At 41.3% G+C, this 138,289-nt stretch overlaps 12 protein-coding genes and 1 long non-coding RNA gene across 32 annotated transcripts; 8 read left to right on the top strand and 5 right to left on the bottom strand.

The window, feature by feature from the left end:
• Positions 1 to 1,070: 1,070 nt before the first annotated feature.
• prss56 (serine protease 56) lies at positions 1,071 to 5,621 on the top strand. The gene is made up of 12 exons (XM_027284995.1): positions 1,071 to 1,359; positions 1,509 to 1,698; positions 1,808 to 1,916; positions 2,046 to 2,202; positions 2,301 to 2,443; positions 2,611 to 2,770; positions 2,887 to 3,075; positions 3,192 to 3,383; positions 3,559 to 3,761; positions 4,164 to 4,749; positions 4,866 to 4,972; positions 5,092 to 5,621. Exons 1-12 carry the CDS (start codon positions 1,071 to 1,073, stop codon positions 5,263 to 5,265), a joined length of 2,499 nt encoding a protein of 832 aa, XP_027140796.1. The 3' UTR covers positions 5,266 to 5,621.
• A 1,356-nt stretch (positions 5,622 to 6,977) lies between these two features.
• Positions 6,978 to 12,386, top strand: chrng (cholinergic receptor, nicotinic, gamma). 2 transcript variants are annotated; one of them, XM_019262135.2, is made up of 12 exons: positions 6,978 to 7,228; positions 8,585 to 8,721; positions 8,798 to 8,842; positions 8,927 to 9,051; positions 9,359 to 9,514; positions 10,082 to 10,197; positions 10,304 to 10,504; positions 10,749 to 10,863; positions 10,966 to 11,080; positions 11,217 to 11,475; positions 11,570 to 11,703; positions 11,792 to 12,386. In XM_019262135.2, exons 1-12 carry the CDS (start codon positions 7,165 to 7,167, stop codon positions 11,999 to 12,001), a joined length of 1,677 nt encoding a protein of 558 aa, XP_019117680.1. In that variant the 5' UTR covers positions 6,978 to 7,164; the 3' UTR covers positions 12,002 to 12,386. The 2 variants fall into 2 exon arrangements, with proteins under 2 accessions (XP_019117680.1, XP_010749208.2); XM_010750906.3 differs by having other exon boundaries at positions 6,979 to 7,228; positions 10,100 to 10,197.
• Positions 12,387 to 12,650: 264 nt separating this feature from the next.
• On the top strand, positions 12,651 to 17,533 carry LOC104935095 (phospholipid scramblase family member 5). 2 transcript variants are annotated; one of them, XM_019262063.2, is made up of 8 exons: positions 12,651 to 12,806; positions 13,939 to 14,313; positions 14,394 to 14,471; positions 14,569 to 14,761; positions 15,752 to 15,863; positions 16,314 to 16,413; positions 16,823 to 16,881; positions 17,162 to 17,533. In XM_019262063.2, exons 2-8 carry the CDS (start codon positions 13,968 to 13,970, stop codon positions 17,186 to 17,188), a joined length of 915 nt encoding a protein of 304 aa, XP_019117608.1. In that variant the 5' UTR covers positions 12,651 to 12,806; positions 13,939 to 13,967; the 3' UTR covers positions 17,189 to 17,533. The 2 variants fall into 2 exon arrangements, with proteins under 2 accessions (XP_019117608.1, XP_010749193.2); XM_010750891.3 differs by having other exon boundaries at positions 13,959 to 14,313.
• On the bottom strand, positions 17,345 to 21,693 carry eif4e2 (eukaryotic translation initiation factor 4E family member 2). Of its 5 annotated transcripts, none has more exons than XM_010750893.3 (8): positions 21,558 to 21,693; positions 20,696 to 20,807; positions 20,472 to 20,606; positions 20,236 to 20,340; positions 20,009 to 20,161; positions 19,775 to 19,911; positions 18,573 to 18,648; positions 17,345 to 18,474 (listed from the first exon to the last, which is right to left on the bottom strand). In XM_010750893.3, the coding sequence occupies exons 1-7, from the start codon at positions 21,575 to 21,577 to the stop codon at positions 18,600 to 18,602; spliced, it is 711 nt and encodes a 236-aa protein (XP_010749195.1). In that variant the 5' UTR covers positions 21,578 to 21,693; the 3' UTR covers positions 17,345 to 18,474; positions 18,573 to 18,599. The 5 variants fall into 5 exon arrangements, with proteins under 5 accessions (XP_010749195.1, XP_019117609.2, XP_027141286.1 ...); XM_019262064.2 differs by having other exon boundaries at positions 18,573 to 18,687; XM_027285485.1 differs by lacking the exon at positions 21,558 to 21,693 and adding an exon at positions 21,437 to 21,547.
• A 94-nt stretch (positions 21,694 to 21,787) lies between these two features.
• Positions 21,788 to 28,214, bottom strand: capn10 (calpain 10). The gene is made up of 13 exons (XM_010750895.3): positions 27,924 to 28,214; positions 27,063 to 27,309; positions 26,541 to 26,672; positions 26,260 to 26,456; positions 25,650 to 25,879; positions 25,425 to 25,566; positions 25,133 to 25,299; positions 24,781 to 25,037; positions 24,490 to 24,692; positions 23,898 to 24,153; positions 23,588 to 23,781; positions 23,443 to 23,488; positions 21,788 to 22,935 (listed from the first exon to the last, which is right to left on the bottom strand). Exons 2-13 carry the CDS (start codon positions 27,210 to 27,212, stop codon positions 22,906 to 22,908), a joined length of 2,004 nt encoding a protein of 667 aa, XP_010749197.2. The 5' UTR covers positions 27,213 to 27,309; positions 27,924 to 28,214; the 3' UTR covers positions 21,788 to 22,905.
• Positions 28,215 to 30,056: 1,842 nt separating this feature from the next.
• On the bottom strand, positions 30,057 to 39,362 carry ccl20a.4 (chemokine (C-C motif) ligand 20a, duplicate 4). Of its 3 annotated transcripts, none has more exons than XM_027285734.1 (4): positions 39,218 to 39,351; positions 30,481 to 30,592; positions 30,307 to 30,387; positions 30,057 to 30,187 (listed from the first exon to the last, which is right to left on the bottom strand). In XM_027285734.1, the coding sequence occupies exons 1-4, from the start codon at positions 39,279 to 39,281 to the stop codon at positions 30,181 to 30,183; spliced, it is 264 nt and encodes an 87-aa protein (XP_027141535.1). In that variant the 5' UTR covers positions 39,282 to 39,351; the 3' UTR covers positions 30,057 to 30,180. The 3 variants fall into 3 exon arrangements, with proteins under 3 accessions (XP_027141535.1, XP_019117715.2, XP_019117716.2); XM_019262170.2 differs by lacking the exon at positions 39,218 to 39,351 and adding an exon at positions 30,695 to 30,812; XM_019262171.2 differs by lacking the exons at positions 30,057 to 30,187; positions 30,307 to 30,387; positions 30,481 to 30,592 and adding exons at positions 38,562 to 38,708; positions 38,817 to 38,897; positions 39,004 to 39,115 and having other exon boundaries at positions 39,218 to 39,362.
• Positions 39,363 to 41,614: 2,252 nt separating this feature from the next.
• On the top strand, positions 41,615 to 42,599 carry ccl20a.3 (chemokine (C-C motif) ligand 20a, duplicate 3). The gene is made up of 4 exons (XM_010750896.3): positions 41,615 to 41,775; positions 41,930 to 42,038; positions 42,145 to 42,219; positions 42,326 to 42,599. The coding sequence occupies exons 1-4, from the start codon at positions 41,700 to 41,702 to the stop codon at positions 42,372 to 42,374; spliced, it is 309 nt and encodes a 102-aa protein (XP_010749198.2). The 5' UTR covers positions 41,615 to 41,699; the 3' UTR covers positions 42,375 to 42,599.
• Positions 42,600 to 44,802: 2,203 nt separating this feature from the next.
• Positions 44,803 to 55,867, bottom strand: LOC113747000 (uncharacterized). Its single transcript, XR_003463278.1, has 4 exons — positions 55,652 to 55,867; positions 48,851 to 48,911; positions 46,520 to 46,580; positions 44,803 to 45,132 (listed from the first exon to the last, which is right to left on the bottom strand). It is a non-coding gene; the product is annotated as an uncharacterized LOC113747000 (long non-coding RNA).
• An 8,574-nt stretch (positions 55,868 to 64,441) lies between these two features.
• Positions 64,442 to 67,533, top strand: ticam1 (TIR domain containing adaptor molecule 1). 2 transcript variants are annotated; one of them, XM_019262071.2, is made up of 2 exons: positions 64,442 to 64,513; positions 64,864 to 67,533. In XM_019262071.2, the coding sequence occupies exon 2, from the start codon at positions 64,986 to 64,988 to the stop codon at positions 66,789 to 66,791; it is 1,806 nt and encodes a 601-aa protein (XP_019117616.1). In that variant the 5' UTR covers positions 64,442 to 64,513; positions 64,864 to 64,985; the 3' UTR covers positions 66,792 to 67,533. The 2 variants fall into 2 exon arrangements, with proteins under 2 accessions (XP_019117616.1, XP_010736595.2); XM_010738293.3 differs by having other exon boundaries at positions 64,454 to 64,731.
• Positions 67,534 to 69,560: 2,027 nt separating this feature from the next.
• camsap2b (calmodulin regulated spectrin-associated protein family, member 2b) lies at positions 69,561 to 102,006 on the top strand. Of its 4 annotated transcripts, XM_019262238.2 has the most exons (23): positions 69,561 to 70,283; positions 76,193 to 76,452; positions 83,174 to 83,353; positions 84,385 to 84,471; positions 88,457 to 88,489; positions 89,652 to 89,793; positions 90,931 to 91,070; positions 92,710 to 92,800; positions 92,930 to 93,034; positions 93,551 to 93,620; positions 93,721 to 93,990; positions 94,154 to 94,877; positions 94,969 to 95,115; positions 95,205 to 95,436; positions 95,607 to 95,790; positions 95,874 to 96,594; positions 97,593 to 97,729; positions 97,861 to 98,075; positions 98,156 to 98,255; positions 98,855 to 98,920; positions 99,557 to 99,672; positions 99,773 to 99,891; positions 99,975 to 102,006. In XM_019262238.2, exons 1-23 carry the CDS (start codon positions 70,145 to 70,147, stop codon positions 100,272 to 100,274), a joined length of 4,578 nt encoding a protein of 1,525 aa, XP_019117783.1. In that variant the 5' UTR covers positions 69,561 to 70,144; the 3' UTR covers positions 100,275 to 102,006. The 4 variants fall into 4 exon arrangements, with proteins under 4 accessions (XP_019117783.1, XP_019117785.1, XP_019117784.1 ...); XM_019262240.2 differs by lacking the exon at positions 98,855 to 98,920; XM_019262239.2 differs by lacking the exon at positions 88,457 to 88,489.
• A 1,568-nt stretch (positions 102,007 to 103,574) lies between these two features.
• On the top strand, positions 103,575 to 116,036 carry wdr47a (WD repeat domain 47a). Of its 3 annotated transcripts, none has more exons than XM_019262056.2 (17): positions 103,575 to 103,845; positions 105,328 to 105,497; positions 105,917 to 106,000; positions 106,087 to 106,171; positions 107,637 to 107,768; positions 107,879 to 108,055; positions 108,157 to 108,668; positions 108,793 to 108,910; positions 110,638 to 110,819; positions 111,646 to 111,891; positions 111,975 to 112,035; positions 112,688 to 112,845; positions 113,007 to 113,176; positions 113,333 to 113,503; positions 113,597 to 113,728; positions 113,871 to 114,089; positions 115,242 to 116,036. In XM_019262056.2, exons 2-17 carry the CDS (start codon positions 105,340 to 105,342, stop codon positions 115,382 to 115,384), a joined length of 2,748 nt encoding a protein of 915 aa, XP_019117601.1. In that variant the 5' UTR covers positions 103,575 to 103,845; positions 105,328 to 105,339; the 3' UTR covers positions 115,385 to 116,036. The 3 variants fall into 3 exon arrangements, with proteins under 3 accessions (XP_019117601.1, XP_019117603.1, XP_019117602.1); XM_019262058.2 differs by having other exon boundaries at positions 113,010 to 113,176; XM_019262057.2 differs by having other exon boundaries at positions 103,575 to 103,829.
• Positions 116,037 to 117,201: 1,165 nt separating this feature from the next.
• On the bottom strand, positions 117,202 to 127,243 carry gpsm2 (G protein signaling modulator 2). Of its 2 annotated transcripts, XM_010738295.3 has the most exons (16): positions 127,004 to 127,243; positions 126,082 to 126,120; positions 123,694 to 124,065; positions 121,171 to 121,392; positions 120,952 to 121,087; positions 120,707 to 120,846; positions 120,480 to 120,603; positions 120,254 to 120,369; positions 119,720 to 119,875; positions 119,518 to 119,626; positions 119,277 to 119,406; positions 119,112 to 119,188; positions 118,828 to 119,016; positions 118,581 to 118,740; positions 118,304 to 118,497; positions 117,202 to 118,159 (listed from the first exon to the last, which is right to left on the bottom strand). In XM_010738295.3, the coding sequence occupies exons 3-16, from the start codon at positions 123,771 to 123,773 to the stop codon at positions 117,977 to 117,979; spliced, it is 2,016 nt and encodes a 671-aa protein (XP_010736597.1). In that variant the 5' UTR covers positions 123,774 to 124,065; positions 126,082 to 126,120; positions 127,004 to 127,243; the 3' UTR covers positions 117,202 to 117,976. The 2 variants fall into 2 exon arrangements, with proteins under 2 accessions (XP_010736597.1, XP_010736596.1); XM_010738294.3 differs by lacking the exon at positions 123,694 to 124,065 and having other exon boundaries at positions 117,203 to 118,159; positions 127,004 to 127,242.
• Positions 127,244 to 127,338: 95 nt separating this feature from the next.
• On the top strand, positions 127,339 to 137,663 carry aknad1 (AKNA domain containing 1). Of its 5 annotated transcripts, none has more exons than XM_027285614.1 (22): positions 127,339 to 127,849; positions 128,632 to 128,847; positions 129,385 to 130,580; positions 130,695 to 130,769; positions 130,854 to 130,977; positions 131,374 to 131,522; positions 131,598 to 131,657; positions 131,795 to 131,928; positions 132,022 to 132,214; positions 133,870 to 133,991; positions 134,313 to 134,462; positions 134,759 to 134,921; positions 135,001 to 135,092; positions 135,187 to 135,392; positions 135,490 to 135,595; positions 135,698 to 135,880; positions 136,046 to 136,152; positions 136,286 to 136,408; positions 136,525 to 136,629; positions 136,739 to 136,853; positions 136,993 to 137,155; positions 137,275 to 137,386. In XM_027285614.1, exons 2-22 carry the CDS (start codon positions 128,643 to 128,645, stop codon positions 137,290 to 137,292), a joined length of 3,789 nt encoding a protein of 1,262 aa, XP_027141415.1. In that variant the 5' UTR covers positions 127,339 to 127,849; positions 128,632 to 128,642; the 3' UTR covers positions 137,293 to 137,386. The 5 variants fall into 5 exon arrangements, with proteins under 5 accessions (XP_027141415.1, XP_027141414.1, XP_027141412.1 ...); XM_027285613.1 differs by having other exon boundaries at positions 127,340 to 127,849; positions 129,388 to 130,580; positions 137,293 to 137,663; XM_027285611.1 differs by having other exon boundaries at positions 127,341 to 127,849; positions 137,293 to 137,663.
• The last annotated feature ends 626 nt before the right edge of the window (positions 137,664 to 138,289 follow it).

A 138,289-nucleotide genomic window follows, 5' to 3' on the forward strand; every position in this document is an offset into this window, starting at 1 on the left:
TGCAGAGAAACCTTGAAATTCTGCAGTGGAGCACAGTGGTGAGGGACCTATGCCCCTCTCTAGTTGAAGTGCTGAGTACAGCAGGCCCTTCATACAAACGGCTGGTGATGGTAGTGTGTGTTTGGAGTGTTTAGAACAAGAGACTTGGGGTCCCTAGAGCTGCCAGCCCGTGCCCCTACGGCCTATCCCTGCCCGTCAGCCTCTGCCAGCTCAGCCCTGGCCTTCTAATTAAGTCTTCAATCAGCATTGTTGTTGTTAGTGGCCTATCCTGTGATGTGCTGCGGCACAGAGGGGGGTTGGCGGGTTGGCGGCCTGATTGATATGTGTCTGCAGAAGCCTCACAAGCGCGCTGAGCGTGAGCTAGCTTCCCCAACATGCTGCCAATGAGCTCAAAGAGCAGCATGAGAAAAAGGGGGCTACTCACACACATACCAGAAAGCTGTACCAATTCATGCTAATGCTCACATACACACAGTGTTCCCACAGCAGCGACCTAGAGATCCTTTCTAGTAGTATGTTGATACATTTTTCCTTTCAAAATTCTCAGAATATTGTCATACACAGATATTTTTATATCATCATGTAGTTGTGGTCAAGATATGCCCTTACCAAGACAATTGTAATGGAGACATTACTATAAATTCATCTTTGACATTGTACTGCAGTTCTGAACTGGACGACATATACACTAATACAATATATATGTGTCGTTTTATGTGTCTCCTATTCTCTCTCAGCATATTTCGTCTTCTCCTTCCATAACTTGTCTCACATCTTAGTGCTTTTTTAAGTATTTAAAGTTTTCTGTTCTTTCTTTTCTCTTTCTTCCTGTCGTCTCTTACAGCCCTGTCTGATCGTGGCACTGTGGTTCTAGAGGCAGCCATGACCAGTGCCCTGTCCGCTCTCGAGCGTGCATCATCTGAGAGAAGTAGGGCTGAAGCAGGCTGCCGGGGCTGTGTTCCCTGTTTGTTTCAGGACTGTGGACAGCTGTCGGGCTCCTGCTGTAAGTAAAATATGACTCTTCTTGCCCTTGTCTCCTCTCCTGTATTGCCAATGAATGCTTTCTTAGTATGTCTATAACTTTCATATCTCCTCTTCTGACAGTGTCTCCTGCCAGTGCTGTATCAGAGCCTAGCTGTGATGTAATCAGTAAGGCCCAGAAGCTTCAAGATGAAGCTGAGCGGAGTTGGGCTCTGAGCCAGGCCTGTGCGTACTATCAGCATCGCTGCCCACCTGGTGAACTGGACAAGGAGAGCTGCATCAGGATCATGGGTGAGAGTTGCAGTGCCCGTGTCCTCCAGTGCAGCCTGCTTAGCACAATGCAGAACCTGGAACCGGCAACACAGACGCATGCACAGGGTGAGGGGATAATAAGCATTCATGCATTCATACAGAATATCCTTCTTTCTCTTTCAGTGAGGTCAGCAAAGAGGCTCCAGTACTCAATGTTTTTCTACAAAAAGACGATTTTGCTACTTTTTTGACCATGCGTGTCTCTGTCCCAGCAGCAGTGTGTGGTCAGAGGTCATCCACGGTGCAAAACATTACACAGCCTCGCTCCCGGATTGTGGGCGGCTCTCCTGCTCCTCCAGGCAGCTGGCCCTGGCTGGTCAACCTTCAGCTAGATGGTGGTCTGATGTGTGGAGGAGTTCTGGTGGACAGCTCCTGGGTGGTCACTGCTGCTCATTGTTTTGCTGGGTGAGTGTGTGTCTTTGTATGTGAGAAAAATAAGACCTTTGATTTGTCTAAAGCATTTCAGAATATTATACTCCTCTCACTCCCGGTTTGTCTTTTCTGACCTCAACAGCAGCCGTAGTGAGAGCTACTGGACCGCCGTGGTAGGGGAGTTCGACATCACCAAGACTGACCCTGATGAGCAAGTTCTTAAAGTAAACCGCATCATTCCTCATCCTAAGGTAACAATCCATATATATGTATATATATGTAGTACAATAAGGATGATATAGTACCAGTACCTTGGTCAACAACCAGATCAATCTGTCTTCAAGTCATTCAATCGATCAAACTTTCTCCACATCCTGCAGTTCAACCCAAAGACGTTTAACAACGATATAGCCCTGGTGGAGCTGACATCCCCAGTGGTCCTGTCCAACCGTGTCACCCCAGTGTGTCTCCCCTCTAGCATGGAGCCCCCTACTGGCAGTCCATGTCTGGTGGCAGGCTGGGGCTCCCTCTATGAGGGTAAGTGGGAGATGATTGACATGTATTTGAATTTTTCCTTTTTGACAGAATATGCAATATCATATAACATGGTGCATTTTTCTGTGTGTTCTCTACAGATGGCCCATCTGCTGACGTGGTAATGGAGGCCAAGGTGCCTTTACTGCCTCAGAGTACCTGTAAGAGTGCACTTGGCAAAGAACTGGTCACCAACACTATGTTGTGTGCTGGCTATCTCTCTGGAGGCATAGACTCCTGTCAGGTGGGCAGAACAACTTAATTTTCTTTTGTTTTACTTGGAAATTGTCTTCAGTTACTGAATTTAAATACCTTCAATCCACTGTATGTTTTAGGAACTAAATGTCCTATAAACAGTCCACAGATTAGCTTTTTTTTGTAAATGTTTGGTGGATTTTCTGTCATCTGTAGGGAGATTCTGGAGGCCCCCTGATCTACCAGGACCGAATTTCAGGTCGGTTCCAGCTTCACGGCATTACTTCCTGGGGAGATGGCTGTGGGGAGAAGGGCAAGCCAGGAGTCTACACACGAGTGTCTGCTTTCTCTGACTGGATTCAGGCTGAGATACAAAGTGAGTTTCAAGTAACAATAAAACACCATGGGAACCCAAATATTTAGATGCACAACATATGTCTAAGTGTTAAAATACTATTTACAATGCAACAATGTATGGCGCTTGTCTTTTAGAGACATTTGGAAGCAGGGAGCCCACATGTCCAGAGCTTCTGAAGACAACAGAAATGACAGAGGAGGAACAGAAATCTGAGTTCAGCTCTCTCTGTCGTTTCTATACCTTGACCTGCCCCCCTGATCAGTCTGCCAGTGCTTGCAGCCAAATGGCCGAGAACAAGTGCCTCACCCGCTTCAAAAAATGTCGTGAGTACACTTATTCAAAAGCTCTGCTTGGTGGTTAGAGAACAAAAACTAAATTATGGTGCTTTGAGGTTATTCACTAGAGGTTTCTAATCTGTTTCTCACAATCTGCCATCTAGAGTTGCGTTCCTTCCTGCAGACCCTGTTGGACTTGCTACAGAGGGCAGAGGACTACATCAGGGACAAAGTGGACTTGACCTTCTTCACCCAGACTTTGCCACAGCTGGTAGAGCACATCTACAGCACTGCTTTTACCCACACAAGAGAGAGGAGGGACCTGAGCCTGAGCCACGGTCTCACACAGATTGAAGGTACATGACTGACAGTTGACATTATTCCATCTTCTGTCCAAGCTTAATTACAAGCTCAATGACCATGCAAACACTCATTCACTTCCAGCAGTGTTTTGCAGTACAAAAGGTGCATTGTTATATTAAGACAATGTATTGTTGGTCACTATTGTAACAGGTGTTGTATGACTTGCAGAACAGCTAGGTGGAGCTGTGGTGCCAACAGAGGAGGGTCCTTCTCCAGCACGTCCAGCCTTATTCAGAGAAGTGGGACCCTCAGTGGATGACTGGGAGAAATATCTGAGAAACATGGCGGAGGACCTGGACAAACAACACGCTGACACATCCTTAGACATTTCCTCTGCACCAACAAGACAGGAGAACCACCTTTTCTTACAGGTAGAACATTCGTTGTATTTCTAGATGATGTTGCATCACATTAACCCCAACCCTATCACATCACATTATTTTGACGTATTCCCAGCACAATCTGATGTTTGAATATTCAGAAATACTTTGAAAAGTGCACAGCTATCTTAAGATGATCCCCCACAAAGGAGTTACAGCAGCACATAATAAGTACAGATAAATCTAGAGTAGTAGTGGTGAGGTTTGTTGATTAGGTTTTTATATAAGCACAGAAATGATACTTCTTTCTTCTTTCTAGATTCTTTCTTTTTTGAAAGGCAATTATAAAATATAGGATGTCACTAAAGCAGATGTAGACATGACATTAGGCATAATGTTTTGATGTGAATTTCTTTGAGGCTAAACAACTATACTTTTACATGTCATCTCCAGACAGAGGATTCGTCAGTGCATGAGCTGGAGGGAGAATTTCGATCTGTAATCTCGGCTCTGCACTCCAAATTGGACTCCCGAGCTGCTCCTCCTATTCTGCACTTGGACACGTTCTATCTCCAGGAGGAGTCTCCCAACAGTCCCCATTTTCCTTCTTCTTCTACTGCAGCACTAGACCACAACGAACCCTCCTCCTATTCCTCCCAGAAATCCCAGCAGCCGTGGTCACTTCTAATAGCCCTGATGAATGAATTTCAGAAATTAAGGACACAAGATGAAATCGTGACAGAAGATGTGTCACAAAGTGAAACCTTGTCTGATATAGATGCTTCTCGTGACATTGAATGGACCGCCACTTCTGAGGATTTTACTTTTGTTGAGAATGAAGACAGAGCCGAATTAAAATCTTCAGCGTTACCGCTTCCTGTGCAGTCAACAACTGTCGTCCAGCCGGTCACTGAGAGTGCTCACACTGAGGCGACTGCTGACCCCAGACAAACCGTACATGCTGTAAAGACTTTAAGTCTTCACAGGAAATACAGGAGCCTTCTTCACAAGAGGCAGATACCTGGGACCAGTGGGAAAAGTATGTTCCAGTTCTCACACACTTATAAAAAACACTCTTGTAATTACACTCCATGTAATATTTGGTCATGGGTAAATGTTATTTCTTAAATTAAATGTTTTTGTTTGTTCCTGTAGTTTGTCCTGGAGTTAGAGAGTCCTCACAGCAAGTCAGCCAAGTCAGAGACACTTACAGATGGGTCTTAAACATCCCACGCAAGAACCTACACATGAATTTCCAAGAGGTAAATAATCATTTAAGAAAGAGAAATTAAGTGAATGTGCACTGGTAAAAAGGATTTTTTTACTTGTGTATTAATCATCTTTCTCTGTCTCTCTGCTCGCTTGCTTCACTTTCGTTCAGGTTTTAGTTGATCTGAGTTCCAAGAACGATCGAGGACTTTACCAGGCTCGAGTCAAAGCAACAGTGGGAGGACGTCCTTTGACCTTCTACAGTCTTGTGGGCCTGGAGAATGAGTCATTCTACCGCAGTGTGCCAAGGATCATTGCTTTGGCACTGGAGGCGCTGAAGACTTAACTTTATCATAACAGTAAGAAGAATAAAAGAAAGACTGAGAGATGCACAAAGAGACCTGTTTGAAACGCACCAGAAACCCCCTCGTCATGAGACAGAGAGACGTACATAAAACGCACACTCGCAAAACTTTTTCTTCCGTCTCCTCTGAAAATCATTATTTTGTTTTCTCAATCTGAGAGTCTGACTTTGGCTCTGAATGAAAACACAGCCATGAATGTATCAATCAAACTATCGACCACCCATCATGCCACAGGACTTTTTTTGTATGTGGTTGGAGACGCAGCCTTGTCTAACTTATGAATCTGTACAAAATTATAAGTTATTCATGTTGTCTTTTGCAAAGGTTGAGCCTCTTGTGAAGCACACAGACTATATATATTATTCATGTTCTTACTTTATTCTTACCATATTTATTTGTATAGAGAAAAGCATTTGTATTTTTGTAAAAAAAAAACTAAAAAAACAATAAATCTATATATAATAAAATGGTTATTAATGGTATTGCATATTGTGCTGAATGTTAATCTATGATTATATAATGTTAGATTTAAGTGAGATATTCAAATAAGCTGACAGTCATGTTGCTAATCCTGCAGTATTTTGCTGCTGGTGTACAGCCATTCTGCCGAGACCCAAACATACTCCCGAGACAGGTTTTCAATGCTGACTGGTTCCTCTTGAGACCCCAGATTGACCTCAGACCCTTTAAGGGTACGCTTTCCCATCAACACAGCAGCTGCTGCACTGTGGTGACCAATACCTCCCACCTTCTCCCTGTCTTCACTCCTTATTTCCAGGACGGGGGAATTGTAACTGGACACAGAACTCAACTGACCTTTAAGGCCTCTTATTGTCTGATCTGAGTCAGAGCAATGCAAGTAAAACAACTGTCACTTGAGGAAGTGACACTCTGGATTCGTAGACAAGTGTTGACTTTTGTCCCCCCTCGCTGTGGTTGCCATGTTTCAGCCACTGATAGGCTGAATGATCCCAAATAAACCAAAGCAACTAAGTCCAAGCGCTAAAAGATATACAGGGATATGTGTGTAACAGCTGAGTAAACATACACACACACACACATACCTCTGTTGCAACACATCGACTCCTGCCTATGGCTTGTGTGTTTATGTGTGTGTGAGAAGTGTGCCAAATCATGGCAGGAAGTATTTTTGTGACGCGCACACACACATGGTAAAGAAATGCCATAAATGTGCTACCAACCTCCACAGGGCCCGGTCAGTCATCTCAGAGGGTGTGCTGTAAATGGGTGAGACTTATCACCTGTTTTCTTGTCCACTGTACGGCTCTTTCAACTTTCTGGCTTACAGACACACACAGTGTTGCTGCTGTCTCCAACTTTTTATTCTGTCAGTCTGCAGATAAACATCTAACCATGGCTTCTAATGGGAAAAATAGCTTATTATAGATCACTGCTGTGCTAAATATATATTACTTTGTTCACGTGGATGTCTGAATGACATAGCCAGGTGGACTGAACACACTGCTTTAATGGTGTACGTTGACACCGGGGGGCAGCCATGTACTGTACTGAGTACAATGCCTAAACTATGTGCATGTCATGTTCCCAGTGTGTGTGTGTGTGTGTGTGTGTGTGTGTGTGTGTGTGCGTGCGTGTGTGTGTGTGTGTTGTGACAGCTGGTTATGCAGTACTGGAAATACACTCTTGAATTTAACTCTAACAATCATCAACCCCCCCAACAACACCCAACCCATTCCTCTAAACCTTAACCCTCCCATCAGCCCGAGCCTCGACTTTTTCTGGGAAAACACACACACACACACACACACACACACAAAACGAGTGCCAGCATCAAGTAGTGCCCATGTGTATCAGCTCAGTGATAATATCTTCGTCTGGGAGTACAAACACACATATTAATGGATTCTGGACCTCCGCTCTCTCTGTCGCTCTTCGTAAGGGTGTTTATGATTTCTGCCACAGGTAGGAACGCTGGCTTATCAAACCTGCTACCACATTTGGAAGAAATAATCTTGTTAGTTTCTGTTGCTTTGCACGGTGTGGTGTGAATTTGTCTGATTGTCAGATTTATATTGAATTAAGTGCAACATAAATGTATATATAAATAACCATCCAGCTGTAATAAAGTGAATTATTAATAGTTTGAATAGAACATAGAACTTTTTACTCATCAGTAGCAGGGAAATGTTCAACTATTCTGTGTGTGCTCTGAAGTACAATCCATTGTTTGTATGGGAAATCAAAGACTTGCTGATTTCAGTTTCACACAGGTATTTGCTGTGATATTCAATACAAAGGGTTTAAAATTACTGTAATACTAGACACCAAACAAGCACTAGCAGCACTTGTTTGTGGTTGGTAATTTTGCCAACTGTGCCAAAAAGCCACTTATAGAGGTCTTCAGCTTGCTTTAGTTAGTTTGCTCACTCAAACAGGTTTGTCTTACACTTCATGAAATGTGTTTTTACAAAATTTTAAAATACATAGACAGAATATTTCGTATTTATTTCTGTTCCGGTGTATTCGAACAAAGTCTCTTGTTATTAAAAAATGGAGAGTGTGTTATCAAATACAGGCCGGCTAAGAAGGTGATCAACACTAAGTACACTAAGGATGAGCTGGAGTACCAGGAGGTGGTCGTCTTCTTCATCTGCTGAATGGAAATACATAGAAACAATGTTTCTTCTTTATTTCTGTGGAGTCCAACAAAGTCTACTGGAAGTTAAACTGAGATCGTTATTTGAAAAGGTCATGAACTCATGACCTTTACAAGCTTACAGCTCCAAACAATGGGTCCTACATTTCCCATAATGCAGCAGCATCATTAATCATGCCCACATCTTTTACCTTTACACCTCTGACAGCAAAAATAACCCTGCTGACATCATTATGATATTGATTTTGGTAACCTCTCCCCAGAGCCACAGGAGACATTATACAGCTGTATTTGATCACTGTATACATCTTTATTTTTGCTATACTCACACTGTTTACACTGTTCATACTTGTTATATTGCTACATTTACACTGTAAATCTTTCATATTTGCCATACTTTTCTAGATCTTTTTATACTGTATATATTTTATATTTCTTGTTTATTGCTTGTTTGCACCAGGGAAATGAGGGAAACAGTATTTCAATTTTCTGTATGTTCTGTACAGTGGCAGTGATGATTGACTTGACTTGACTTGACATGATGGGAAATATGGACTTAATATTTAAAACTGATGGAGTGTCCCTCTACTTGAGTTTGGTGTCTCTTGTTTTAGTCTTTCATATTATTGTCTTGGCCTGACCTCTGTGCGGTTTGTCTGCAGCTTCAGCAGTCAACCTTGAGGGGGAACTCTTCAAGGATTTGATGAGGGGCTACAACAAGAACGTCCGACCCATGGAGAAGAGTGGTGACATCACTCAGGTGGACATCAAGATGACACTCACCAACCTCATCTCTCTTGTGAGTCAAGTTCAGTCTGGTGTTTTTGATGAGTTACCACTGTGAGTTAACACTGTTAATTAAACTATTCTCACAGAATGAAAAGGAGGAGGCCCTGACGACGAGCGTCTGGATAGAAATGGTAATTTTACACTTTGCAATGATTTAACATAGTATATTTGCAAGACATGGGCCAAAATCACACACATAGTTTTTCTGTATCTAGCAATGGTGTGACTACAGGCTCAGATGGGACCAACCACTCAGGTCAGCTCTGTATGGGAACATCACCTCTGAGCTGCGAGTCCCGTCCAAAAGCATCTGGCTGCCAGACGTTATATTGGAGAACAAGTGAGTGTCTAACCATTGGGGACACATTGTTTTTAAAAAATAAATGAAGTAAAAGACTCCTAGAAAAAAAGTATTTATTGTAAACATGACATTTAGACAAACATTCATTTAGGTAGATTTAGCCGATAGGGCCTATAATAGCATGAAGATTTGTGCAAGTGAAGTGCATCAATGCTTTTAACAAGCACACCTTTAATATTACAATGTAGTATGCATATGTACAATGTAAAAACAATGCGTCAACAATGTGTGTGAGTTTAAATAGACCGGCAAATGTCTGTTTCCCTCTGCCCTGACCTGTGCACAGTGTGGATGGACAGTTCGAGGTAGCATATTACTGCAATGCACTGGTGTCTCCTAATGGATGTGTGTACTGGCTGCCTCCTGCCATCTACCGCAGTGCGTGTGCCATCACTGTCAACTACTTCCCCTTTGACTGGCAGAACTGCACCATGGTCTTCCGGTGAGTAGAAACGGGATGTGTTTGAAGTTCTAGTATGAAAATGTTTAGGTTCAAAATATCTCTCAAATTTGTTGTCTTGATGACAAAGATCTTAAGTTACCTGCTGTTACAAATTTTGCAGTAATTTAGAATTTAGTGAAAGAAAATAGTGTTATAGATATATTAATACCTACGTATTAGTTACGTATTAGTCCCATAGTAATAATTATACCGGTGATGCATAATGGAGAACAAGGTGCAGGTGTGTTGTCTGATTTGAGCCATTTTAGCTTAAACATTTAGTTCAGCTCCACCAGTTATAACCCAGCAATATACAGAAGACTTTCAAACAAATTACTTTGTTAAATTTAAAAAATTCACAGACTTTTGTTGGTGGCTAATTTAATTTCTAATCGGGTAGGGATGCTTTCGGAAACTTGGACATTTGACCCTCAATTCACTTGTCTGGATTCTTTGTGTTTCAGTAGCATTCACAGCCTCCAACCTGCAACAATTCTCCCTCGCGGCCCCTTTTCACTCTGCTGTCTTGTAAAATTAAATAAATGGCTGTGTTTGTTGCCGTGACAGACCATATTTCTTCTCCAGCTCCCGGACTTACAGTGCTAATGAGATCGAATTGCATCTCAAAGAGGAGGATAACCACACATTGGAGTGGGTGGATATTGACCCGGAGGCTTTTACAGGTAAGCAACATTTAAATAATCAAAATAAAAAAGAATCACTATGACTATCTAAATGTGCTTCTGCATTTTAAAACAGAATGAAAGACTCTAATTTTGGTGTTGTTAGAAAATGGAGAGTGGGTTATCAAACATAGGCCAGCTAAGAAGGTGATCAACCATCAGCACACTAAGGATGAGCTGGAGTACCAAGAGGTGGTCTTCTTCCTTGTCATCCAGAGAAAGCCCCTCTTCTACATCATCAACATCATCGCTCCCTGTGTGCTCTTCTCATCCCTCTGCCTCCTTGTCTACTACTTACCTGCCAAAGGTCTTTGTCTTCATTTTGTGTACCCAAAAGCCTAATCTCAGATAGTCAGACCTCTGTCATATCAAATCTCATCCAAGTCTGGAGGAATCTTGTAACTTAGACATCATCACGATTTTCTCAAGACCTTCATGAGACTGATAACACAGAGGTTTGGCTCCATGAGTCTCACAATAAGTCATTAGTATCTGTTTTCATAAACACAAACCCTCACTACTACTGACTGAATATTGGTTTGAGTTTCCAGCTGGTGGTCAGAAGTGCACCATGTCTATTGCCACCCTTCTGGGCCAAACTGTGTTCCTCTTCCTAATCGCTAAGAAGGTTCCAGAGACTTCGAGGGCAGTGCCTCTAATTGGCAAGTAGGTTCATGTGATCGCCTTAAGATTTCAGTCCAACCTCTGCTGATCTGAAACAGTTTTAAAAAGATGTGTTGAATGATATATTTGAACATTTGACTGCAGGTATTTGATGTTTGCGATGTCAGTGACCACCATGGTAGTGATGAACTGTGTGATAGTCCTCAACGTCTCCCTGAGAACTCCAAACACTCACATAATGACAGACAAAGTCCGAAAGGTGAGACTGTGGCCAAACCAAACTATTTCCTTCTCTCAATCTAACTTCCATTAGGAAGCTACTGAATGAACATACTGTGAAGTCAACACATGACTGTTTGCCACTGGATTAACCCCTGACCCTGTGTCCTTTTCAGATTCTTCTAAACATCCTGCCTCGGCTGCTGAGGATGCAGATGCGACCCTGGACACCGAACAGCACCTTAGGAACCATAAACGGTGAAACTCTGGCTACGCACAAGAACGGTGTGCTTTTGGTCCCCTGCCGACGACGCAGCTCCATGACTCTCATTGTCAAGGCGGAGGAATATGTGATGAAATGTGCCCGGTCTGAACTTATGTTTGCCAGACTCAAAGAAAGAAACGGATTGATGAAATCAGTATTAGAGAAGCTACGTAAGTAATTGAATGAGTTCACATGTACTAAAGTGCACATGAAAGTGTGTTTAGCCTTGTAAACACATGAATATCTGGCCTGTTTTGTACACAGATGATGGGCTGGAGGGGGGTACAGCTGAGCACCTCAGTACCAGTCTGGCAAAGGCCTCTCCAGAGCTGAAGAAGTGTGTGGCCTCCTGCAAACACATAGCTGAGACTGCAAGGCAACAGAACAACTTCCAGAATGTAAGCTCTACATTTTCACATAGTCTCATCTTCTCAAGTTTGAATCAACATCAGTTTTAATAATAATCTCTCCTTTTTCTATCCACAGGAGAATGAAGAGTGGTTCCTGGTTGCCCGGGTGATCGACAGGGTTTGCTTTATTGTCATAGCGCTGGTGTTTTTTATCGGCACAATCGGGATCTTCTTGATGGGCCATTTCAACCAACCTCCCTCCTCACCTTTTATTGGGGATCCCAAGAAGTATCTCCCACCAATAAACAATCTCACTGATCTAACTGAGACAGACTTCTTGGGATGAACCAAGAGAAAATCTCTGGATTTTATACCTTATTATCCCTAAAGTGGAAATCTCATGGCATCCCTTTCGTCAGTGATCTTTCACTAATGACTGGGACACAGAGAGGATGGAGAAGATACATACAGCTGTGTGTAATGTGGGTCTGTGGACGATAACAAACTCAAAAACTCTTGTTTATGGTGATAATGGGTCCACTGTGGTTGCCACGCTTGATCTGTGATGACATGTACTGGTATCAGCTGTGACTGATTGTTTGGGGTTGTTGCCAGCTCAGTGTTTGCTATAAGTTTACTTTTTCACCTGCTGTGACTTTGATAAAACTCAAGGCCATCGTGATTAACTGCATGAGCCAAATGTGCCAAAAGGAAGTTTTTATCAATAAAAGTACTACTGTAATCCTGTGATTGCACACTGTCGGAAATTTCTTAATCCTCCTGTGTTTGGCACCTTTTTCGAGGCAGATAGAGAGCACTGACACCCCCAAAACACAGACCCAGTGCACAGTCCCCCACCCCTGGAAGCAGGATTTCAATTACATGGCTGAGTGGTGCCTTTCTAACCCAACAAAAGGCAGATCCGGCTGGTTGGGATGGAAACGGAGACAGGGGGTGAGACAGAGCCGGGAGACAGGAGTGGGAGTGAGCTCTCACACACAAAGCCAAACATTACTACACACAAACACACAGAGGTGGTAAGGAGGTTTGCCCCCTCCTCATCATGACAACTCATGGATGTTTGCTTGGTATCTTCCTTCTCACAGTTAGATTATGAGAGTCTGTAGGTACCTGGAGGTTGAGCACAGATGGTAAGCAAGAGACTTTTAATGTTCTTTTTTGCTATTTTCTGTCTTTAGTTTAATAGAATACCGGTAAAATGCTAAAGAAGATGTTAACCTTTGGGCACATGTTGTACTCCTTTAGCAATCACTATCTGTCTATCTGTCTATATGCAGGACTCAAAGTAGGGCTTCATCATAGTACCATGATCATCTGTTATGTTGTGGAGGAATATACAGTGTAGCTGCAGAATGGGACCAGACTGTGCAAGTCGACTGAGTGTGATGTGAATAAAAAGGAGGCCCAGTCTGGCTGCTGTGATGAAATCACTTTAATGTTTAAATTGGTGCCAGAGAAGTGTCTGAACTTGCTGACCTGCTGTAAGGAAGTTGTTTTTGTTAAACCTTTCCCAGTGAATTAAGGCGTTAACTCAAAAGATAATAAGTCTTCATTTCATAGAAATGTATTTCATTTGTATTTGTATAGACAGATATTAATATTTTTAAACTCAAAAGCATATGCTGAATTATTTTTAAACCATCTTGTCCTGTGGTTCTCACAAGGGATCAAGAGGATTCCAGATTTCTGTTTTTAAAATTATAATTATGACTTGTCTAATCTTTGCTTATTGTCTATATTTGAATTGGACTTTGCACTGAGAATTTTGTGTCAAAACTACTATTTGCAAGATCAAGGGAAGTGAAAGTCACTGCTCACGACTGTGTCACAAGTAGGCATTATATTGTATTAAGAGTTAAAAAAAAACAGGCTGATCTGGTCTACCAGCTCCCATTACATGCTCCCTTAATTTTATTTCATTCAATTTAATAAACATTACATGTATCCGGCTCCATCTGGCACCGCTTATAGTTGTTGATCAAGTAAGACTGTTTTACTCAGAGACAGAATTTTGTAATTTAATCTGCAAATGTAATGTTTAGAATGACTGCAATGGAAGCTATTGAACTCAATAAGGACAATTTAAGTATTCAATAAGTCAGTCAGTTTATAGAGAGCCAGGTCTCATCATAACAAGTCAGATCAATCTTATTGTCCACACATATACATAATCGAACCCAGAACCTTCTTGTGCACAGTGCATACTCACAGTACAACATATAGTTAGTTGCCTGACTGTTGGTCAATATTATGTAATTGCAGAGTTCCACATATATTTTCAGTTTTACACCATGTCAGCTGTGACCAATCAGCCTCTTCCCTTTGACCGACTGGAGCGAGAGAAGCACATTCAGATGATCTTCAGAGCTTTCCAGAACCGTTGTGGGCCTTCGCGTGAGTGCCACACTCACTCACCTGGACCCAAACCCCATCAAACACCTCCTGACTGGGAATCTAATGAGCAGGTGTCAGCTCTGTCTCCTGGGAGGAAGATGGAGAACATGCTGCCACCGGGAAAAGTGAAGAGGCCATTGGTGGAGGCGCAGCAGTGGGCTGGAGGTGCTGCAGGATCACACTTTATGTCTGTGCTGGAAACAGTCAGTCAGATACATATCACTGCTAGACCAGAGCTTCAGGGTGAGTAGGATGGATTGCTTTTGTGTGTTTGTCTGTGAGAGATTTGTCTTTTTTTAAAGAATAAAGGTGTGTTATTGTAGGTCCACAGTGTGTTCCCAGGAGGATCTACAGCATCACCACAGCAGGCAAGAGGTCACAGTTATCTGTGGCTGTGGAAGGTACTGATCCCTGTTTAGCTAAAAACATGCATCCCTTTTAAAGATAAAGTGAATGATGGTGTTTTTTAACATAATCTCAATCTCTCCATCCTGTCAGAGAGTTCGTGTCTGTGCCTCCAGTGCTGTGGTCCAGCTCGGGCCTGTTACTTGCAGGGCTTTGACCATCGGGGCCATCTGGTCTTTTATTTTGAAAGGCCCCTTAGGGTGGACGCCTGCTGCCTCGGCTGTTGCCTGATGGAGATGAGAGCCTATACACCTCAAAAAAATCTTATTGGCACTGTATACCAGAGGTAGGACAGTCTGAATCCGTTTCTGTTTAAGTATTTTACTTAAATACAATAAGACATTTAAACTTATGCTCTGCTAAAATTCAAATGGAAATATTGTACTTTAAACTCCCTTACATTTATTCACATTGTCATAGCAGGAAACTTGCATGTATATTAATGATAGCTGCATTCCACTTAGGGGGGATTCAGCTATTGTGAGTGCTGGTTCAGTGTCACTGTTGTAAGTTTTAAATGTAATTTTTCCACATTTCTGTCATTTGGATGAATGAAATTTTAACCCCTATTAATCCCAACGATAAGAATCCTGCCCTGCAATCTCTAATACTTCACATTCTCAGACTGAATAACTTGTCATGTGAGCCTTTTTCCGTGTCACTCCCAGCCTCTGGCCACCCTGAGCCACTATAGTTACCCAGGCCTGTCTGTAAATAGCAGTGAGAGCCTTTACTGTTCCACCCAGCCGGGTGTAGTCTAAACCTGGAAGAGTTAATACACAAAACAGCTGTCTGCATGGAGACACACACCAACAGAGCTGCCCTGGACTGGGTGGGAAGGAATGCGGCATCCTTCATAATGGGAATGTTGGCTAATGGCACCCATGTCTCCTGAAATACTTCCTTCTTCATCTGGCCTAAATCTGACTCCAGGGTTAGCTGGGGTGCCTTTGTGTGTCAAATTTAGAGTTCTCCAGAAGCAACACTCGATGAAGTCGTGTCCAATTAAGACTGACCTGGCAGAGGTTTCAGTGACCATGGATCTACTTTGGTATAAATATTCTCTCAGTTGTTCTCAAATAAAGCATGCCCCAAATTTGAACTCATCTGACACCAAGCAAACAATGGTTTTGGTGCTGCAGAATCATGACAGCTGATAATGTGATCAACCAAGCATCAAGGCTGGGCTACACCAGCGTGTGAAGCTCTGGACAGTTTATCTGCGAGGTTAAAAAGTTGTGCAAAGTTGTTGTGTGTTGGTTGACTGTATTTTCAGGTGGAGCATGTTCACCCCTCTCCTGGAGGTGTGCGATGCAGAGGGAGCATCTACCATCAGAATCCAGGGCTCCTGCTGTCCATGCCGCTGCTTCTCCAACCAGCAATTCCAGGTAATCATTTTTAAAGCAACATTATATAGAAATTAGTATTTTTACAATTTAGTGCTCCCAGTTTCATGGTGAAATGTCACCGTCATAAATATGGACAGCTGTACATGTGCATTTGTTAGGATTATATTATTTATGATCAAAAACTAGCAACTACTTTGCAACCAAACATCAAGCAAGTGCAGACACAAGACATAGCAGCCAGCTAATATTATTTACTAGTCTTAACAACAAGAAGCCCAGCTCGGCATCTTTCATTTACCTTTCACGAAGATCTCGCCATTGACTAAAAGTCAGCCCAAAATGTACTCTTGTCTGGCGGCCTCTTGCTTAGTCACTCTAACATTAGTTAACAGCAGCTAAGGTTGGTAGCAGTTTACTTTACAGCAAACTGTAAATCATCAAGAGTTGATGCGGTGTATTCAGTATTTTTGCCTTTTAATCCCACACCAGATCGTCTCCAACATTGGTGAGAAAATGGGCACAATATGGAAGAAATGGCCTGGCTTCAATGATGAACATAACATGGACCATGAATATTTTGGGTTGGAGGGTGAGTTGTATATTAAGAAATCTAATAAAGTGGTTCCAAACTACATGTCATGTCTGCCTTTGTAAGTCAAAACAAAGCCAAAGTTGAATTATATAACAGACTGTCAGAGAATGAATGAATGATTAATAAAGCCTGATTCAAAGCAGAGGTTTTGAATTACCATATCAGAAAAAGCACAGGTGCTATTAATAACATTAATGGTGGCTTCATTCCAGTGATGAATGCAATATAATGCAGAAATTAATAAATGAGTGTTCACAAGCTAAAATTTCTGCTAAAAAAAAATCAAGTTTAGTGTCACTTCACATTTTTCCTTGTGCTCTGTAGATTGGGACTCACTATTGTAATTTATTTTAACAGCTGCCTTTTAAACCCTACTCCCATTTCTAAATCTATGTCACTCTTCCAGTACCGAGGAGTATGGAATCACACACTAAACTGCTGCTCCTGGCAGCCACGTTCTTGTTGGTAAGGATGTGAATTTCTATTCTAAACTTTGCAAGACGATACTGTTTATTGGTGTTAAAATGTAAAAAGCACAGGTGTTAATAATAAAATTGAGGATGGCTGAACTCAGTTCAGCTGCTTCAGTTTCGGGGTCTCTGGTATTGCACATGCTGTCACACTGTCTTACTGGGGCATCTTAATAGAACAGAGACATTGTTAATTTGCTTTTCCTACTGTGACATATCGAAATGCTTTCTGTGGATATGCCCTTTACCTGATTTCATTGTTTTCTCTACTACAGAATCACATGTTCTTTGAAATGAGCTGATTGCTGAAAAGTCGTGAGTCAACGGACATCGTTGAAAGTGGTGGAAAACACCAGCCACAGGCACATTATGGACTGCAACATGGAACTGTATTAACAGTAAAGACTGGTGTGGCTTTAAAACCATTTCAACATGAAATAAAGTGACACTGAACGAGCTTTAGCAGCAGATGCATATTTGACATTTATTGCTATAATCCATCAGGTGTACATCCGACAGTGGTTCTTCACTTTTGACACACACCTGCACCCATCAGCACACCACCAAACACGGGCAGCGTTGCAGTTTTTCACCAAACCACAGTTGCTTTCTTGAAATGGTTTAAAAAAAAAAAAAAAAAAAAAAAATGCTCCCGAGGAATTGATAAAAACAGACCCTGACCCTGGGCCCAATTTCATTTCTTTTACTACAAAATGGAAAAGGAGTGAAGGACACCGTTTCAGGACTCCTGTACACCTTTGTTGAGGACATTAAAGCAAAGCCCATCCCTTGGATTCATTAAAGGCGGATAAAGACAAAAGGAAAAAACTGGTACGGGTTGGGCTCGAGGCCAGGCACAGTGATTTAGGCAGCTTGGCAGTCCATTCTTAAGATGCCGGTTATACAACCTTCTGCCCAGCACAGGATGGTCCTCATCCTTTGGGATTCAACTTCCAGGTCAAAGACAGAGAATCATTGCTGATTCTGTTAAGTGATCTTTGACGTGGACTGTATTTACAAATATATCATACACAATAATAGTAATTATTCTAGTTCGAAATGACCAGAGGAATTGTAGTTAAAATACAGCACTGTAATAAAATAACATCTACCTGCAACCCTGTTTGAGTCCCAATGAAACAAGATTAACACAAACTGATCTTGACAGCAGGAAATGTGATGTTATGTTAAGCAATAAAATCTGATCTAGTATTTAACAGATTGGTTTTGTCGTATTTTGTCAAGTACACTTTGTTAACAGCTAATGACCAGATCAGAAAACACCAGTCACGTGGCCTCCCTCTGGTGGCAAGTTAACAGATGTTACAACTTGCATTAAAAAAGAAAATTTAAAAAAAAGAAAACTGGAGGCTTCGTTCTTCTCTGGTTGATTAAAAATAACGCATATTTCTCTCTTCGGCTTGGTTCAGCGTTCTGTTGACAGGCTTCTTCTCTTCATTTCCAATTAGAGACTAGAAGGAATGGTCTTCGTGCCTCTGTTCCTGTCTTCATACTACACAGTACCAATCCACGTAGAGGTATCCTTTCCTGGACTCGTCTTCCCCCAACACATCAGATATACACACACCTGTAACACCACAGACAGAGACAAGCAACGTTACCATGAGACAGAGCACGTCAGAGAATTTCTCTCACTTGTAAAACTGATGTAGGAACAGTTCTTACTCTTGCAGAGGTTCTCTGTTTGAGGGGCTAACGTCCTCCACTAGCATTCACCAGACCATGGAAGTCTTCCCAGGCTCTGTGCACAAAAAAAGGATGCAGCACTTCACCATTCACACTAAACAAAACAAGCGGTTTAGATATTTATGGGATTTTCAGTGGGGAAGTCACAAATGTATCATTTTGCCACAAAAGCACATGAAATATGATGGAGGTGCACACATGGCTGAATTTTACTTGCATCTCGTTTGTAATATATAAATCAAACAACACTGAAAAACTTCATGCTGTTTTCTGTATATGTTGTTTTGTGTATATGTTGTAATGATTAGGGATGCACCGAAATGAAAATTGGCCGAAACCGAAGCCGAATAAAAATGAAATGGTTGGCCGAATACCAAAACCGAATATGAAATGAGGTTGTTAAATTTTTCACTATTTTTTTACTATTGCATAAATAGCCTATAATAAATTTGTAGACTTGTTTTTTCAAAGAAAGTAAATGTTTATTTAATATTCTTCAAATATTCCAGTAGAATTTCCAGTTAGTATAATTATTATTTCATTTATACTGTTAGAAAGCCCATGTTGTTTTAATCACTGTTAATTTGTTCTTGAAAGAAATACTATTTAGTTTTATTAATACTATTTAGTTTTATTATATTTCCGGTGAATTTCCATTTTTCCCACGTTTCAATTGCGTCACGCCACTATTCGGCTTTACTATTCGGCCACTTCACCGAAAGCTGAAATGCACTTTTGGGCCATTTTCGGCCGAAAATTTTCGGTGGTGAATTTTCGGTGCATCCCTGGTAATGATGTTAATCATAAATGCCAAACAAAATTAATAGCATACTCCAAAGCAGCACTGCAACTAACGATTAATGTTTTTACATCTGTTATTAGTCCAATCAAAACTCCAAAACCTAAAATGATTCAAATTAGACTCACAGAAGCCGAAACAAGCAAACATTTCAAATTTGTGCTTGTTAAAAAGCAATAAATTATGATCTGTTCTGTTTAAATCATGAGAACCATCAACACTGTTTTATAGAAATTGACTGTTGAAGCAACATTCATGCATTGTAGTTTAGGAATAATCCCACAGTGCCTCCTAGGTGAGAAGATTTTGTGAGCAATGCCTACATTTGTGTGTGAGATAGAGAGGTTGAAGAGAAAATAATAAAACGAAGAGACATACATACTTAATGCTGTCTGTGTGAGTCTTGTACTCCATGATGGTGTTGGGAGGCAGGTTGAGGACTCGGCGCAGGGTGTCTCTGATGCGGGCAGTGGTCGCCTGGTCACTAGCAGTTTTGTTCCAGATGGAGATGATGTCCTCCTGGAGACGAGAAGCAGAGATGGCATGTGTGAGTGTGCTGAAGGAGGCAGCGTGTTTTGAGGTGAAAAACAGGTGTGGGTCTGTTTGTGAGTTTTACCTGGAAGCGTACTGACACCACAGCCCCGCAGATCTCCTCTCCTACCATGAACTGCTCCCCAAGCATGGCCAGGATCAGGTTCTCCCAGCACCGGGATGCCAGACCTTTCCTAAGCCGAATGATCCACTTCCCACCCATCTTATTGGCATCGTCCTAAACACAACACAGGCAAGATTTCAGAATAACTCGATAAAAAAGATCAAATGCATTACAAAACAAGTACCCACCTCCCACATGGGTTTAATCCCCTCCTTGAAGAGGTGGAAGTCACTATGGCCTGTTAGGTCACCTGGCCGGATCATGTGACTATAGAAACGCCAGAACTGCTCCACCTTGCGAAGGAAAAGAAATGTTTTATCATCAAGTATGGAAGAATGAGTCAGCGTGATCTTATATTCTTAGATCAGGTTTGTGTCTGACTGAGGCGATACCCGCCTGCGTGAGGTCATAAAGATCAACATACCGAGGCGAAGCTGCCAATCTGTTTAATGTTCTGTTCGTAGCTCTGAGTACTGGCTGGTCTCCCTGGGGTGCGTCTGGAGTACCAGAAGGTGTAGTTGTATTGAAGAGGATGCTCTCCTGCCCCCGGCACCACCATCTGTAGTAAACAAGACAGTGACTTAGCTCCCTGCAATTAACTTGGAGGCTTCTGTAAACACATGAGTCACTCTTTAATAGGATAATCACCTTTTTCTTGGAGATGCTCTGTTCCTTGTCTTCGTCCTCGTTTTTTTCCTTCTCACTGTCTTTCGGTGAGCCTTGGTCCTGATCGTGGTCTCCACTGTCATCATCTTTCAGACTGAATTTGACAGGAACAGGAAGCAAAACAAATGTTACATTTGAGTTAAGGGCCGGTGACAACTCGCTACAACAAACAAAAAAAACAAAGGTGTTGAGTCAACCTGGTGATTTTGGAGGCTGTTGAACCGTACTGTGTTACAGTGACGGGTATTTCTAATATTTACTGTGTCTTCATTAATATAAATACATTTTAGCTCGGTAACGTTGCAGCTACTAAGCTGTCAGCTGAGTGTGTTTATCTGTGTTCACTGTAAAGCTGTATGCTTGTAATTACGCACACGTACAAACCAGCACTGCACGCACACTGCCATGAACGTAAATAGCCTACAACACACAGTCAGCTATGTGCCCGTACTCCAAGGCCATGGGAGTCCAGTCTGAGCCCGACACTGCGCGCACCTTCCACCGCCTCCCAGCAACTACCACACCGAGGATTCGGGGCCTGTCCGGCTTCCGCCATGCTAAGCTAAAGGTAGCAACACAGCTCATTCCCCTTCATAAAATGCTACATAACGTATGTTTTCTCTCCCATTCGTTAGAAATGCACCCGTGTGTGTGAACCTAGCTTTCATGCGGGGTTATAACCGCAGACAGAGCATGCAGGACCATGCAATAAAGCTGACACACCTCTCTTTTAACACGCAACAGCTTTCATTAACCACACGCTTTGCCCTGTAGATTTGCAGCCACTGCATGAGAGAGTCCACTCCCTGCTGGATATGCCACAGAAACTTTAGGATTTACTCACGCGTCAAATTTGTTGTTCATTATTTTCTAGGTGGGAGTCTTTCGGAGTCCGACCACAGCCTCCTGAATTCCGCAGGAACGGCGGCGCGCACCTCACGTGTACGCGCACGGCATGAGCGTGGTCAGCTCAGGAGTGACACACAGAAGATTTAAAGCTTTCTGCCACATTTATTCCCTGGACACATGCATGATGCAAACATATAAAAGGTGGGGAAAAATATGAGACACGTCATGTTTTAACATTTTATTCATCATATCTCATACAGCTGACTCCCATACATAATAAATAAAGAGTCCAGTACCACTCAAATCAGTTAATTACAGCTTTGTAAAAGAAACTCTGTGACTTCGACACACAGACGTGGGTGCGAGCAGGCAGATACACACACACACACACACACACACACACACACACACACACACACACACAACACACAACGCAAAAAAAAAAAGGACTGGCAGCTTCTTCATATGAATCGGCCACCTCTGATATGCCGCAGGCCGCGTTTCATCCCTTCCATCCCGTCCGCTTGTCATCTTGTTCTCGCGGCAACTTCAAAAGCGCGGCTCTGTTCAGGTCCAAGCAGAGCTGTGGACCGAGTCTGGGGGGTGGGGGGCAAAAACAGGGGCTGTGATGGAGGATGGAGTCAGGAAGTAAGTGGACTTCTTTAGGTCCAGCTTGACTTTAGTGTTAGTCAGGATGGTGAGCAGGTTTAAGGGAAGAGGGGCTGAGGAAAACCCTGTGTCTGGGTTAACAGAAGTTAGGTAAGGAGCAGAGTGTCTGTGGGTGAGGCATAGGAGGAAAGCTCTGGCATGGTGGGGTATGGCACGGTATGGTGTGGTGTGGTTTGGTTGGCTCTGCTGTCGGAGACCATCCCCTCGTCCCTTGCCCCCTGTGCCTCTGTGAGGACCTTCATGAGAGGGCCCTTTGTTCCAGGCCGGCAGGCGCACCAGTGAGTGAATGAGCAAGAGCAGCGGCGGCCCTCTTCAATGGCGGCTGTTTGTTTACACCAGCCAGTCCCGTCATACTTCATTAGCAGCCCAGCCCACCGACAACCTCTGATGTCCTAATCGCCGATGAGTGTGTGGCTGCCCATCAGCCCTGAGCCTCAGCGGTTCAGGATAAAAGGGGTCTCCAGGATCCCCGACACAAACATTCCCACTAAATCTGCCTGCCTGCCTGCCTTCTCAGCCACTGGTGGTATGCATACATACATACATACACATACATCCACAGACATACATCCTCCATGGTGAGGGTGGATGGGAGAACTGTTTTCCTTTCATCGTGGGCCAAGAGGCACAGGGAGGTGAGGCGACGTCAGTGGAGCAGCAACAGTCCCAGAGAACTAGCTCTGCATCACAGAGATGTGAGAGATCTGCCGCCCAGAAAGACACATGACGGATTATTATTCAGTGCTGCCATCTTCTGACCTCGGTCACACTTAAAAATACAGATTTATGGTAGACATAAGGGATTTTTTAGCACAACATAATAGGATTTTGTGTTGGTTTTACGGTTTAATCCTAAAAAAGGCTTTTTTAGTTTTAACTGTATTAGTATTATTACAAACTATTCATCATGTTTTCCACTATAGCCTAATTTTTGTGATGATATTTTGTGACTGTGACATGTTTTTGATGCTCATGTTTCATTGTGTTGTGCTTTTATTTTGAAGTTTCTGTGTTAAAGGTGCAGCATCCTTCAGAGGCTGGCTATCTACAGTATGTGTCTAGTTCTCATTGGATGACTGATAAAAGTTCAGCCCCATTGTGGAGTACATATAGGTTGTATTTTTACACATTCTGTAAACAGCATGTTGGATGCCCTGTGTTACTGGTGAAATAAAACCAGCTAGTGTTGCTGAGTTTTTCAATGAACTGACCTCCTGAATGGCACTTCCCAGCCTCTCCTGACTTTTCACCACTTTCCTGAAAGAGAAACACATCCATTATTATTTCTGATACCTGAATGATACATGAAGCTACTGCATAATCATGTTGTACTTTAGACAAAGGAACAGAGCCGACCTGTGTATTCTGCGAGCCAGACTGAGGGTGAAGTTTGCAGAGCAGTCAGGCTGATAAGTGGACGGCACTATGGTGTAAGCTCCAGGAGAAAGACAGCAGGCTAGACTGACATCCTGGGTGTAGCAGTGAGGGACACAACTGGCCACGGGATCCTCGTCCCTGGGTAATGTCTGCTCAGATTCTCCATCTCGGAACTGGAAAGACAGAGAAGATCAAATGCTGCAAATGACTTAAAGAAGGGAATGTTCACAAAGGCAAACAACCCACAACTCAAAATGACACTGGTGTTGTCCCTACATGTTTGACTGACCTTATAAATGTGGAAGCCAATAGGTTGCAGGTCAGTTTCAGGGTGGCTCTGGTGCAGGGTTATCCTGACATTAACTCCTGATGTCACCGCTGACTCATCACACACTGTAAAAGGGAAGCGCGGGTTCTGCCAGTGAGACAGGAAGTTTCTGCTTCCTCCGGCCGTCCTTCCCTCCACCCACGAGCCCCGGAAATAACTGGTGTCCCACTCTCCATCTGTTGTTAATGGCAGTGAAGGTGCTGGGATTTTCAGGGCACTGAGGAGGAAACCAACATTGTTATGTCATTAATAATTAAATTAGGAACGTAGTAAATTTTCTGATCACGGCACTTTCACAAGGTGAAACACGGAAGTTGGAAAATCCATTCTAGTGGACAGTGTGTTGGGGAACAGCTGGAAGTGTGACTTCGACAGTCTAAAATGATTAAAAAGTTGAATTTATTAGTTGATCCTTTTAAAACTTTTTTTTTTTAATTGACCAGCAGATGTCGCCATTTATTCATATTCATGGGACATCAGGGAGTTAGGAAAGTTTGTGTGCAGCATTTTTAGATAGCTAAGATAGTACTGTTGACTTTCTCCAGGCACTCACCTGAGAGATGTGAAAGAGGAAGAAAAGACCCTGATGAGAAAGCGGGCCTCAGCTCCTGGCTGGTATGTGCTGGCGATCAGCAGGTAGTACCCAGACTCGAGCTGTCCATGGAGGACTACCTCTCTCTCGTACGCGTGGCAGTGAGTAGAAGCACAAGGGGGTTTGTTCAACATCCGGCTTAGATTAAAACGCTTCTTCTCCACCTGATGACAGAAAAACACCAGCAACATGATGCAAACAAGTTCAAACGAGTACGAATGTTGTTCTCCTTCCATAACTGAGGGCGCAGACCTTCCACATGTGTAGAGCGATAGCCTGGTAATGCTGGTGCTTTGTGTTCTTGCTATCCTCTAGTGGCTTTTGTGCATATTTCTCCGTGCTTCTCCATTTTCTATGCTGTAGCAGGGATACCAGCACCTCTCCTCTCTCACACACTTTGAGCCAAAACTTTGGGTTGCTGCCGTAATTGCTGCTGTTCCGGCTGCCACCCGCTGAGTGGCCTTTTATCCACCGACCAGCCAGCTGATGGTTGTGTGTCAGCAGATTTCCTGTCGGGAAAAGAGGAGAGTTGTCAGTTGTCGACACTGTGGAGGTCGCAGTCACTCTAAGTTTAAAACTTTCATTAGCTTAATAAGGGAATTACCGGTATAGATGCTCTTTAGGTGCCCCTCATCACTGATGGGGTAGCCCACTGTGACATCATCAAATTGGGAAAGGAATTCGGTCTCATCCAACCAGAATTCGCCCTCAGCCACCCTGGCTTGTAAGTCCAAAGCAGAAACAGGGTCGACAGAACTCCAACCAGCACCACTGCGGAGAAATACATGTATTAAGTGAAGGCATCCAAGGGCTAGAGGGTGGATATTTGGATTCAGAACTCTCTAGAGGTTACACACACTTGTATCTATGACATATCAGGAGGCATATATGCCTACCTCCCTATCCAGTCCCCACCCCAGCAGCATCTTCCCCAGGGGTTTCTGATCCTGAGCAGCAGTACTTCACTCTCTGACACCGTCTTCACAGCCAACCATTCCATGACGGTCAGCGCATGGTACTCACCCAGCTCACTGGCACCTGAAACAGTCAGCAAGGTCATCAGGGCATGTGATACAGGATCAAAACAACTTGTATCTGCAAGAAAGCTTCTTTTTTCTGACCTCCGGGGCTGCTGTGAGTGGAGCAGCTGATTGCACACTGGTCTTTCACTGGGTACAGGAGGTTGAGGTCCAGCCTTCTCCTCCTGACCTGGTCACTGTCCTGTTCTGGTCTCTGCTCCTCCTCTGACCCAAAGTCTCCCAAGCTCCAGCGCTCCGCCAGGCCCCCAGTCAAATCCACCAGGGCCTCGGACACCTGCCCTGCCCAAAGTCGCTCATAGGAGCTGTGAAGCCTAAAGAAGGAAAGGAAATGGAATTTCCAAACTTGATCAAATCTGCTGCTGGGAATGTTTTAAAAGGTAAGTGAAACCTTCCAAAAACTCTGACCAGAGCTATCTTCTAAATCAAGTTCAAGGTCAAGGTCAAGCTGAGAGATAAGAGGAGTTTCTGTGCCCCCTCATCCAGCAGGTTCTCATGGATCGTGGCTGCTGCTGTGGTCCTGCATGACGTCCACTACACATATTATTCCTGTCATTGCTACCATATCTCCAATTACAGTTTATAGTTAGTTAATGTTTTGCTGCTGCTGTGCATCTGTCTCTCCCTATCTCTCTCTATTTATCTGTCTAATATTGAATTGAATTAAGAAAGGGAAATTCCACAGGTTACTTACTTAGCATAGGCCTTCTCCAACAGGGCTACCCAAAAGGCAGTGGGAGAGTGGCAGCGTGAGAAGCAGAGAGTGGAATTGATACAGGGCAAGCGGTCATCAATTGTCACCTCTGTCCAGTCTCCCTGCTGCCAAAACCGAAACTGGAAGGAGCCCCTGTACCTGCTGTCAGCCCACTGGGGCTGGTCTGGAGGGAACACCTACAGACAGTCACAGACTAAGTCAGTACAACAGTGTAGGACATCAAATAGATAACGTGCTTGTTCAGAGCAAACATAGGCTACCTTGTTCAGTAGGTGTTTGTTCTTAAGCAAGAAGGCACAGGCACAAAGAAACCAGCAGTCTCCCAATAAGCCTTGCTTTGCATGACCCAGGTTGATGTTGTCAGGGAAGAGAACTGGCGACTGGCAGATCTCCTGGAGGTATGAACCAGATATAAAAGGAGGAGATATGCTGACTTACAGATAACATGCGATAAAGCTGGGAATTTAGTTTTGGGAAGTTTAATAAGCATAGACAAAGAAAACTCAATAAATCTAAATAAACAGCTTGACCCAGACGTTGTTATCATGGAGGCCAGGCCTTCTTACTGTATTGTTTTGTCACACAACATTGTGTCAAGATTAAAGATATCAAACACGTGACGGTGGGAAATTCTTCTTTAGCAGAACTAATCCACCTGTGACAGGCGATGCGACTCACGATCTCTGGTCACGAGCCAGAGATGTAGATAAAAAAACCCGGAACAAAAGCTCGTGGAATTTACTGCAGCCCTTCTCCTTTACCCATGACACCTCGAGTCTAACCTGTGGCCGTAGCCAGATGATGTCACCCTGCAGCCTGGCGATGGGCGTGGAGCTGTCACAGAACAGGGACGTGTCCTCAGAGGGGAAGTCCGGGTCCTCAAACAGAGCCTCGCCTCCACTCGGACTCTCTGTCCTGCACTCTTCTTTCATGGCTTCTGTTTCTTTTCCAACCTGGTTCGTACCTCAACGGGTGAAATCTCAGCCAGCTGTCACCATCCTCACTGCCACCTTCACACCTGTACTGCACCTAAAAACAAAAGTAACAAGACCACACATATAATATATATATATATATTATATATATATATATAATATTATATATTATATATATATACACTCATATATATATATATATATATATATATAGATATATATATATAATACCACTCATATATATATATATATTATATACACACACCACACATATATATATATATATATATATATATATATATATATATATATATATATATATATATATATATATATATATTCTGAATATCTGGGGTGTTGTGTCATGTATTCCGAGAAAACTATCGTTCACCTTCCCTCATGTGGCAAAATATACATTTAATATGTTAATGTTTCATTTGTAGAAGTTATATATATATATAATATATATATATATATTATATATATATATATATATCTATATATATATATATATAGTGTTACATCATTGTAGGGTTATCTTGTGGGGAAAACATGCTTGATAAGCACAAATCCATATTTTAATGGTCAGGTTACCCACTTATTAAAACAACCGTGATAACAGGGGAATACAAAGAAAAGCTGAATGAGTATGTCGTTACAATCAGAGCAGGTGAGTGTGTGTCTCTGTCCCGTGTCTCTGTGTCTCACCTGTCTCCTCTTTGAAGCATCTGTCCTCGCGCAGGTTTCATCTTTTATAACAGCAGCTAACCGTTAGCTTCAGCTAGCTTGCACTGCACAGACGTGTCTCCGCTTCATCATATCACGGTTTGTAGAAACACCAGCACGGTCACGACCCGATCATTATCGACAAAACATGACAGATTTCGCTCTGACTGTCAGTTCCGAATAACACAGACAACATTTCATCCCGCTGAGTGTGAAAACACGCAGTCTCTTCCGCCTGGACATCCAGCAGCTGAGCTCATTCATAAAGTGAATCCTTCCTGAGCTGAACACTACCGCCACCTACCGGCGGAGCTGGGAACTACACGCGTGATTTGTTTGTATATTCTGACCCTTTCTGACTCAAGTAAAAGTACTAAAACTGCGGTATTAGTACTTTTACTTTACTGTGAAAACACTACACTACAAGTAAAAGTCCTGCACTCAAAACCTTACCAAAGTAAAAGTACTAGGGTTAAATATTACCAGCAACGTTTAAAGTATCAAAACTGTTTGCCTGTTTGTTTGTTTGTTGTTGTTTTTGTCTATTGTAGAGGCTGACTGATACTTCTGTCTGTTCGTTGTGGGGTTTTGCCCTTTTATTCTTCTGTAGTGTATATTACACTTTCTGCTGCTGTAACAAGTAAATTTCCCCATTGTGGGATCAATAAAGTATAATCTAATCTAATCTAATCTAATCTAATCTAGTAAAGTACTCAGCAGAAAAATTGTCCCTGTCAGTGTTATATGTACTACACATATGTATTATCTACACTTATACTATCCAGTGTGATCAGATATAACAAGAACAATACTTTTTATGAAGCTTGTAATGTTTCAGTTTTTGTTGACACTGTCAGAGGTGTATTAATGTAACTATTATGTTTACTATTGAGGTTGTACTTTGCAGTAGTATTAAACTGGACTGCGTTATATTGAGAGGTGCTTCTAATATTTTGCCCGCACTGTTTACATACACAAGAGGGCCATATCTTATCTTATCTTATCTTATCTTATCTTATCTTATCTTATCTTATCTTATCTTATCTTATCTTATCTTATCTTATCTTATCTTATGATTATTATTACTGCTGCTAAGGTTAATTTCAGCTACTTTACACTGTTAGGTTAGGTTAGGTTAGGTTAGGTTAGGTTAGGTTAGGTTAGGTTAGGGGGAAAAAATTATATAGATAGTAGAGAACTATCTAATCAAAGCTCTGGCACTAGACAAATTGAAATATTACTTTTGCTTCCTTTATTCCTTCTATATAATAAAATCATCAACAAATATAAGAATAAAACCATCATAGTGATCAGAATGAACCCAAAAGAACATAGACAAAATTGTTATTATAACATATAAAAGCCACTATAAATAACTATAAATAAAGGGTAATGGGAGGGTTTTGATTTTAGTTCGGAAAAAGAAGAAAAAACAGCTATGCATTATATTCTGAAAGATCATCATATTTTTTTTACCACCGCTGTCCTGTAAGAATCATCTATCTCTAAAAACTCAACTGTTTTGTTTTCAGCTTTGTGATGAAGCATTTCCTAACCAGTCCTAGTGAGTTTTAAGTTAGGAAGTAGGAGACTTTCTTCAACTCATAACAATAATAAATCCTTTAGTCTACTATATATAAAAACACAGCAACTGTCAGACAAATGCAGTGGAGTAAAAAGTACAATATTTGTCTCTGATAGTCAAGTAGAAGTATAAAGTTGCATGTTCAAGGACCTTAAAATTGTACTTGAGTAAATGTACTTAGTTACATTTGACTACTGATTGTTAGAAGCATGGTGCACTGATGCACTCTAATACAACAGCCCTCTATAGTAACCTTGTTGTAGTTTGTGGTGCTTTTGTGAATAGTGTTATATTCAGTGATGTTATATTGTTCTCATCCATTAGTCTTAATATCAGTGATTTAAACTAGATATTAGAAATATGGTAGCTAAAGAAAACTCTAAAGAAAAGTTTCATTCATTTCATTAGACTTCACCACTTTTCACTTTCACTTTAGTTCACTTGTCTTCCTTTGCTGTTATATTTTTCACAATTTTTCTCCTTGTCCTATCATAGATAAACACAGAAACAGCAAATTATATAAAATAAAACCAATTTATTGTCATTCAGGTAAAGTCATACAAAAATATTCTGCTTATTAACTTTAAAATATCATATAAAATTCATCTTGTGTCATTGTGGCTTGAAGTTGATTTCCTCAGACGATCTGCTGCTTTATATTCTATTTAGAAAAACAAAAAGGAAAACATTAATTTAAATCACATAAAACTGTTGCATATTGACTCAGTATTGATGTCTGTTTGTTTTTAGCACAGAAAATTAATTTAAAAATGAACTTACTCTGGTACAGACTGCATGGCCCTTTGCACCCACTTTGCATCAGGATTGGCGCAGACAAGTCTGTTGTTCATTAACTTGAAACTGTATTAAGACAAGGGAAGATGTTAAATCATTAGAACAATAACAGAGCTAACATTTCTGATGTTTGTAGGTGCATTAATTTAATTTTCTTACATCACTGCCCTGATGTTGCAATAACCTGTGTCATCCTGGACACTGTAGGATTTTATCACTTTCAGTGGGATTCGTCCGTCATAGTACTCTGTGCAGCAAGGCATCGGGGGACCTTTAAAGAAAAGACATTATGAACATGTCAGCATAAGGAGAGGCCAAATATCATATTTAAGTAGTCACTTTAATCTGAAAACATTGTAAAAGTCATACTTACTGCTTTCACACAGCGCCACCAGCAGCACTAGTGTTATGGAGACACACACAATAAGCTTTGCCATCCTCACAGAGCTCCTCTTTAGCAGTGAATCAGGTGATCTTGATCCTTAAGAGGGATGAACTGATAAAGTTTGTCTCTGGCAGTGAAGCTTAAATACTCAACAAAACAGAAGGGAATGTCCCACCACAGGCTAGAAACTTGCTGGAAATATCGGTGCTGTAATGTAATTGGGTCAAACGGGAAATCCGCATAGAGCGTACCCTTACCAACAACAGTGCTACAAAATCCCCTCTTCTATAGGTTGGTACACATATGCCCTACTTATCTATATAAAAAAAGATCCTCATGTTATGCTGACGATGAATTCTATGAGACACTATTCCTTTATTCAATATAAACATAATTAGGCACAATTAATCAAGACCACCTAAACAAAGACCAGGTGATGACAAAGACTAAGACAGACTGAGAGACAGACAGACACAAAATGTGGGACATGCAGACCGTAGGTACTCCGAAAATTGATCTGAAAGATCCATCAACAAGTCACTGCATAAAAAAACAAAATCTATGAAATCTATAAACCAGAAAGCAAATGAAGGGTCTCCTTTATTTACCACTTTTATTGCTGTATATGTGCAGATAAGTGTACCATGAGAAATGTCACAAGCAAAAATGTATCTAGGATCCCTCAGTATATGATCATTTAATCAGGCAGCTTGCACACATAGCTAGGTGGCAAATAGCAGGCAAACAATTGAAACTGGCACCTTGAAACATGTAGCGTAGAAATATAGTTAACTAAACATATAACATTTGCTAAAACTGTTTAGGTGGGAGGTGATCATAGGTTTATGAAGAGTTCTGGTACAGAGGCAGACTGCTCACAATAGCATTGCTAGCATCATTTACACTTGCCACTTAGGTAGCCAGATTATTTTATCAAAGAAGATGTCTGACATCTCCTCATTGACAGGCACAGTTTCTTCTTGGCCTCCCACATTTGCTTCCTTAGGGAGTGCGTGTGAAGGCAGGCGTGAAGAGGTAACAGCCTCTAACGACAAGAAAATTTAATTGGAAGTGAGTCAAGATGTATTTCCAGCAATTACAGTAATAATGTTAACAAATGAACCAGACAATGCATAGGCGGATAACCCTGCATACTGATAGCCCTGCAGTCTCAGAGTCCGAGACAAGACTGAGTAAAAATGCAGCCAATACTGAGAAAGACCGAAACCTTCAACACAGCTATTAGTTACTTCAGTTACTTCAGTTTTATGTGTTTGCATCGACTCTATTGCATGTCAGAATTAAATATACTTTTGTACAATACATTTATTTAAAGGTAGGCAGCTAGTTACTTTGCCGATTTGAATTTCACACACGAAATGTGATTAGTTTATAAAATAGACGCATTTCTTTAAATTAAACTCCATCCAACTGTGTATAAAGTGGTTACAATTTCCTCCACCTCCACCAACTTTTACATTAAAATACTGACTTCACATTTAATTTTCATTAATAATTATAATAATACAATAATATAAAATATAATTAAATAACACTGATTATTTTGCAGCATAATGAGTACTTTATGAGATCGGTATCTATTTTTCAAGAGAGACCTGAGAATTAAAATTATGTAACATGGCATTAACCCCAAAAACCACACCGTGTCTCATGACTCAACATCCTGCTGATATTTTCACTGCCGGTGCAGGAAAGGCATTTTCTTCTGTACTTATTGACCGCAACCAGCTTTCTTTGAACTACACACGAAATTCTTCATTATGCCACCCACTTTCTTTTGTCACAAATTTAACTCAATTACAACTACATCATTCATTCAGATTTTGGATAACTTTTATAATAATGTTCCACATCTTTAGTACATTATGAGTTTTATTTATTTCTTTTTATTTTATGCTTTATTAGTTTTTGCATCTCTCACCTCCTCCCACACTCCTTTCTACATTTTTAACTCATATCTAGTACTATATCTACTCATTCATACTTTCATTTGCCCATTCGAGCCTTAAAATGTTCCACATCTTTTATACATTGAGTTTGTTCTTTATATTCTTCATATAAATCCCACTCATACAATTAGACCCACTTTTCCAACTCACCATACTATTCCTGAACTAAAAAAAACTAAAGATAAGATAAGATAAGATAAGATAAGATAAGATAAGATAAGCTAAGATAAGATAAGATAAGATAAGATAAGATAAGATAAGATAAGATAAGATAAGATAAGATAAGATATCTTCTATAGTAATCAACCAAATTTCTGGTCATATTAACCCATCAACTTAAAATTTACTATGAATTACTTCCTGTCTGTGAGTAGGTGTCACTTGATGTCTTGTCTTTCAAGAAATATGCTTTCCTAAAATATTCCATTAATTAACGGACAACTTCACATTTTTAAAAGTCTGTTTTTAACCAATACTCCCATGCCTATACATACAGTGCTTAACAAATGTATTAAAGTTTATGCCACACCTGCCCTAAATTAACAGCATTGGTAATTACCAAAATCATTTTTTATGTTTCTGTAATGGTTAATACACCAGTACGTAGAAGCTCTTTAAACAAAATGATGTTTTTAATGCTAAAATATAATTATTATTATCTACGAATTTTCAAATTTACTGTTTTACAAAAAAAACCCTGAAAAAATAGTAAAGCACATTATTTATTTCTTGACTAAGATGTCAAATTAAATTATAGTTTTCTTGCATTCCTGAACAAAAAGTGGTTTTAGTGGTTTTATGTTATGCTATGCTATGATTAATTTCTGTGAATTCAGTTTGAAAGTCCTCATTCCTGTTCAGCATGGTAAAACGTCAAGAGCTCACTGAAAACAAAAGAGTCCGCATAAAAGCACTTGATGATGCTGGATGGTCTCTGACAGGTGGTCTAATAAAATGTTAAGGGCTGTACATTGAAAGACACCAACTTAATTTGACTGAACCTGTTATGAGAATTTTTAAAGAAGAACCCTTGAATAAGGAGGACTGGATTCAAAGTATCAAAGTTTAAGTTGAATTTATTATTCTTGTACAAAAAGGAGCCTTCAACAGTGCAACACACAGAAGGGTTACAGAGAAAAGTCTCCCTGAGGAGCACCATCAAAAGGTTCTTATACATTGTTCAAAAATGGGCTGTCTCGGACACCTTCCCACTGATACAGATAACATCATAACATTCCTTTAATTGGTTTACTGTTCGAAAATGAGGACTATATTTTATATCCACATGGTACTCCCCTAGCCTGTCTCTCCTGTCCTTGTACAACTAATTTATAATTATCTCTCCCTGCCAGCCTCAGTAAATCAGAGGCCAACTAAGGGAGGTATGCGAGACATGGTAAAGACAGGACACACACACTATCTATATGAGTTAAAACGTCTGCACCCCAGTATAATCCTAATTTTTACAACAGAACCGAAGCCTCGCATTAACTTAAAGTGAAAGACATTTTGTCCTGCATCGCTTACATTTGAGTGACACTGGAAAGAGATCACTCAATGTCTGGTCTGAACAGGAATGGAGGATTACAGTGACAAATAACTATATTATGTAGAGTGACAAAAGTATCAAAAATTAAGTCATAAAGAGATTTAATATGAAGGGTGTATGTTCAGTGAAGAGTTATGCACTTCAAACATGCAGTGGCTTTTCACGGAAAGTTCATGACGCGCAATTTGAGAGACATGTTCTGTATCGTGACCTATTTCAGTCCTCCCCGTTTATCCGTTTCCTTTGATACAAGGGTCTTGAGTGTCGTATATGTTCCTTTGACCTAAAAAGAACCTTTGAATAACCTCAAAGCAACCTACTTGTTGCAGCCCACAACAAGTCGCTGCACGAGAGCTTCAGTGAAACTTCATCCTCTCTAAGTTGTTGCTCTCCCATTTGATTTTGAATGGTTAGTTTTGGTTAAATATTTAATAGCAGTATCATAGTAACAACCACACCTTTGGAACTTCCAGTGTTGCACTGGATTTTCAGGACTCTTTGTTACATCAACGTATGGTGATCTGAAGATTTGACAAGTGACACCCATAAAATTTGTTCCAATAATATTGTTCAACTTTTCTATTTAATATCTTCTATTTATACCAAGTGATACACTGAGTTCTTCTATTCTAATGATATTTTGTTCAATTTTTATGAATGTGGTTTTTATTTCTTACTCTGTAACTTCATCTTTAAACACATTTTCACATACTCAGAGTTTTACAGACTGATATAATCTGTTTAATAATAAACACATACTGTACACACACACTTCATCTTATTTACATGTAAATGTCAACACACTTACTTTTTATGTGATAAATCTTTTCATATCACTTCTCCTTTTTTCTTTCGCTGGGGAAAGTGAGGGGAGTTTCCTGTGCCGGTGTAATATTTGTTGTATGCGGAAGTTTCCTGTCTCTCTGAGGAATATAAAAGGCTGCCAGTACAGCATTTCATCATAACCTCCCTAACTCCACCTAAGAACAGGCGGCACGACAGCTCAGCTCAGAGACACTGCTGCCAACACAGAGAACACAGACAGGGTGTCAATCAAAGCTACAGTGATCATGTTCTTCACCATCTATCTGCATCTGCAGGTCTGTACTGTACTGGGTTTCCTCTGTCTGCCTCCATCCCTGTCTAGCTCTATTTTTCTCTCTTTAGCTTCCTTTAAGTCTTTTCTCTTCTTTCACAGTGAGTTACAAATGTTGTCAACGTTGCAAAAAAACTAAACCATCCTTCAATAGAATCAAAGAGGTTCTCATTCCAGACTATCACAAAGTTGTGTCCTATCAATGCCATCATGTTAATATCAATAAAATTATGTTAATCTCCTCCTTCACAAGCAGAGAATCAATTCTTGATTCTTTATTGACATTAACATCCACAACGTGGCTTTGAGCCTTGCAGGATTAAGACCAGCCCGTACAAACAAAACACCATTTTCCTGACATACATCAAACCAATCAATATTCAGGTCATCTAAGAAGAAGTTTCATCTTTCACTAAATTGAGGTTTTACAATTTTTATCCTAATATATCACTTTAGAATTGGGTGTCCTACAACAGCAACCAACTAGAATAAGCTCACAGTGTGCAAGGTGAATATGTAGCCGCATTAGTTCAATGTCAGTACCAATAATATCTTTTCTCAACACGAATTAACTGGTTCCCAAACATAGAATACAACTCTGCAACAATATTTGTCAAAAGGAAGTAGCATCCAGGTCTGACAGAGCTAAAATGTGTGAAGAGCAAGAGAGTTTATGTTCACTGTAAGCTGAGGTATTTTTTCTCTATGATAGGTTTGATAGTAGCCTGTGGCCTGTGAATAAATGGGATCAGGTCTATTTTTCTTGGAAACCCCCAACACAGACGTCCATTTCTCTTCAAAACAAACACATTTTTCCACTGGTGGCTCCTGCATGAACAGTAGTTGACACTTGACAGTGTTTTGTCACACACAGAAGCATATAAGATGTATAATAGCTAGCGGAAAAAATCAAGAATAGCAGTGCATTTTATTGAGAAATTTGGAATTAATGATTTCTCTGCAATTTTCACACTTTCACACTCAGCTGGTTCAGGCCAGTGGGCCGTATATAAGACAATCTTGATTTATAGAGATGTTTGTGTCCTTTAATTTCCTGGTAGAAGACAAGATACTATTATTAGTAGTATTTTTAAAGTGCAAATGTTTCACAATTACAATTATTCTGGGTTCTCCCTTATCTCGCTAGACAATTTTCTGGTGTGCTATATGACTATATTTGTGCCATCCAGTCTCTGGTTGCTTGAGAGCATTTTACACACCTCCTTCTCTGATTCACTGCAGTCCACTCTTTTCTCATCTGTAAATGTTTTTAAATAATTAATAATTAATAAATAAATTATTAATTACTAAATTGTTCCTTTTTCATTTGTAATCGATAGTTTCCATACAAAGGACGGTTAAAATGCACTAACCCAGCTTTGAACTGGGTGATGGACTATGTTAACCGTTTAGGTGAGACTTTTGGCCAAGAAATTGTGAAATGTATGTATATGTTTCACAGGACTAACACTAAAAGTTATATAGCCCAAAAATCCCAAATCACACTTTTCCTCAGGGGACGTACATTGTGCAACACCCTCTGTCTGATTCCAGTGACCAATGATGTTTTATAGGTTAATAATTCAGTGAACTCTCACAAAATATGCTGTGTAATATAATTCTTTGTTTACATATATATTTGCATTGAGTTTTATTGAGAATGCTTTTATTGAATTCAGTTGTCCAGTGAATTGTTTTGTGGCCTCATAATAGACTTCTTTCCCTTTCACCTTTATCTATTGTTCTATCTCCTCTTTCCTTCTTTCTTTCCTTCTTCAGCTGATTCAAACCCCAAATTAGAGACACAAGGTAAAGTACATCTATTATGGATCCTTGTTTAATTAGGCAACATTTAGCTACATGGCTAAGCAGAAACTGTCATGCAATCATTGGCAGTTTTTTATTATCTCACACTGATAATGGAAATCCCTCCTTGGCTGAACAGGTCAACCTGTGACTGGTGATACAAGTTATTTGGTTGCATGCAAAAAAAACTTGAGACATGCTCTCAGCAACAAGATATAAGTGATTAACCCTTGACAGAACAAACGCACATGGAATTTTCTGCGGCACTTCCCATTTGATCTTGGCACTGGTTCTAAGCTGTGGCCGTAACCAGGTTATGGGCGTGGAGCTGTCACAGAACAGTAATGTATCCTCAGGGGGGGAAGTCCTGGTTTCAAACTGGTTCATTCCTGCTTGGTCAGTGTGTGAATCTCAGTCAGCTGTGACCATCCTCACTGCAGCTATGTACCCTTCACACCTGAAGTATACACCTAAAAACAGAAGTGTTTTTTTCTTTCTTGATTTGTGAAAGTGTGTTATGTGCATGATATTTATGACGGAATCAAATCAAATAATTAAATAATGTGAACATCTTCCCTCATAATTGCACAAATATTGATATGATATAATATAATAGTATAACTGATATATATTGTTAGACCGCTGCAGCTGGGCCTATGTAACTAAAAATTGTCTTATAGGGAGTTTGTCATTATTCTCCTCAGTGTTAAGTGCAAATAGTGTTTTTTCCCCAAAATATGACTAACAGTTATATAAAACACAGAAACTCTCTTCTGCTTGGACATCCAGCAGCTCGTTCATGAAGTGAATCCTTCCTGAGCTGTTAAACATTTCCCCCGCCTACTGTCAGTACCATGAATTGCACATTGTGTTTGTTTGTATGGATAAAAAGAATATTATTAGCAGTGAAGCAAAAAGTATTTTGAATTTTTATTCAAGTGAAAGTACAAATACCACATAGTGACAATACTCCACTATAAGTCCTGCATTCAAAACTTTACTTCAATGAAAGTTTAAAGTATCAAAAACATCTTAAATTCCTAATCCTTCACAAATCCAGAAAAAAATAACTTTAAAAGCATCAAATTTCACTGGCCAGGAAGGATATGAAAAATACACTGTCAGACAAATGTAGTGGAGTAAAGAGTACAATATTAGTCCCTGAGTTGTAGTAGAAGCATAAAGTTGCATAAAATTCTCAAGTAAAGCTAACTCAAAACTGCAATGTAGTACATGTACTTGGAATACAAATACTTATTAGACTGTACTACATTTTAAGTGTAGGACCATCTATTTTAGTTCCACACTTTCCTCCCATCTTTCTTTTCATTGTATTTCTTTCTGTTTGTCCCGTCTTCATCCCCTCTTTTATTCCTTCTTCTTTTCATAAAAATATCAGACCCATGTACTTAAATAAATACAAAAACAGCAAAATATTGTTAAAAAAATATTCCATTTATTAAATGTAATTAAAATAGTCATACAAAAATATTCTTATTAACTTTAAAATATCATATAAAATTCATCTTGTGTCTTTGTGGCTTGAAGTTGATTTCCTCAGACGATCTGCTGCTTTATATTCTATTTAGAAAAACAAAAAGGAAAACATTAATCTAAATCACATAAAACTGTTGCATATTGACTCAGTATTGATGTCTGTTTGTTTTTAGCACAGAAAAATCAACTTACTTTGGTACAGACTGCATGGCCCTTTGCACCCACTTTGCATCAGGATTGGCACAGACAGGTCTATTGTTTATTAACTTGAAACTGTATTAAGACAAGGGAAGATGTTAAATCATTAGAACAATAACAGAGCTAACATTTATGACACTTGTAGTGAGTTTTTTTAGATGCATTAATTTTATTTTCTTACATCACTGCCCTGATGTTGCAATAACCTGTGTTTTCCTGGACACTGTAGGATTTTATCACTTTCAGTGGGATTCGTTTGTCATAGTACTCTGTGCAGCAAGGAATCGGGCGACCTTTAAAGAAGAGACATTATGAACATGTCAGCAAAAGAAGAGGCCAAATATAATATTTAAGTAGCCACTTTAATCTGAAAACATTGTAAAAGTCATACTTACTGCTTTCACACAGCACCACCAGCAGCACCAGTGTTATGGAGACACACACAATAAGCTTTGCCATCCTCACAGAGCTCCTCTTTAGCAGTGAATCAGTTGATCTTGATCCTTGGGATGAACTGATAAAGTTTGTCTCTGGCAGAGAAGATTAAATACTAAAGGTAATGCCCATCCCACCAGTGAGGGAAGGGAATGTCCAACCACAGACTAAGCTGGAAATACCACTGTGGTAATGTATTTGGGTCAACAGGGAAGTGTCATATTTTCCAACAGTAGTATAAAATTCCCACATCTATGGGCTGGTCCTTCTTAACTATCTGAAAAAAAGTGCTGATGAATGTTATGAAACATAGACAAAAAGATAGGGAAGATACAAAAATAGACACAATACTTTTCAAATTATACCATTGTTATTTAATAGACTTCAGGTATTTGTACTTGATGATTTTGTGGTACTACTACATTTCAGAGGGAAACGTTAATGTATCAATAATAATAATAATAATAATAATAATAATAATAATACAATAATATAACACTGGCAGGAGTGGTTTTGCAGCAGAGTACTTTATGAGATCAGTATTTATTTTTCAAGAGAGACATGAGAGGAATTACACAACATACAAAAGAGTAATTTGACATTCACCCCAAACCACACTGTACCTCATAACACAACATCCAGCTGACCTCTTTGCTGTGTACAAACAGTATAAAGCACTGTATGAAAAAACATTTCTCCGTACTTATGACCGCACGCAGCTTACAGCACACAGCGAAATGCAAAACATTCAGCTACAGTGATGATCAACAAGTAAAAGTAACAACACGCACATCAGAGTCAGCTCAAGCACATTTTCTATTATGAAATAAACATACTTTAAAAATCTTATTTTTCATAATAACACAAGCAACGCATGTATTAGGACATCATTTTGTAATATATGAGACAAAACCAGAAAGACATGACACAAGTGTATTACAGATCTGAGTCTTCTAAATCAGTCAGGGAATGTTCTGCTCCTTGATCATTTTAATTTGCAGTTTTATATTGAATTTTAAAACAGTTTTGGTTATTTCACATGATAGGATTTTCTCTGCTCTTCTCACTGGTTTGGTGTGGGCTGTGAAAAAGGTCTATGCAATACTTTCTAAACCCCCTACTCCTTTCTATGGGTGGGTTTCATGTCTGATGTCTTGATGACTAACTCAGTCTGCTGAAGCCTTATATTAACTGCAGCTGAACTTACATTCAAGTCGCACTAAAAAGAGATAACTTCACGTCTTGTGTGGCCAATAACTCTTTTATATACATATAGATGCAGATTCCTAGAATTTCCAACAGGTCCATGACAGATTCTTGCTTGTCTGATTGAAACAAATGGCTAAATTTGGCTTTCAGTCGGCTGGGGTGGATATTCTGAGTGTTCAGGACTGTATGGACACATGAGTATTATTTTAAAATGTACATTTAGTGAAGAGTAATGCACTTCAAACATGCGGTTGTTTCGGTCGGAAAGTTCATGATGCACAATTTGAGAGACGTGAACTGTATCGTGACCTATTTCAGTCCTCACCGTTTATCCGTTTCCTTTGATACAAGGGTCTTGAGTGTCGTATATGTTCCTTTGACCTAAAAAGAACCTTTGTACAAAGCAACCTACTTGTTGCAGCCCACGACAAGTCGCTGCACAAGAGCTTCAATGAAACTTCATCCTCTCTAAGTTGTCACTCTCTAACTTGGTTTGAACTGGTTTGTTTTGATTAAATATTTAATACCGGTATTATGTGTATTATGTGCTCGGTGAGAGTCATTAAAAGAAGACACACCTTTGTAGCTTTCCGTGTTGCACTGGCTTTTCAGGACTCTTTGTTACATCAAGGTGTGGTGATTTAACATGTGACACCCATAATATTCTCGATTTAATTGGTTTGTAAGTAATTGTTCAACTCTTTTTATATTTAATATCTTCTATTTATATTCAACAACATACCAAGTCATACACTGAGTTCTTCTATTCTGATGATATTTTGTTTTATCCATATTATATCTTATTGACAGTAAACTTAATTAAATGACACCACTGAATGATCATACTAGTTGTTTTTATTTCTTACTCTGTAACTTGATCTTTACACACACATTTCCACTTGGAGTTTTTCATACTGATATGATCTGTTTAATAATAAACAAATGGACACGCACTTCATCTTATTTACATGTAAATGTCAACACAATTACTTTTTATGTGTTGCATCTTTTATATCACTTCTCCTTTTGATTTTTCACTGGGGAAAGTGAGGGGAGTTTCCAGCAGTGGTGTAATACTTGTAGTATGTTGGCAGATTTCTGAGCTCAAATTTCCTGTCTCTCTAAAGTATATAAAAGGGTGCCAGTACAGCATTTCACCACAAACACCACCTGAGGACAGACGAGAGCTCAGCTCAGCTCAGAGTCACTGCTGCCAACACAAAGAACACAGACATGGTGTCAGTCAAAGCTACAGTGATGGTGGTGATGCTCCTCACCATTTGTCTGCTGGCCACGAATACATCTGCAGGTCTGTACTGTACTGAGTTTCCTCTCCTAAGTCTGCCTCTTTTTGATTTGGCATTTCATGTCAGTATTCTTAAAAATCTGGCTCAGATGTATTTTTCTCTTTTATTTTTTTATTTTTCTTTTCTAACCAGATCATCTTTTGTCTTGTTTCACAGGGAAATTTGGCTGTTGTCGAAGTTACGTAAAAACAAAATTGAACTTCAATAACATCAAGGGGTACTCTGTCCAGACTGACACCGGACTATGTCATATTAATGCCATCATGTGAGTATCAGTAAAATTATGTTCCTATATAGTGTCCTCAATAACACAAGACGTGACATTAGTGTTATCATCAAGTGTATAAATGTTCTCTTTCATTTTAATCTAGTTTCCACACAAAGAGTTATAGCTTCTGCACTAACCCTGCTTTGGACTGGGTCATGAACTATGTCAACCGTATAAGGTGAGATTAGTAACAACTTATCAAACAAACAGTATAATTCTGCAGGTTGTATAATGTATTTTCACAAGTCTTGCTAAAATTATAACTTCGTCCATTCTCATTGCAGGAGTAAGGCACAAATGGTTCACATCAAGACCTCACATACACAGAAATGAAGTTTTTTTTTTTTTTTGGCCTTTTTAAGCTTTTATTGTATAGAGACAGCTGAAGAGTGGGGAAGAGTTCGTACATGGGGGCGGACACTCTACCAACTAGGGTGGCAGTAGCTCAGTCCATAGAGACTTGGCTTAGGAACCAGAGGGTGGCCGGTTCAAGTCCAGTATGAACTGAAAATATGGAAGGTAGCTGCCAGTTCACCTCCTGGGCACTGCCGAGGTGCCCTTGAGCAAGGCACCGAACACCCCCAACTGCTCGCAGGGCTGGCTGCCCATCACTCCACCATCTCTCTCCCTACATTTGCATGTCTATAAGCCTTGTACTTGTCTGTATGTGTGTTTCGGCTTAAATGCATGTAAATAAAAACTGAGTGAAAAAAATAATTTCCCCGTTGACGGGATTAATAAAGTATATCTTCTTCTAAACAACACCCCATTAGTCTTCTTCTTGAAGAGCGACAGCGGACCTCATCTGCAGCAAACATCATCTTCTATCTCAGCTTTGCCTGCTATCCATTAACCAACAATGTCTCACAGATGATTGTATTGTTTTTTTATGTAATATGTAATAAAGTTTTGTTAAAAAAGAAAAAGAAAACATTGTCCAGTGAGTGGTTTTGTGACCTCAGTAAAAGGGAGTTATTATGAGTAACTAGTTGGTGGCAGGTCTGTGTAATGTGTTGCAACTGGAATGTAATTAATACATGTGTACACACAGCATACCACATCTTTATCTTTACTTCCTTGTTTATACTTTGATGAGAAATTCCAGTATTGTGTCCCGTGTAACCCGGGGAAATAGTAGCACAGTAAGTACATGTGCTGTGACATCAGCAGCAGGAGGAAGTGTTTATTTGAGGCACATAGCAGAACAGGTATTTCCATGTTGACACACAGCTGACATCAGCTGAAATGAAGTGTAACACTTTGTTTGCTTGAAGTATTCGAAGTTCACAGGTTAATGATCTTCTACAGGGACTTTTACTGCTGCATAATAGTTTGTCCTTTAACTAAGAAACTCCAGAAACACTTGACTTGTTGAACTATTATGCTTGAAGTTTCCCATTTCCCTCTACTACAATGTCACATTCAAACAAATTTCCACATAGAACAACATGAAATAATAATTATGAAAAATCTTTTGAATTTACAGTTTAAACTTGCATAACAACCATCAGTGAAAATACTTAATAAATAAGCTAAATAAGGAAAACTCGGTTGCACAGTAAAATAGGTACTGTAAACTTATGTTAGCTGACGTCCTAACAAATTGCTATAAATGTTAAGTTGCAAATTTGCCAATGAGACAGGAAGTAGTCACCACAAAGTTTTAAAAGTGTTTATATTTGCAAGTTAACAGCTTGTCAATGAGTTCAGCTTCTTTAATGTATTTAAAAAAACAAACAAAAATTACATTCTTTGTAGCCTTGCTAGAAACTTTTTATTTTTATTATTATTATTATTATTTTAAAAGCAGGATGTAAGAAATTCTTATTTAGAAAATGTCTTACTTAGTATTTGCTCAGTCTATTGCTGATTAAAAGTCTGTTTTCCACCTTCAAACATATTCATATTTATATAATATATTATTATATTAATTATAATTAATCATTTTTGTTTCCAGTATCTAACTTGTATATTTATCTTGACAAACTCTTTGTCAATTTCTTCTTATTTAAGGTAATCAAACTTTATATAGAACTTTAAAAAAATTAATAAAAAACAAACACGCTAAATAAAACTAAATAATAATAAATAATAATAAATAATTACTATGACAATAGTGATTACTGTGATTTGCTCTATGCAAACTATTTCATGTCATTTCCACAATAATTAAAGAATGAACGTGAGCCGTGAAGCTGTGTAAAAACATCTTTGAGCACTAGATGGCAGTATTATCACTTGAAAGAGGAAGTGTTGTGAAATCATGTCTCAGCAACATTCTTCTGAGTTTTGCTGTTTCAGTGCTATTTGTGAGTGAAAATGTGTCATCACACAGCACGACAACGATCAGGTGAACCTTTAGCTGCATCTCCACACTGTTTTTTCTCTTTTAACACTAGAACATTTGCTCTTTATGGGTGGGTTTGGAGGTTTTGCCGATGTACTTTCCTGAAGTTAAACTGCTAAAAAAAAATTAGACTTTTATCTTGTATGTGCTTCATGTTTTAATCACTGGCCATCAGCTGTAGCTGTTGGCAACATCAACAAAACTGAACAAACGAACAAATGAGGCATTCTCTCCTGTCGCATGAATCCATCCCAAATGACTGGAGTCTGGAGCCACGCTCGCAGCCACTATTACATCACCTCCACTGTTCTGCACCACTGTACAGAGTGCTTTTCTATGAATAATACAGAGTGACTGGGGAGAGAGAGACGTGGACATGGGGCTTGGTTACTAAATGACAAGAGGAGTACACACTGTGAGAAAAGAGTGATAGAGAGTATAAGATGGGGGTTGGAAGGATATCCTGGAGTGAAACACTGAATGAGTTATGTGTGTAAGGGAATAATCACATTAGACACTAATGCAGGCATTCTGATTTAACTTTATTGAATTCATCAATTAATCAGCCATAAAAACCTTGCAGCAAACGTCAGCACTTCGTGAGAGCGTAAAACACATTCCTACACATAAATATCAACAGTGTGAGCTGCGTGTTTTACGTGAATTACAGATACAGGACACAGTGTCAGAGAGCCGTTTCAGACAGTTGCAATGAGAAATGGCAGCAGCATGGCCGGTTCCAGACTGTCAAGGAAGGAAGACAAGGTTATAGACCGTTTTCCCATGGGGGGAGGAGGCTGCTTTAGTAAAGAAAGAAAATAACATATTGCACTCTGAGATCAGCAGACAGGTCCTCTGTCATAGCATACGTGCACACTCACACACACACACAGATGCAGGCAGGAAACCAGACAGTCTCTCATGAAACTCAAACACAGATAATGAGACAAGCTCAGAGAGAAAGGTGAAAACAATCTTTCATTCTGCATTTGAAAAAAATCACTCATATCCTGGCACATCTGCAGTGCCACCAGGAAGAATACTGAGATATACGGAAAACTTGATCATTTAGCCGGTGCTATAATCTTTCCACCTTTTTTCCCCCCCAACCCATTTCCCTTGTCGTCCCTCTCTTTGTCACTCGTTCATTCTTGCCAGCACAGACACACAGTTAACACAGAGTTAACTGAGCTCGGTATATAATTAGACAAACAAAAAAGAGAGGGATGAAACATCTAAAGGAGAAGAGACTCCAAATGATTACACATTCACTCCGCTTCCTTCCCCCTTGCTGCACACATAACCACCAATTAGAGGAGAAAAGAGGAGGATGAGGACAAGCAAGCAGCCAGAAGTCTATTTGTGTCTCTATCTCTCTCCCTTCCCCCTGAAGACTCCCAGCGCCAGGGAGGGAGGAAGAGAGGAAAAAATAGAAGTGAAAAACAAGAAGTATATAAATAAAGAAATCAGAGTGTTTCACATCCGGTTGGCTGATTGGCTGAGACACGAGTCAGGCAGATCTGGGCCACAGTTGCACTCATTGTTCAGTGAGCTTTTCTACACAGTCCAACCCAGCGACAGCAATGAATGTTGATTGTGACCTTTGGTCTTTGGGTACAGTGGAAACATAGTGTCACTTTTATGCATGTGTGTGTGTGTGTGTGTGTGTGTGTGTGTGTGTGTGTCTTCATCTCTGAGATTTGCATGCGCCCACTTGCTTCTTTTGTTCATTTTTCGCTCATTCCTGACGTAGTTGGAGCAAGCCGCGGGGCACAGTCAACGGTCGATGGTTTTTATGTGATCCATACCAAACTCACCGACAGCGTTGAATGTTCACCGAGGCAAGCGGGACAGAGGCTGTGAGCGTGAGCCGAGCTGACAGATAAGGTGGGGAGAGGGGAGGAGGGGGAGGAGGACAGGCAGTCAGACAAGCAGGGGACAGAGCTGAGGACGTTGCTCAAACCACGGAGGTTAGGTCACGCCGTACAGGGACGCAATGACACAGGACAGCGGTGGAACGAGTCCACTGTCCACAAGGCAAAGATGGTTCTGGTTAAGTTACACATGATCATGTGGTGCGTTTAAGCTGGAACATAAACTGAGAGGATCAGATTTATTGCATTACCACCACCTCATTAATCAGAGGAGCTCCAAGTCTTTCATCTTCAGTTCAAAATTGGCCGTAACAGCATCTGAAACACAGATGAAGAGGAAGTTGTTAGCAGTGATTTCACACAGTATTTTTTTTAATCTTTAAAGACTCAGCTCACCTAAAATTAAAATAAATAAAATAAAAAAAACACACATTTTCTCCATTTCATTCGGTAGAATCTAACCATGGAGCTAATTTTGCTTTCCTGTGTGCCTATATCTGTCTCCAGGCTACCCCAATATAATTGAGGTGAATGAACCTTGATTGAGACATAGTAGCAAAGGGTCTCAGGCAAAATATTCAGCAGCAGCACATCTTTCCAAAAAGTCTACTGCTACTCTAAATGATCCACAACACATTTTTCTTTACAAAATGTTATCTTTTAATGCAACAAGCTGCACAACTCCAACGTTTGGGGGTGAGGGAACATTTTTTTTCAATGGATTAATAACACTAGAACTAAGTGAGAAAATGTTTTTTGTTATTTGGGTAACCTTTCAATCAGATACAAGAAATAAATAAATCTTTTAAATAAATAAAATAAATGTCGTCTGAACAATATTAGAGATATATAGTCGAGCCTGCCTCAGTTCTTATGGACATCTAGACCAGAGAACAATGCTGCGATGTCCTGCTGTGCAGCCAAGCTTTTGATACCCCAGCCATCAGCCAGCCACAGGCTGAGAGCTCCCATTGTCAGAAGCAGGCCATAGCTGGGGGAACAACTGCCGACAGTGTCAATGCGCCGCTGCTGTACGGACCGGGGGGGCTGACGTCAGGATGGTAAACGCTGATCTATGGTCATTCATCGCCCCGTTTCATCGGCTTAGGGTGCTGATGTCATTGAGCAGGCTAGACCTGCATCCATTACTCTGCTGTGGGAGGCCCGACGTCAGGCTCGCATGATAACACACTGGCTACAATGGATGAGTAATGCATCACATTATTGCGACTATAATTCAGAAGGTCATAAAACAGACAATTTGGTTTTTGTCGCGTGAGTATGCTGGGTATTTGAATTATTGCCTCTGCATTCTTTTGGTGACATGCTTTCCCTTTATGAATATGCAATACATGTACAAATTATGATCATAGAAAAAGAAATGTTAGCCAGTAAGTAGTAAAATAATGTAGTATAATATTTACAGCCACTTAGTAAGTAACATAAAGCAGTATTAACTGCCTGTTTAATGAAAAAAAGAAGCTTTTTAGAGCTTTTTCTGCTTGTTGTTTTATCTGGTGTCTGAACTGAAGCACGTTCAGTCTCTTCTCTCCGGGCGAAGCAGACCAGTTCAGATAAGAGACTAAATTCATAAGCCATACTACATCTCCCCAACTACATCACGCTCTCACACATACACACTTACACCTCACCCCACAATGAGACCTAAAATGAAAAATAGGCGGAGGGTCGAGGGAGAGGAGAAAAGGGGGCTTTGCCATGGCAACCCCTGTGTCAGCCAGCCATTTCTTCTTAATCCCCCCCAGTTCAATGTCGCGCCCTCTGAGGGACCCCCTCTCTACAGCTGAATATTTCTTTTGTGTTGAGAGACTGTGTATGTGTGTGTGTGTGTGTGTGAGAGAGAGAGGGAGAGGGAGGGATCACGGAGGGGGGATGGATTGGGGTTAGAGAGGGGGAGATCATAGCTAACCCAGCTTAAATGGGGGGCCAAGCTGCAGGCTACAGAGTCTCAACATTACACCAGGGGTACACACCAGAGATCAAATCACACACACACATACACACAGAGACACACACATATACTGTACATATACACGTTTAAACACTATATTGATGGAGGGAGGTAATCATTTGAAATAGCAGATAATTACATCATATGGCAAACAGCCGGGCCTTTCCTCCTGAGCCTATCAACAACAAACCCTGCACTTGATTTTTTTTTTTTTTTTTTTTCCTTTTTCGAAACTCGCTCTTGCCCGAGCAGGCCACTCGACATTACTGACAAAAGCGGTTTTGGAGGAGTGGGTGGGGAGAGGCGTCAGCTGCTAGACAAAATTAAAAGGCCTCTATTTGTTCCCGACAATAAACGTCCCCATCTTTGGAGCTCCTCCACAGCTGCAGCCAGATAGGCTTTCAATTCTAACTGTGGACTAATAGAGAGCAATGTCTCCTTCCTCTACTGTAAGCCGATTTAGTGCGCAGGATCAAATTCAGGAGGTTTAAAGTCATCTCTCTGTGATGCTACTCCGCTGAAAAGGGGGACAAAAGAATGTGGCACGTGGTAAATATTCAGTTATAGGGAAACTAAGGATTTTATGAAGATGTTTAAATGCTGAGGTGCAGTATACCTGATGGAAATTTTCTTCACAGAGTTGAAAAAGACAGCATCAGGCGGCACAATGTGAACACCTACAGACAGAAGACAAAAGCAGATATAAACACAAAACAGAGTCAAAAATGTAACAGGGATGGATTTGTGCCTTTTTTTTCCCTAGCACTTTTCTGGGAATCTTACATTCCCAATTGATCTGATTTTCACTAGAAAGTTTGCTAATCAACATATGATTAATGACCAGTGCATCCTCCGGAAATCCCAAAACACGCCCCCCCCACCCCACCCCAAGGCTGAGCGATGGAGGCGGGTGGAGGAAGTGCCAGTGGTGTGTCTCTGGGGTGGTCTGATGTGGCCGTGGGCGAGGCTTTAATGTAGCTGTATGTCCACTCCAGTGTATACTGTATATTGTACTAATGACTAACAGACCTGCAGTCTGCCTGTAGGGGCCTCACACGCCACCCCATGCCTACACATGCATATGCTCCACTTTAATGGCAGCCTTCAGACTTCATTTGAAGTGTGCTGCGGTGTTCACAAAAAAAAAAAAAAAAAAAATTAACCCCGATTTTTCACAAGAGAGAGAGAAAAAAAAAAAGTATGACTTTGTGGACCTAAAGTGCCCTCAGCCTAATATTTGACCCTTGTGGGTTGCTCATATAAAGCGGCCATTTAAATCAAAATACAGATAATTATAGCTTGGCTGCTTTGTGGTGGTTCTTCTTTTCTAGCATACATAGATCTAAGCTTGCCAAACATCTGGCTGGGATATTATATGCGACACAGGATGCAGACACAATTTTTAAAAAAGTATATCGTCAGGCAAAACCTGGCAAAATAATCTTATTCTGGCACTTCTTACAAATATATTTTCTTCACGTGTGAAGAACTTTCTCTTAAAATAACACAATGAAAATCTCCTTCCTAAAAATCCCCACATTACACATTTAAAGTCTCGCCACCTGAGCCAAAACTAACCTAAACCTCACAAAAAGGTAAAAAATGTGCTTCATGCCAATCTAGTCTATTAGAGAGCAAAGGGCACATTGTAACACAAGGTGCAGAGTCTGTTCAACAAGTGCGTAGACATAAACCAAAAACAAAAGCCACAGAGATAGTGCCTTGGGACTGATTGGCAGGGTGGGGTCAGTGGGCGACCCTTGACCTTTTTAACCCAGAGGAATGTTGTCATGCTGGTGCGTGTGTTGTTCCAGCCTCCCTGAGGAGCCCCAGCCGAGCATCAGATGAATGCTGAACGCTGAATGTTCCTAAGGGCTTCTCCCTTACCCCCTGAAAAAAAAAAAAAAACTTCTTTCTTCCCCTAATCCTTTTCTTTTCTGCTCTTCATCCTCAGACTTCAACAAACAAAAGGTATCAACAGGTCCGAGAGTGCATTGTTGTTCTGAAGTGCACGGTCTGAAGTGCACATGCACGCAGAAAGACCACTAACGAGGGTGCCAGGCCGACTCTCCTCGCTGACGTAAATGACCAACAAAGATGCAGTAAAAGGGCGTCTAAGAAAACAACACTCCTTTTTTTTTTTTTTTTTTACCTATCACTCATCAAATAAGCCACTGTTTTTATTGGTACACCGTCCAGATCTAAGAGATCTGAGTATCTTCAGGCAGTCTGAAAGTCTGGCTCTGGAGGAAGTCACCAGCAGTAGAAAGAGACTGACAGATGAGAGAGCCAGACAGACAATTACTGGCCAGGTATGTCCTTTATACCCACCTAGGGCTGGTCAGAGGAAATGGAGGAATTTATGATGTCATAAAAAAGTGCCAGAAGAGAAGTGCCTGAGAACAGGTTGTCTCTGGAGCCGGAGCCATAAAAGACTCCTGTGGCTTCCGCTCCCTCCCCCTGACTACCACCCGAGATGATAACACTAGACTGAGCGCCAGTGGGTTAGAGCAGACGGCGATATGCAGCATAGACACAGAAAATACAAGTGTATGTATAATTCATCTCTTTATAGAATATTGTGTCATTGAATAATAACCATGTGACGGAAAAATCTTTGAGGAAACTAGAAATGGAAAGTAAAGAAAACTACTTTTACTACATGTGAGATAAGATTTACATCTTGTCCTTGACAACATTTCAGTAGATTTTACATGCAAACACATGATAGGCTTATAAAACGTGGTGCGTGTGTATTAAGTATTTAGATCCATGTCCATGTCATGTAACGTATCAAAACTTTAATGTTTTTAATATTTAGGTACATTTTACTGCAAATATTAATTTGTTTTTAACTTTACTGAAGCATTTTAATTTGCATTGTTGCCACAATGACACAAGTAAAGGATCTGAATACCATTATAATCACTAACACTGTCAAAAAGATTTATTTTGGCCCAGTTGATGAAACTGGACTGCTCCAGAATCATTTACATCATTAAAAGCTTTCTTTTATGCTTCTCTCCCTCAATTTCTAACCCTCTCTTTACAGTTTAAACCACACACAAAAAAACCCCTTAATACAGGAAGCACCTTTAACAAGAGAAACACCATCTGTCGGCTCAAACTAAGCAGGTGTAAGGAAGAGAAAAGACGGAAAACGTTCTATGTAGACATAAAGGATACCCGTTTCTCTTTGCATGCACGCACAAACTCACATCTAAATGTATACACACACACACACACACACACAGCACTGCTCTTCCTACCACAAAAAGATAGACACACTCTCACAGTCTCAACACTTGTTAAAAAAAAAAGGAAAGGAGAAGATGGTTATTTGCTCTACAACCTAACTAAGGAGGTTTCCCATTGTAAAAAGGAGTGGCTGCACAGCCCCGTTTCCTTTCATCCCTCTCCTTGAGGCACGCTGCCTTTGTCTCACAGAGGACAGAACAGCCAGCCTCCCGGCCACGCTACACTGGTCAAATACCTGGGAACTACCACTGGCTTGGTGGGAAAAACAACAAGAGGAGGAGGAGGAGGAAGAGAGACAGAAAGGGAGAGGCGGAGGGGGGTGGTGATATAAGGTGTTAATCTGAGGTACGGCGAGACTGACCAGCTAAGACAGAAGAGCCTGTTAAATAAAACCTGTTATTAAATCTCTAAAGGAAAGGGGAGGAAGTTGTACAAAGCTGCAAAGAACTATGAACACCTGGTACCAAACTACACTGAAGAAAAAAAAATGTTATATATGATTTTAGAGACACCTGTTTTTACTTTTCTTTCAGTCTTCAGTCAGTGCTAATCTTTCTTCCTTATTAAAAAGGTAGGAACTGTATGTGTGCAATTAAGAACTCTGAGGTTAAGGAGGGAAGGTTTCCCCCCCTTTCCTCCTCCTTCCAATTCTGCACTTTCATGCCAGCTCAGCAGAATGAAGGCAGTTCCTGTATACGAGGTACTGTATAGGGGTGAAGTGAGTTTAAGTCCTCCCCAAACCCTGACCGCAACCGACTGAATGTAAAGCTTTAGGTTCCAGTCCACACGGCCTGCCTCGACAGCCAGACCTCACTGTCACACCTCATAAAGCAGAGGCTCGAGCAGCGGGGTTGTGTTTAAAAGCCAGAGGGAAAGATAAGGCAAAATAAGGACAAATACGGACGAAAATAAGAATGCACCCATTCAAGAGACTGTAGAGAAAAGAGTGAAAAGCCCTAGACAAAAGCGCTTTAGCTGAAACTCTGATGGCAAGACTCCAATACGCTGAATAAGAAAATATACTTTCGGGACAAATTGCAGGAAACGTAAGAAAGTGAAAATGCCATTGAGGGATTGTTAAGACCATAATCCTCTCTTCTTATTTCTAGTTTTTGCTTAGCTTTCGTGAGAGAAACTAGAACCCACAAGTTTATTTTCAAATAGTCCACAAAGAATGCCTGTCATTTCCTGGCGTTCCCCACTTCCATATGAAAGCCCCCTTTTCCTTTAGGAACAATGGGAAAGATTCCAAAATTTCCATGGGGAGTTTCTTGCGTGGCGATACAATAGAGAGCATGTTGTGACAGAATTGAGATGGGCTGTTTCTCTCAGCTGTGACAAGTTTGGGACTAACGCAGCGGTGTTTTTTTTTTTTTTTTTTTTTGTCTTACAGCTAACATACTTCACGACTAAAGCGGCCACACAACAGCTGTAACATCTCATGAGCGAGCTAGGAGTGAAGTCTGAATCTGTCTTTGAACACTCACTGGAATATCTGCGATTTCTAATGTTGGATGTTGCAAAAAAAAAAAAAAAAAAAAAGTGTGAACTTGTAGATAAAAGGATAAAAGTATTTTCAAATTATTTTAAAGTGCTTTCTAATCTATAAACTTTACCTGTAACACACACACACCCCTAAAGGAGGTCACACAACCCGTAAGAGTTTCTTAATTAACCAAAAGAACTCGTTTGGTCCTGAAGTGGAAAGAGTTCAAGTGTCATGTACTCCTGAAAGGGCCAACAGGCTCTTGAAAGCCACCTGGCTTGACCCGAGCAGACCTGGGCCTTTGGCTAGACAAGAGGTCGGAGGTCATCCACTCATCTAGATAGGCAGTATGTTGCGGTGCCTGAGGCAGGGTGCACTGCCTAACCTTTCCATTTACCCAACACTGCACACACAGAGAAGCACAAACACACACATATGGACGCAGGATCCTGCTGCTGTGAACTCACTCAACCCTGTAACTTGGTGAAAACAATGCAAGTGTACGTGGTGAACAGCTGCTGTATGATTTACTCTGGATCCATGGATGTACAATAAAGTCGTCAGATAATTAAATAACGCATTAAAAAGTTTGCACATTGTATTTTTAAATGATCGAAAACAAAAGATTTTCCCTTCTGTTCATTTGTGTGTCCGTGTTTGATGGCAGCTGGGTGTCTGTTGTGATGGGAGAAGTGAAACTATAAAACTATAGGAAGGTTATTTTTCTAAACATATGATGTGTAACAATGGAGGAAGCACAGTGATCTGTGGTCGAGAGCCTCTCTGCCGTGATAGCAGGTTGCTCCTCGACATAATTGCAGGGTGCAGCTGATGAACCTCATCACGTGTGATAATAAGCTATACGGGAATGATGATCATAGTTCCAGCAGGAGATAAAGATAAGCCAACATCCAATCACCCTTCTGCCCACATAACAGCAGCGGGAAGACAAGCGGCTCTGCTCTGTTCACTTCACCCTGATGATAACTCTCTGAGAGCAGCTCCAAACTGAATTAAAGCCCTACAAGAGAGATGCACTCTGATGCACGCTGGCTGCTCTTTGCAAGCGAGGCTGCAGCTTTTTTCTCTTCATGGAGGGACAAAGTGAATTATATGTAACTCAGCCCTGAGAGGGACGGAAGTGAGGCTTTCACAGCACATCAGCACTGTTCATTCACTATACATCTCCTCTATTAAAAGAACTCTTGACACATTTTGGATCCTGTACAAGAAATGTAGCAGTTAAATGGCTACCGGTGTTGTCTATGTAAATGTTTGTTTTTCATTTTTTTTAAAAACATGCATTTTGTTTGTTCTTTTTTTTCCCCCTTTTCATTAAAGCACACTGTGTACACAATCCATAGCCAGTAAAATGTAGTGCTGCACTAAGCGTCTAGACCTCCTATATCCAAATGGCAGGAGAATTTATGGAGACTGCCTCATTAACCTTAAGGCCTATTAGTGCTTGGCAGACAGAGTACGGCAGCTTCTCCTTAAAGAAAGCCTGTCTCAGCTGCATTTAAACTACCTGCAGGGTCAAAGCAATGAGTGGTACGTTAGGTGCACCCAAAAACCTGAGCATAAAAATGCTCGTGTTTGTTTTTGTCAGTGTGTATCCTCTCAGAGTGCCCACCCTGAAAATGGCAGTCTTGCTGTTTTTGCCATGTGCCGGAGGCCCAAATTCCGGGAGGAAGTCAGATGCGCAAAGACTGTTTCCGAGAATTCAGGATGCGCAAAGCCATGCTTCTAAGTCTACTTGCACTATTCCAAATCCTGTCTTTGAAAAAAATAAAAAATACGTTCAAGCATTACATTGCATCGCACCTCATCACGAAACATAAAATATTTTAATTGCACCCGGTTTATCCCTGCGCGTATTTATTTTCTGGCTACGTTACGCACCATCATCCACAAACACAGACTGATCACATCATGAGTCACGGCTTGGCTGAGTAGACGGGTGTCGGCGGCTCTTGAATGATCGCTCTCTGTCTGTCTGTCTGTCTGTCTCTTTTCTGCTCTTCAGGTGTCGGATTGTTTTGGGGAGGAGGGCTTGAGGTGCTGCTGTAATGTCGATACAATGACAGATGGTCCACACAAAAGCCGGTGCGCATTGTTCAGCTGAAAAATAATAGCCACCATTTATCAGTGTTCTCCGACTTTCGGGGCCCAATGGAAACAGGAGACTGTCTGGTGAGTGAAATGAATCAAAGTTATATTGTTTGGGAGGTTCCCACCAGGATTCCTTTGGGCTGCACCGGCTGTTTAAACGTATCGTTAAAACTTTCCAAGCGACGGAAACAGCGTTTGTCTGTACACTGTGTACCATCGATGTGGAAGAAAAAAAAAAGTTGGATAAAAAAAAGGTTGCAGACCGATAGGAAATCACGTTTTTTCCCCTCGTGTCACACGGATGCCCTTTATGAAATGACCGATGAAAGACACGCGTTTTTCTCTCCTCTCTACCCGCTGGCATGTTTCACATGCGCTGAATTTGGAGACCTGAAGCCGCCTAAAGCCAAACCCCATCACATAATGTCAGAGTTTCACATTCATTCTATATTCTGCACACTTTTCTTCAAATAAAGCATCATTTCCTTTTAACTAAAGCATCTACTGGATTTAACAAAACAGTTTTTCAGGTTTTGCATTTTTACATGATGTCATACTTACATTTTTTTTTCACCTCCTGCGCGTAAAAACAGGAGCAGGATTCACTGTCCTGTCGAGGTGGACTGATGCGGTTTCTTCCAAGTCTTGCCACATTTAGGGGGGGGGGGGGGGTATTTTCACTCTCATCACTTCCCTCCGAGCTCAACTCTCCACCGACTGAGCGCCTGCCTCTCTCTGATCCACAGATTACGTCTGTGTGAGAGGCAGGGAGGGAGGGCATCCGGTTTACAGGGATCACCGGGAGGGCTGGGATTGGCTCAGAGGAGATAGCTTGATAAAATGCGCGTTTGCCATTGGACGAGCCGGCGCAAAACGGGGGAGGGGGCTGTCGTGTATTATTCAGGAGAAGCCGGGAGGGGGAGTGGAGGAGGAGGAGGATACTCGGGGCAAAGCGGCGTATGCAGACAATGCCCTGTGTCTCAGAAATTCAGATTTCATTGGTTGGATTTATCCACCACACTTTATGGCTTCCAATAATCTCTTCATATGGACTAACAGTCAAATTGGAGCACTTATGTTAACCCAAGAGTGTCTGTGGTAGCTATTAGTGTTTATAATGACCTCAGAGCGCTTAATATAGGCTCTGGGATCATTGTAATAACCTCCATATTGCTGATTTCCTATAGGAAAAAATGATGTGACACAAAGAAAAACCCTTAAATTTCCACCACTGCAGCAGAATATTTCTCTTTTTACCGTTTCTTTCTATGTTTCTTCTATTTTGGGATTACAATTTAACAAAAAAAAAAAAAAAAAAAATAGCTGCAATAACCAGATGGAAGAGGAACAACTATAAATAAATCAAACAGACATTATTTTGCAACATCAAAACCTCAAGAAAGTCTGGGTGTGTGCGCATGTGACTTTCTGTATGAGTGTATCTGTCCATGCATGCATGCGTGAGTGTGTGTGTGTGTGTGTTTCTGCTGTATGTAGGCTACGAGAAAGCTGGAACTGCAGAATTTTCCACACAGGAGTAGGGGAGGAAATGGTGCATGGATAATTCTCTCTCTCCAGATCCTCTGGTAGTCGCTTGGAGAGTACTCGGCTGAATCAATACTGCTCAAAGCTTTCTCATGTTCCCCTTCTCTCACATTGGTGCTACTGTTGGAAGGCCACAGAGTCCAGGGCAGTTCATTTTGGGCATTTTAGAGATGATGCTTTGAATTAAAAAAACTCCACCACTCTGTCTGTCGAGGGGTAATTACTCTACTAACCCACAGGCCACATGCATACAAAAAGATTCACATCCAAAATACAGATTGTTGTTAACCTGCATACAAAGCCGGTGTGTGAGCAGACAGAGAAATCCTAATAACCACAGTGGGGGCTCTTCTCTGACCGGTAGCCATGGTGATTGAACACATTTCTCCACACAGCAGAAAGGCGGTCTGTCTCTGCTGCACCATACAGGCCTTTATTAGGCCCAGACCCTTGGACTGGAAGGAAGGAAGCACCAAGTAGGAGGATCACACCCATTTCATTGTGACTCTACAATTTTACGACAGTCAAGAGGCCGTCGACCACAAATGAGCTCTTTTTTTGGAAGACGCTCTTCTCTTCTCTCCGTTAAACCGATAAAATAGCACACTCAATCCTCAACAAAGCGGCACATCATCTGATTATTGTGTGGATTTTGAAGGTTCATTTGCATAACTGGTGGGAATGATGATCTCAGAAGTATAGCACCTAGAGTTATTCAGTATTCAGTCTAATTTCAAACATCCAAATGAGAGCAACAGCCTTGGCTTGATTTCCGTTAAGCTTCTAATCTCTCTTTCCTCTTAATTTAGCTGCAGCTTCAATCACAGCTCTTTCACAAATCTAACCGTGTGGGAGTTTATGTGGTTGACTGCTATCATGTGAAAACCTTATAATTCCATATTCGATGTTTTCGTTTTAATTAAAGGGTCACTTGCTTCTCCATGGGTTTAAAGATTTCTGATAAGGCAGACTTTCTAACAGATATACAAGTTGAAACTTTTGGATGGTTAATGAATCATTTATGAAGTCCTTCAGCTACTTTGTGGTTGCCAAGTTGTGAAAAAAATCCTAATTCTTCAGTGGACCACTTATTAACGTTTAAAACTACAGACATAATAGCTTATAAGAAAGTGGAGAAACCACAAGCACTAACTGTTTACTCACAGAAAAGATCACCAACACCAGCCAAAGGGAATTATCAAGCCAAGTCGGTTTTATTGTCATTTCAACCTTATATACAGTACACAGTAAAATTAGAAGATTCTCCAAGGACCATAGTGCTTCATATAACATTAAACATGACTGCAAGACTATAATAAAGTGCACACAAATTACAACAGATCACAACATGACAATACATACTTTGTTTAATTCGGTACTCTCAGGAGTTTTGTTGCTACAGCCATATTTGATAGCTCTTTATATCTTGTGATACTACAGAGGCGGTCACTAACTGGAAATTGGTAGGCAAAATTATTATTCACTTATTGAAATCTTCTCAATATGAATCTGATAAGCTCCAAAAAATGTTTCATCAATCTGTCTGTCTTTATAAAGAGTTCCATGTGCAGCTGTGCCTGTGTAAGCTAGACTGACGTACGTATTTACTCTCATGTCCATATGTGTGTGTGATCCAGACTCAAGCCAGCCCTGGACTCAACACAAATGGAAAGTGTCCGATGTGTTGATTTCCATGACAACGTATTAAGCTGAGGCTTAATACCATGGCTCTGCCATACTGTGCCTAGTAAGAGTGACATCTCCAACTGCTTCAGTAATGAGCTGTCTAACATGCTGTCATCCTCTACAGATGGACTACATACAGTAGGCCACTCAACACTTTTGAGAATAATCCAGTCAGAAACCATTTGAAGGAATACTTTGACACTTTAGGAAATATTATTCACTTTCTTGTGACAGCTCTGTTAAATATGAAACTACAACTGATAGATAGCTTAGCACAAAGACTGGAAACAGGGGGAAACAGCTAGCCTAGCCCTGTCCCAAGGTAACAAAATCCACCTGACAGCACCTCTAAAGCTCATAAATGAACTTTGCGTGATTTGTTACAACACATTGTTGTTGTAGCCTAGCAATAATCCTCCATAAAACCACAATATATAGTTTTTACAGTAATGCCTGCAGTATTGCATGCAGTTATTAAATGAGATATAAATGATCTTCTGGCTTTAGCTTCACATTTACCAAACAAGCCATGTTAGAGGTAGCGATAATTCCTTTAAAGTTTCAGCAGTTAAAGTTTACACACAAGACACATTTTGCTTCAAGCTAAAGCAACGTCCACATGGCCAACATACAGGGCTATAGCGCTTTGGGTAATTTGGGAAACTAGATATCAAATGTTTCCAAAAGAGAACAGGGGATTTGAACAATAGTGATCACCACCAAGTGTCTTTTTTTAATGCCTCCAAACGTAATAGCTATAAAATCTGGATTATCATTAGACACACACAGGTTTTGTTTACTTGATGGGTCAAAAACTCTTCATATAGCTGTTGTCTGGAAAGTGTTCTCATGCAGCTAATTGCAAACCACAGTGTGAGCGCCTTATCTCACATAATCAACAGTATGGCACAGTCTCCGCCAACACCAGACCATCTCCACCAACCCTGCATACAACTCTGCCATCATGGATGCCTCCTGTCGGGTTTCATTCTTGCTCGATGCCAGGAGCAAATTCTCCATCTCAATTAATCACTGAGTTTCTAATGGAATGCTTCCCTTCAGGATGAGGCCCATCACAGAGGGGGCTGCAGTCAGTGCTGTCGGTGAAGCTGCTCTGATTGCCTGAATACACTCCCAGCTTTGGAGTCACTGCAGATGTCTGCTAATTGTGGTGATTATGGTGAACGGAGGGGGGTAGGAATATGTAATGAATTTCCCATTGCTTTCATGCCTCACATCCTTTGGTTATGTGCATCTGCTATACAAGCAGAGCATCCGCAGGGTTTTGGAGACGGACAAAAGTGACATGGGCTTTTCGATGGGCAGCTATTCTAACACCAAGTGCAGCCAGATTGGGTCCATTTATTCTTTTGGTTCTGTTCATTTCTGGTACAATGCTGGTTTTAATTCGTCTCCTCTTCTGCTCTATACTTTTCTTCTGTCTCCTCTTCCTTACAAATCTACGAATGGGTTGACTTTACAAACCTTTAGCAACCTTTCTCACTGGCTAAAATGAGATCACACTATAGGTTAAGTCAGTTGTATCTATATAGCACATAATTAGAGATTTGAAATGTGAAAGAATTAAAAATTTGATCAACTCTATCTTCAGACCATTAATTAAACTCCCCACAAAAGAAAGAAGAAAAAAGTTTAATGGGGAAAACGGGAGATATCTCAGCATGAGAGACAGACAATTCAGTAGATGTCATAAAGTATGAAAAAGAAGCAGTTGTATAATGACATGGAGACACACAATGGCAGTGATAATAATTCAACATTTTGATATATGCTTATTTACATCCTTGCCAACTGTCAGATGAGAAGATCGATACCACTCTTATGTTGACATAGTAAATATGAAGCTACAACGAGGAGACGGTTAGATTACTTAGGCGTAAGGCTGGAAAAAGGCGGTCACAAATGTAGCAGTACCTATTTATTTACCTTTATTTATTTAAGTGCAAAAACGACTAATCCTGTTCTTTTGGGACGTTATGCCTCAGACTACAGAGCCAGGCTGGCTGTTTGCATCTGTTCACAGCCTTCATGCTAAGATACGCTAACTAAGAAAGCAAATAAACATATTTCAGAAAAATGTAAGTATTCCCTCAAAGAACTGAAGTAAATATTAAACATAAAACGTTGAAGAGGTTTAATTGTATCTGTGATAAAATGCTATAACTTCAGACTCCAAAGCCAGAAATAAACACATCCATTATACAATCCTCAACATGTCAGAAATACTGCGTAATTTTTATATTTCAGAGAAGAAATACTGCTGGTGGTTGTGCTAATTTAAAAGTCATATGTAAATTGCTTGTGCAGCTTAACAACCTATTAAACTGAGAGGATTATACATGCAACCTGAATTTCAGCACACTCTTCTCTTTATGGTTATCATGCTACTCTTGGACATGCTACTCTGGACGTTGAACTGGAACAAATCATATTCATACAGTTAACATATTAATGATGTTAAATAGCAGACATTCTCTCCCCCTCTGCTGCGAATGCAAACATGCCTGATTTATTGTGGATGTGCTTTTGCGAGGCAAGAGTTAGCTAATTCCTTTGGGGCGAGTGCCCTTGCTGTCACACTGATCAAAGACTTTCTCTTGATATGAGCATAAACTGCTCCATGCCCCATCGCCGTTGATGTCTGTGCATGCGTGTGAGTTTATGTGTGTGTGTTTTATGCGTGTGTGTGTTTATGTGTGTGTGTGCGCATATGTGAGGTGAGGTGGGGGTGTTTGTGTGTGTGTGTGTGTCTGTGTGTGCATGTGCATATGCATCCCCCCATCACCAGAGGCTGTATTATGCATTGTTGTTGGCATGGCCTACATGCTCACCCAAGCATGGTTCAGTGTGGTACAGTACACACGTCTTCCCATCTACACTGCACTCTTCTGTCGTGTCCGCAGGCCCGCTTCATTTACCTTTGCTCCTGAATTAATGCTAGTTAACTGTCACATTAACTCAGATCTGTTGGCCTGCTTTGTCAACAACATAAACTAGCCTCAGTATGTGATAACCAGGGTTATTTTTGCTTTGATACACTGCATACACGCATGGATGGAGTTGGACCCAATGTATGTAGGCTACTTAAAGCTGCAATCATCCATATATAACCTCTGAACAAAATGCATTGTTGCAGAAGATTTTAAAGCTATATGCCGCTTTGTGTTTTCTCAGCAAAAACTGTGCAGGAAGATTCAAAACTTCTCTGCTGAGTGCAGTAATGGCCGCAGTGCAGGTGTTTCATTCAGTGTTTCAATGGAGGCCAAACCGTGGATGTTTGATTGAATGAGTGCATGGCCTCGTATCCCTGTATGTTTTCACATGTACATGTGTATGGAGCGTATATTTGCCAGCCAGAAGCGAGTGTGTTAAATTCTCTTAGCATGTGTGACGAATCAAGTGGCTGGGAAAAGAGCGGCGCGTTGCATGGCCTCTCTCGGCCTCTCACAAACTGAATTCTAAAGAGGCTATCGATCTGTCAAGGTCTCAATTCGTATTTTCCTCCGCACCAATCTCGCTATCTTATCTATTTGTCTTTGTGTCTCCATCTCTGTATCTTCAACTGTGTCCGTCTTTGTATCGTCTTCTTTATTTCTTGCTCATTTTGAATAGACGCGATGCAGAATGTGGCAGAGAGATGCAGCAAGCGTGTGAGACAGATAAAAAAAAAAGGAAAAAAAAAAAGGAGAGAGCATCCCCCACTCATACGTCTTTCATCCTAATCCGTAGTCTCTGTCCAAGAAAGGGCCTCCTTTTCACTTGTCTGCCCTAAAGCCTCTTATACGTGACCCCTCTGTCTCTCCCTCAGGGCTCTCTCCCACGGCCAGAAACCTCACTCACTCACAAACACACAGACACACACATCTGGTAAAAAAAAAAAAAAAAAAAAAAAAAAAAAAAAAAAAAAAAAAAAGAAAAGAAAAGAACAAAAAGCATGAGTTGCATGTGTTTGTGTTGAACAACGTAATATTTCAACAACAAAAAAACAAGCAGAGGTCAAATGAATTTGCCTTCCAAACACCATTACTGAAGCTGTACAAAGCCACGAACTGACAGAGCGTCTTACTATATGCTCTGCCTAAAGGGGAAGGCAAATTTACCGCCAGGCTGACTAACACAGCTGCTGGGAGAGCGTGTCTCTCGTTAAAAGAACTGACCTCAATAAAGATGGACGTTTGGCAGTCCGTTATGTAACTGACTGAGGATGATCCTGAGGCTGTGTGGATGCGTGTGTTGTTTGAGTTTTTTTATTTTTATTTTGTACGAACGCTTTCATGTGTGCATCTGCTTGTTTGTGTGTGTATATATATATATATGGTGTGAGAGTATTCATAAGAACATTCATGTGCATATCCTGGCTTCATAGGGCTGAATTGGTACAATGTGTTTAATTGTACCTCAATATCTTTATGGAACTATAACATGCTCAATGTACACGTTAGCAGTAAAACTGGAAATTAAAATCAAGCCAGATAGCGCATAATTTATAGCACACTCCATTATTGAATTGAGAGATACTAATACAAAACCTATTATTACTGTCACTCACATGTGACTGCAAGCTATAATATTTTTTACAGGATGCTAAAATACCAAAATTCCAACAACGCCAACAAATCACTATAATCATTATTCCCTTCACAATCTCTCTTGGATGGTCTCTTTTGTATATTTCTGACACTACAGGCATCTGCAAAAATCTGTGATGTATGTGCTAACACGGCACAGCTGTTAACAAGACTGACTGACTGAACATGGCCGACCATGTTAACTAAAACATGTGGATACATTTCACTAAAATACAGCGCTTCATCTCATCCGACTGCCAGTGTTACATTGTATCCTGAGACCTGCAGCAGCGTGACAATAATTTCACCTTCAGAATAGTTAAGTACATAATGCATGCAGGGAAAAAAATAAATTTATTTGCTGATGAATTAAGTAGTATCATTATTATCTTCAATGTCTTGTTTTAGCTTTCACTCACTTTCACTGTGGCTTCTGCAGCTTGTAGCACAGCCCCCCAGTGAGGAGCAAACACTGTTTTCCCCTCGCAGCAAAAGGAGAAATGAGTCAGGACGGTGTTACTGAATGTCACAGAGCAGTGATAAAATATGTGGTGAACACCCTTTCAGCTCAGTAGGATCTCCGTGGTTTAGGTATGAGTTCTGCAAAAACGAGTACTGTAGTGAAATAAAAAGAAAGGATTTATCCATTTCCCACCAACACACTAAACAAAGTTTTTAAAAAAGGATTCATAACTGGATTCACATTTAATAAAATGCTATCAGCTATATTACATACAGGACATGCTAAATGGACAAATATAAATCCAGAGTTTAAATTTGTCCATTTTGCCAAAAGAAATCATTGATGAAGAAATGTTCTCTGCTTTTACTAAGATCATTTTCATACAGTCCTTTAGTTGGCTGGCGTACTGTTGGTTCTCGATGGGGTTACATTTAAAGCAACAGAGCTGTGGTCTTGGTGGCATGTGCTATATGGCTCGGCTGAACAGGTCATACTTAATTCTCTAAAGACATATATACATACCAACGCTACAATAGACATAGGAACCACACTTCCAATGGAGTTACTGTAAACCTTCAGAAGTGGTCATACAGTGAACATATCAAACTGTGCTCAAGCACTAAGAACAGAGAGGCTCTCTGTCTGCACCGTATGGAGCGATTTGATGTTGGCTTGCACTCTGCCTGCTGTGACCCCACCCCTGGTAAATACAGGGTTGGAGGTTTCCTCCGTGGATAAAAATACACTTGCCTCTCAGCAGAGAGAGGAGAAAAGCCAGAACTCTTCTCTTCTTCTGTGCCTTTTGTGCACCGGGAGCTAAAGACTCCCACATTCATCACAAGTTTGTGTTTGTTTGTTTGTTTGTTTGTTTTCTGGCAGATTTTGTTTTGTGTTTGCGAGAAATGTATTCACATGTTGACAGAGTAACACAAAGAAAAAAAAGAGAGAGCAATTCTGGGCAATGTTTTGCATTATGTTTAACGCCTGATAACTCATTTGGTAATGTGGAGAAGTCATGAATGTGTCTTCCTTGCTTTTGTCTTTTGTCCCTCATGAGCTGCCTTACCACACTATCTGTGATGTCATCATTGTGCTGTGCAAAAGTGTTTGAAGCTGGCAGAGGCCTACAAGCTGACACAGGTACGGTTACTAATGAAAATGATAGGAAAGGTTTGACAACACTCCCTGTGTTGTTGTGTGATCAACCCCACAAAGGGTGCACTAAGAACTTCCTGGTAAAAGAAAAGAGTTTTCTGTTGCTTGCGCTGAAGAGGAAAAGAGACTCTTGAGTGACTTCCTTGTTTGAGCTGGCAGCACACAGACAGTGTTTCAATACTATGGCGCCCATAACTGTGCCGGTGAGTGACTGACTTCAAGTTTTTGATTGTTTTAGTGACAGAAAATCTGTAAAAGTTTCATTTGATCTTTCAAAAACCTGCTGATAACATGTTATATAACTTCTCGTGTTCATTGCTTTTGTCCCTTTACAGAAACAAGAATGTAATTGTGCAACCACGAGTGTTCTTGAAGAAATGAAGAAGAATATGTTGGAGAAGAACATATGATCATCTTCGGTCACCGGCTGGAGGTTAAGTAGCAACTAGAACTAAAAATGAGCCACGAGGGAGAAGAAAATCAGGGGACGGGACTAAGAGACGTCTATGACTTACTAGTTAAAGCACCTCAGGAGCGACTGCTAAGTCTGACATTCCAGCTGGGTGAGTCTCCTGAAGATAATATCATACACGCCTTATGTCTGATCATTCTCCAGAGGGAGACGGAGGCCCTGAACAAACTCCAGGCGCTGAGAGACAACTACCTTGCTAGACATTTGGCTGAAAAGTGGCAGATGAGTGGAGATAAATCAGAGGATTTTGGCATTCATTGTGGTAATTTCCAAGAGTTTACAAAGGAATCTTTGGCTGCGTTGGCTCGTATTTTCAAAGTTTTGTCACAGCAGAGGCTTTGTGATCCACTTCTGAGAGATCTGGCATATAAGAGAGCTCTTTCCAGTGACGGCCAAAAAACAAGCAATTGTATCGATCTGGAGTATGATCAACTCACAGAGGAAGCTAAAGACATCTGCGGGCCTCAGTTTGTAGAGTGGATGTGCTCCCCCACAGATCTCAAATCAGTGTCTCTCCGTGATCTTTATGAAAGCCTGGACGAAGGAAACACAACTTTAAAAGTTACTCTGAACCAGGATCAGCCTCACAGAGCTCACAGCCTGCCCAGCCCACTACAGGTGAGCTCCTCAATGCCCTCATACCCATCTCATCTAGAGATAAGTATACCTCCAACAGCCTTATTTCAAGACGACAAAACAACTCAGGAAAGACCAGATGAATCCAAACTTAACACCCCTGTCCTCCCTGTTAGTGAGTGTGAAGCAAAAAATGCACCTGGTCAATCTCAGACGTCTGAGGAGCCTCAGCTTAAATCCAATGAACCAAAAAAACTTCCAAGGACGGACGAAACATTCCCCGCAGAGAACATTAAGTTGGACAGTCTTACCTCTCCTACCAAAACTCAAAAACCAACCACTGAAACAAATCTAGTACGACCTACTGCAACAAGCATTGTTCTACCCATGATGCCTGCTTCAAATGAAAGTCCAGAAGAAGAGGATGAGGAGGAAGAGGAGAAGGAAGAGGCACAATTTTACGCGTTTGTCATCTTTCATGCGCCAGAGGATGCAGATATGGCCGAGAGCATGAGAATAACACTGGAAAGTGTTATCGGTTGCGAAGGTGCAACTTTCTCTGAGGATTTTGCCATCCCTGGAAGGAGCACCCTGAGGTGTGTGGAGGATGCCATCAACAACACGGCCTTTACCCTATTGCTTCTCACGTGCAACTTCAGCACTCGCATGCAGAATATCGAAACGGATGCTGCTCTTATCAACTCCATAAACAAGACACACAAATACAATACTGTTATCCCTCTGCTGCCGCGGAAGAATCGCATGCCCAGACAGAGCATGCCTACATTGTTGCAGACACTAGTTCCACTCGATGAGAGCAGGAGCTTTGAGAAAAAAATAAAAGCATCATTGTCTCCCGCGAGGATTAGAAAACAGAAGAGAATCTGGAGTGAAGAGCAGACAGTGAAAAAGGAGAGAGAGAGACAGGAGAGACTAAAGCAATTATGCCAGCATCAAAAGCAGCTGATCAAAGAGTGTAAAGCAGCACGTTTGCTGGAGAAAGAGAACTTCAGGCTAATGAAACAACAACAACAACTTCTCTGTCCCAATGTGCCACCAGAACAGGACGGTGGTGACGGCAGGGCTCAGCAACAAAACCAACAGCCACGAAATATTCATATTGAACATGCTCAGTACATTATGATTGGTAATGAGTCTCGTATGACTGTGGGGTTGGGTGGAGGTGAAGACAAAGATGATTTAGATGAGCAATAGGTACAAATATGATGACTTGTGGTTAGAATACGATGATATTTTCTGAGTCTATTTGTAGGAATTGCGAGAGATAATCATTTCTGAACACTACAGTGTCAGTGTTGCTGCAATCACTGCAGATTGTTTAAACTTGTTGGAGAAAGACAACTCAATAAAACTATCATAAGAGCAATTAAGTGCCATGCTAATGATTTTAAAGGACAACATAAGGAGTCAATGAACAGCAGCACAAGGCCTTTCATTTGAATGTTTAGCAGAAGAAGACTGCCATCTACTGACTGATATGTGGTACACACTTCATGATCTTAAGAGCTGTATGGACCAACTTTAGGCACTAGGGAGCAATGCTGTTACACGCTCCTTATTGCTGCTTATTGCTGTTCATTACTCTTCACAGCATCTTTGGAGTGCAGTGTCATCCAATAGCACTGCTGTTCTGTGATCTGAGAGCCAAGAGACATTTACCTTTAGTGTTTTCCTTATTGTTCCTAATTGTTCACATGGGTTTGTGCAAGTTTATCACCTTGTTTAAGTGAAGTTTGGTGTAACAGTAACTGTAAACCTTCAGTTTTAGTGATCTGATCATGTTTTGAGCATCCTTGTCTGACCTCAACTTTTATTTCCCATCTCCCGTGACAACTTTTTTGTAAATCGGTAGTGATATCCAGTGTATCAGCAGACCGATGGGCTGTTAAAGACATGGTACATTACTGGTTACCAATAAATTCATTCATTCATTTTATTTTTTGTTTTTGCTTTCATGCTTAACTGTGACCTACCCACAAATCTCTGTGAGCCAAACTGCAGGCTGCTTTTAATATTTCAGACTAAAAATGAGGACAAGCTGTGATACAAACTACCTGAGGATCAACATCAGGTAAAAACACTTCATTAACACTTTTCTTCTTGCACTTCCTTGTTATCTGTCTGTTTTTCCTCATGCAGTGCTTTTTCTGATGCACTTTGAAGGTACTTTATAATTACATTTTTCTAATTCTTAAGTGCCATCCACGTGGAGAATGATGCTATAAGTGATGTCTGCTTTTTGTTTATTGTGTAGGTTATAAGATACTTCTGTCTGTTTGTTGTATTTTGCCCTTTCTACTCTAATTCTGTAGTGTATATTACACTTCTGCTGCTGCAATAAGCGAATTCCCCTGTTTGTGGGATAAAGTATAATCTAATCTAACAATGTAGTAGTACTGATGTATTGAAATAAAATTTAAAAAGTTAAGAAAAACATAATTTTAATGATCAGATGTTTGAGTTTATGTTAATGTTCTCAGTGGTTCTCAACTAAAGAAATGTGTCATATTGTCACTGTCAGGTGAAAATCCTTCAGGATATGTGTGATATGGATGACCAGGTTATGTCTGTGCACTAATTTCACATTCATGCTTCATTTCTGCCTTAACCTCGCGTCAGAGGAGGCTTAAGTGTCATTCTGGTGTGACATACGTACAGTAAAAAAATCAAACATGTTTTCTGTCATATGCTTGTACCTCACGTCAATCTTTGCTTCATTAATCCCTGATAAGTCACAAAAACAAGATGTCTCTGTATTTTTTTCTGCCATAGGGGTGTCCTCTTTGTTCAGACTTGTTTTTGTTTATCAGCCAGCCGATCACTGACTCTTTTTTCTGTGCGATCTAATTCAGCCTAAACTATTTAATCTTGTGTACCCTCTCCTACAGCCCAGGTTCGGCCCTTCTTTCATCATTTTGTCTCATAGTAATCTCTGATAAGTGTGCAAAACATTGAAACTTCCTATTTGATTGAAAATGGCATAAAGACATTTCATTGTTTTTGGAAAAAAATATATGCAGATTTTAAATTTGATGCCAGCAACATATTTCAAAAAACGTTGGGACAGTGGCAACAAACGACTGGGGAAGTTGTTAAATATTAAAAGAAAACACCTGCACAAACATCTCACAATTAATGAGGCTGTCTTTGTGCTATTTTCAATGATATATGGGGTTTCAATGTTTTGCACATCATCACATTTTGTTTCTATTTACATTTTTACACACCCTGCACACATTTTTACACAACTTTTTTTTTTTGGAAACAGGGTTGTGAAAGTACGTACTCTGTCTGTTTGGTGTAATGTAGTGGTATAAAAGTCTTACAAAATGCAAATACTTGTGTCAGAAGAAACTGTGCTTAAGTCTGAAATCAGCATCTCTTTCCTAATCCGAACGTCCTTCAACAGAATCAGTGTAAAATAATCAGTAATATATTTTATTGATCAGGCACTATCGTCGCTATCTGATCTTCACGTCTCATATCAGAAAATCATTTAAAATGATAAAAATAAAGTTAACAAATAAAACTGGACAAAAGACAAACTAAACTGCCTTTTCTCACTGGTTACTATATCAGTGCTTTGTCAAAATAAGGTGAAACAAAACAAAACAAATTAGAAATGTTTATTATTATCTGTTAAATTTGTCTCAATAGTAATCAAATCTATCATATAGAGTGGGAGGGTCACTCTTAAAGTAAGCAACCATGCTTACACTACACTAAATATTCTTTTCAACCTTTTCAAAACTCTAATAAAAATGTCTAGAATAAGGATACAGTCATTCTGTTTATATAAATATATGTTGTGAAGAATTAAAGTCCTCCTTCCTCCACTTCTCCATGGAAACCACATCTGGGAGTTAGTCAAAAACCCTCCTTGGAGTTAACTCCACCTTGGTTTGTATTACACTGTGGTGACTCCTGTCGCGGCAGTGAATAGACTTGGGGGTGGGTGGACCGCGCATGCGCAGTGCGCTCTATCCTCCAGACCAGTGCGGCAGGAAAGGCGCAGAGAAGACGCCGCGGAGAGATAGAAGAGAGAGGAAAACAGTTAGAAAAGAAAAGGAGGAACAACATGGACACGAAGAGCGCCTTCAGCTGATCATAGTGTCCTCTGGTGTCGGGCTGTGGCTCCTCTCCTCTGCCGCACAGCCGCTCCGTTATGTATAACCTGAGGAGGAGAATAATGTCAGGGAGCGGAGGAAATCTTCAGAAATCCTGCTCCTGAACTGCGCTTTAAGAATATTACTTAAAACTGGAGGATGGTTCGTGTGTGAGAGAGGAGCGCCTTTTTTATTTATATCCAACTCGTCGTGCTCTCCAAAAAAAAAAAAAAGGAAAGAAAAGAAAAAAAATCAAGGCCACGCTGAAAGTTTTTTTTATTTTTTTCTGGAGAAGGGAAATTTTTGCTGCATTGAATTCCATTGGACGGGATGTCATCCGCAGTCAGGAGGAATTCTTCAGGCTGACTGCTCCTCCAGCTGCACTGTGTATGTGAATCCTGACAGACAGACAACACACACACACACACACAGACAGAAAAGATGGGAGATGCGACAGATGACAGAGGGATGAGACGCACCTTCATCGTCCCTGCCATCAAGAGCTTCGATCACTATGACTTTACCAGGGCCAAGATATCATGCAGCCTGACGTGGCTGGTGGCCAAGGCTTTCGGCTCGGGTAGGTGGCGCCTCTTAATCGTCTTCATCTCTGGATTAGATTAGTGGAAAACATTGTTAAGATAATCATCTAACTTGTGTAATAATGTGGACTGATGATGACTTGGACCAGGGTGTTTAGAGGCGGGAGTATTGTGTAAACAACAGCCTGTAATCAGACACTCACTGCCTTATTCTCTTGTTATTATGAATACAAATTTATATTTGTCAGATTATCTTCTTTATCCATAAACTCACATCAATCTCTATCTCTAGAGTTGGTGAGATCTTCTACATCACATGCTCATGTCACAGTGTTATTGAGTTTAACCTGTTGCATGACTAATGTTAATTATTCCCCTCTGCAGAAGTTAGGCCAAACCTATTATGTAACTCTCTGTGTCTCCGGATCTGTATTGTCAGCTTATACTGTTTGATGGCTGATCAACAGATGCAAGGACTTAACTTCTGCTTGCCTTTAGGGCTGCAGCCGATCAATCTTATTTTTGATTGAATAATTTGTCAACAATGTCAGAAGATTCAATGCATTTTGATGCAAGTACAAATACATACAAATATCCATTCACACACCATGAAACAAATGTAGAAATACAAAATATTATAATGTAAGAAGCTAGTTCAAATGCATAATTAAGGGTTGATGAACAGTACAAGAAGTTCAAATGTACTTGTCGTTCTGTAAACACAGTCAACTGCCCTTCTCCTGTCATCTCCTGTGCAGAAATCCAATGACTTCCTTCTATTTGTTTTACTTGCAGGCAAATTAAATGTTTCAAAATATCTCATCAAACGTTCCTAAAGCTTGAAGCATGGCTGCTTTTTAACATTGTTTAGGCCCACAGTTGGAACAGGGAATGTTAAGCATTTTTACTTGGAAGATTATTCCAACAATCAATATTTTGGACGATAAAAATGTCAGAAAATGCTGAATAACGCCCATCGCGCTTTCCTAGAGGCCAAGGTGACATCTCAAAATGTCCAAACAACAATCTAACACTAAAATTAATTTAGTTTTCTACCACACAAGACAAAAAAGAAGCAAATCTGAGCAGAGTTAAGAAAGTTGAGAATCTGCAAAAAGGGTTAGGTATATTTTATCAGAATATAGTGAATAATGCCTAATCACGTGTGCTAAAGGCCATGATGACATCTTAACTTATCTTGCCGCACTCCACAGATATTTCGTTTCACAAGAAAGAAAGAAAAACAAGAATTTTTCACATTTAAGAAGCTGGAAACAGAGAATGATTGGCGTAATTTACTCTAAAAATGACTTAAATTGTTTATCTTTGGCTCAATAAAATGTCAGAATATAACGTCCATCACTCCTTGTCTTTACTCAAGCGGACGTCTTAAAACGTTGTCTGACCAGAAGTCTTAAAGACAAAGACATTCAGTTTACTGTAATTTAGGAGAAAGAAAAAAACAGCAAGTGAGAAGCTGAAAATAGGGAAAGTAGTGGGAGATCAAGTTTCTGTTTATCAACTATTTGACTGATTGTTTCAGCTATTCTCTTCCTTTCCAAGCACAGTAAAATAGCTGCTCACAGTATAAGAGGACTGTTTTGCCTTTCATGACAGTAACAATGATGTTTTCATATGGATATGTATGTCAGTAACTATTCCATGTATCCGAGCTTTGGCCTGTGTCCTGTCATCAGTGTGGTCTGGAAGCAGCTCTGGCCTCCTGCCCTCATAAAGAGTAATTCCAGCTTGCTCTCAGCCTAGAGGTTTACTCCAGCTCCTAATGAATGCTTTTAACGGCTGCTCCTCAATGTACAGTACTCGGACAGACAAACCTAGAAAGAGACAGATCAAAAGGCAGACGTCTGAATCACACCTATTGATCCAACAGTGAGCGCCAAACGGGCCAGCGTGACTCTTTTGTTGTTTTTACTCCCAGAGAACATGAAAATGGTGGAGAGACATACAAGGTAGAGGACAGCAACATGTGAGACCTGCGGCTGTTAGCATGTACTGTTGCCGCCGTGTTTTTTCCCCATCCCTCCAAGTGACACAGTTTTAGCTCCGAGCGCTGCCGAGAACTGTGGCCCAATTCATAACTAGTCCTCAGAGCCCTGTTTGGCCTAGTTTGGACGGATGAGTGATGGTTTAAATCTGGTGATGCTCAGATGTAACAACTTTCTCATTTGCTGAAAGTTTGTAGTAAAACTTTACACAGATGCAGATTGCATGAGCACACGTAAAATGAACAGAGCATGAAAATAAAGCGCTTTAACAAGCAAGGAAATAGAAAAATATTCACAGTGGTTTTCAAAACTGGAGTTACAAAGTGATTTATAGTAAGAAAGAGGAGGTAAGAGGGAGATAAAGAAGATGGGATGTGGGGGACACTAAAAACAAGCAGAATGGAGTGAAAATCAGAAGAAAGGAACACAAATGGGTTTTAAGATGCTGTCTGAAGATGTGGACTTTTTTTCTGTGCATGTGGAGTTGTCTGAGTGCATGTATAATAGATATCAGAGCTTAACAGTCTTGACGTGTCTCCACATTAGCATCATATGAAGTTGGAACGCCCGTCAGCAAAGGACCAAACAGAGGTCGCCCCAGATTTTAACGATAACGCTTAAGTGCTAGCCTTATGTATTCAAGCACTGTTAAAAATCCCCGCCAGACACATATACTCACATACTACACACATAATACTTCCAGTTCTTCCAGAAGAAAAGCTTCATTAACCTGTTAAAAGTACATCTACGCCCTCTCTTGTTTGGTTCGAAACTGCTGGACTTTTTCTGAAATTAGTGTGTGTGCGTGTGTGCGTTGAACCATGATTGGCTTCTAGACTAGTTCCTGTCCGTCTGTGTGTTAAACTCAGATGTAAGGACAGCATGTACATCATTCTGGACAGTGAAGCCCAAACATCACGTGAGGACTTTAAGAATCAATGCATGAGCAGCATTGATTTTTGTACAGTTCTTTCAGGGCTAATGTAGCCGGGGGTTACTGGTCACTGTCTGTGCATTTGTTTACCTCAGCGTAGGTTCAGTCTTTTTGTGGTTTTGTGGTTTGAAATTGAATATTTAATCAATCCTGAAACTTGACAGATTTCAAGTGGCTCAATTTAAGCGGGCAGGTGAAATTTTTGACATCTAAGTTATAATTTGATGGTGAGTTTACACCAGAGGCTTATATCACATTATCCGCTGCAGCACAGACACCACAATGATTTCATTCAGCTCATTTAGAAGATTAGATGGAGGGAATTCTTCAACTCTATCAGTATTGCTCAAAACAAAGATGACCATGGGTCGCCAAGAGAGTATCCTCTCCAGCTATAAGGAATGAATGCTGGGTTTCTTTTAAAGCTATGAGGAAACTGATCAGTAAAGTCAGATGACGTAAGAGACATGTGAACATGAATACTCTTCCTTGAAGTGAAGGGTTTTTAATGGCTCTCTGCGTCTCTGTGTTTCATATGTTATGGTGCTTTAAAATAAGAAGCTAACTCATGCTCCAGTGTAGGACAAGAAATAAACATTAGCCGCCAGCCATCATTTAGTAAAATGCTATTATCCTATAGCTCAGATGTTAGAGCGGGCCTGGCTGTTAATTGTAGGGTTTGTTGTTAGACGCACAGCTTCTAGCTGCCCCCAGCTGTCCATATGTCATTGAGAAAGACACTGAAACCTAAAATTACTCCTATTGTATATACGAAGGAAACACATGCAGGTCGTTTTGGACCAACAAATCTTTTACATTTGCATTGGACATGAGTACATGTATGTGGTTTTGTATGTATGCGTTTTAGCCTCTTTCAGGTCATTGTTTTGGTTTTATGGCTCATAACTTATAGAGTCGCTCTTAGCCGCAGCGAGAACCAACTGTACACTACCTGCCCAGCACCAAATGACAGCTTAAAAGGCAGATATTTCCCTCAGGAGTTAGTAGAGACCAAATACAGCTAAAAAAGAGAGCGAATATTGGACTTATATTCCTGAGGAGGACAGAGATATGAATCTAAGTGAATGATAGGTTTGGAAAATGAGCAACTAGTTCCCCTAAAAGGTGACTAAAAGGTGTGGTATGTCAGTGTCATGTTCACAGCTGGTTTCCCAAAGAAGCCCAAAAAAAAAACATGTCATTGATGGTTAAAAGTATTTTTTTATTATGGAGAGTAAGCCAACAGCCGAGTACAAACATATAAGCCAAAAATAATATTATAATCTCTATAAAAACTTTAGAAATCATCACAAGTTGTCAGCACAGATTACTAATTAGATTATTATTATTGTTTTTTCTTTCAAAGAGAGTTAGCCTGAAGAGCAGAGATAAACTCTGCTGACCGTGATGTTGTGTATGCTGAGCTGTGATCCCAGGGGGCTCCAGGGGAGCAGTCTTCTCATGCCTGGACTTCCTGTGGCAGCTACTTCCTGTCTGTTTCCTCTTTGATGGCCAGCACAAAGGAGAGCGTTTTTACTTGACGAGGCAGATTTTCATGAACTCTAGAAAAACTCTCCGTGTTATCGTAGCCCGCTTATGTGTACGCAAAATGCCAAACTTGTATTTTTGTGAAAGGTTTCTGGGTGAAAGAGTGTACTGTGATGAACCATTTCTAGCATGATACTATAATAATTCACAGAGATGTCGCTTTAGTTGCCAAATTTGTATTCTCCGAGGTTGAATCCTTTAAGTGCAGCTCCTTTAATTAGCTTTATAGGCATTCAGACACAAGTTGGATGGATTTAATAGTTGTGACTAGACACAGGAGGGCTTGTTATGAAGTAGATGTTGATGTGGTTCAACATCTGCCTGTTGCTCTAAATATCTCTTTTTATCACGCAGCGCAGGGTTATGGGGAGGGGGCTGCACTAACCACAGCTGCTGGAAAACTGCAGAGGTTCGATCGTGCGCTTAATGGAGCTTCAAATATTACATTTTTATTATATTGTTTTGTTGAGCTCTTTTGCTTCTACAATGTTGTTGTTTTGGACACAGAACAGAAGGCTGTACCTTTAAGACAGATTCCTTTAGTGTCCTTTGTTTCCTTCAGTGTGATTCAGAGGCAGCCAGAAAGGAAATGACCCCACACACCAGGAATACACACTCATACTGGAGCATGCAGTGTTCTAAAACACACACACACACACACACACACACACACACACACACACACACACACACACACACACACATTCCTATGCAATGGTCTTGTCTGACACACAGAGGATAGAGGTGCATAGAGTATGTATGTCATCCAATGACAGATTGATGACTAGTGTAGTATAACTTTGACTCAATGTGTGGTTAAGAAACAACACAGTCAGAGAGAAAAGTATGTAACTCCTGGAAGCGTAGCTGTGTGTATGTGTGTGTCCAGCTATTTTCTTTAAATCAATTTCACAAGATTGGGTACTGCATGCGTTGTATATTTGTAACATAAACTTCTACCTACACACATAGGCTACAGTATCTTTTACACACACACACACACACACACACACACACACACACACACGCTGCAGCTTTGTGCTCACAAGATGCATTTTGTGGAGATAAGCATCAACAAATATACATGTGACATTGGTGTGTTTCTTAGTGTAATGGAGAAAACTCTGTCTGCAAACTTTTCACCTCTAACTGACGTCATGGCTAATGAAAGTGATGATGTTCAGGAGGTTTCGTGGTGCATGTCATCTTTTTTTGGGTGTGTGCCGCAAGCTTGGAGCTGGTTGTGGGCATGAAGGCGTGGCTCTGAGCTACAATATACTGTAGTGAAGCCATGGCAACAACAACGAAGGTAGTGAACTATAGAAAGAATTGTAACATATCTTCTTTTATTGCCTGGATGTATTTACTGTTTGCATCTCTGTCGATGTTGGTGTCTGAGAAGAGAAGGAACTCTAACCTTGTATCCTCTCTGCTCTTTTTCTCTCTCTCTCTCACTTAGATGCAGTACCAGAGGAACTGGCCGAGCCTTTATACAGGGACCAGTACAACCAGGAGCACCTGAAGCCTCCGGTGGCCTGCCTGCTACAGTCTGCAGAGCTCTACTGCCGGGCGGGGAGCCTGATCCTTCGCAGTGATGCCGTCAAACCTTTACTGGGACACAACGCTGTCATCCAGGCTCTGGCCCAGAAAGGCCTGTATGTCACTGACCAGGACCGACTGGTCACTGAGAGAGATCTGACCAGCACACCTATACACATGGTGAGTGGATCTGACCAATTAAAAACATGTGCATAAATGTATGTGCACGTTCATACTCCACTACATGTGTAGTGGAGATATGTGATGATGTGTGGAAGTGGATCGCTTGATTTAGATCTCTGTTCATTCATACATCTCACAAGTACATAAGCATATCAACCAGAGTTATCACCAAGGATTATTATCCATAAATTGTCTATAAAATGTTCAAAACAAGTTAAAAATGGCACAATTTTTCAGAGCTCTAGATTTATTTTGTCAGTCAACTAACTGATTAATCCGCTAATTGTTTCGGGACTATAGTACCAGTGTATGTTGCTGTGTGCTTGGCTGTGTCCTCCCCTCGTGGAGAATAAGTGGGTTATATGATCGTGTGTTTGTGTGTGCCGCTCCATGTGTCCTACTGTCCTCCAAGATCTGTCCGTTGAGAGCAAAACAACCGCTAATGACGGGTTTCCTATAGCAACCCATTACTCACTGTTCGGTCTCTGTGTCATTAGACAGCATCGGGCAAACATGCCCTGGCTCACACCACCAAGGGATATTCTTGTTGTATGTTGTCAGTGTTGTGTGCAGCAATGGATGGTAGAACATAAAAAGATTGTCATGTACATTTATTTTCATTATTGATTGATATCAATCTGATATATATCTGAATGTATTCATTTTTAAGTTGTGTTAGCCCAATGTAATGTCTTTTTATTGCTCAACAGTCCAAAACCTCAAAGATATTCAGTTTACAATGAGAATCCTCACATCTGAGAGGCTGGAAGCTAATTTGCCGCATTTCGTCTTGAGAAATCACTCAAACAGTTACCATAATCTTCTGTTGATCCACCAATCAGTCCATTGTTACAGCTCTAGAACAAAACACCGTCACCTTTTACTGGATGTAAGCAGAGTGGAAGAGATTCTGAGGCCCAAAAAGCGTTAAATTTATGGTGTTTTAGTGAAGAAAGGAGGGCGAGTCTGTGGCAGCTTGATACAGACACACTGCTAGCACATGCATGGCTGCAGACCGGGCACTTCTGCTGACGCCAAAAGGTGTCTGCATTGCAGTGCACGCTCTCTCTCTCTTCCCCCACCCTCTCCCGCTCTGTCTGTCTTACCGTTTCTTTTCTCAACTCTCTTGTCTCTCTCTCTCTCTCTCTCTCTCTCTCTCTCTCTCTCTCTGTCTGTGTGTTTTTGCTACCTTCCATCTTCTGTCTCCATCTCTCGCCTCCTGTTGTTTTCAGCCTTTTCTAATATCTCCTCTGTCTCATGCAAACTCTTACTGATATGGATTAAATGAGACTGGGACATTCTTATCACCTGAATATTTAATTGAAGCTTAAACATATTTCATCAAGCAGCACCAGTGCCCACGCTCTCTCTCTCTCTCTCTCTCTCTCTCTCTCTCAGGTTGTTTTTTATTTGGCCTCTTTTTGTGCTCTCCATTTTTACGGCTCTAGAGGGTAATTCAAAGTCACTAGTCGAGGACATTTTTATGTTTGCAGTTGATTGTTCTCACTACAAAACACATCGATTGTGCATCAAGAGTGTCATGAAACTTGGAGTGACAGGCGGTGATCAGGTACAACGCTTAATGACCCTGTATCCTGTGACACCTATAAAAGTAAACGTGTAGTCCCTGGCTGTGTCTGTGATTCTGTGTGCATGGCAGGTGATTTAGTGGTAGTGTTAAGCAGACAAATGGAGCCTGTAGCCCCTCGACCCCCGAAGACTATTGACCTTCATTTGTGTGTTGCACATCTGTGCAATTTGTTACTCTGTCTATCCTTATTGTTGCTCTGTGCCCTTCTCAATTTAATAGATTGGTTCTGCAAAGTAGAGGGACCGTCTGTCTGTGTGTGTATTTGTGGACTCAGCAGGATCATTTCAGTCACGCTGAAGTGAAGGCTTTTCATTTTGGGTTATGGTATATCTGCAGAGAAAATGATGACCTCATGGTTTTCCAAATAGTGTGCAACAGAGAAATAACTCATGTCAGGCAGGAGGAGGAGGAGGAGGAGCGTGGCAGTCTGTCAGAGGACGAATAAAGAGAGAGAGGGAAGGAGGGAGGAATGGAGTTTTAGGGACTGCCATTTGGCAGTGATCCAGGAGGAAGTAGGAAAGTAGAGCAAGAGAAGAGAGGAAAGGGTGAGTGTGGAAGTCTGCGAGAGGACGAATGGAAAGGAGGCAGATGGGGAAGAGCTGTGGAAAAGCGGGATGGGGAAAGATAGAGGAGAGAGAACGAGAGAGGAGGGTAAGGTATTGCCTCTTTGGCAGGCGGGACAACGTGTGTGCCAGAGAACAGAATGGAAAGGGCCCACTATTAAATATGGCCATCTGGAAAGAGGGGGGAGGGTGACGGGGTAGGAGAAAAGCAGAGTACATGTGGAGCAGGGAGGGTTGAGGAGAGGAGAGGAGAGAAGGAGGACGTGATGTGCACTACTGCAGCACGGTGGAGGGTGGGGTCTCACTGAGTCAAAGCACGTCTGGTGCACAAATGAGAGCCCCCCCCCCCAACACACACACACATGAACACACTCCTCCAAAGAGCTGTCAGACCTCCAGCATGTGCACAAGACCCATGTGCCCTTTTCTAGCCCTACCTTCCTGTTTCTCTTGGACTTTTTTTTCTGGTTTGCACATGTTCACACGTGCAGCCCTCTGTGTGTTAAAGCACAGAGGGCTGCAAGTGATGGGAGACGGAGAGAGAGAGAGAGAGAGAGAGTAACATAGCGGTAATTGAATTTTCCTGCAGAGGGGCGTGTGCCTTCGTCTAGAATCTAGACTCTAGTAGCTTTCTGCCAAATATTGCTGAAAGATTTGCCGGATAGAGAGAGATAGCAAGCGTGGTCGTTATTTTTACAGGTAGTTTGGCCAATTGCATCTTAGCTGTCAGCACACACAATAAGACACTCAATAGAGCCAGACATGTAGGTGTAAAGTTGCACAATAAAAACACTTGAGCGCTGCTCAGATGTAGGTCATTTCTGAGTGTGTACCTGCGCTGAAAAGACACTTAGGTTACTTTGATTATCTGTTTGCTCAGCTGTATTCTGCTTTCCTATAGATGCCTTTGATCAAGGGCGCTCACACACACACACACACACACACACACACACACACAAACACACAGACTCATGCACCCGTACAGCAGTAGTGGGAATGAATACTGATGCTCCTGTTAGATAGTGTGCATGAGTGTACTGCAGGTCTTTACAGCTCTTTATGGCCAGTGTGTGCCATTTCCACAGCCTTATAAGGCGTGTCTGTCACCATGAGTGGTTTAGACTCGTCTCCCCACCCACACACACACACACCCACACACACACACACACACACACACACCAAAGGTCTTTGTGAAGGGATAATAGACAGCATGTCTTTTAAATCCATGCTGTAGTGTCAACAGTAGAGACGAGAACAGTGCGAAGATGTGTAAGCAGCAGCTCCATATACAGTCTGTCTGTCTGTCTGTCTGTCTGTCTGTCTCTTATGCACACATGCACATGCATACACACATGTAGATTAGATCCGAACACAATGTCCCAAACAGTGCAGTGAATACACAATGACGAGAGGAACAATAACCTGGTTAAAAAACAAATCTAGATGTGACATCAAAGTTTCAGTCCTCCTTTGTCAAGACATTTACAAAGCAACAGGCAGATGTTATTATTAATAATAGTATTACTTCACTTCTTGTCTGGAGTCGTAAAGTGCAAATAAAAAAAAGCAAGGACCTCCCCAGTGTTGATAAAAGAACAACATTTTGGGAAATGCACACTGTAGTGGCAAATAACTTATGGTTGGATTTTTCCTTTAACACTTATTCCAAGTTTCCTTTGTTTTTACCACATGGAGAGTGCTTGTGCAGCATGTCAGACCTCTGAGCCCTTTTTCCAAAAACGATTCCAGAGAGTTTTTTCGTCGTTCACTGTTGCTCAGATTTTATTGCAAAATAAACATAATTTGAAAATAAGATGCAGTTCATTCAGTGTCTTTAAACTTTAACTGCAGCGTTTGCAGATTCCTTTCATCCGCTGACTCGGGTGAGGTCGACTGAGGTCAATGACGGTATCTTTTGGCAGCCCTGTTCTTCCAGGATAGTGGATGAGGTGGTGAGACAGAAAAAAATCAACAAATTATGTGAATAAAAATAAATGCAACTCTTACACACACAGTTAGACTGGACTATTCATGCCACTCGTGTTTTAATTATGGAGCTAGCTTAGCTTAGCACACACCTTTTAAAGCTCACTAATGTAAAAACTTGTTTGTTTAATCTTTGCACAAACAGATACATTGTGGTTTTAAAGGGAGTTCCACACTGTATTATACAATACCACTATTATACTACTAATATAAAAGACTCCACCCTACCGCTCTCCCAAAAATGTAGACTACCCTGCCCTACTGTTAAATTGTGTTTTTTTAATGCAGATTTACAAAAATCTTAATGAAACTAAATAAATTAGTGATTTGTCGTCACCATTAAAACTCATATGGATTCTTCACCAAGTGCTCTGAACACACACACACACACCTACACAAGCTTCTTAGCGACATTAAAGATTTAGGGGTTTTATGTAAATGAGTTCAGAAAAGCTTCAATCGCAGAAAAAAAGCTCAGTGGGTTTTCATTAAAATCATGTTTTCTGGATCTCCAGCTTCAGTTTAAGCTGCTTGGCCTGTCTCTCTCTCTCTCTGTCTGTCTGTCTGTCTCTCTGTCAGACTGTCAGTGCTGCTGTCAGCCAGACTGTCTGTAGGACCTCTGGAGGAGAATTCACGCAATGTGAAATATCCGGCAATATCCTGAAGATGCAGGAATTCAAAACAGCATCTGCAGATTGTTTTCATAGACAGGTCAATATCAGACTCATGTAATGTGGCATCTCTGTGTTCAAGTGCTAATACAAACAATACTGGCTACCAGTTTAACACACAACCGCTGTAGCCTTTAGTACAGTACATACAGTACAACATACTGTATGTCTGCCAGCACACATGTTTGTGTAGGTCAGTGTCAACAAGTAAATGTTCAGCTGAGAGTAAGATTTTTAAGATTGTTGAATAAACGCTCATTCATCAATCCACACAGAAATAAATCAACATTTTTTTAACTGATGAACCAGTTCAACAATTGGTTAAAATACCAAATATGTAAGAATTTCTTTTTTTGAAGTCCGCTTCGCTTAGTCTCTGAGGGTCACTTTTAATGTTTTATGACATTATATAAACAATGAAATTATTAAAAAATAATAGTGGTATTAGATTAGGTGATAAGGTAACTATTAATTACATATTTTCTGGCATCAGTTTCTCAACACTTCTATGAGGACTTTGTTTTTAACAGCCATATTTCCTCTGTACACGCCGTCTGTTTGCGCTGGCAGAACAACATGTGGTGCTGACGTTAGGCACCAGTAGCAGAAGAGGAGCTGTAGCACTGGGTCGGTTGTTGGTTTCTTGGGGAAACACTTGGTCACATTGGCTGTTACATAAGGCTCTGCGGTTACGAATAGAGGCCTGTGCTTGACAGTACGGGCTTCGGTGGGACGAGGTCTCACTGCTTGTTTGTGTCTGTTGGTTTGAGTCTCCTGGATCATGGAGCACCTGACTTCAGATGTTTGTCCAGTTAGGTTGGACTCACACACAGATGCTTAGGTAAGCAACAAGCACTCGTAAGCACACATACACACACTTAGACACAGAGCGTTTAAATGTTTTTGGTGGCGTGACAGGAAAGGGAAGGGGAGGTCTGTTGGTCTGACTGGTTTGGAGTGGGATTAGAAAGGCCAGGAGAATGTCAAGCTTTGTGTAGGTGTTGATGGCTGGTAAAAAAAAAAAAAAAAAAACACTCACATAAAGTGAATTACGTCATGCATGAACTATAAAAGTACTTTTTCATGCACAGTACAGAGTGGTTTCAGATGCCATGATACAGAGGGCTTGGACAGACGGCAAAACTTGCAGCATGGTTTTTCATAGTAACCTAGGTCTGCTACATAGTACGCAATAAGCTAAAAAAGTGTGTGTGACAAAGATCGTGGCTTACACAGCAAACAATTACACAGTGGCCAGGGTGACGTGAAAACGTCTCTCTTAAATCACGGTGTCAATATGCATCAGCAGAAACTCGAATGAAGATCAGTTTTAAATTTGAGAAACCAGTTTGTGTGTTTTTTTTTGTTTTGTTGCATATCGCCTCTGCCTCACACTACATAACACCAACATGTAATGCTCACCTTTTTCCAACAGTGCCCCAAGAATTTGTTTTCAAGGGAAATGACCTCCTCATTGTTACCTGCTCCTTATTTTTCTTTAAGAACCCCTACTTGAAATGTGTAATGCTGCAGCCTCATAAACAGCTCGCTTATCGTTAGCCTCGTTGAGTGGCTTCCTCACACAATTTCAAGGAAATTATCAGGTTTGACACGCTGCATGAAAGTGAGGTGGATACATGGCAGATTGTTGAGAGGACGTGTGACATTTATTTATTTATAGTCAAATCATAATTGCTGAACAATGCTGTTTTAAACGCCTTTTGGGGCTGTATTCAAAGTACTTCATACTTTTCTCTTTCAATAGAACGAAAGTTTGAGATCATATCTGTGATTTTGTTGAATGAAAACATCTGTTTCTACACCAACCAACCAACATGGTTATATAAAGTTAGGCCTTTAATTGTGGGAAAGGAAAGTCCTTACAGTTTTGCTTTATCTCTCTACAGAGTTCCCATCTGGCGCTCATAGATACCCTGATGATGGCGTACACGGTGGAGATGGTGAGCGTGGAGAGGGTGATGTCCTGCATCAACAGGTACTCCTCCGCTGAACCCTCGCACAGTGACGGGCACATCCAGGAGCTGCCTTATGACACAGAGGATGCAATCATCACCTGGATCAACAAGGTACACACAGGAGTACGTTTGTGTGCACACAAAACCACAAGGACATGTGCTTTCTCATTTGAGAGGATAACAACTGTACACATCCTTGAGCCTTTTGCAACGAGGGACACACTGTTCTTTGTTTTACTCCGGATATAGGAGACACGAGAGGCGTTGGAAAGTGAAGTGTGTCAGCACTCAGTTCCTCCACTGCTGTTTCAAAATCTAATATTTTTGAACTAAACTAGATGAAGCATTGGCACAAACCACATGTAATCATGTCAGAGAGATAAGACATGGCTGACCTAACCTAACCTCCTCCGGTCTACTAAAGCAGGATTGGAAGGGTAAAGTTGGACCTAGAGTTGATTGTAACCTTTTAAGAAGTTAGCAGTTAAAGCTAATCTGTGACAGCGTCAAAGATTATTCAGACACTTGAAGTTACTTTTACCATCCTTGCAGGAGATGTTTAAGCCTCAAAAGATAACTATGACCTAATTTTACTTTGCACGGCATGAATTAAGCCATTAAATGTGCAGTCATCACTTACATTCCTCGCTGAAGAAGCTCATGTGTTTGGTCCTCCTTTTTCCAGCCCAGAGGCAGGAAGATACACATGTAAGATCCATTTACAGACATACACATTCAAAGAAACACGTGTCTCCCTGTGTAGCTTTGAGACATCGCACGCCGTGGTTTGGATTGGCCGAGCGACCATGTGCATCCCCAGGCCAAAATGTTACATCACTGCTTGTACTGAACCTTTGATGACAGAGGAGCAGTAATCGTAAAAAAAAGGTGGCTTTTTAAATAAAAAAATACTATTGTCGTATTCTTTGAAGTGCTTTCTACACTGGGCTTGAGTTGGAAGTCAGCAGAGTGCTGGATATTGGGTTACAATTATGTCTAGTGTCAGTGGCTAATAGGCAGAGGTGGTGGTGAAACGTTTTTTCTTTGATGTGTGGGAGCCTCTTGTTCTCATGTTCAAGTTTTTCCCCTCTTCAACACAGACTCACCATTCAGTCTCTCCCTCCCTCCTCTCTCTCTTCTAGGTGAATGAACACCTGAGGGACATCCTCATCGAAGAGCAAAAACTGAGAGAGGCTTCCTTCCAGGAGTCGAATGCAACAACACAAAAAGTAAAAACACACACACTAACGCAAACTCTCAGTCGTCAGGTATGCAAATATAAGAGTGGTTAAAGCAATAATTAAATATTTTGTCAGCGTTTTAGCTTAGCATAATGACTGAAAACAAGGGGAAAAAGTAGCCTGGTTCTTTCCTACCCGCATTATTATCTCCAGTCAAATGTAAAAATCACAGAAGTCACTGCGCCCTAGCTGTTATTGGCCAACAAATAGTTACAGTACATATCGCCCTCTAAAACCACAAATTGTGGTTGATTACCGTTAATTCTTTTAGTACTTATTTACTTCCTGCTGAGATTTAGATGAGAAGATTGATACCGCTGTCATATCTGTGTGTTAAGTACAGCTTAGCACAAAGACTGGGAAACAGTTAGCCTGTCTCTGTCTGAAGTTTTAAAATACACCGACCAGCATCGTTAAAGTTCACCAAGTAAGAGCTTGTATCTCTCTTTGTTCAATCCATACACTATACAACACTGTAATCCACTTGAATCTGTTATTTCCTAACAGTAACGAGTCTTGTCATCGTCGGGAGGTTGCCAGGCAACCAGCAGACACCACACAGAAGAGCTGTTGTTTGTCAGTAACTAGTTACACCGCGTAACTAGATACAGTGTGTTAATTGGTGAAGCGTTAATGAGCGTATTTTTGAATTTACTTACTGGAATAACCAGGGTAGCTGATTTCCCTTTGTTTTTAGTCTTTGGGCTAAAATGTTGAACTATTCTGTTAAAGATCCAGTGTTTTAGATGTATAGGACTAAAATATGGAATATAACATGAATAAATGTGTTTTCATTAGTGTATAATTACCCAAAAGTAAGATCTTAGAGCCTTTTATATTTGTAAACATAGAGTTTCTACACTTTTCCACAATGGACAAGCTAAACACTGGCTCTATATAACACCTTCATATTTCATACTTCACACTGGACCTTTAAGAATAGCACGAAAAAAAGCGAAACATTTTTTTCTCCTGTGTCTTTATCTAATTTGCTTTTTTTGTCAGTTTTGTGCTCTGCTTCTCATACTTGTGTCTTTAACTACTACCCGTAGGCATGTGTGCATCTACACAAGGCACACGTGGACACAAATGATATGTACACACACATACGGCACAGTGTAAATCAGAGGAACAGATGAGCTCAGTCAGTCTCGGACCAGCTGCGAAATGTTGGCAAGAGTCACGACACTGCTGCTTTAGAGGAGACAAAGAAATGTGCCGGGCGGAGGAAGAGAGAAAGAGTGACAGACAGAGAGAGAGAGAAGGAAAGTGAGGAGGGATAATCAGAGAGAGGGCAATGGGAGAAATGACATCAGGGTGGAGGACATGGAGAGAGACACTCAGGAACTTTGTCAGCTGTAGCAAAAGAGAGTCGGTGACAGACAGAGGCAGTGTTGTCATGCTGCAGGCCATGTTGTTATGTAAGGTCCGTGTGACACAAAGAGTCAGTCCACTGAGACAAACACACAGCAGTCCGCTACTGTCCTCTTCCACTTCAGTTAACCATAAAGCTCCAAGCACGGGGGCCTTATCAGGTCATGACCTTTGCCTCGGGTCAGCTCTGTGACGGTGACAGTCAGAGGGTAAAAAAAAGGAAAAATAAATATTAACTCAATTCACCTGAACTCAAACAGGAATCTGTAGGTAAACTTCCTGTGTTTCAATACCTGCTCAAAGAGCTGCACAGTCTAACCTTTGTCTTAAGTCAACAAGATTAAGAGCCATACTAGCTGCTCTGTGAGCTTGCACTTACACACACATGCTGCTAGCAGGCAACGTGGTCGCTATGACAATGCTTACATGGTGATGTTTATCCTGTTCACCATCTTAGTTTCGCATGTCAACATGCTTACATTTCATGTATTAGCACAGAGTACAGCTGAGGCTGATGTGATGTGTTAGTTATGCAGGTATCTAGTTGACCTGATGATGGTGCTAAATAAAAACCTCAGGGATCACCAAAGTCATTCAGAATCACCCTGAGGTCTTCATGAATGTCTGTGCACAGTTTATCTCCAATTCATCTTGGCCAAAGTGATGATACAAAGGCACACCGCAAGCAAAATAATAAAATATGGGAAAGTTACCTTTCTCTTCAAAGAGCTGCGGGATGCTTTGAGAAATCCATTTAGAGGGAGCTTTTATCTGCTGTGGGAGTTTCTTGGCAAATTTTCTCATGTGCTCATTATCTGTTTTTGTGTCAGTATAGTGAGAGTGATCACGGCCTCACTCCGATTGCTCTGTAAGATGATAACACACACAGGATATATGACCCTCTTCCAGACTGACTCACAGACACACTCAGGCATTGTCAAAGGCAACAAATTACAACGAGGGAAGAAGAAGAGGGTCTTTTAAAGAGTGTGAGGAATACTCTGTGTCAGTCAGCTGCTTTCCTACTCCATGCTCCATCACACAGCTCCCTCTCTACATTATCAACTCCAACAGAAGTCTATTCACTGAGTAGGACATTCTCAGAGGAGATAATTTCACACATACACACACTCGTAAGACTGCCTCGAACACACACACACACACACACACACACACACTATTAAATGAGCACAAGACACTTCTCAGTAAAGACTTGTCTATTCTGGGATGGTGTGAAAAAATCTTTAACTGTGGTCTTATGACTAAGTGCTCAGGATTTTTGTGCGTGCAATGTGTGTTTGTGCTTAACATGTGCTTACACATAGGACTGAGTGGAAAGTCTGTACAGCGGACATGTTGGATCATCATAAGCGAATCTAAAGCAACAGTTATAAAAGTCTGTTTGCAACATTTCTTTTAAAAACAACAACATCTCAACAGATTTTCAATAAAATTTGGTGGAATGTGAGGACAGAAGCCAAGAAATGAGAGATTACATTTTGGTGCAGATCCACAATAACCGTACAAGATAGATTTTACTGCACAATCTGTGGAACAGATTTGTGAACATGTCTGAACAGTGGGTAACTAGAAAGTTTTCATTTTAAATAAGAACATTTCCCCTGAAATACTGAAATCTGTACTCTGTGTGGTTCATTTATTTTTAGCCATGATAGCAGTGTAGCTCTACAGTATGAATAGTAATATTAGTCTGTCCACTACTTTGGTCCCAGGTGAAATACCTTAACAACTATTTAATGAATCACTATGAAATTCATGTTCCAGACTTTGGCGACCCCTTTATATTCTTGCACCACCAGCAGGTCAAATGTTTTATTTATCCAGTATTTTGTTTATGACCTCACAAATGATTAAATGTTAGGATAGCTAAACCAAGCTGGTGAACAGTATACCTGCTGAACTTCAGCATATTAACATTGTTTGGAGCATGTTCGCATGTTGACATTTCACAATGACACTAGCATGGCCTCTTAGTGTTGTGTGGTCTGTTGGTGTGTTATTTTAATTGCTCTTTATGTGATTATTTGAGTGCAATGCCTTTTAGTAAAATGCCATCTTCATCTCTAGAGACTTCTTGTGGTTGGATGATTATAAAAACATGAGTTGTGTTTTAGGAAAGCAGTTTATGTAGCATGGTCTGGGAGGGGAGACAAAGTTCTTTTTTTGCAGTGTAATTTTATATGTAAGAAGTTCTGATATTTTATGATATATATGGGCTAGGCACATGTATGTGCATGGCACGACTAAGTAACTCCCATGTGTCCCATGATTTTCTATCTCTGTAATACATCCAAACCGATAAATATATATATACACAGACATGCAAGAAGTAAATAGACACCTTCATTCAAATTCAAATTAAAGGTGTATTTATTTCTTGCATGTCTGTATATATGCATGGACATTTTAATGAATGTGCAGCCTTTGCAGAGGTACAACATGCACTCTTCTTTCTAGTTCTGAGAAAGGGTTTGTCTCCAAGTCTCAGCTGTAGTAGCAAAACTATTTTTTTTGTGCTGTTGGCCTAACACCTCTCCAACTCTCTCCTGTTGTTGTCCAATCATCATCTACCATCAAGTCTCCTAGCAAATGGTACTGGAGATTAGTACCTGTAAGTCCATCCATTCTGTGGAACTTCTTTTCACCAACCATCACCATCTACCTCCTCTCCATCTAAACCCAAACCTGCAACGATATGCCCATTCACATTCTCCCCTCATAGTCTCTTGACATTGCATGTGGCCCCAACCCCCATTATGCACTCATCAGACACCTCCCACCCTTTCCTGCCACAGGCCTCTCCACATTCCTAGTAATCTGATTAATTGATGTGGTAACTATTATAAACTGGCACTACTCTCAGAGTTGGAAACTCTACCCGAAGAACAAAGATATTCCTATTGTGTATATCATATTACCAGTTTATCTGTTGTCTGTGTTGTACATTGAAAAGAAGTGGCAACTTCCTCTCTTTCAGTTGTATGTGTTGAATTAGCTGCTGTAGAACAAACAATCAGTGATGCAGTTTATAACCTGTTTATGGAAACCAGTGATTACAGCTTCCATAATATCACTTGTAAAATGCATATTTAACACCACTCTTGTGTGTTTATGCACAAACTGGGATGCACTGATGCCCTGAAGACATATGTAGTATCGACTCTCTGGTTTTTACAGGCCCGGAGAGGCGTACAATAAATCCGCAGGCAGGACTGATGCACTAATATAGATTATTATTAAACTCTATATCACATGCATTGTCTGCTTCAGCAGCACAGTGGAGATTTAGAGCACCCACTCCCCTCCATATCAGATGTATAACATCGATAACCATTCATTTGCTACATGCATTTTGTCCCTCTTCTCCTTCTTCTTAGAGAACTAACCACTCCTCACAAGCAATCAAAGGGCGCAAAATAATGCTAGTGTTATGACACGTGCATCTCTTTTATCCATACAAATGTAAGACGACTCTGTAATTCTTGATGCTGCAGCTGATTATTTGCATGACCGATTTAATCTGCATTATTTGAGTTGAGCCTGAAGCCCATCCCTTGCTTGAGATTCCTCAAATTAACACTTACATTTGTCTGTGAGTGGGTGTGATTGAGTTGTGAGCGTGTGTGTGTGTGTGTGTGTGTGTGTGTGTGTGCGTGCAGGTGCATGCAGATAAAAGTGTGTCCGCACCAACAATCAGACAGAAAACTGTACAACATATCCACACCCCGATGACACATATTAGTGATGTCGCTATGCCGTTGCCATGGTTTCAGGCTCGCTACAGGAAGGAGCACGCTCAGCAGAGAAACGCTCCATCACTCCCTCTGGTGGAGAACCTGCTGAAGGACAACACGGACGGCTGTGCCCTGACCACCCTGCTGCACTTCTACTGCTCACAGGCTGTCAGACTGGAAGGTGGGATCAACACCTCAACCTGTAACCACACCCACCTGACCTCACTAACCACGCCCTCTTTTAATTGTAATTGTCACAATTCATAAACTCCAAAGTCAGTTCAGTGTCAGTCAAATTACATACAATGAGCTTAACCACAGTGATTTTCAGTCTCAGCACAAAGGACGCTCTCTCTGCTCTGAGTACAACTTTACATTTGAAGAGTCGGGCCTCAAACAAAGAGTGTATTCATTATGATTTTGTTTTCTGAAGGCTCCTTTCCTTATGAATGTATAACAAAGTGAGCGAATTCAGTAGAACAACAGTAGCCTTTTGCGGAAAGTGTTTTATAGTTTTCAGTGCCCTAATCTCAAAATACAACAGACATAAGCATCCTGTTGTTTCACTTAAATGATACAAACGTTGAATAACACTCAGGGTACTGACCCAAGAAAGACACTGTGAGGCAGAGAGGATTCAGGAAAAGACACGGAGAAGGAGTGCGAGACAAAGAGAAACAAAGACTTGTTTCCTCTCAAGCTCGCCTGCGCCCTCATTTCTAAAAATGCCCAGGGTTGGGTTGTGATTGGTCACGAGGGGCGTGTGACGGAGAGCCGTTAGAGGAGTCTCTGGCTGCTATTTCAAAGATAAACAACTCTCGTGTTGCTGCTCGGGATTGAATGTAGTTCACATGGAGCTCATACACATGTGGACCAGATGTGGACGCGAGTTAAACTTCATTGAGGTCTCCCTGCTGGCAGCTTGATTTATTCTAAAAAAAACAATAAAGAACTACAGTAAAGCGAGTAAAGAGAGTGACATCAAGTTTGGTTGTCTGATCTGTTCGACATTAAACACACGCATGGGCCGTCCTTACAGTAACGTCATGGGATAAAAATCCTGATGATTCATCCAGAGGGAGTTGAGAACAGTTTGAAAACTTGGCATGAATTGTTTCTGTGATTATGTGCGATTAAAATCAGCTACTGTATATGGCACACATAAAGTAGGGTCATTTTCCTCTAATGTGTTCTTTTTTAAAACGTAAACTATTCCTTATCTTTTCTTCGCCTTCCTGCTTGGCCTATCCAAACCCCTCCTCCCTTTTGTGTGTGTGTGTGTTTGTGTGTCCGCCTGACCCCTCCCCTGGCTGAGCAGATATCTGCCTGAAGGAGACTATGTCTTTGGCCGACAGTCTGTACAACCTCCAGCTGGTGCAGGAGTTCTGCAGGAACAACCTCAACCACTGCTGCCACTTCAGCCTGGAGGACATGCTCTACGCGCATGCATCCATAAAGGTAAGGAGGCGGGTATTTAGATGTTATAAGGAAAAAAAAAAGAAAAACATAAGCGGAGGATGTGGAAAGATGCTATTTTTATCATGTGGACTGAGTTAAAGAAACAGAGAAAAGAAAAGTGTTTCAGGGAATAAGAAAAGTCACGGGGTGGAAATGACAAAAAGGCAAAAATGAGTCATGCAGGGGAAAAGTTTAATAATGAATGTGTGCGAGCAGGCTCGGTTCTCACAGGGGTTGTTATTGTGTGTGTGTGTGTGTGTGGATGTATTAGCAGGGACATAAAGATCATTTTGCTACAGTGAGTATTGCTTTGCTGCCAGATTGAATAAATATGATATGTCTGTGTTGGTGCTTTTCGTGTACAGACACTGCAGGCCAAATACCCTCCCTCCCTCTCCCTCTCTCTCTATCAGACAGAGGACAGATTCAGCTCCAAGGAGATTCACAATCCTGACCCATCTCTGCCTGCCTCTCTTGTTCTCTCCCCCCTCCACCTCCTCTCTGTTCAGTTTGTATCAGACAACTAAATCTGAGATAACACAACTGCTTCAGGCTTGGATCTCCCCATTTCACACACATTTGATTCCTGATTAATAAAAGACTTTTTTTTTTTGGGTACAGCATCTCTCTGTGCCATCCAGATGAATCAGAAGCAGCCTGTGTGGGTAAATAGTATGCAGAGAGAGTGGGTAGAAACATTCGGATTCAAGTCACGGCCCGAGCTGACCGGGACTTTCCATTCTTCAAAACAACACAGCAGACAGATTTCACACTTGTGCACTCTGTATCTCTGTCTTCCTTTCTCACTACATTGTTAGAGTGAGTGTGTACTGACTGTATAAGTCCCACAGTTGCACAAGTAGGCAAAGAAGAGGGAGAAAAGAGGTCACGAAGAGCAGTTTAAGAGAATGGCACATTGCCCTTTCACCACAGACTCACTGCCCACTGAGTTTAACTAGTGTTTGTGTGTGTGGCTGTGTGTGCATTTATATAATATATTGCACAAAAATAAATGTTGTTTATGCTGTTAACCACTTTACTCTGCAAAATGAAGAGCCAGTTTAGAGGAAAGAAGTTTTTGTCTTTGTATCCCTGCTATAAATTAATTAAATTGGGCTGTGTGTGCTGACCAAAAGGTTTCCTACAGATGAAATCATCTGTATAGGCCTCCAGAGACTCTCTGTTTATAACATGAATGCATTTATCGTTGATGTGGGTTACTCACCCGCTGCTTTGTGCATCCATCTGTGCATATGTGACATATTTAAACTAAACTCCAGATGGTGTTTTTGGACCGTTGTCATGAGGCGTATGGGTTTGACATCAAACCACTTAGACAACAGACCGTGTACTAATATTCAGCTACACATACTCACACACACACACACACACCTGAGCCTGTTACCTAGCAACACTTGGCAGGCTGTGACCTTGTTGATCTGTCATGTTGTCTAATATCAGAGATCATTTAACATCTTTACAGAGACACTGGGAGGAGAAGGTTTGACCGCAAAGAGACAAATGTTGTGCTTATAACACTGATTAATAACTTCATATATGACTGCAACGTTAACCATAAAGATGTATGTGTGTGTGTGTGTGTGTGTGTGTGTGTGTGTGTGTGTGCGTGGTTTTGCAGAGTAACTACCTGGTGTTTATGGCTGAGCTTTTCTGGTGGTTTGAAGTGGTTAAACCTTCATTTGTACAGCCCAGAGTCTTCAACCCAAACGGTAAAGTACAACATTGCAATAATAAATAGGACTAATTTTACCATGTCGTGCATGAAAATGATTAACTCCAATAATGAACTGAAGGTTGCGCTTGAATATTAAGTATTTGTCATCTGTTTTTCTCTGCAGCCTGCGAGCCTGTATCATCCTGTAGAAATATGGCTCCTGTGTCCAGTCCAGTCAAACAGAGCTATGCAGACAGACCTCACAGCCCAGAGAGCATCCCTGCAGAGGGTAAAACATGTGTTAATAATTAAAGATGTGCACAGATCTGTTTTTTTAAGGGCTGACTGTCGAGTGGCAGAGTGTGTGTTCGTGGTGTTTGAGTGATCCTGTGGGCAGAGATTTCACAGTGCTAGTTTGGATTGGTTCATGTTCCTTCCTTGCTTTTCACATTGTTTTCCATTTTCTTGAATTTAGTCATACTGTACAAACTTTTGTGGTGCTGTTTCAAGAAAAAAGACATAATAATAAGAGGCACAATCCCTTCTATTAGCTGTTACCAGGGGCATGAATACAGAGCATTTGAAGAATGTGTGGATGTTTTCTGTTTTGAAAGCAAAGGCCCTCTGGTGGCTGATACAGTATGCACTATACAATATCATCTATTTTGGAAATATCTATTATAGCAAAAGTACAGAAGTAGTGGAGTGGACAGTTTAGCTCTCAAGACTAGCTTGGAAACTTATAAGTGAAACTTTGTACTAAAGCACTTCGCTGTAACTTCAAACTTCTGTGTGTCTGGAACAGGTGTAATGAGGAGATCTACCTCCATGTCCTACGTTGATGGCTGTGTTGGCACTTGGCCCAAAGAAAAACGGTGAGTATCCACCACACTGAATCCAAGTAGAGCAGACAACACTTACTGACCTACAGATGTGAAGTTAGTAAACCAACAATACATGTCCTCCTTCTGTCAGCTCCTCTCCTCGTGGAATCTCCTTTGAGATTCCTCTGGACGGAGACCCACCCAGTGAAGCTCCCTCCCTCCGCGGTATGACCCGCTCTGCCAGCAGCGACGGTCTTGGGTTCAAAGTTCACTTTGCATCTCGAGGGGGCATCAAGCGCCACCTCTCCCTCTTGCCCAATGTAAACGGTCAGAGCAGACACATACCAGAGGAGGATGAGGACTTTCCCTCCCACAAACCCTTGGGGAGAAACAACACATTCTCAGTCAAGAACCAAAGCAGGTACAGCAGAGGAATGTGTTATGATTAGCTTCAGACATCCCCTGAGGTACCTCATATTTTACACGGTGGTGACCTTAGATTTGCTGATTTCTCACACACAGAATTATGTTGTATAACCTGTATAACTGCATGAAGATAAATAACTATGAGTTAATTTGCCCAGACCTGTCCCTAGGTACTCCAATGGAGTCCTGTCAGACAGCAACCACAGCTCCGATGATCACCATGGCGACCACAGCGGTCACATCAGCCCAACAACTCCTCCGAGCATCGAGGAGGCCCTGAAGATTATCCATGACTCAGAAAGGCCCCACGCCAGCTTGGGTGTCGGGGACGGAGACAATGGCTTCTTTCTGCACGGTGCTGAGCCTTCAGACCCGCCAGGGGCCCAAGGTCAAGGAGACGACCCAGGTTCGGCTAAAGCCGACCCCAATTCTGTGTCCACCGATGAAGTCGACACGGGCATCCATGTGAGGACAGAGGACATCCAAAGCTTGGATGAGGACTCCTCCTCTCTGAGAGACTATTCAGATATAGACCCAGACTGTGAGGCTATGACCCGGTGCTGCACTCTGTCTGACCGGTCGGAGAGGGATAGAAGCAGGGAAGCAGGACAGAAAGGGGTCGGTGATGCTAGCCCTGAGGGAGAGAGGGGAGATGGAGGTGACAGGAGCAGCCCATGTCCCAGTTCAGCACCAACACTCCCCAGATCACACACAGCCAGCCCTGCTTCGTCCTCTGGAGGCTCTGGAGGCATGGTCCGGATGACGAGCTTTGCAGAGCAGAAGTTCCGGAAGCTGGAGGGACGGAGCAGCGGAGGAACCACACCAGAGAGTTCAGATCTCAATGTGCCATACACACACCCGCCAAAAAATATTTCCTCTCAGGTCTGTGTCCTTTTGCAGAGGCAGAAATGTAAATTGCAGTGATGTGGGTTGGCAGAGAATTCATGTGAATGATCTTTGCACTTTCTTCTAGATCTCCACACCTCCTTTGCCAATCACATCCCCCTCTCCAGTAACGCCTTCTCCCAGAGACCCGTCCCACCTGATAGCCTCAGAGATGATTCAGCTGAGGATGAAGCTGGAAGAGAAACGGAGAGCCATCGAAGCCCAGAAGAAGAAGGTAAACACATATAGACAAAGAAACATAACCAGTAGTTTTAGCTTTGAATATAAATGTTCACGCCATCTTCCTCTCTTCACACACTCCAGGTGGAAGCAGCTTTCACCCGCCATCGTCAGAAAATGGGCAGGACAGCTTTTCTGAATGTAGTGAGAAGAAAAGGAGTCACTGCACCCCTCAGCCCCGGCTCAGGAGGAGCAGAAACACCTTCTCCAGAGCCACTTACATCCTCAAAGGAAACCAGCCAGGGCAGCATGGAGCGGGCGGAGAGATGCAAGCCAGATGGAGCAGCTCCTAAATCCCCCTGTGAGGATGGTGGAGGTGAGTAGTTCACTTTCATACCTGTTAAATGGCCAAAACAAAGCGAAGCCCATCCTCACATTTCAGACAAATAATGTGTAGATTAATTTTCTGCCCACTGTCTAGTTGAATTAATTAATTCTGATTAAATTAGTGATTGACTGACGTGTGTATTCATTGTGGTGATACAGGTGTGACTCCGGGAGAAATCGACCTTGCAGATTACACTCGCTCCATCGAGAGACTGAACACGTCGCTGGGTTTCCTGCAGACAGAGATGCAGCGTTTGGCCCAGCAGCAGGAAAAGATCATGGCGATGAGGGAGCAGCAGCAGCAAGCCTGGGTCATCCCTCCTCCTGCTCCATCTCCACACAGGTAATGACAGATATTAATAATTTCACTGGAGAAAATAATTTTTCTGCAATCACTTACATGGCTGTTGTTTTTTGTCCCCGCAGGCAGCTTCGGGAGTTACGTAGCAGCAGTGTAACAGGCCGGGGATCAGGCCGAGGCTCTGTTGGGTCTTTGTCTCCCATCCTTTCTTCTTCTGGCTCTCCCCATGCTCCCAATCGTTCCCCTGCTGGCATTAAGCGGCGACCAGCTTCCTTCCATGCGAGGACACCTCGGACTCCACGGCCAAACGATCTGAAGGTCACACCCTTCAGTCGAATGCTCAACACCCCCACCTCAGTGGACAGTCTACCTAGACTGAGGCGGTTCACAAGCAGCCAATCCCAGCTCAGTCCATTTGCCTACCTGGGTCACAATGAGGGGCCAGAGGGAAGCAAGAACCAAGAGGACAAGGACAACAAAGAAGAGACAATGGAGAGTGCTGGCACTACTCAGCCTTCTACCAAAGAAGCAGCCAAAAAGAAGGAAGATAAGAGACAGGAGGACAAAAAACAGACAGAGCAGGCTCAGTCGAAGGATGAAGTCAAACAAACAAGGTCATCAGAGGTGTTGTGTCAACCAGTGTCTGACATCCAAGGGCCCGCGGGAAGCCAGGTCAAGGCAGACCCCGAGGACAGGAGAGAACTTGTGGAGTTGCCTCTGTCTAGGCTGAAACCTCCTGGAGGATCCAGTGGTCAGGAGGTGGCAGGAAAGGGAGAGGTGGACAGAGAAGCAGGAGGAGACACTCTCGGAGATGACCAAAAAATGTGCTGTGGATTCTTCTTCAAGGTGAACTGGAGCTACAGAATTATATTTATAAGATAACAGTCAAGTTTTGTTTAATGATTATTCATGTGAGTTTCTGTAACACACAACTGTAGCTAAGAACCCATGTTTATGCTTCTGGCCAATTGTGTTTTGTGGAAATCGAGGCTGACACCTTCCTGGCACAAAGTGGATAAGCGTATTCCCCAAAATTGTTAATATAAACTTTTTTTTTTTAAACAATAGGACACATTTAAAGCAAACTTTTTAAACTATTATTCAAACTTTGCCCCAAATCCCAGAGTATACACACAAAACACACAAGGCTGTCCTGCTATGTTTACAGCAAACTCAAGACCAAGATCTTCATATTTTGTTATGTTGGCTTGATGAGTGTTTCTATTGTTTCCAAATGTATTCAATAGCAAGTAAGAACAGGGGGTATTGATAATATCAATTATGCTTCTTCACCTTCAGATATTGCTATGCAGCAATTAATAATGTTAACAGTTGCATCAGTTTACCCCATGTTTCTCTGCCTGGTCATCCCCTGCAGTAAAACTATAATAACAGATGATATACACTGTTAATTAACTTCTCATCAATAATAAAGTCCACACAGCCTTGTGGTGCTATATTGAGATGCCTGCGACAGGAAGAATCCCATACTGTGCGAGTCTGGAACAACATGTGCAGTGTTGTGTGCCTGTTGAGCCGCGGGCTGATTAAAATGAATCTAGAGCCAAAAACACAGATGAATGTTAGACCATTAGAGCTTTAATTATAGAGATATATACATAGGAGTTTTGAGGGATAAGGTGACAATTACACAACAACAATTACACACATTTTTTGTCATAACTTGATACACAATGTAGTAATTCATGGTCTGACTGATCAATTAAAAACTAATAATTATTTAATTAATTATAATAATTAAAAAATATGTCTGCCAGCTTGGCATTAAGGCAATAAAGGTGCAATCTAAATACTTCTACATATAATCTGATTCATGTACACAGGATGACGTGAAAGGGGAAGAGGACATGGCAGCAAAGAAGGCAGCTCTACTGGAGAAGAGGCTGAGGAGGGAGAAGGAGACTCAGGAGAGGAAGCAGCAGCAGGAGCTGGACCAGGAGCAGAAGAAGGAAGCCGCACGGTCTGTCTGACTTTCTGTTTAATTGCTACTGTTTCCAGGTTTATAGCATCAATACCTTTATGCACATTATGTCTTTTGAACCTACGTGTGCAGTCGTACAATAAATCTTTTATCTCTTTCTCCTCCTCCAGGTTGAAAGCCGAAGAGGAGCAGCTGAAGAAGGACGAAGAGAAGGCAAGGAGAGAGTACATCAGGAATGAGTATTTGAGGAAAAAGCAGCTCAAGCTGATGGTAGACATGGACGAGGTCATCAAGCCTCGATCTGGAAGTCTTAAGAAGAAGCCCCGGCCCAAGTCCATCCACAGGGATGTCATGGAGTCATCTACTCCCCCTGCGAGAGCAACAGGTGAGCTGCATACAAATCATATGCCCAAACACACACTGTCACTGTACGGCAACCACTGACCTGTCCTTGTTGTGTTGCAGGGGTACGTCCTCGAGGTTTCTCGGTATCAAGCGTTTCTTTGGCGTCCCTCAATCTGGCTGACAACGATAGAGACCAGCCAAATAACAGGAAAAACAACAGGTAAGACCCACTCTGCATACTTTGCCCTTGATTTACAAATAACAGATGCAAGAAGCACAAGAACAAGAAATATTCTACCTGCACATGTCAATAAAACCCTACCAGCCTCATATATACCTTTTAAAATTATTATTCTAAGATGGCATGTATACACAGTTGAGGCCTGTACAGTTTATGTATTCTCATCCTAAATCAAAGTTGCTTATTAGAGTTGGCTGACAACTTAAAGCGCTACATGTTGACTTTACTCTTTACTGTCTTATTTTCATGCACCTTTTCATCAAACTAATCATGTGTGTTTAGAAAATCTGCAAGTATTTCAGAATGACTTCTTTTATTTCAAATACTGCAGTTGCTTTGTGCAGCTGACCATTTGTTACCACCATTATGATGTGCCCTCCCACCGTTAAACTTCTAAAACATCACAACTCCCACCCTAAATTTCATTTGTGCCACACCCAGATATTATATACTCTGCTGTGATTTTAGTTTCATGGGGTGTTTTGATGATGAGGTTATTTTTTCTTACACTCTGCGTCTTGATTCTCTTATATCCCTCTCTCCTTTGTTTCTCTCTATTTTTGCCTGCGCCACCTCAGAGGCAATAAAGTAGCTTCTGCCCACATCCCGTTCTTTCTGAGCTCTCCCAAAGAAAGAAAGGGAAGGTCAGTAATGCTCTGAAAAGTGGTGCTTTAACAGATGTGGCTCCATGTAAAAACGGCTCCATGCAACTTGCATTTCATTCGACGCAGGCAGTAGCCAGATGTCAACAGTGAAATAACTTAACATATTTCATTACCATAGTTTTTGCTTCTGCATTAAGGTACATGGGCGCTGTGAGGCTGAGATGTTTCCGCCTCAGTTCTCCTCTCTCTGTCTTTTTCAGTATTGCTCTCAGGCTGTTGTTTGCTCTTTCCTCTGTGTTGGCTGCTCTGCGCTTGGCCACTGTGTTTGCTGTTTCTCAAGCTCATCTCTCACAGTAGTCTTAAAGACAGCACTGAGACTTTGCTTTGCTTGGCTGAACATGCCTTTCTATCCCACGCTGCACAGCTTTGTCAGAGTATGTACAGTATGATGAAATGCGAGACAACAGGCAGGGTTTGAAGAATCGTGTCACAGCGTCTGACCTTCTTTTACCACATCTGTGTGTGTGTGTGTGTGTGTGTGCATGTCTGTTCATGTGATCTGTCTGTGTATGCTTTCATATCTCGTACATGCGTGTGTATCAACCTTTACGTATTTGTCGTGGGTCTTTGTTATGTCTGTGTGTCATTTGTCGGTTTGTATGTGAACGTGTTCAGGCCGGATTCTGCTGAAGGTTTTTCCTCTTGTCCATCGACTGGTAGTCGGAACGGAGAGAAGGACTGGGAAAATGATTCGACCACCTCATCCACTCCCTCCAATGCTGAGTACACAGGTATAAAACATACCTGTACATGTACAACTTTTACACAGCCACTGTACACAATGTGACAATTTATTTTTTGCAATCTTGTACCTTTGTTTTCTTCCCACAGGACCCAAACTGTACAAGGAGCCAAGTGCCAAGTCCAACAAGCACATCATCCAGAACGCTCTGGCTCACTGCTGTCTGGCTGGCAAGGTCAACGAAGGACAAAAGAACAAGATACTTGATGTATGTAATCATGTTTCTGTGTCTTTCTACATTAAAGAACATTCTACAATTATACAATGACGTTTCTCTGTGATTTTCTGCAGGAAATGGAGAAATCCGAAGCCAACAGCTTCCTGATTTTGTTCCGTGACGCCGGGTGCCAGTTCCGATCCGTGTACACCTACTGCCCAGAGACAGAAGAGATCACCAAACTGGCCGGCATCGGGCCGAGGAGCATCACGACCAAGATGATAGAGGGCCTGTACAAGTACAACTCGGACAGGAAGCAGTTCAGCCAGATCCCAGCCAAAACCATGTCGGCCAGCGTGGACGCCATCACCATCGCCAGTCATCTGTGGCAAACCAAGAAGCAGGGGACGCCCAAAAAACTGCACCCTAAGTAGTACCAGACCGCTGGGGCACGATTTGGACACGCTTCACAGAGGAATTTGTGGATTTTACTGTATCATTAAAAGGACTCACTGTCCCACTGTAAGAAATCACAACTGGAATGTAGAAACACAAAAGGGCCTCACTGACGTTGTTGTTACACTACAGAGTTGATTATCACGCTCTGGACTACTTCAATGGGGCACAAGTGTGTACTTGTCAGCATGTGTATCAATGTTCTCGTGTGCCAAAAAAAGAGAAGAAAATAAGAGGCGGACCAATGCCTTACCTAGTTGAACCACTGAAGCAGTGAATGTCACGCCTCTGAAAGAGGCAGTTTGGTTTCTATAAGTTGATCATGTGTGGCCTTATGCTTGTTTTGTGTCATATGGATGCGCTGTGAGTGTTGGTGTCATTTTGTCAGCGCCTGTTGAAAAAGTCTGTTGTGATACAGGAGAGTTTGTGTGTACTCACAGGTCTGGGATCAGATTATGCGTCTCCCCCCATCCCCACGTCCCATAAGCCCAGGTTGTTAAAAGGGTGGCCTGTCTGATCTGTGATCAGGTAGAGGCAGCATTTTTGATGAGAGTTTTTGCTGCTACACAGGCATGTGTTTTTTGGGTTGTTGTTTTTTTTTAAAACATGTGACTGAAATACTTAAAACAGTTCAAATTTGTGTATGTGTGTGTATAGTGAAGTACCAAGAAGAGTGAGGAAAATACCTCAATTGGTGATTGCAATTACTTTCCAAAAGTGTGAAATGATGAGATTATTGAACTTGTGGAGTACCATCAAACAATTCTGGAAAGCACCTGCAATAAACTCTTAATTTATTTCATTTTGATATTGCTTTGAAGAGATTTTAAAAGGCGTCTTAGATTTTATTCAGAGAAACATAATATACTAAACGTATATAAGTTAAATTAATTTGTATATGATGGCAGATCCATTCAAAATGAACAAGTCCGCTTGTAGTAGCTTTCGAGTAGCTTTTATAATTTATCATGTACGTACGTGTATCAGTATGTTGTCGTTTGAGGCCTTTTATCGTGCTACAAATGCAAAAAGTGTGATCACTCAACAGTATCACTGATAAGACTATCATCAGTAGTAGAATAGATGGAAAAAATTCCACTCTATGTCATCAGTCTGTGCAATTTAAGAGTCGTTTAAATAATCACCGTTGATCAAATACTGAAAATGCCACTTTTAACGTGGATGTTGTCTTAACTATTAGATCTTGATTTCCCTCAGAGTAGTCCACACTTGTAAATAAATGAATTCACCTCATGATAGCACTTCAAGACCCTGCCCACTCTGAGTCGTTTCCACTTCAGGACTGTCACGCTTGTTTTTTTCTGTTTTGTTTTTTGACATTATGGTTACATTTTTCTTTTTTATCATGTGTTCCTTCGGTATGTGTTGACACTGTACAGATATATTTTGGCATATAGAAGTATTTTTTGTAACGACATTTACCTGTTGGAGGCGTGTACTAATGAAGCAGTACAGTTGTTGAAGGAAGTGTGTTGAAAGTGTTCCCGACGAGACGAGGCTTATGAAGCCTTAATGAGGCTTTATTGAGGTGTTGTATGAAATCCATTAAGTATACTGAGAAAATCATAGTATTTTTTTTTCAACTCTGAATTCATTTTCTTCTCAATTTACTAAATATGCTCAACAGTTCATGGATTTTTTGTTGTTTTTCTATTCCTTTGAGCTTTATTAAAATGCCAGCTATCAACAGTATTCATGGTGTCTGCTTTCACATTTTTGTCTTGGTTGATTCAAGTGTAATGATGATAATAACCTCATTTAAACTGGTATTAATGCAGTTTGACATGCTGCCTATCCCAGCCGACTTTGGGCAAGGGCAGGGTACACCATGGACAAGTCGCCAGTTCATCACACAACTGTCATATAGAGACAAACAACCACTCACATTAACAATAATAATATTACTAAACTTTAACCACAATGAACTAAAAGCTGTAGAACTACATAAAGATAGCATAACATGGCATAAAACATATAGAGTTAGCAGCCCTGATCTACGTCACCTGGACCTCGAGACAACCAAGAATAAGGAAGCCAGGGTCAGTGTGACGTGTAGGCTGTACAAACAGAGACTATAAAAATACATATATATATAAAAAAAGTCTAGTTACTCTGTAAAACCAGACATACTTTTGTCTTCATATCATCATCATATTAATCTCACTATGTACTGTGGTATAGCTGGATATTTTTGTCCAGACTAATGAGGCTTTACTGTAGCAGACACTGAATAATACTGACTTCAGGCCATTAAACAAAACAGGGAGAACATGAAGAGAAGCTGCACGTTCTTCACCATCTTTCTTTATACTGTAATCAAAGCTAGATGGATACATCTTGGCCCATATATCAGCCAATATTAGTTTATTGCACATCTATCAGTTTTGGTATGTTGGCTGATATTAACAAGAAGTTTATGAAAGAAAAGACAAAAATCTGTTTTTCAGCTGTAAAATGTCCACTCACATGTGTTGGTGACATATAAATACATTTAAGGGACCCCTACCAAACATGTTTGGATATCAGCTGATTTTTTATTAAAATATTAGTATCTGCTTAAAATATATCTATGTCCCAAACATATTTATTATTTGGGACATAGATCTAGAACAGATAATTACTCTCCGGCTTGCCATTTTTTCAAAAAGATGTTTTTGAAATTAACCACTAAGGAAAGGAAATATAATATAATATAATATTATAATATGAATTATGACTCATATCATTCCCATATATGAATATGCACATATAACATTTGTAGATATACATATTCCATGGATATACACAGAGTAAAATGCATTTTATTATGCATTAGGTGAGGTCAAGGGTTGAAAATGGGCAGCTGCCTCTTTTTGGCTGTGACAGGATGGAGGTTTGCACAGTCAATGCTAATGGAGTGACATAAAGAACACTCAACACATACATCTATATATATATATATATAATATATATATATATATATATATATATATATATATATATATATATATATATATAATATATATATATATATATAATATATATTATAATTATATATTATTATTATTATTATTCTTATTCTTATGAGTTCTTATACTTTATTTTTTTGGGGCTTTGTTTACATCATTTCTACCAGAATAGACCAAATGAAAATGAGTCTTTTGGCACATGAGATGAAATGGACCCGCCCTTTTTGTGCATGCACTGTTACATGCACATTTCTTATAATCTCTTCACGATATTTATTTATTTATTCCTGTCATGCTGTCTTTACGGTGTAAAGTTTGGGTGTCTGGAGGGGTGGATGGAGGCGGTGCTCCTGCAGGCAGCAGGCAGCCGGCAGGGCTGGGCAGCAGCAGCAGCAGCAGCAGAGACGCTGCGGAGCGGCACAGAAAGATCCGGCAAGGAGGGGACACAGACAAGGAGGAGGGGACAGAGAAGACCAGCACAGCTTTGACACAATACCGAGCAAGTACCGTCGTGACAGCGTCTGTCAACAGCACGGACACAACCGAGCGGAGCTGCATTTCTATGTGCTTGTAGAAACAGGTGAGCATTAATCGTGTTTGTTGTTGGGAGAGCTGTCAGTGCGCACCCCGCCCGCCCAGCTAACTAGCGGATGATGCCTCTCTCCCCTCGGCCTGGCTATGCTAGTCAGTGCCCCCCCTCCTCTCCTCTCTCCTTAAATCAGTCCTCTCTGTACGAGCTCTCACGGTAACTAGCTATTTGTTTGGTAATCCGCTGAATTGAGCAGCCACGCAGAGCTAACAAGTAGCCTAAGCCTCTTACTCTGTCAGACTTGTGGCACAGCTAACCATCTCTCATGCTAGCTTAGCAGGGACTGCAGTGCTTGTGTTGGGTTGTCTGGAAGCTGCTAATGTGTAAATATGAAGCCCACCCACCCAGACACACAGCCACACATGCACTGAGGGAGCTCACTTACTGTCCATGCAACAATACAGGAGGTTATTCTCTCCTCTGTGCACACATGTGGAGCAGTGTGCATCCTCTTTTTTTAAAGCTACATCCAGCATCCTGTGTGTTAAAATCAGATCTGTGTGTGACACTGCAGACACTGCCCTCGTCATCTGATAGAGGAAAAGCTTCCTCATACTGTAATAAAATAATCAGCTGTTTTAAAGGTGTTTATTTTTTCCTTGCCACAATCTCCAAGTGCTTGCTCATGGTGGGAACTGCTGAGTCTCTGTAAACAATATGATGAAGAGTACAGTCTAGATCTGCTCTGTATGGAAAGTGTCGTGAGATAACATCTGTCGTATATATGAATAGTGGTTAATTCAGATACTGAAGAGCATTAAAACAGCTCTTGAGACCGGATAGGTATATTTAACATTTAAATAAGGGTGTGTTGTCAATGAAGACAGACGTCAGGTTATACACCTTTTGATCTTCAGGAGTTAAACTTTACAGAGCAGGAGAAGTAACGTGAGATTCTCACCTTTGCATTTAGGCTTTACGTGTCGTAGGTGTTGGAGAAGTTGAAGTTTTCCTGCATGTTACATGAAATTTGATACGACTGCTGACTACGTTGTAAATTTGTCCACACATGTATATTCAGGTGCTTTGACCACAGTCCTCAAGGCATTGCTACTGGACAGTTTTACTTAAGCATCCTTTCTTCAAGCAATTCTTGCCACTCAGGCTTTAATCATTACCGTATTTACTGATATCGATATGTGTCGATGTGGCAAAATCAGGCATGAAGAATCCGAGTGACATTTAAATGATGCCCCAATTTTATTGTTAATAACAGCTTACTTGGACTTTTGTTTACTTTGGACAAAAGTGTTCTGGAGAATGAAAGTTAAGCTCTTATCATCACACTGTTATTATTGTTTAATTATTATTAATTATTGCACAGTGCAACTTGCCACCCACATTGTCTCATGCTGATCACAAGTCCGCTTCAGCTACCTCAGGGTTATTTTAGGCCTGTAGGATGAAATAAATAGACGCGTACATGTTGCAGTTGTATTAGTATTGTGCTTCTTGTGTCTTTGTCGTCGGCAGCCCGTCGTCACCATGACAACGGAAGAAACCATAAATGTGAAGGAGGTGGAGATCATCAAGGCGATCCTGGACTTTCTCCACTCCAGGAAGTTGCACATCAGCATGCTGGCACTGGAGAAGGAGAGCGGCGTCATCAACGGGCTCTACTCGGACGACATGCTCTTCCTCAGGTAGATGAACTCAGCAGCAGCAGCAGCAGCGGCAGTGACCACAGAGTCTGGATACAGTCGTCTCAGGTTGCAGCTCCAAAAAACTGCGTACTATGAGGCAGAGACAACAGGCAACTGTTTCCGTCTTGAGTTTACTGTTTCTAATCGTGTCCTTTACATCAGAGATAGTGTAACACTGCACCGCTGCTACAGACGTGAGTGCTCCCTTGAAAGTCAGCCAGCACTGTGTTGTCTGTAATTCTACTCAGCCTGAGTATTAAATACATTTTGGTATTTCACCTTCGAGTGTGTAGTGTCTGTTAAAGGGCTGGCTCGTCTTGTCACAGCAAGCTTTCATTGAGAGATTTGTGCGGCATTTTTAAAAATAATGATGTGACTCTGTGTGTTACCTGTGTATTAAAAAAATGTTTTTGTTTCAGGCAACTGGTGCTCGATGGCCAGTGGGATGAGGTCTTGCAGTTCATTCAGCCTCTGGAGTGCATGGATAAGTTTGACAGAAAAAGGTGCGTCGACAACTACACGCATCACCGGCGTCAACATGTCTTTTTGTGTCAGGATTTCTAATGTCAATTGTCTGTCATGCCCTCAGGTTTCGTTACATCATCCTCAAGCAGAAGTTTCTGGAAGCTCTGTGTGTGAATAACGCCATGTCTGCAGAAGATGAACCACAGCATGTAAATCACTAAACTTTCTAATAATCAGTATTTTTTTATTGTTCTCTGAGCCTCCAAAGTGACGCAGCCTTGAATTCTTAGCCTTCATGAATAGACTTTGTAACAGCTGCTTTGTCTTCACACTGACTGTCACTGGTTGTCATGGCAAGAAGGCTGAATCTCTCAAAGACGAGAAGAGAAGCAAACAGTGTTTGTTAAAAAGTGTAGTCTGAAACTGCAACTCTGCAAGTTAGGTGCCCAAACCTCACCATCTCTCTTGGTGCGTGTGTGTGTTCAACAACAGTGGCTACATTTGCATTGCACAAGGCTGTTGGCTGCACACTGCGGCCACAGACTTATCTGGATTAAGCTGTTTGGGCGCCTCTGCTACTACGTGATTGACTATTCTGAGAATAAGCCATTTTACCTGTGATGCCCCCCCCCCACAGATGAAATGGTTGAAAAAATAGTGCAGCCATCTGTTGCCGCCTTGGTTTTTGTCTGAACCGTAGATTGAACAGAGGGGAAAGAAAGGACACCACTATGGGAACAGAAAGAGTAACCAATGCTGTAATGTGTTTTTACTCATCACCAGAATGTATTCATGTTGGAGAGTGGCGAGTATGAATATGCACAGAAAGATGTAATCAGTTTAATTATGGGACTAAGCAAGCTGCTCCTCATGATCAGCGTTCGCTATCGTCGGTTGTCGCTCTGTTATGACTTGTGTCCAAAACAGCGTTACTGAATAACACATACATGTAAATATTGCCGTTAAAAGATGAGGATGTGGTACCCGACGTCATGGTACAGGACAGAATCTCTCACTTATGTTATTATAACTATAAATATAACTATATAATATAAATAATAATAATAATAATAATAATAATAATAATAATAATAATAATAAATGTCATGATGAAAAATTGACCTTGATGCTGGTGGCGACCTCATCATAAACAACTCTGAATCAGATCGAATTATTTGTAAAAGTCCTAATTGGTGATAAATAATCAAACAGATCACACATGCAGAGGTATTTATATTCAGTCTTCTCTATTCATGCTCTTAAATTAGGCTAGTTGTGGGCCCACTGTCACATGGCAGAGCTGAACTCAGCTTGTGACACTGTGCCGGAGCTATCGTGTCCTATTAACTGGATTAGGTCAGACATCTGTGGTCACAATATTGGTGTGTATGTGCACTGGCAATAATCTGCTGAGGGCAGTGTGTTAGTTGTTGTGATATGGCATCGATTGTGTGTTTGCAATGACTTTTCAGGATGGGGCAGGATAATATTTTAGGAATAAGAGAAAAGAGTTGCATGTTAGCCTAGAAGCTTCTTTTTTTTGTCTCTCGACTTTTAAAAGTTATCTGTGCATCAGGTTTGTTCCTAGATAAAGCTCTCTCAAAACATACCAAGCACTTCTTTCTCTTCTAATCAATGACAGTCTAAAATACATATATATATATATTTTTTTAGTTGGAGTTCACCATGCAGGAAGCAGTCAAGTGTCTCCATGCCCTGGAGGAGTTCTGTCCTTCGAAAGACGACTACAGCAAACTGTGTCTGCTCCTCACGCTGCCTCGCCTCACAAACCATGCCGAGTTCAAGGCAAGAAACATGAAGTGAAATTCTTTAGCAGTAAAGAATTAAGCATGCTTTTTTTTCCCCTTATGTGCTCAGCATGTATGTTGTTTTCTAATTTCACTTCTGGTGTTCAGGATTGGAACCCGAGCACGGCCAGGGTGCAGTGTTTTGAGGAGGCCTGCACCATGGTAGCGGAGTTCATCCCTGCAGACAGGAAGCTGAGTGAGGCTGGATTCAAGGCCAGCAGGGATCGACTCTTTCAGCTGCTCCTCAAGGGAGTCCTCTATGAGTGCTGTGTGGAGTTCTGCCAGGTTTGAAACACTAAATCTAAACATAAATATTGGTCTAAACAACCTTACACTTGGGTTGATGTAATGATCTGCGATTAAACTTGGATTTTTTTTGTGTGCAGAGCAAGGCAACAGGTGAAGAGATTACAGAGAGTGAGGTTCTCCTGGGTGTCGACATGCTGTGCGGTAACGGCTGTGATGACCTGGATCTCTCCCTGCTCTCGTGGATGCAGAACCTCTCCCACAGTGTCTTCTCCTGCGCCTTCGAACAGAAGCAACTCAACATCCACGTGGACCGTTTGGTTAAGCCCGCAAAGACCGGCTATGCTGACCTCCTCACCCCACTCATCAGCAAACTGTCTCCATACCCCTCCTCTCCACTGCGGCGCCCCCAGTCGGCTGATACCTACATGTCACGCTCCTTGAACCCGGCATTGGACGGGTTGTCTTATGGGCTGTCTGGCCAGGATAAGAGAGCGAGTGGTGGGGAGGTACCGCAGGGCAAAGGGGTCTCACCCATGTCCCACTCGTTTGCCAACTTCCACTATCCCGGAACAGGAGGGCAGAGTCTGAGCAGGAGTCTCATGATGGAGAGCTCTGACTGCCACAGCATCTTTGAGGAATCCCCTGAAACGTAAGGGTTTATGTTTGAAGTGTACCGATTTTTTTGTCTAGAGGTGAAAGCTCTGTGGATGATTTGGCACTTTTATGCAATACCTCGTCAGATGTCTTAGATAATCTGCGTTTTCTCCCTAAAGGTCGAGGACAGAGACGCCTGTGGATAAGATGATGAGTTCAGGTGGAGCTCAGAACCTGCGTCCTGCCTCAGCTCCAGGCGAGGATGCACCAACACCTGGCTCCACTGAGAGGAATGAGGTAAACAACATGCACCTTTTGCTTTTTAACTTGTTAAGCCTGTCCGTCTATTAGCGTTTTATTGTTTTCGTTCATTCATGGGTGTTGCCTACAGGGAAGTCTATATATAGGCTAGTTCTGATTAATTGTTTTCCGAGTGTCTGAGTCATCCTTCGCCTGCAAGTCTAAATTACAGCTAGTCTCTGTCAAGGCTGACATGGCTGCTGAGGCTGATATAGTGGCTTCATTGTTGCTCCTCCAAGTTTCTCTTCAGAGGCTTTGAGGTCTGCCTCCCCAGGCACATGTTGGAGAGTTGACGTAGGAACGCAGAAGGAGAGACCAGTGTTCTAAAAACACAACTGGAAGTCAGTTATTGTAGTTTGGCCCGCCCTGATTCATCAGAATTTGCATGACTCATGAAAATCTGAACACGCATACATGATTCACATATTTTTAGATTCAGTGTGACTTACACTCTCCGATGATATTATTATCGCCGATGTGTGCCACAACAAAAATCCATAAATCTCTTCCAAATGATTGAAATAAGAAGATCTTTATAACTCCAAAACTTGTCTGAGAGTCATCAGTTTTCTCAAGTATGAAAAGAATCCAGTGATATCCAGAAACAGGAATTGCTCATAGTGAATTCTGCACACTTTTTAATGGATAATTTGTCAAAATGTAAACAAATAGTGGCTCGAGTTGTAGCCCACTGTGTAACTCACTCTACAGCAACAAGGACAAGATGATGCAGGTGTTGGGTGTGTGCGGTTATCTTGATTTTGTCTGAGGGGCACCCCCCTTTTTCAGACTTTAAAATCCCTTGCAGTAGATAATCTAAATAGTGTTTGAGCAACTTGCTGTCAGAATGCAGATCCAGTTGTTTTAAGCATCCAACCAATGACAAACGAGTCCAGGTGGATTTGGTCCTGGGTCAGTAGGGACATGCAGCTCAAAAATCCAGGAGCTTAACCACAAAAATGAGTCATTGCTGCCGTCGTGTTGCCTGTAAACACAGTGTTAACACAGTATCAGTTTCTGTCTGTCTCATGCTTTCTATTCTGGGCCCCTTGTGCAGCTCAGTGCTCAAGTTAGTGCTTCGCTCTGCCTTCCCCATCACCCCGGAGACACATAAAGAGGCCAGAAACAGAAGCAGACTTTGGAGCCTCTGTGATCTCACTGTCACCCCCCTCTACCCTCTCGTTCTTGTTTTTCCTCTCTGCCCTCCATCCCTTTTCCAAAAGTGGCACAGTGCCAGTGTGTCTCTCCCCGCCTCCCCCTGCTGTAAAACATACAGAATATCTGTTTCCATCAGATTGTCAGGACAGGAAGCAGGAGACAGAGAGGGGAAGTGACCTGTCCTCAGCTCTCGGTCTCGCCGTCCTTCCTCTCGTCCTCATACCTGTACTGACAGAAGAACGGGGTGGAGCGGAGTTCATGTGATCACAATGCTGCCTTTGAGTAGTGTTAATAGAAGTTTGCAGTTGTCCTCTTCAGATGTTTAACATGCTTCATTGTGTGTTATGAGTGTGTAAATATTATGGTTTCTAATCCGTGTATCCTTATTTGTACATACCTACGTTCAGTTAACTGTTCTTACCCAGTGACTCATTGCCCAACAACAAATTAAATTCTTTAATGATAAACGACCAATAGGACTTGAGTTACCAATATGTATTATATTATCTATTACATATAACATCTTCCATGTGTTTTCTTTATTTATCATCGTGTGTAATCCTCAGCTTCGGGACTCAACGGAGAAGTATGAAGAATACTACCGGCAGCGTCTTCGTGTGCAGCAGCACCTGGAGCAGAAGCAGCAGCAGAGGCAAATGTACCAGCAGATGTTGCTGGAGGGAGGTGTCCAGCAGGAGCCTCCGCCCAGCGACATGCAGCACAGCCTCACAGAGAAGTTCCTCAACAGGTACAGTCATGGCAAGACATACCTTGTCAGACAGGTAGTGTACATACAGACACCTGTCACATCATACGGCAAACTTCATAAAAGCCAGACTGCCATAATGTCAGAGTAGTCCTGCTGCAGCTCGGTAATTACAGTACGGGCTTGTCTTATCTTCGTATAATAGAGGAGCAGCTGTCAGACAAGCAGAAGTAGACGTGTTAAGGCCCTGATAATTATGAGTCCCAGGTGGCTTTTCACAAGCATGACACACACCTCCCCCAAAAGCCGCCTCCAGTCCACACTGCACCATCTGTGGTGATCAGCCACATCACATCACATGGGACCATTGTGTGTTAGTTATGCACAATATTAAACCCAAACTTCACTGAAAAATGCGCCCATCTTAAATACATAACTGCAACTTTTGCACACTCCCAAACCATCGCAGCAGTGTGTTTAGCTTTCACTCTATGACAAAAGTGACCAAAAAAATTAGAGTTTTTGCTCTGTCAGCAGGACAAAGGCCCTTTGATTTCTCCCCAGAGACTTCCTCCAGTCCTTTTCCCCCTGCCTCTCCCTGTCTCTGTATCCTCTGCATTATTCACAAGGGTAGCTGGGCATAATGACATCATTACTTTGGTTTTCTTTTGTCCTCTGCCCTTTTGTAGTTTTAACTAGATTTAACTAGCCTGCCAACTCAGTCAGCGTATTGACGGCCTGAAGGCAAAAGTAAAATGTGAAGTACATTTTCCAAATAATAAGTTCAAGAAAAACTGATGAAAAGAGAGAGGAAGAAAAGAAAATATGTAGAAAATGAGTGTTTTTAAAATGTGTGTGTGCTCCTCAGGTCCATCCAGAAGCTGGAAGAGCTCAATGTGGGGATGGACAATTTAGGAGAGGAGGTGAAGTCTCTGGCTCAGCAGTGTAATGGCAATGGCAACCCGCCCGCCTCAGAGGACAATAACAACCCTCCGGCTGTGACTCCAGAGCATACCAGGACCCGAGGGGGAGGGGTGCTCAGCAGCACCCCACAACACACTGTGGGGGGCCGCACGGTCCCGCCTCCAGATGAGTCCCCTGTCGCCACCGAGAGGTACCGTATGATTTCTTTTGTTTTCATACTGGAGTTTGTCACAGTGTTTTGTGTGTTTAATGATTACTTTGTTTTCTCTCAAGGGAAGAGAAACACAAAGAAGATCAGCAAGACTCTCCAGGATCTTTGTCCCGAAGTAAAGAGGTACATGGTAGAGGACATGATAACACAGCAGAAATAAAGATATTCAGACAATCCTGCCAGTCCTGTTGGAAATAATTTATACCTCAACAAGCATACCATTGTCTCACTGTGCTGACTCTTTGTCCTTTGCATGAGCTGTTATTACTGTCACACTTTCTTCTCTGAACGGATTTTAAAATCAAGCACACTCGCTTTGGTTTTTCGTCAACAAGTGTAAAGCTCATTTGACTAAGCAGATTGTAACAGTTAAACACTGATGTCATGCTGCCATCATGACAGTATGGATGTTACAGGATAGAGATGGTAGACTAAATCAAAGTAGATTACAGTGCTAAGTGAGAGAAATTGCTGAAGTCAAAGGTCAATGGTGAGGTCAGGAAGGAAGAAAGTGTTCAGGAGCCTCTGATGTCTTATGCTGTATTATTTATTGACGCTTGATCAAGGAGAATTAGAGACACTCTCAAAGTGCCAGTTTGAGATAGACTGGCACCTACTGTTCTCAACCAAAGCCAAACAACTAATACTGCTGAGGACCTCAAGGCTCACACGTGACCTCATGTAACCTAAGGCTAGAAAATTCCATACCACTAATCACATATAATCTGTGTGTTTATGTGTTTTTGATGTATGTGTGTGTGTGTGTGTTTTTCAGGGTGAAAAAGAAAAAAGCCTGTTTGTGCCGGTTCATACTCTGGAAGATACTCAAGCTGTCAGAGCTGTTGCCTTTCACCCGTCTGGAGCTCTCTACGCCGTGGGATCCAACTCCAAAACACTACGCGTCTGTGCTTATCCTGAAACTTTAGACCCAAGGTAACAGGGACATCTATGATATATATACAAACTATTATTTCTCTTTCAGAAAAAGTACACAGTATACATATACTTTGTTTAAATGTTTATCAGTGGACACATCATCTCTTATACGGCTTCCTCTCCTTTTTTTTCCTCTTCTCCACTCTTTATTTTCTCAGTAGTTCGGGCCCAATCAAGCAGCCGGTCGTCCGTTTCAAGAGGAACAAACACCACAAAGGATCCATCTACTGTGTGGCCTGGAGTCACTGTGGGCAGCTGCTGGCTACTGGCTCCAACGATAAATATGTCAAAGTCCTACCTTTCAGTGCAGAGACATGCAACGCCACAGGTGAGCGCGTTTTGCACATGAAAGCATGATGACATGTCTTGATTGTATTAGCACATCTAAGGGATACTTACATGATGTGAAATTGGGGGTTTTTACATGTTGCTATTATTAGCATCTCACAAGCTTTCATATTCTTTGTGTCTTTTTGTGCTGTAGGTCCAGACCTGGAGTTCAGCATGCATGATGGCACCATCAGAGACTTAGCTTTCATGGAGGGTCCAGAAAGTGGAGGAGCCATCTTGATCAGTGCCGGAGCCGGTGACTGTAACATCTACACCACGGACTGTCAGAGAGGACAGGGTCTGCACGCCCTCAGTGGACACACAGGTGACTGTTTCATCCATCTGTTTCTCAAAACATGAAGAGTAGTGAGTCACAGTGACAAAGTGTGTAATGTGTTATTTCTGTGTTGCTGTCCAGGTCACATTCTGTCTCTGTATACATGGGGAGGCTGGATGATTGCTTCTGGCTCTCAAGACAAGACGGTGCGTTTCTGGGACCTGAGGGTGCCCAGCTGTGTCAGAGTAGTGGGAACTGCTTTCCATGGCTCAGGTATGCTGGACCAAATAACTGCTACTACCATAATGGGAGCTCATGTTCTCCACATGAATATAATGATTTTCACAGAATTTTACCGGTAATCGTGTACTGGTTTTTACAGCTATGACCCACCCTCTGTGTTTTTACTCTACAGGCAGTCCTGTTGCCTCAGTAGCAGTGGATCCTAGTGGCCGCCTCCTAGCAACGGGACAAGAAGACAGTGCGTGCATGCTGTATGACATAAGAGGAGGACGAATCGTCCAGGTGTACCGGCCGCACAGCAGCGATGTGCGGTCGGTTAGGTTCTCCCCTGGAGCACACTACCTGCTCACTGGCTCCTACGACACAAAGGTCATGGTCACCAACCTCCAAGGTACAGCACGTCTCATCTGACGTACCAATGATACAACAAACTGGCAAACCTGAGATACCTTTATGCTGCCGGTAGTGATCTCTGTTTCGCAGACATAGTCAATATCGTTGATTTTTACCATTAGCTTCTTCATGTGAGCTGTCTTGTTTTACTGTGACCATCGACAGAAAATGTTTTTAAATGAGTCATAATGTTTACATACATGTACTTTTGATGCACCACATGAAACTGGATGACCCCAGGCATGGTGCTTCTGCAGGGCTTTATAATGAAATGAATTTTATCTGAATAGTTCCTGCTTCATAAAACAGCTAAGTGAATATTTTTTGGCATTTGGACTGTTGGTCAGAAGAAACAAGGCATTTGAAGATGTTAATTTGAGCTCCAGGGAACTGTCACAGGAAGTTCTTGTCTGTTTCTTGTCTGTTCTAAACCTCTTGAAGTATTTTGACGTTTTTAGACTATATGTGGAAACATCTTTTGGCGTTAGGGGGGATTTATGCGACAAACTATTTTTGCTAACGGATGACTGCTCCCAGCCAAGTAATAGCTACATAAAGCCCTACACTTTTTATACAGATTAAACTAATAGGATATAATGTGTTCATTAGTGAGCTTTTAGAGGTGCTGGACAGAGCCTAACTATCTGTTTCCAGTGTTTATGCTAAGTTGAGCTGCCAGCTGTGGCTTTATTCCTGTACAAACATGAGAGCAATATCAATCTTTCCATCTAACTGTCTGCAAGAGCGTGAATAAGAGTATTCCCCAAAATGTTTCACTATTCCCTAAATGAGCAGGTAGCGACAGTGGATTCAAAGCTGGCGCTCACTCACTCCCAGTACATTCAGATCCCCACGGGTTCATCACGTCTTCTGAGTTTGACACTGAAGTATTTTGTTGCCATGACTGCAAATACCTGTTTTAAGTACATATTACTCTGTACCTTTTTGATAAAGAAAGGGAGAAGAAAGCGATGGAAAGCTCAAATCACAAATGTGATTGTCAAATATGTAGTACATGATCTTCATGTAAGCTCAGGGAGGATTAGAAAAAAAGTTTTTAATCCCATGTGAGACATGTTTTTCATCTTGTGGGGTGTTATAATTTTAAATCTGCCCATCTGAGCTGTGTTTCCTGTGTGTGTGTTTCCAGGTGACTTGACAAAGCAGCTGCCTCTGACCGTGGTGGGAGAGCACGGCGACAAGGTGATTCAGTGTCGATGGCACACGCAGGACCTGTCCTTCCTCTCATCTTCTGCTGACCGCACTGTCACACTCTGGACACACAATCCATAGCGCACACACACGCAAACAATTAGCCGCTATAATCTGAAAGACACATTCCCCTGAAACAACACTGCTCCTCCCTCACTATCAACAGCTCTCACGCCCTTTCGACACACTTGACACTAGACACACACACAAACAGGTGAATGAGCCTTTCACTCCTGTCTTGTAGAAAACCAAATGGATACAAACCTGTGGGTGGCACATCAAAAGCACAGATGTTGCATGTTCTCCTTTTTTCGTTGTATCTCTCATGTTTCGTTCATTGCACCGGTTGTTGACGTTCTGGGCGGGATCATTTAATTTTCTCACTTTTTCTCACTTCACCCCCCCTCATATGGCCTCATCCTAAACCCTTACACTCACACACCAGTCATTTGCTGCATGTCGTCATCACTGAGGAGTTGTTGAGGTTAGACAGGACAGAGTGCTTTGTTCATGACGGTGCCTTCCTTGAGTTCTGAGTTTTCCATAACAAAAATGTAGAAAAGAAAAAAAAAAGATAATATGGTCATTTTTCAAGATCAGATTTTATTAAGTTATTTTGAGAAGTCCTACATTCCTTCTTTTTTTGCATATCATTTTTTTTTTACAGCTAGTGTTACGCTGCTATTGTTTGGGGGAAAACAAAGAGTTGACTTTATGGTGTAAAATGTAAAAAGTTTCAGTGTGTCAGTAGTGAGCTTTTCCCATCAGGAGGCTGAATCTGTGGAAGTCATACTATCTGTTGATGAGTCAGCTGTTGCTACCCTGTGGGATGTACTGATGTGTAATGTTAATGTATCCACTGCATTACTACAACTCCAACTGTGTAAATTAGCTTGTGCGTTCGTTTTTAAATTTGAAAATCAGTGTTTTTGCGCTGAAGCTGTTACAGTGTCTTGCGATGGCTTGCTTGCAATGGAGGATCGTTATTATGTCAGCATCAAAGGGAAATACCAAGTGTAATTTGTGACGTACTTGCATTCGTTTAGGGTTTTTCAGTGTTCAAAAGCTTTGGTTTGTCTACTGCTGTAATCATATAACAACAGTAGGTGGCAGTCTTTGCCTGTAACAAAGGTCTAACCATATGCACAATGAGATCTGAATGAAGAACGGGTGTTTTCATATTTATTTAGAGTCAGTATTCGGGGCATATGCATTGTATTCCTTTTTTGTATTTTACATGCGCACTTTGTCTTTTAACATTGATTTACTTACAAAGATGCATATTTAAGTTTTTATGTTAATGTATAGAATATTATTTTAACATATAAGGCCAAACTAATACCTATATAGATGTATTTATTTCAGTTGTGTTCATGTATGTACAGTTATTTAGTATGTTTTTGAAATGCTAGTGGCTCCCGTATCAAGCCTTTCTAATTCTTGTTTTTAAAAGTGACTTAAATTAATTCAAGCTAACTCAAGTCTGACTGCTGGTACGTTCAATAAAGTGTCTTTTACACAAGCTGTGTCATTTGTGCTTTGTTTAAACGAACAGTTTACATCAAACAGGGCCGAGAAAAACCTTCTTAAATATATTACTTACAGCTGCCCTGAAGTGTTTAGCTATTAGATGGCCCCGCTTCTTACAATAAATGGATCGAGGAGGTCTGGGACCTCTATCAGATGGAGCACATTACATATTTATTAAGGTTCCAAAAATCCATCTTTACAAAGAGGTGGAGTTCTGTCATGGCTTTATTAATACAATGAGACTGGTTAGACTCCCCTTTTTTTTTTTTTTACTCCTTTTTTAGTACATACTTCACATTTCTATGTGATAGACTACTTGTACAAATGTCTGAATATGTACATTTCATTTAGTGTGGATATTTATTTTGTGGCTTTAGTTTGTCTTAGTTGCTTTTAACTTAACTATAATGTATACAATCGTAAAATGCATACGCTACAATGTTGTTGAAAACGAATAAAAAAAGTTTAAAAAATGCCAGAACAAGGTGGATACGTGAATGAGGGTTTATTTCTCTGACCTCATTGAAACATTTAATACAAAAGAGTATAAGGGCTGTACACGGGTTAAATTCATTCTTTTATCACTTTGCTTAAAATATAATTTCCTTTGTCAGACATAAGTAACTCTTAAACCAAAGAAAAACATCACGTATTAGCTAAACGCATGGAAAGAGTGCTGTACCTGTCCCTCCGCACTGACTCAGACGCCACTGTGAGTGTAACCTCATCACTTCATAGTGGCAGGACGTTAGTTAACAGAATCATAACAATCATACAAAAAAAAAGCACAATAAATATTAACAGTTGTGTATTGAAAAATACACATAAGGTGAAATGAAATTTGACAGAATCGCGACAAACAAGGATTAACAAAACAACACTTTTGTCCCTGAAACTACTGAGTTTGTTGGTGTTGTGCAAGTTAAGCAAAACAAGTCCTTGTTAATTCTTTTCCGTGCTGTGAACTACATACAATGCTGACAGTGCTTTGTTTCGTCCAGGAGGACAACTGTAAAGAGACCCAAGGCTTTCTTCTGAGTGACCGCACACTGGTCGGTCATGGAACTGTCCACACCTTCATGAGATGATTTGAAAGAGAAAAGGAAAAAAAAAAAAAAAAAGGATGTCCCTTTAGTGCTTAGTTTAGTTGGAGTCAGGGCTGGGCCTGGCTGTAGTGTTTGTTGCAGAAGGCAGGGTGACGCGTTGCTCGTCCATTCGTTTGGCCTGAGAGCGCATGATGAGGCTGAAGAAGTCCTCGTCTGGTACAGTTGGCCCTCTGACCGGGGGAGGGGGAGGAGCACAGCGCTGGTCATCCAAACGGGATCCCTTGTAGGGACAAAAGGAAGGAGGAGTGCGTCAGTTTGAGATCTGGTTATGGATAGCAAAACTATATTCAATGTATTACATGCTTGTTGTGCAGGAAATGTATTTTTCTTCAAGCACTGTGTATCTCTGTCGAGTATCAAGCACCTGACACTTGACGAGCATATCGAAGAAGTCGTCGTCAGGCTCGGCACTGTCAGCGTTGGCCATCAGGTGGCTGAGCACGGCCTGGTTGCTGTTTTGATTGAGCCTGAGGCCGGGCAGGCTTCCTCCTCCTGCTGTTGGCAGCTCCTCTAAACGCCGGCCTTGGGCAACCGAGACGTTGGCGGACTCTGATACAGCTACAAAAAGAAACAATGAAGACGATGAGAAGCTCTGTGTCAGTGTGAAAGGAAAGTTGTGCTTTTGGAATCGTGGGACTTACATTTCCTGATGGTTCTAGGAGGTGATCCTGGACCGCCGTTTAACGATAACCTGCTGCCCTTATCCTGTATGGAGCAGCGCTGGTCATCCATACGGTTGCTCTGGAAACGGCTCAGCAGGTCAAAGAAGCCTTCATCTCCAAGCATGTCAGGACTGAGTCGCTAAAAAAAGTACAAGTACAACATGAAAAAACATGATAGCTGTAGGAGACTAAATGGGGTGTGTGGTTATCAGCTGATACTGTGTACCTTCTGTGGACCCTGTGTGGGCGTCTGGCTGGTGTCCAGGGTGTTGCTGGTGTCCTGGAGGACTTTACTGGAGCCACCAGCCTTGTATTTTTTCCCACGCAGGCGGCTGACAAAGAACAGCTTGGAGGAGGCTTTAGCCAGCGAGGGTTTGGACTGTTTGGTCAGGAGATCACTGTTCCATTTCTGAGCCTTCAATACACGGGAATATACGGTAAGAACAAACACAATACAACTATCTGTGCTCCAAACTTGAAAAAAAGATGTAACAGAAAAGAAGTTCTTACATTTATCTTGTCAGGAGTGAGTTTCATTAGCTCCAGGTTCTCCATGCTGTGTCTTCTGCTCATCCTGGGCCTCGCTCCTAAAAACACAAACAATAATCACACCTGTTATACACTGCTACTACGCTGTTAAAACAAGGCATATAACTTGTAACTTGACCAACGTACCATGCAGGTTGTAGTCAACCTCTTTATTCTCAGACAGAGTGGAGTTATTCGTGCTATAACTCAGACCCAGAACCATCTGGAGATCAGACACGTTCATACGAGCTGTCAGCTCTCCACTTCGGTCTCCAGTCTGGAAAAACAAAATAAAAACACACACGTACACAAAAGGAAGGTCAATGTTTTAAACTAACTTTTGAAGTAAGAATGCTACAAAAGGTCAATTTACGCCACTTTTATTTACCTCTTTGCAGATCTCCAGGTGTTTCTCAGCAAAGTGCATGGCTTGGTCATGGTTCCCCAGTGCAGTGTGAGCATTCCCAAGACTCCAGCATGCACGACCCTCCCCGATCCTGCATCAAAAACACATGTACATGTATAGGCTCCTACTTAAATATATTTTGCATGAATTCTTCTCTCTGTAGTGAATGAGTGTGTGTGTGTACCTGTCATTGAGATCCTGGGCTATGATGAGGTGTTTGAGGTGGTAGTCTATGGCTCTCTCATAATCCTGGAGAAGTGTGTAGGTGTTGCCCAGACTGTAGCAGGCCTGGGCCTCCACAGCTCGATCCTTCAACTGTCTCGCCAGCTGCAACGTCTTCCTGACAAACACACACAGACAGACATGCTGGTTCAAAATACTGCGGAGAGGCTTTACTTTCGCAGAAGAAGCACATTCTAGGAACAAGTCGTTTTTTAAAAGCTCAAAGAAACACTACAGCATAATTTATGTTTAATGTCACTTTTAAGTGTTTTTTCAACAGGGATGTTATGTCACACCACATTCAACATTTAGATCTTGGTGGCAGTATGTACAGAGCTCAGTTAACCTCTACCCTGCTGGTTCTAGCAAGACTGCCATGGTTTCAATTATGAATTAGCATGGAAATGCAACAAAATTACACAACTTCATGTGTGCTTTGATGAGTGAAACCAGTAACAAACACTGGAAAAAATTTAAAAAGATTAATGTGGCTTACTTGTAATGCTCAGCTGCCACTTCAAATTCCCCCAAAAAGATATAAGCATTCCCCAGGTTGCAGTAAGCCCGTCTCTCTGCCGAGCGGTCGCCAAATTCCTTAGCTATGAGCAAGCGCTGCAGAAAGAGAGACACAGAAACATTTTATCACATTTATAATGTTTATAAAGTGTTTAATCTTTGCAAATGTGCTTTGATGATGAAAATGGTTTAGGGTTAGACCACACCTGCTCGTGAGAAGATACAGCTTTGCGAAAGTTGCCCAACAAGTAGTGTGTGTTGCCGAGGTTGCCGTAGGTTCGACCCTGAGCTGCTCGGTCCCCAAGTTCCTTGACTATCGCCAAGTTTGCCCTGAAAATACACACACACAGTCAAATGGAATATGACTGGACAATAGCAGAAGGGCGCATGTGATTAAACTGTCACACATATTCCATGCTGTACAGTCACTTACTCATAATACTCAGCTGCTTTCCTCAGTGCCATCATGACCTCCTCTGGGAAATCTCCAGGCTCAGCTCCACTCCAGCAGATACTTTTGCCTTTGGCATGGTACACGTTCCCAAAGTTGTACAAAGCTCGCGCCTGACCGACCTAACACAAATCCAGGAAAAACATGTCAGGTCTGAAGGTTGAGATCTTCTGAATACAGTATATATATCGCTGTAAACAATGTTCTTGAATATCTTGCAGCCTCACCTTGTCATTAATGTCTCTTGCTATGTCCAAGTGCCTCTGACAGCAAACCACAGCCTCGTCAAACCTCCCCAGCACCTTTAGCGTGTTGCCAAGGTTTCCACTGGCTTTGGCTTCCCCGAGCAGGTCACCAATTGTCCTACGTAACACACATTATGTTAGTAATAATAAATGTAGTAATAATGTATCATCAGCATTGTGGTGTTCTTGTGCAGGTCCAACCTGGTCAAGGTGAGGTCATGCCGGTGGAACTCCAGAGCCTTAGCGTAGTCATGCAGGTGGAAGTAGGCATTGCCCAGCTGGCTGTAGATGGCACTGAGCACCTGCAGGTCCTCTGTGCCCACCTGAATGGCAGCTTCAAAGAAGGAGACGCCTGCTCTGTAGTCGCCCACTTTACAGAGCCGCTCGCCCTCCAACGCCAGCTCCAGGCAGGACACCTCCATCCTGCCGCAGACAGAAGCAAAGTCAGTCCGTCAGGTGTTTAAAAAAGGATCTGGTCTGCTGTCTGAACTGGCTGAGCCTCATTTAAAAAAAAATCTTAGTGAGCAGCAGAGAATTCAAACACAACAATTAAGGACCAATAATGAAAAAGTTGCAGAAAAGTAGATCTTCTCTGGCTGAAGCCTACAGCCAACTGACCCGACTCCACTCACAACCAGGGAACAAAACCTCTTTCTAAGGCTTTCAACAGGGAATGTTGTTTAGCTACTTCCTTCCACTTACAGAGAACAATGGCACAAACTAGGGTTTGTTTGTTATGGTTGATCTCACATCCTTTTGACACGCCTCAGAAGTTAAACGGGTTCATTTTTACAGTCATATAAATCATAACCCTGTTTACTAGCACTGTTTTAGAAATACTTCTGCATGTTTTAGCCGTATTACTCTTCATCTGTTTTAATCATACCACAGGTTTTGCTCATTCCTTTTATGCAGGCATCGGTTCCCACCAGATTACCCACCGTAACCCCAAATGAACTTGCAGAAATGTTGTTTTCTGTCAGGAACAATTGCTGTAGGGACCCTTTTTTCTTTTGTTGATGTGTTCACATGTTGAACAATTGAGACTGAGAATTGAGAATGAAACAGTTTCAATGAAAGAAACAACCAAATTAACAATATATGACTTGGGAAAGCTCCACTTTCTTTTCTAACAATAAAGTAAATGACCAAGACCTACTAAAATAAAAAGGATGTAGAAAATGGCTTTGTCTATTAAATATGAAGTCCAAAACGACTGAATAACCAAGACACATGGAGTTACAAATGAGGTCAGACTCGGGCATTTCAGAGGCAGATGAAAGGAGCGTCAAACAATGGCTGGTGTTTTATTCACGCACTTCTGTTTTTTCAGGAAACTGTATTGTTGTGAAGAGATCAGTCTTCACAGTGTGTTTATCTTGAGCTTTCCTGCTGTAACCACCCAAGGTTTTGTCTAGAAGCTCTCAAAAACTGACCCAGACCACTAATAGATAATGGTCCACATGAAGTAATAGCTTACATAGACTATGGCGTGCTATTAAAATGACAAAACAAAACCAAAGTAGCTTGTTTCTTCATTCGACCAGGCTATAATTTGTGAACAAAGGCAAACATGATGTTCTGAATGGATGATAAAGCTCATGTAATCAGCAGTCTTGGGTCTTAAGTTAGAATTGCCTACTTTCTGTTTACTACCACGTTAACAACATACTTTCCCAACACCGCAGCTGAGGCAAATACTAGCCTACTCTCATTTTTTAGGTTTCCACTAAAAAAGAAAGCAGCTGCTTCTCTGAAGCATGATGAGAGCAACTCAACCCAATTTAGTAGTTTGAACTCAAACAAGGTGATCAACCACTAAAAAAAAGGATATCAATATATCAAAACAATTGCTCATCTGACATCATAGAGGTATTTTAGTACCACACTTTCAAGGAGACACGTGCAATGTTTTCACAGTATTAACTTCCAATGCATGGCAGCAAAGAAACAGCCCATTCAGCATTTTCTAAGATAATCTGCTTGTCTTTCTTTCAAGCTCTCTCTTCTGACCTGGTCACCTGAGATTACGGCTGTAGAGTGTGCACCCGAGAGATTACAGCACTGGCAAGTGCTAAGTAGCTTTATTAAATGTGTCGGACACAAGCGAACTCTGTAGTGTAGTCTAATGGAATCAAGTCACTGATGATAAACATTCAGACACAGTAGTATCCGTTGAAAAATATCCTAAAGCCAATGCCTACTCCAAATAAGTAGAACACACGTGTGGCGAAAAACAAAGCAAGCGGTGATAAATTTTTCAAGGCTTGTTAAATATTAAGGCAAACCGGAGCAGGTCTTTCTGTGTTTGGCAAGTTGCACCTGCTTTACCTGGGTATGTTTGGACAGCTGGCTGATACCTTTTGAGGAAACTCACCTGCCTTTAGCCAACAAACTCATAGAAAGCTCTGTGAAAAGGGCACCCCACTCGATAATGTATCTTAGGCTTCAATTTTTTATTCCATACTTGACATAATACTACCACTTCTTTAACAAGGGAACACCAAATAAATAATAGCTTATTTGTCATCTGACACTGACACATCTTACATCACAAGCATTAAAATAACAACAAAAACAAAACAAATTCTCTTAACCTACAGTCAATAATTTAATTTACAGTCTCCTCTAAAACTAATGAGGGGAAGCAATTTATTAAAAAGGAAAAAAACAAAGGAAGACAGCCATCTACTCTACAACCACTGAGAGAGGGTAGATTCCTACCTGTAGCGGACATGAAAGGACTGCTCCTCAGCTTGCATGCTAACCACTGAGCCATTGGTATCCATTGATGTGCATAACATGAGGGAAAATCCCAGTCTGGATCCCGAAAAAAAAGGTTGGGTTTAAAAACAAGAGCCAACAAGAAAGGGGAAAAAATCTTTGGTCAAAGGGAGATGGATGCGAGGAGGTAAACCAAGCAAAAAGTCAGCCAATGTGGTCAAGTCTGCTACTGTCCCTCTGCTGAATGTTGACAGGGGAAGGTGACCCCATGAGTGTTAAACAGAGCTGCAGAGTCCTGAGCGTCAGTCCACACGGCTGCTTTCGTGCACTGTGTGTTTTGCGTCACTGCACCTCAATCTCGTCAGCTGCCCTCTGTGAAGAGAACACAAGATGCTGTATGTGAAGCCTCGTTCTGGCCGCATGGTGCCATGGCAACACCAACCAAACAGCAGCGTGCACAAGTGTGGCACAGGCAGGAAGTGAGAGAGAGCAGGGTGGGAATGAATGGATTGGAGGGTCAACACAAGCAAGTTGTCAATCTAAGACGGTGATTCAATTCTTCCAAGCTTGGAGGTGTGAGCGGGTGCTCTAAAGTTGCTACAAGATGGGCAAGCAATGAACGCCACAGAATGTAACATATGGAAGCAGGAATGGCAGGAAAACATCAACTCCAGAGGGTGTGAATGCAAGTCAGAAGAAGTCACTGAAAAGAAAGAGCGACCAGCAACCTGCTGCATGATTTGTCAAGACAAAAAGTCACTGAATTAAAACCCAAACTCTGCCAAAAAAAAGAAGAGATGAACTTGTGTGTGAAAGCTCCACCAGAGGAAAAGACAGCGATAAGCAGGCTACATGGATAAGATAGACTGCACCAAGTAAAGACCAGAGCCAACCGTTACCTCATTTCTCCATGAGGTAATGCTAGCCACACCCATTTGTCCCCCAAGTTTTACCCATTAGCCCCTCCTCCCACACACACACACAGACATACAAAATGCAAACTGGGGCAGACCAGTTATTTGCAAACTGGGTTAATTCTTTACACTATATAACAGCCAAAAAGAGCCAAAAGAGGCCACAGTCATGGTGAACAATGGGTGAATGTATTTTTAGAGACAGTTAAAACACATGGAACTGGCACATATATTGTATTGTGTTTTATTAATTGGGGACCACTGTGCTATCTAAATATGTTCAGCCCTACTTTACATATAGGCCACTCAATGGTTTGCTAAATTGGTTTCCCATTTTCCATTAAAAAATTCATATTATTAACTAAATCTAAATGTCAGACTATAAGAAACACTTCTGGTGTTTAAACTTAATTATGTGGCTGTGTAACCCCCAAATTATGACTTTTATTATCTTAAAAGCCAAAAAATTGTCAGATATATACTGTATTCATTACTTTTCATCCGCACTAGACTAGTATTAGATCAGCACTGAGCTCAAACTGCAAGAACAACACAAATATTAAAAACAGATGACAACCTAAACAGAAACAAAAAATGAAAAAAAAAAAAAAAAAAACTGCTTTGACAACATGTAAGGAATCAATCATGCCTTGTTGATGTCAGAATCTGTTATTCAAATAAGATTAAATCTGGTAAATTCTCTTAATGAAGTTAAGTTCAGTACAGTTCAGCGTCTGCTATATAATACACAGATATGGAAGACAGAAAAAGTGTAATTGCTGAAATAACACATTTCTTAAGAAGAAGCTTGTATCTTACCATAATCCATGCATTAACTTAAAAATACAGGAAATTTATACTCCATATATAAGTTGAATATCAACAGCCTGTTTGCAAAGAAAAAAATAAAATGTAAGAGAATTAAATCATCTTTGTCCAGCTGGTTCTTCTCGCTGCTAAGTTAATATCAATGGTCAGAACAGAAACTAAATCCTAGGGCTTTAGCAGTCTGTGCAGTACATGTTCCTGCACATTATAATCACTGATTGATGTGTGCCAGTGTTCGTGCAGACTTTTCCACTCCCATATGCCAACTGGGTGTGTTTGAGAGAATGCCTCTCTGTTCAAGAAGCCATAGTGAGCATGAACAAGTGTGTAAGAGGAAGAAGTGATTCATAACTTAAAAGGCACATCAAAGGACACATGAGGTTGTTTTTTTTTAATGACAGCTTCATGGGGGAAAAAAATTGCTGACTCCTTGAGTCACAAACAGAATATGATTTCATCTTGAACACACAGCAGATGTGATCTATGTTCTTTGTGCTTACAGGCCCATTGATGCACTAAAATAGCCGCTGCCACTGTGGGCAGAATCTAAATATGGAAACATCAGTCAGCATTACACTATGAGTCAGCAAAACTCTGCACCAAAACAAAAGAAAGAAACAAATAGATTAAGTAGTGGGGTACTGACCGGTAACTCCTTCTCACAGGAACAGGAAATCTGGAAAGCCTGCAAGGAAAAGTGTTGTGATCATGAATAAATTTACATCTAAATAAACCGACTGGTGTCGCAGTAGTTACTTATGAACATTTGTATATTTTGACTTATATGATGAGGACACTATGATACAGATTTGATATAAGACTTGCAGATTTAGCACTATTTGATATATAGCTGCCGATTTAATACCTTAAACTAGGTGTGCACTGACTATGAGAAACATTTTTCAGTATAAAACAATACAGTTCAATAGCACATCAAACTACAGCCTTCAAAATGGTCATACGTTTAAATCAACATCTCTCTTTCAAACATTTCTTTGCAAGGCTGTAGTTTTGGCTAAATGTAGCTCATTTACTGGAAACCAGAGGTTTGGGTAATGTGAGTGTGCTGCCTGGGTCAATGTTGAGTGCACATTTAAGTATGTATGTGTGTACATATGACTGTATTACTAAACAGGCACATAAATTAAATAATACTCTTAATGAAAGTAGCTATTTCTATGTAGAATAAATAGGTAAACAATTGCTCCAGTCATGTATAATATTTTAACTTTATCTAGTATGACATGCTACAACATATGCTGCGATTCTTCTAGACATTTTACATGGTGGTAACCAAACAGTGACTGATCCAATACTAAATTAACATCCCTGTCAGTATCAGCTCCATTCACACAGATTTTAAGCGTTTTAACTTTTCCATGAGGATGCTTTAAAGTTGTTATTGCAAGCACTAGGTACTAGAGTACTCTGTCATGATCAGACACCGACTCAAAGCCACAAACCTCGGGCAGTAAAGTCATCTCTCTCTCTCTCTCTCTCTCTCTTTCTCTGGCACCATCACATCCAGCTACAGGTTAGCCAGTTAGCATGTTAGCTTCCAAACTTACGTTAGACGATCCAGCTCGAACAATGGTGACTTTTCCCCGTCTTTATTTTCTCACAAAAATAAAAAACATTAGGTCCGTTTAAAAAAAATAAATAAATAAAACGCACTGTAGTACTCTATGGACAAACTGTACTACATCCAGCCTTACACAACATTACCCTTTAACTTTTATAAAACTTGGATTTAACTTCGAGGAGAAAAGACTGAAATCCTCACCACTGTACTAACGTTATGTGTTTTCGCCAAGCAGCCAATCAGAGGACCGCATTCAAAGTTAGCCACGCCCCCGGCGAACAGTCATTGGACCAATAGATTTGAATAGAAAAGATGACGTATGCTCATTATTGCGCTGTCAGTGCCTGACAAACAGACTGTCATGCGTGAGATTTTAGCACTATTTCTCTCATAAAGTAAGCACAAAAGACCACTTAGCCGCCGTGTATCATTAAAGGGAAGTGTTCTCTTACTCAGACCTCTTAAACGACAAAGCATATTTCTTAAAATACGCAATTACAGCTGTTGTTCAAAACTGCTAGCCCATTACACAATATTTAATATGTTTAGACTTCTTCTTTAGTCTTTGGAGGTCTCACCGCCGTTACCTAGCAACCAGACTCCTGTACCTGTACAGCTGCCAGTCCGGCTCCAGACGCTCAGCGCTGCCGTGTAGGCTACATTATTAATGATGCCACCGAAACTAAACCTGTCCGAGGAACCATATGTCAAGAAAGAAAGAGACAGAAATGCCGTAGCTGGTTACAAGATGATGTCAGGAGCAAGAGCATGGCTGTGGATCGGATCAACTTAAAACTGATGTCGCGCTGCTGCTGAAGGACAGAAAAAATAAGTAAGTTTACCCTAACATCACAACATGAGGCTGAACATTGTGTGTAGTGTAGCAGTGAAATTGAAAGTGCTTGTTTGTTTGATTGTTTGAGCGTGTAGCAGCCTGTGATACCGTCTTGTGAAGCCAGAGCTTTCACACATGTCCTCATTTAATCAAATGGTGTGCTTATGCATAATTCTTTTAAACTTCACTTGAGTATTTCCATTTTCTGCCACTTTATACTTAAAATCAGAAGCACATATTGTACTTTTTTTTTTACTTTATTGCAATTTTTTGACAGATTTAGCTACTATACTTACAGATTATTAATATACACATTATGATTATAAATGCAAAACATATAAGCTTGTAAAATATGATGCATTTTTATTGATCAAACGACCTTACTACTACTAATAGAATATTAATAGCTCCCTTGATTATCTACACCATTAAAGTGCTGCTAACATGTTATTGAATGCATAATGACATAACTTTTAACAGGGGCCATTATGGTGCAGAATAGCTTTTAATACATGCCGACAACACCTTTTACTTACCTGTCATGTAACATACAGGGCCTTTCTTATAATCATCATTCACACAAACTCATACACACGCATGTCACGCAAACTTCTGCCCACACAATGCAATGATTGTTAAATAATAGACAGCTTAGCACGTTTTGATCCGATGTTGTCAGCTCACAGGTCGTGTTGCTAAGTGATGAACAGGTGCTCCATCCTCCTTTCTTACCCCCCGTCTTGGTTCAGGTGAAGAGAGGTTCACATTTTCTGTTACAGTCATAGTGTCCATGGAGGGAGAACCAGGGGAGTCGGATGAGGATGTTCAGGGAGAGGAAAGGTCCACCGTGCTCTGGGAGAAGTGCTTTCAGCAGAGCATCTTTGTTGACCTAAGTGAGGATGAAAGTCTCCACTTGAGTGACTTGGAGAATTCTTTAGCTTTACATCTATCCCAGGCAGAGTCTGCTGCCTCTGAGGCCAGCATCCATCTCAGTGGTAAGTGCTTGAGTCACCAACGTTTATTTTTGCCTATTGACTTTTTTATCGGATGGTAAAGCAGCTTGTTGTTTCTGCATCACATCACATCAGTACTAATCACTCTGAATATTTCTAGGAGGAAGGAGTTTTTGTTGCTCTCAGTGTTAATGATAGAATTAAACAAACAGTGAAAACCAAGGACAACAAATATGAGTAAAAAATAAACATAGAATTATTATATATACACATACAACTAGGTGAATATATACATATCTATATGTACAGATTTTAAGGATGATTGTAGGCTTGGACATGAAGTTTAATTTAAATTCTTTATGAGCTTATATTCTTTTTTTGTTGACATGTAATGTTACAGAAACAAAGATAGCAAACCGGTAAAGTGATACATGTAATGGTGACATTGTTGGCATATTAGGCTAGTTAGAGTTGTTATCATAAATGGTGTGCAGTCTTCAAAAAAAAAAAGTAAAAGCAAAGACTGAGGCTTAAGTCTATGCAACCCTCTAATTTGGTATTTATGTTGTTGGTAATCAGCAGGGAGCGCAGAGCTGTCAGGCTTGGATGTCACCTCCTCAGAGTCCAGCAGTGTCAGCAGTCAGAGTGAGCGGGTGGTACAGAGCAAGAGCAGCATATTACATGTGTCTGCCCAAAGACCAAACACCATGCAAGATGAGCCGCCTTTAAACCAGGCGTATGAGGACCCGGGTCAGAACACTAGTGACGAGGATCATGATGAACTACCTTATGATGGTGACCTTGCAAGCCCCTACTTCAACCAGACAGCTAACACTGAAAGCTCTGATGGAAGAGAAACTGTTCATGCAAGTCCTGATGTTCCTGATTTGCCTCAGTGTAATATAAAAGAAAGAGACGATATTGTTGAACACTTAGTTTCTGTTGAGTGTAATGCAGCTAAGAAGGCAGCAGCTTTGTCGCAAGAGGATACCAACACTAAACATGACAACTTTTTTGATGCTCCCAAGCCAAGTGATTTTGCCCCATCATGCCCCTGTCCTGCAGACATTAACCAGTTGTTGGTGCGACACTTCTCCCAGGAGGAGTTGCAGCGGTCAGGTAGGCTGATTGAGGCAGAGACCCTGCCGGAGGTGTCCCTGCTGGAGAGCATGGATGACACTGTTATAAGCTGGGCTCCCACACTTAACCGCACCACACTTAAAAGCAACCACTCAGAGAGATCTGCATGTAATTCAGAGATTAACCAGAGTCTCTGCTCTAATAAAAAGAGTAATACTGCATCCAAAAATTCAACTTTAGAGGAAGAAGCAGAAAGGAAAATTGATCATGTCACCTCTGTTGCTACTGAAAGCATCACATCCAGCTCTGCAAGTACAGACTCTAAACAAAGCAGTGGGGATATCAGTGCCGTGGATGTGGTGAAGCAGGAGAAGGCCGAAGAGGATGATCAGGTTCAGAGAGTCCCACTTGTGCGCACAAGGTCCTTCAGCGAGATGAAGTATGGCCAAGGCCAAGTCCATTACCCACTTCCTGATTTTTCCAAGGTTGCTCCCAAGGTAAAAATCCCCAAAGCTCCAAGTGGACAAGGCAGACCTGTTCCACAGAACCCCAGCACCATGCACAGAGCTCAGTCCTCACCAGGGATGCTAGAGGTGATCAGCAGAGTCTTAGAGGATTCAGTCCAGCCCTCAGAGAAGCCCTATGTCTTCAAAGATGAGGAGAAGACTCCTCCAGCACTGGTGCATCACCTGCAGGTAAAAACCATCAGAATTTACTCATCACAGTGTATCTGTACCTAAGACGTAACAAATGTGAATGCTGTGCGTAGGACATGAGACTAACATTTGTTTCATTCCATATTTCTTTAGGCTGAATATGATAAATTACTAACCAAATATGCTGAGGCAGAGAATCTCATAGATCAAATGAGACTGGGAACCAACGTAAGTAAAAAGTTGTTTTTGACTGAGCTGTGCTGGAAATCAATAATATTTTCAAGCTACAAATGTATTGGTCTTTTTTCACAGACTCAGCCCTCCTCAGATCTGATGTTATATTTAGAGTGTGATGATAATCATCATCCTCAGGGAAACTTACCTGTCATTGAGGGAAGCCATCTTGGATCCTTGACTCCTCACCTTCCCTCATCAGGTACGTCTCTGTGTCTGACATCTGATATTATGACAGATCAGCGCTTTGCTTCACGACCTGCAACGTACGTAGTGAAGTGCACCTGGTTTCCATAGAGACAAATGGTGTCAGATGACATTATTCTAGTTACACAAACATCTTTTCTTTGCTTTTGAAGCACTTTAATTAAGTGGAAAACAATGGCTGGAAACTTGAGAACAGGACAAAAATTTTATATTTGATTTCTATCATAAGATTATCAGTAACTGTATCCATCATCTGCAATTTTAATTGTTCACAAATTCATAAATTCTTTGCATATATACTTTGCATATATTAGGTGTTTTTTTTGGTCAGGTACAGTAATAAAGTAAAGACAAAAAAGTTGTTTCAGTCCAGTCTTGTTTTGTTTTTTAGAAAACTTTGGTGACAAAGAAGAAACAACCCCCCAGAGCAACATTAAAGAGGTGCACACAGCTTCCTCTGGCCAGGCTGAAGAAGGTCCCAGTGATGGAGAAAGAATGACTGCTGAGCTGAGAGACATCATCAGCCAGTTCATGCAGAAGGTAAGTTTTATATTACTAAGCTAACATAAAATGAACAGACATCTGAAACAGTTTATGAAACCTTCTTCTATTCAGGTGGAAGACTTTAAATTGAGTGTAAGCATCATGTCAGTGAGCACAGCAGAACAGCAAATAGTAAGTATTGTTTACGAATGTCTCTTTATGTAATGCACAGAACATCTTGATTGTATGTTTCTGTGATGCATTATTAGCAGCGTAGCTCCCATTTTTACTTATGCATGTGCATAAATTTAAACCTTGTCCATTCTCAGATGCTGAGGAGCATTATGGAGGCTCAGGACCAGCTGGAAAGAAAATACATCAGTAAGAAGGAAGAGCACAGAGCTCTGGAGATGCAAAAATACATAGGCCTGTCCAGGAACACTGGCACCTTTGACCCAAACAGGTTAAAGAGACTCCACTATTGCACCTGTGTGTGAATGTGTATTATGTTAATGTAGCCACTCATGTATGTGTGTGTGTGTTTAAATATGTGCAGGCTGGTGGAGGGAGACATATTCAGGATAGGGATGCATCTTGAGGACATAAAGGAGATGATAGACAAAAATGTGTGTGAGCAGATTTCTCCACCTCACTCATCCTCTACTCCCACATCCATGAAAGAGATGCTGCATGCGAAGCCCAGTCCTCTCTGCATGCACACACCCTCACCTCCACCATCCCTGCATGAGGTAACAACTGATGCACCCATATTAGAATATGAAGCTATCAATACATTGCTATTTTAATACTGTATGAAGTGAATAACATAAGTAAGCATGACCACTTTAACAATGTATAAAGTCAAACGTGGATCAAACACAAACAAACGGCTGTCCCGGCTTGCTGAGTGTTCACTGTGGTGCCATTTGTATTGATAAAAGAATATTTTTTATTATTTTATTTTTATTTTTCATATATTTTCTATTCAACAAAAATGAAAGCCAAAAGAGTAATAAAATAAAGGGGATCAATGCTCAGTTGGAAGGTCTTGCTTTATCTTCCTGGACCTTCAGTGGTCTCATGTTTGTCCATGTATGTCTCATGTTTGACATACCATCTCCTTCTTGAGCATTTGAATGAGCCACAGTATGTCGTGGCAGAGAACTTTCTGGCTTCCTTTTTAGCTGAATAGTCGTCAGTAAGCCTTTTTGACTGCCAGTACTTGGCAAAGAGCTTCCAGTCCCTGTCTGTCCTGTACTAGTCCCACAGGTTGTTTTGCTTATGGAGCAGCTCCACAATTTCCTGCTGGAGACCACCCTTTTCCTTTCTCTCTGCCATGTGCCTGCTGGTCACATTCTCACTTCTCTGTTGTGTTGTGCTGTGTTGTTAACTCCTTTTTCTTCATTTCCAGCTCCACAGCAACCATCTGTTATTCAGCCGAATGTTTGACATCCAGGTTTTGACCAGGTGCCTCCACAGCTGAAGGAAGAGACCACCTTCACACTGGTCGTCTTGTCTGCACTTTCTTGATTCAGTCTCATTTTCTTCTTCCTCTCCGTTGTGAGTTAGTTTTTGAAGTGCGGTTTAAATCTTGCGGCTTCACTGGAAATGCTTGTCTCTGTTAATACCCTGATGAAAGCTACAGTATGTCTCTAGCTTTGGTTTTCCTTCGTAGAACTGCTTACACTGAACTACTGACAGACTGTATATGTGGTCCTGTAGAATGACCAAAGTCAGTCATGTAAAAAAAAAGAAAAGAAACATATGTGGTACTGTGCAGTGATCACCATCATCATAGTATCTTTACGTGTGTAAAGGAGCTATTTTATGGTTGAAATACTGAATGTACACTTCATTTGCTTTTTGTGGTCACTTCATAATCATCATCATCTCTTCATAAACATACTGCCATGCATACACAATACCTGACAGGTATAATGCCCCTGTGTGTTGATGTAAGAAAAAACTATTCAAAAAAACAGCACATACTGACAATTTTCTGCATTTATATTGTTTTGTGTTCTGACTTTTTATTGTGTTTAATAACTTACTGTATGCGTATATATTTAATTTAATCGCAGAATTTCCTATTTCCAACAAGTTTAGCTGTGCTGTTCTCTGTGTGTAGTAAGCAAATGTTAGCATGTTAATACCTGAACTAAGCATGTGAACATGGTAAATCTTACACCTGTTCAACATCAGCATGTTACTTTGTTATTGTCAGAATGTCTGCGTCCAACATCTCTTATGTTCCTTTTGTTTACTTCAGTCTTCAGTCTTAATTTGTAGCATTCGTACCCTGCACCTCACCTTGTGATGAATTCCCTCCTGGAGTAAATGATTAGTAGGTGGGTGTGTAAGATTACACTACCCACAAATTATCTAACTGGGTCTCATGTTTCAGGGACTAAGTGCAGGTTTTTCCATTGTGGGTTATAAAAATGAAATATGGAGAGAAGAAGAAAAAGAAGAGGAAGAGGTGGAGGCCAGTGAGGTCCATGGAGACGATGGATTACAGCATTCAAGGTACTATATTTCTCCTTTTATTGTGTGATGTAGTAAAACAGGTAATCTAATCTTTAATTCTATACAGAAAAATGAAAGTAGTTATCTAGTCTAGGACACATAAATCATAATAATACACATAATACCACTGTTGTTCGCTGTCACTATTGTGTCTACCTATTGATACTTTGAGTGGTGCTTGCATCTACGTTTCTGCTCAAACAATAGACACGTTCTCCTCCTTCCCATGGAGCAGATCGTGTTTCAGGTGCGGCGTTCGTGTTAGGTTCCACCGAGTGTTTGAGTCTCTGTGTGCAGGTTTATTTCTCTGTCCTATTTCAGCAGATCACAGGATGTCCCTTCCATCCAGAGAGCTGAGGCTGAAGAGGAGAGGAGCTCTGTCTTGTCAGAGGTGATAGATCACAGTAACATCTTAGCGTACTTGAGTGGAGCCAGCTCATCTTCAAGACAGAGGCAGCAGACACCCGACAGGTCAGTGTTGTGACATTTAAGTCTATATAGAAGAGCTATGTGTGACTATGTGTTGTGGTTTCTCTGTACTGGTTTGCTTCAATAATGCATGGCTCATACAAGTAATTCATCTTGTATTGTGAGATACTTTTGCACACTGTATTGTATTGTCTACACAGAAATAGAAAGCATGCACTGCAGCAAAAGGAGTTAGCTTTAAAATGCAATGCTTGTCATGCCATTCAGTTCAAATACTACTGTGAATACCCTCATGTCCACTCCACAGACTCTAAATATCTCACTTATTGTTGTCGCTGCAGTTGTAGCACCCCGGATAGTGTCCTGAACCCAGTGGCTGAATGTGATCTGGGTGATTGTGTGAGTCTGGCTGTGGAGGTCTCCTCTTCGTCTGATGCACCCAGAGACTCAGACACCCACAGCCTCTCAGAGCCTCCTCTCAACACCTCTTCTGTATCACAGGTCAGTCACAGTTGGCCTGTTTGCTGCTTAAGTTACAGTGGTGTGTAGGCTGATGTGTGTGTTTTTTTCTGGGTTACAGAGGATTGTGAGCCCAGAGACAGACAGTGGATTTGGGAGCTCTTACTTGAATCAATCATCTTCTGGATCATTCCAACCAAATCTTACAGAAAGGTACAAGTCTATGCAAACAGCAATAATAAAAATCGTCCATAGACACTCTCTACATATAAAAATGAATCAACTTGCGATCGTTTCCTATCCACAGTTTGCAGTCACAGAATGATGCTTTAAGTAGCTCAGACAGTGAGGGCTCCTGCTCCAACCTACAGACAGCTATACATCCAGCTAACCCCACCAGCCAGCGTTGGTCCAGTTCCCACCCATCTGTCCAAATACAGTCCAGTGGTGCAGCAGCGGCAGTGGAGCGGTGGGTGGAGAGCACCACTAAAGAGCCTTCAGTCAAACTGCAGGGTGAATAAATCCCTCTTCATAAAGAAGTTCTCTTTTTATTTAATCTTATCTGGTCAACACTGAAGTAATGTATGCTTCTCCATCACTGACCATACAGGATCTGAACACAGCCCACCTCCCCGGCTCCATATGTCTGAACCCTTGCTCAGCACCACCATGGATACAGACGAGAGAGGCAGCCCATACTCATGCTCTTGTAATAGGTCAGTGTATGCTAAGGAGCAAACAGTGTTGGTGGATGACATCTTAGACAGCTTTTTGTTTCAGTGACTATCATCTGAATATCTGTATCTGTGTGTGTTTAGTGAGGCTATCCTTGTGCTGCAGTCAGAGGTCTCCAGGCTGAAAAAGGACCTGGAGGAAGGCTTGGTTCAGCTGCCTCACCTTGCACAAAAGATGGACTATCTCACCTCCAAATACAGACAGGATCGTCAGGAGCGCAGATCTAAAACTAGACCACGAAGCTACCACAGGCCAGCCTGTAACAGGTGGGGGAGCTGATGTTGCTGGCTAGTTTAAGTGGAGTAATCAAGGATAATGGCCATTCATAATATCATAAAATTCTTGATTGAGAAAAATAGATACATATCATGTTCTGACCATTTCTCCATTATAAAAGTCATTCTTATGACTCCTTTTAATCTAACCTCTAGTGTGTTGAAGCCATCAAATAGCAGACAGAGTGTGAGCAATCTCAACTCCAGTCAGGTGAGGGTAGAGGATTGGATCTCTTCAGATATGGACCCCAGCAAGAGCAAAGGTAATCCACCACCATCACAACACACTAATAAACCAATTTCAGCAGACTACTCCATGTCTAAAAGCTTGTCTCTACACCTCTATCTATATATATTTCTGTATATCTTTCCTGCATTGTCTGCTCTGCTCTTTAGGTACAGACAGTGGTGACACAGCTGGCTCTGACATCATGTTGCAGTTCCATAATTCACCTGTAGGGAGCAGGAAAGCACCCGAGTTTCAGCACAAACTTCACGGGGCACAGCAATCCAGCAGAGGTCAGAGCCACATATGTTTTTCCCAGTACAGTACATACCCTAGTTCTTTCTGAATTTATTTTTATACGAGAATATTGCATCCAAAATGAAACAACATGTGTGTTACACTCTATCAGGGTCAGAGGGAGACGTCTCAGGGAAAACCACTGGTCTGCCCAGCTCTGTTTTGAATAGAGCGAAAGAGGAGGCTTCTGACAGCCGTGACAAGCAGAGATCACAAAGTAAGTCGTTCATCATACCTAAACTAAGAGAGTAACTAAACCAGGGCTGTACATATGTGCAGTGTTGTGTTTTATTAGTGCACATACTGTATTGGTTCTCATGTTTCAGAAGCCATCGTGGAGAGTTTTTACTCCAAGGAGAGATGGTCTCTTTTTTCCTCTCCATCTCTTCAGAAGCCCCTCCTTCAGGTCAGCTATGCCTCCTCCAGCAGCCTGCCTGCAAGGTAAACACGTGGCTCATGCATAACACAAAAACACCACTGCTGTTAATCAGTGATTAACATCTCTCAGATTCTCAGATTATTCAGTTCTGTTAAAGTGGAATCATTTTTCATCTTTCCCACTATCTGTCTTTAAATCCAGCTATAAAGTGAGGGAGCCGCCGCTGCAGTACCATCACAGAAAGCGATCCACCCAGTCAGATACAGCACTCCTGCCCAGCAATGTATACTTTCAGGGGACACTGTCCCCAATATCAGTGCCCTCAAAGACTGGCAGAAAGACAGGCAGACACAAGGGCAGCAAGGTGAGATGTTTCCACATGTATCTCTGCTGACTATTCTGACATTTTAGAGATTCTCCCTGTATAGAAGAACATTTATGTTAAGAAAGAACCAACAATTTATCGCTGCCATGGTTGGAAAGTTTGCTACTGTTCTATAGGAGGAAGAAATGAACAGGACTCTAGACCAGGCTATTGAGGTGGCCCGCAGCATGAAGAGGACCACAGACCGGATGGCCAAAAGACTGTCAGATGACCTGGCAAAGGCTCAGCTCCCTAGGAAACTGCACAGCATGCAGCCACTAGGAGGCAGGAAACACCATCCATTATAACGAACAGGGTATACAGATCAGTTTACCATAGACATCAATCAACTAGCCACTATGATACCTGATGCTGATGAAGGACATATCTTTGTTGGACAGTCAGGGAGTTATGTAAGGACTTGTTTGTGTTAAGTTTTGTAAATGAGATTCATAATCCAGAGAAAAGTCTGAAATCACACTGTGGAAATAAAAAAAGGATTTTATAACTTTATTTGTATATTTTTAAGTTGTTTGAATATTTTTAAAGAAATTTGATATTTTTATTGGACAGCATTTAATTTATGTCTTTACAATTTGGGAACTTCATTGATTTAACTCTCAGCAGTGTGTAAAATATAACCAAAATACTTCATATTCAGTACAGAGAGCAAAATTTTTTTTATAAAAGGCCAATATTAGATCAGTACTGTCTAAAAACATTTTTGTTATTCTCATTTATTTTATCTGTAAAGCATTACTGAAAACTTAAACAATATGATCCAGCTGTACCCTTCAGTTAGGTGACAAAATCAGCCATGCAGTACAATGTCACTCAACAAATAAATGAATAAATAAACATAAACTCTTAAAAAATGATTTTCATATTGTTTTTGTTCCATGTCAGTGCACTTGTGTGACCTAATCTTTTTTTTTTTTATTATTTCACCTTCTAACTGTTAAGTATCCAATACACACAAACGGCCACAGGGTAAAGAGATCAAGTTAAATCAGAATAAAATTAGGTCAGATTTATATTATTGCATTTCAGGAAAATCCCACACTGCCTATAGTTTGAATGAATGTATCAACTTTTGTCCTTTTAGCTAATATGCTCATTTGACGCCACTAATGC

Source organism: Larimichthys crocea, chromosome XII (assembly GCF_000972845.2).
Source record: "Larimichthys crocea isolate SSNF chromosome XII, L_crocea_2.0, whole genome shotgun sequence".
Lineage (NCBI taxonomy): Eukaryota > Metazoa > Chordata > Actinopteri > Sciaenidae > Larimichthys > Larimichthys crocea.

What these genes read in the sequence shown, in the direction of transcription:
- chrng (XM_019262135.2), top strand. Translation starts at nt 7,165, where the DNA reads ATGGATTCTGGACCTCCGCTCTCTCTGTCGCTCTTCGTAAGGGTGTTT. An exon ending in GACGTTATATTGGAGAACAA is followed by an intron (nt 9,052 to 9,358) that starts GTGAGTGTCTAA and finishes ACCTGTGCACAG; the next exon opens with TGTGGATGGACAGTTCGAGG. An exon ending in ATCAGTATTAGAGAAGCTAC is followed by an intron (nt 11,476 to 11,569) that starts GTAAGTAATTGA and finishes TTTTGTACACAG; the next exon opens with ATGATGGGCTGGAGGGGGGT.
- eif4e2 (XM_027285484.1), bottom strand. Translation starts at nt 21,504, where the DNA reads ATGCAGTGGCTGCAAATCTACAGGGCAAAGCGTGTGGTTAATGAAAGC. An exon ending in TGTTGCGTGTTAAAAGAGAG is followed by an intron (nt 20,808 to 21,436) that starts GTGTGTCAGCTT and finishes TGTCAAATTCAG; the next exon opens with TCTGAAAGATGATGACAGTG. An exon ending in TGGTGTCAGTACGCTTCCAG is followed by an intron (nt 19,912 to 20,008) that starts GTAAAACTCACA and finishes TCTCGTCTCCAG; the next exon opens with GAGGACATCATCTCCATCTG.
- wdr47a (XM_019262056.2), top strand. Translation starts at nt 105,340, where the DNA reads ATGACAACGGAAGAAACCATAAATGTGAAGGAGGTGGAGATCATCAAG. An exon ending in CAGAAGATGAACCACAGCAT is followed by an intron (nt 106,172 to 107,636) that starts GTAAATCACTAA and finishes ATATTTTTTTAG; the next exon opens with TTGGAGTTCACCATGCAGGA. An exon ending in ACAGAGAAGTTCCTCAACAG is followed by an intron (nt 110,820 to 111,645) that starts GTACAGTCATGG and finishes TGTGCTCCTCAG; the next exon opens with GTCCATCCAGAAGCTGGAAG.
- ccl20a.4 (XM_027285734.1), bottom strand. Translation starts at nt 39,281, where the DNA reads ATGGCAAAGCTTATTGTGTGTGTCTCCATAACACTGGTGCTGCTGGTG. An exon ending in GGTGGTGCTGTGTGAAAGCA is followed by an intron (nt 30,593 to 39,217) that starts GTAAGTATGACT and finishes TTTTCTTTAAAG; the next exon opens with GTCCCCCGATGCCTTGCTGC. An exon ending in TGCAACATCAGGGCAGTGAT is followed by an intron (nt 30,388 to 30,480) that starts GTAAGAAAATTA and finishes GTCTTAATACAG; the next exon opens with TTTCAAGTTAATGAACAACA.
- aknad1 (XM_027285611.1), top strand. Translation starts at nt 128,643, where the DNA reads ATGGAGGGAGAACCAGGGGAGTCGGATGAGGATGTTCAGGGAGAGGAA. An exon ending in AGGCAGCAGACACCCGACAG is followed by an intron (nt 134,463 to 134,758) that starts GTCAGTGTTGTG and finishes TTGTTGTCGCTG; the next exon opens with CAGTTGTAGCACCCCGGATA. An exon ending in ACACCTCTTCTGTATCACAG is followed by an intron (nt 134,922 to 135,000) that starts GTCAGTCACAGT and finishes TCTGGGTTACAG; the next exon opens with AGGATTGTGAGCCCAGAGAC.
- gpsm2 (XM_010738295.3), bottom strand. Translation starts at nt 123,773, where the DNA reads ATGTTATGCACATCAATGGATACCAATGGCTCAGTGGTTAGCATGCAA. An exon ending in AAAGCAGCTGAGTATTATGA is followed by an intron (nt 120,604 to 120,706) that starts GTAAGTGACTGT and finishes GTGTATTTTCAG; the next exon opens with GGCAAACTTGGCGATAGTCA. An exon ending in TCCTAGAACCATCAGGAAAT is followed by an intron (nt 118,498 to 118,580) that starts GTAAGTCCCACG and finishes TTCTTTTTGTAG; the next exon opens with CTGTATCAGAGTCCGCCAAC.
- camsap2b (XM_019262238.2), top strand. Translation starts at nt 70,145, where the DNA reads ATGGGAGATGCGACAGATGACAGAGGGATGAGACGCACCTTCATCGTC. An exon ending in CGAATGCAACAACACAAAAA is followed by an intron (nt 84,472 to 88,456) that starts GTAAAAACACAC and finishes TCTACCATCAAG; the next exon opens with TCTCCTAGCAAATGGTACTG. An exon ending in GCTGTGGATTCTTCTTCAAG is followed by an intron (nt 96,595 to 97,592) that starts GTGAACTGGAGC and finishes TCATGTACACAG; the next exon opens with GATGACGTGAAAGGGGAAGA.
- ticam1 (XM_019262071.2), top strand. Translation starts at nt 64,986, where the DNA reads ATGAGCCACGAGGGAGAAGAAAATCAGGGGACGGGACTAAGAGACGTC.
- capn10 (XM_010750895.3), bottom strand. Translation starts at nt 27,212, where the DNA reads ATGAAAGAAGAGTGCAGGACAGAGAGTCCGAGTGGAGGCGAGGCTCTG. An exon ending in TTGGAGAAGGCCTATGCTAA is followed by an intron (nt 25,880 to 26,259) that starts GTAAGTAACCTG and finishes TTCCTTCTTTAG; the next exon opens with GCTTCACAGCTCCTATGAGC. An exon ending in CACTCACAGCAGCCCCGGAG is followed by an intron (nt 25,567 to 25,649) that starts GTCAGAAAAAAG and finishes TGACTGTTTCAG; the next exon opens with GTGCCAGTGAGCTGGGTGAG.
- LOC104935095 (XM_010750891.3), top strand. An exon ending in GTTATCTGTGGCTGTGGAAG is followed by an intron (nt 14,472 to 14,568) that starts GTACTGATCCCT and finishes CCATCCTGTCAG; the next exon opens with AGAGTTCGTGTCTGTGCCTC. An exon ending in TGAATATTTTGGGTTGGAGG is followed by an intron (nt 16,414 to 16,822) that starts GTGAGTTGTATA and finishes TCACTCTTCCAG; the next exon opens with TACCGAGGAGTATGGAATCA.
- ccl20a.3 (XM_010750896.3), top strand. Translation starts at nt 41,700, where the DNA reads ATGGTGTCAGTCAAAGCTACAGTGATGGTGGTGATGCTCCTCACCATT. An exon ending in GGCCACGAATACATCTGCAG is followed by an intron (nt 41,776 to 41,929) that starts GTCTGTACTGTA and finishes CTTGTTTCACAG; the next exon opens with GGAAATTTGGCTGTTGTCGA. An exon ending in AACTATGTCAACCGTATAAG is followed by an intron (nt 42,220 to 42,325) that starts GTGAGATTAGTA and finishes TTCTCATTGCAG; the next exon opens with GAGTAAGGCACAAATGGTTC.
- prss56 (XM_027284995.1), top strand. Translation starts at nt 1,071, where the DNA reads ATGTCTATAACTTTCATATCTCCTCTTCTGACAGTGTCTCCTGCCAGT. An exon ending in CACCCGCTTCAAAAAATGTC is followed by an intron (nt 3,076 to 3,191) that starts GTGAGTACACTT and finishes TCTGCCATCTAG; the next exon opens with AGTTGCGTTCCTTCCTGCAG. An exon ending in ACCTGGGACCAGTGGGAAAA is followed by an intron (nt 4,750 to 4,865) that starts GTATGTTCCAGT and finishes TTGTTCCTGTAG; the next exon opens with TTTGTCCTGGAGTTAGAGAG.